Raw genomic sequence first — 144,179 nt, 5'->3', positions numbered from 1 at the left:
ATTAGCAGGGGTTTGTGCTTTGCAACTCTCCCATGGACACCATTTATGCCCAGTCATTTTCTAATAGCTTTCAGAGACCGATCATTTTAAATAAACATTTAAAGGAGAAAAGGTTTCCCAGAGAATCCTGTGTGCTTAAACATGTAAAATATGAATTTCACTGAGAAGATACAGAATTTCTTTCACTTCCAGACCTGCTAATAATCAATAAGGCCAATTTTTCATCAACAGATTTTCTCATTATTCCAAAGAATGCCAATGATTCTTGAATGTTTTAATCAGTGCTTTAAGTGGGCCAGTACGCACCGGTATGCAGTACTTACTTACTCACTTCTAGATTTTAACCCCTGGCGTACCAGGACTTTTTACAGCGTACTGGGACTTCTCACAAGCTCACAGTACCCTTTCCTGTCCTCTCCATATCAGAGTGTCTCTTGGTGATTCATTATGACATTTAAAATACATTATCCAGGGGGCACTATGTGACGCTCACCTCTCTCGACGCTCACGGGACTATGTGATGCTCACTCGCTTGCTCACTGAGAAGTTGGAAACAACAAATGGGAAAAACAAAGAAACAAAAACAGGACAGTAATGTTGGCTTGGCTACAAAAGGGCACAAAGAGAATGAGAGTTGAAATGGAGTCAGATGATGACACAGCTCTTCGACAGTCAAATTCTACCATGGCAGAAAATGCAGGTGGGGTCTAACCGCTGCAAAGAGCCTGTTGCTACCAATACTCCAGCCAACTGCGACGTTAACAATAATCTCCTTCAAAATTCAGAATGTATTACTTGATGATTGGCTGATACCGACTGCCCGACTCATATGCCAACAGTTGAAAATGGGGAGTACTGGCACTTATTTTTTTTTCCACTTAAAGCACTGGTTTTAAGGCTACTTGGTTTAATGTGCAAAATAGTGCTTTCAATAGGACTGAATAAATGTATAAAAACGCTGTAAAACCTGCCAAAGATTTCTTTCATTTTATTGAAAAATGAAGTCAGCAGAAATTGGGGTTGGATAAACACAAACATTCCTGCAGTAATGCTTGAGCCAAATATATTTTCTATCTACTATCATGTTTTGCTTATGTTGGGCCATTACCATTACCAATCTGGGGTGGGTTTCCCAAAAGCCTCTTAATGCTCAGAGCAGCTTAACTAGGAGAGAGAGTGTTCATTGTGATGCTCGCTCTACCATTTAACGATGATCTTTGTGCTACAGTATGATGCTTTTGGGAAACTCACCCCTATACCTGCCACTACCTATCTGTAGTAGTCATTTCAAATATCAAATAATCAGATATTTCTGATACTTTGTCATCGGTCTTTGATCACAATGTCAATAATTAGTGCTGATGAGTGTCACATTGTACATTCTAAGAGCGGTAATTACAGCAAATAACTAAATACTTTTATATAATTTTTGTCTACATCATCAAAAATCGCAGAGTTTAAAATTAGCTTTAGTGTGTCCTTCCATTAAACTGTAATTCACCCCAGCACTCAGCCTAACTCTACCCACTGTATAATTTTGAAAAATTCTGAAAATTGGACAAGGAGCTGAGGGAGAGAACGGGGAGGTGCTACGGGGGTGGGGGGGGTGGAGTGGGAAATAACATGCCTGTGAATGATGAGTATCAATCAACGTATGTTTGAAAATAAGCTTCACAGACTCCCACTCAAGGGTGAGGGCTGGGGAAGGTGGGCCGTCCACCTCTGATTAGAGGCATTAGCATTTGTTTTTATAGAATACCAGTCAAAAGTTTGGATACACCGATGCATTCATAGATTTTTCCTATTATTTTGACTAATTTCTACATTGTAGAACAATACTGAAGAGATCAAAAATATGAAATAACATATGGAACATATATGGAATTATGTGGCAAACAAAAAAAAGTGTTAAAAAACAAAGTATGTTTCATATTTTAGATCCTTCAAAGTAGCCACCGTTTACCTTGATGACGCTTTGTATACTATTGGCATTATCTTAACCAGTTTCATGAGGTAGTCACCTGGAATGCTTTTCAATTAACAGATGTGTCTTGTCAAAAGTTAATTAGTGCAATTTCTTGCCTTCTTCATGCATGAGATCAAACAGTAAATAGTAAATAATTCAAATACAGTAAATCACCCTATTCCACAACTGTAGTAATTCATATTATGTCAAGAACCGCTCAACTAAGTAAAAAGAAACATTCATCATTACTTTAAGACATGAAGTGCCTTTTACATCATAAAAATAAAGAATAACCATTGAATTAGAAGGTGTGTCCAGACTTTTGACTGGTATAAAGTCCTTCCCACACCATGCCCTGGTCTTCCCAGGCAGTCTCCCATTGCAGTACTAACCAGGCCCTTAAGGGACACAATGGAAACAACCTCTGTTTCCATAGTCTTCAGCCTCTTGCCTATACAGCTAGGGTTACAGTGGGGTGTGGGTTAGTCAACTGGTAACCACAAGAGTTTGACTCCCTTCTCACATCTGTATTGCAGTACATCCTGCCATACAGCAGTAGGTACCATTTTTATGATGGTCTTTGGTATGACCCAACCGCAAGTAGAACTCACGATCTCCCAATCAAGAGGCAGACATGCTAACCACTAGGCCAGCTCACAGTGCTTTTGACTGGTACTGTATTTTAATTTAATGACATAGATAAGCAGATAACGGTCAATCTACGTCAGCATCAGCTTTGCAAGGTTCAGAATGACTTTACCCAGTAAATGGCATTTTGTGCTATTTTCAACCCATAAAATGCCGATATAAAAAAACCTGATAATTTTGTTAATATTAACACCAGCACTGATGTGCTTCAACACAGTACAGTTATATCATTTAGTTTACAGATAAAAAAAAACATAATACCTCTTTAATGTTTGTGCATTGTACTCTGTGAGGAGAGAGAGAGAGAGAGAGAGAGAGACAGCGTGCATGCGTGCGCATGTGGTGAGAGCGAGAACACAAGAAAGGGAGATGGCGAGAGAGCTTCTGCTGAGCCAAAAGTAGATTTGCTGCGAAGATGATTAAGGATTTATTCAAGGCAGTCTTCATGCACTCTTATCTCGTTCAGAAGCTAAATTGATCTCAAGTCCTACAACTGCACTATGAAAAGGCTGATGATACTTTATCAGTATATTTATACACATATTTATTTCTGATTTTCTGAAGAATAGGGGGATTTTTTAGGATGTGCACTGTGCACTAGGCCAAAGACAGTCAAAATAAATAAACAAAATCAAAACCCACAGTGATTTCAGAAAACTACAGGGTGCACTGGTGGAATATAAATGTTTAATGGAGGTTGTTGTAGAGATGAGTTGAAGGACATATTGCTCTTCTTTCCATATTTCTCTCTCTCTCTCTCTCATTCCCTTTCCTGTCTTTCCCCAGAGGTATCCTGTCAACCAGGCCATGCCGCTCCTGCTTAGAAGAACAGCACTTCTGGTTTCAAACACTTCAAAATGACTACAAACACCCCTCTCTGCTATTTTTTTCTTATCTCTGATTTTGTGTAGTAGGCTTTTCATGTATCTGTTTTGAATTTCTGCAAAAGAGACATTGAGGCAATTCCAAAATGTAACATGTTTAATAATAATAATAATAATAATAATAATAATAATATTAATAATATTATCTCATCTCATTATCTCTAGACGCTTTATCCTGTTCTACAGGGTTGCAGGCAAGCTGGAGCCTATCCTGGCTGACTACGGACGAAAGGCGGGGTACACCCTGGACAAGTCACCAGGTCATCACAGGGCTGACACATAGACACAGACAACCATTCACACTCACATTCACACCTACGGTCAATTTAGAGTCACCAGTTAACCTAACCTGCATGTCTTTGGACTGTGGGGGAAACCGGAGCACCCAGAGGAAACCCACGCGGACACGGGGAGAACATGCAAACTCCGCACAGAAAGGCCCTCGCCGGCCACGGGGCTCAGACCCGGACCTTCTTGCTGTGAGGCGACAGCGCTAACCACTACACCACCGTGCCGCCCTATTATTATTATTATTATTATTATTATTATTATCCTCCATAGAAATAATATCAATTCTGTAGCAATAAGTCATACTAATTTACATGGACTTGTATAGTGAATACACGACAAAATCTAACACTAATAATACACAGATTTTAACAGAAATGTTAGTATATAACAACAAAAAAACTCTCATAAATGTTGTGATAAAGCTTTCTGCATACAGATGTTTTTTCAACATTTATAAAAGATGGCTTCAGTCAGTTTCAGTGCTTTGAGGTAAAACCTTTCCTTTAAGTTTTCTGCCTCAGGGAAAGTCTTCGGGACAGCCAACTTAACTATTTCTTATGTTTTCTTTTCTTTTTTTGTCTGATTAACTCCAAGACAGAGATAAAAGATAACTTGGTTACATTGGAATAGCAGTGATAACAGGAACTAACTTCTACAACATTAACTGTAACATTAAATGAATAGTACTGGTATACTGAATAGTGTAACTACAAGTAATGAATATTATAATAGGTGATTCTTTAATGAATTAAAAAATGTAAATTTTGGCAGATTGCTGTGCTAGAAGAAGAAGACACTTGGGAAAATCATTTTCATAAGAAAATCATCAATTTCAAAGTGGTAACATGAACTTCACTCCCTGTTAAACTGATAGACTGCCAACAAATGTCTAGACGTACCGTATAAAGACATTGAAGTGTTTCCTGAATATAATGCTTGGCATCATCAAAGGATGTGGCTACTAAGGCAGCTGCCTCCAGTATGGAACACAATGACTCTTGTCATGGTAGAGTTCATCACTGTCTTTCTATGAACATATATGGGTCAGATGAAAGTGGTATATGTGGTACGACAGTACCCATCACCCATTTGCTGCTTGTGTTGGATGGTAAAATAGTATTCCAGCTTTAATAATCTATGCTGGCTCACAATTTTGGAATAAGAAGTTCCTCAGTGACTCTTTGGTTATGGGTTCTTCATACTGGCTCTGGGTTTCAGGCTTTGGGCTACTGCTTGGAAGGTCATGAGTTAAAATCCCAGCATTGCTGAGCTCCCACTGTTGGGCTCTTGAGTAATCCCGAAACTATGTATCCTGTCTCAATTGTAAGTTGCTCTGGATAAAAGCACCACCCAAATGAATGCAATGTAAAATGAAACTCTCTCTGAGCCTAAATTTGGTACAGTATGTTAATGACAATAACAAGCTTGTTGTAGCTGCTACACTTGTTAGGACTGGGACTGTTTTGGCCTCTAGAGGCCGCCGTTATTTCCATCTTGTCATGTTTGTTTTGGCCTCTAGAGGCCGCCACTGTGTTTGTGTTTGTCTTCATTGCCTGTTTCCTGCCCCGCCCTGTTCCTTAATTAGTGTGTGTATAAATACCCTTCTGTTTGTTCCCTTGTCACGGAGTCTTTTTCCTTTGCTATGCTGTTAGTGCTAGTTCCCTCTGTCCCATGTACCTTGCCTGTGTCTTTGTATTCTTGGTTTTTTGCGTCTTTCTTTTGGACTTTGTGGATTTTGTTTTGACCTTTTGATCTTCTGAGCATTTGAGTTTTTGCCTCTTCTTTTCTTATTTGGATTTTGGACTTTGAACCTTGGGATATTTTATTTTTGTTTATCTTCTGAGCTTTGGATTATTCTTTTCGTTTTTTTCCCTTGGATTGTACATATTGTAAATAAACTGCTTTTGATACTCTACTTTCGCCTCACAACTCTGCACTTGAGTCATCCCCCTGGTGGCCTAGTGGGGATTTGCTGGATTATCACACCAGTGACCCGGGTTCGAATCCCAGCAAAACCTTAACAGAAAGACTCCATCATGACCGACTCAGCAGAGGCTTCTTCAACTGTCTACCCAGCTAACCTTCAGGGAATTATGGCTGCTTTAACATGCTTCGGAGCTACCATGGACACTCATGGATGTATTCTTGCTAGCCAACGTGAGACCTTTACTCGCCATGAGGTACTGCTTCAGCAGATTGGGAAAAACCCTGGCACAGCTGACTTCTCTACCCCCATCTCCTCTGCCTGATTCTGCTCCCGCTCCAGTGCCTCCAGCCATGCTGCCTCCTTCACCTCGCGAACCCAGCCTTCTTGCACCACAGAGGTATGATGGCAAGCACAGTGAGTGTCGGGAGTTCCTTACCCAGTGCCAACTCACCTTTGAGCTTCAGCCTACCACCTATACTACGGATCGCCGCAAGATTGCCTTTGTGATAACCTTGTTAGCTGGTAAGGCGTGGGCCTGGGCCACTGCTATCTGGCAGAGACAGGGACCCGAGTGCTCTGATTTCCAGCTGTTTACTGAGGAGATGCTTCGTGTCTTCGATCAAGCAGACATCAGTAAAGACGCAGCCAGAAAGCTCATGTCCATCCGGCAAGGGGGAAGCGTCGCAGACTACGCCATCTCGTTCCGGACGCTCGCAGCAGTAAGTGGATGGAACGAGACTGCCCTGGTGTCAGCCTTCCACCATGGTCTGTCTGACCCCATCAAAGACGGTCTGGCTTCTATCGGATGCCCAAGTGACCTCGAAACTCTGATCTCACATTCTACTCGTCTTGACAACAGGATGAGAGAACGCCGCCAAGTCCTGAGCCTCCCTGCCTCTACCTGGAGCCCGTCTACCTCCTCCAGTGACTGTCCAGAGCCCATGCAAGTTGGCCGTACTCGTCTCTCCGCAGCTGAGAGGGAGCGCAGAAGGAGGGACAAGTGCTGCATCTACTGTGGCAAGCCTGACCACTTCCAAGCATCATGTCCCGAGCTCTCGGGAAAAGGACCGCCCCGTCCAGCCGAGGGAGGGTTGTGACGGGGCCTACTCTCTCTCCTGAACTCCCTGGCCAAGGAGTCTACATCCCAGTCTCCATCTCCTGGGGTGAGTCTGTCCACTCTTGTCAGGCCTTGTTAGACTCCGGGGCGGCTGGAAACTTTATGGATATTCACTTCGCCCAAAGTATCAATGTCCCGACTGCACCTCTTGAAGTCCCACTGTCTGTGTCTGCCCTGGATGGCCAAGCCTTAGGTGACGGAAGAGTCACCCAAGTAACTTCTCCAGTCTTCCTCCAGTCTCAAGGTCACAAGGAAAAAATATCCCTGCACCTGATTCCTTCACCTGAGTTCCCAGTTATTCTAGGTCGCCCTTGGCTTACCCGCCACAACCCTCGTATAGACTGGGTCACTAGCCAGGTTGTGGAGTGGGGTCCTGCTTGCTATGCCTCTTGTCTGCTCTCTAGCTCTCCTGTGTCTCCTGCCGAGCCTCCTGATCTCACCGAGTTATCTCAAGTTCCCACAGAGTACTGAGATCTTAAGGAAGTTTTCAGCAAGAGCAGGGCCGCCGTTCTTCCTCCACACCGTGCTTACGACTGTGCCATCGACTTGCTTCCTGGGACTACCCCTCCTTGTGGCAGACTGTTTTCCCTCTCTCAGCCAGAACGCAAGGCCATGGAGGAATACCTCAAAGATGCCCTGGTCTCTGGGTTCATTCGACCCTCCACCTCACCTGCTGGTGCCGGCTTCTTCTTTGTCGGCAAGAAGGATGGGGGGCTCCGGCCATGTATTGACTACAGGGGCCTGAACAAGATCACTGTGCGCAACCGATATTCCCTTCCGCTGATGTCCACAGCATTCGACCTGCTCCAAGGCGCCACCGTCTTCACCAAGTTGGACCTACGGAACGCATACCACCTCATCCGTATCCGACAGGGAGACGAGTGGAAGACTGCATTTAACACCCCGTCTGGGCACTACGAATACCAGGTGATGCCCTTCGGACTCACCAATGCACCAGCTGTTTTTCAGACCCTAATCAATGACGTCTTGAGGGACATGATTATCCTGTATGTTTTTGTCTACCTCGATGACATCCTTATCTTTTCCAAGACCATGCAGGAGCACCGCCACCATGTCCGCCAGGTTCTCCAGAGGCTGCTACAGAACAATATGTTCGCCAAGGCCCAGAAAATCCAAATTTCATGTTCCTGAGGTCTCCTTTCTGGGTTTTATTGTACGGACAGGCCAACTCCAAATGGACCCAGCCAAGACCCTGGCCGTCTGGGACTGGCCCACTCCCAAGTCTGTCAAAGAGGTTCAGCGGTTCTTAGGATTTGCTAACTTCTACCGCAAGTTTATCAGGAACTTTAGTTCTGTAGCAGCACCCATGTCGGACCTCACCAAAGGGACAGGTGGATCTTATGTCTGGTCTCCTCAGGCGGAAAAGGCGTTCAAAGACCTCAAGCACCGCTTCTGCACGGCACCCATTCTGGTCCTCCCGGACACCTCCCAACCATTCATCGTGGAGGTGGACGCCTTGGACAGTGGTGTTGGCGCAGTGCTCTCTCAATGTTTGGAAGGAAAGCTACACCCCTGCGCATACTTCTCCCACCACCTGAGTCCTGCGGAGTTCCGGTACGATGTGGGGGATTGAGAACTGCTAGCGGTCAAACTGGCCCTTGAGGAGTGGAGGCACTGGCTGGAGGGAGCGCAACATCCATTCCTGGTTTGGACGGACCACAAGAACCTGGAGTACCTCCAGCAAGCCAAGAGACTGAACCCACGACAGGCTAGGTGGGCCCTGTTTTTCAGTCGGTTTGACTTCACCCTATCGTACCGCCCTGGCTCCAAGAACACCAAACCTGACGCACTGTCCAGGCTGTTCTCTGCCACTAACAGGGAGAGTGAAGTTGGGCCTATTATCCCTGTGTCCCGGATTGTGGCCCCTGTCCGCTGGGGTATTGAGGAGGCCGTCTGACAAGCCCAATGCCAGGACCCCGGTCCTGGGACGGGGCCACTGGGCCTCTTGTACATCCCACATCAAGCCCGGGCCAAGGTTCTCCAGTGGGGTCACTCTTCCCTTCTCACCGCCCACCCGGGAGCTCGGAGGACCTTGGACTTCCTGAGAAGATGCTTCTGGTGGCCTAACATGGAGAAGGAAGTAAGGTCATTCGTCCTGTCCTGTGAGGTCTGCACCAGAACCAAGAACCTGCGACAGCGTCCCCAGGGTCTCCTGCATCCTCTGACCATTCCCCGGCGTCCCTGGTCCCACATGGCAGTAGACTTCATCACGGGTCTCCCTGAGTCACAAAGTAACACTGTCATATTGGTCATAGTTGACAGATTCTCCAAGGCCTGTCGCTTTTTACCACTGTGCAAGCTCCCTTCTGCTCTTGAAACTGCTAAACTATTATTCACTCATGTCTTCCGAGTCTTTGGTCTCCCGCAGAACATCGTCTCAGACCAAGGGCCCCAGTTCTCCTCCTGAGTGTGGCACGGGTTCTGCAAGGTCATCGGAGCCACTGCCAGCCTCTCCTCTGGGTTTCACCCACAGTCCAATGGCCAGATGGAAAGGCTCAACCAGGACCTGGAAACCACCCTGCGAGGCCTGGCTATGGATAACCTGACATCGTGGAGCACCTGGCTGCCATGGGCAGAGTACGCCCACAACACCCTGCAGTCATCGGCCACCAAGCTGTCGCCATTCCAGTGCCAATTTGGGTTCCAGCCACCTCTGTTCCCAGACCAGGAGGAGGATGCGGGGGTGCCCTCGGTCAACCAATATGTGAGACGGTGTCGCAAGACCTGGAGCAAGGTCAGGAAGACCCTCATCCAGACCTCCAGAACCAACCAGACTCAGGCCAACCGCCATAGAAGACCTGCCCACGCTTTCTGCCCTGGGCAGCGGGTTTGGCTGTCCACTAAGGACCTTCTGCTGCGGGTGGAGAACCGCAAGCTTGCTCCTCGCTACATTGGCCCCTTCAAGGTGGTGCGCAGGGTGAACCCTGTCGCCTACCGGCTCCAGTTGCCCTGGACTCTGAGGATCAACCCCACATTCCATGTTTCCCTGTTGCGGCCCGTACTGACGTCCACGTATGCCCCTGCCCCTAGGAACCCCCCACCCCCCCTGCATCTTCCAGGGTCAGACTGTGTTCACCGTGCATCGCCTGCTTGACTCCCGCCGGGTCTGCGGCGGGCTTCAATATCTAGTAGATTGGGAGGGCTATGGCCCTGAGGAATGCTGTTGGGTCCCTGCCCGGGACATTCTAGATAAAGGACTATGCCGGGACTTCCATTCGGCCCATCTGGATCGCCCTGGGAATGTCAGGAGATGCTCCTAGAGGGGGGGTCCTGTTAGGACTGGGACTGTTTTGGCCTCTAGAGGCCGCTGTTATTTCCATCTTGTCATGTTTATTTTGGCCTCTAGAGGCCGCCACTGTGTTTTTGTGTTTGTCTTCATTGCCTGTTTCCTGCCCCGCCCTGTTCCTTAATTAGTGTGTGTAAATACCCCTCTGTTTGTTCCCTTGTCACGGAGTCTTTTTCCTTTGCTATGTTGTTAGTGCTAGTTCCCTCTGTCCCATGTACCTTGCCTGTGTCTTTGTATTCTTGGTTTTTTGCGTCTTTCTTTTGGACTTTGTGGATTTTGTTTTGACCTTTTGATCTTCTGAGCATTTGAGTTTTTGCCTCTTCTTTTCTTATTTGGATTTTGGACTTTGAACCTTGGGATATATTATCTTTGGATATATTATCTTTGGATTATTCTTTTTGTTTTTTCCCTTGGATTGTACATATTGTAAATAAACTGTTTTTGATACTCTACTTTCGCCTCACAACTCTGCACTTGAGTCATCCCCCTGGTGGCCTAGTGGGGGTTTGCTGGATTATCACACCCGTGACCCAGGTTTGAATCCCAGCAAAACCCTAACAACACTAGTGCTCCCCTTATTGTCACAAGCTTAATTCAAAACAAAGCCAGAGCTGCCTGTGTCCAGGAGTCCATCCATCCTTATCTAGACATCTTATCTGTTAGGGTCACAGGGGAAGCTGGAGCCAATCCCAGTTAACGTTGGGTGAAAGGCAGGGTACATCCTGGGCAGGTTGCTAATCTAACATAGAGACAAACAACCATTCACACTTATGGGCAATTTAGAGTAGCGGTATCTTAGGACTGTGGGAGGAAACCCATGCAGGCACAGGGAGAACATGCAAATTCTGCACAGAAAGGCCACAGTCAGCTGCGAGGTTCGAACACGGAGTCTTGCTGTGAGGCAACAGTGCTAACCACTGCAGCACTGTGCTGCCCGTCAGGAGTCCAATGGAGTAAAATCACACATACAGTAATATTTGGGTGAGAGGGATGGTATTATTCTTTTCCCTGCCATTCACAGCTACAGTAGTCAGTTGTGGGTGTCTGTGAGCTCATGTATGCAGAAGAGTGCAGATAGCACTTTCCTCTGAGTGTGTTAACCTGGCCTGTATTATAGCATGAGCAAGAGTTTGAAAAGATGCAGCAACTTGGGGAAAGCATATGCTAGCCTTTATCCTCCATGGCTGGTGATGTAATCGTTGGCTAGTGGCTAATGATCAAATTGAAAAATCCCCCTCCCCCAAAACAAATCACTGCTTCCTAAGTAGTGTGTACATGGTGTAGTATTTAGACACACAATGGAGTTGTTTTCTCTGTCTGTTTCCATTCATTTCCCTTTCCCCGGGTGTTTCCCTTTCATGCTAGGATCAGGACTTTATCCTTACAGCATGCTGGCAGAAACCAGAGAACTGATGGAGGTTGTAAGTCATAAATGACTGGACGAACACTGTTGGCCTACAGAACCTTCTACCAACTCACCCATGCCTTCTTAAAAGACCACAAACGTGAGGCCTGGGGCACTCATTGGCTTACAATCATGTGAATCATGCATGATGTATGGCATGACAGCTGTGTCTCCACTCTGTCTCAGTTCTGCAAATGCTAAGCTTTGCTGTCTGGAAAGAAAAAGTGATTCTGTGGATTTTCCATACAAGTCCATACTTGAAAGAAGAACACAGTTGCTCCTTATCTTACAGCCGTGAGTCTGAGATAATAAGTTCAAAGATGTTTCTCTAATGGACTACTACTACTGTCGGAGCTGCAGTATGAATAACCACCTTCTGATCAATCAGTATAGAGAATTCAACAGTGATGTAGTATAAATAATAGCACACTGGTAATAGAAAGACTTTAATTTATTCAATGTATTTATTTAATTTAAATTATTTAAGAATTTAATTATATAGCACGTTTAAAAGTTGTAGTAGACAGAGAGAGAGAGGTGGCATGGTGGGAAGTGGCTTGCACTGTCACCTCACAGAAATAACTGGATTTGAACCTTGTAGCTAGGGCGCCACGGTGGTGTAGTGGTTAGCGCTGTCGCCTCACAGCAAGAAGGTCCTGGGTTCAAGCCCTGGGGCCGTCGAGGGCCTTTCTGTGCGGAGTTTGCATGTTCTCCATGTGGGTTTCCTCCGGGTGCTCCGGTTTCCCCCAAAGACATGCAGGTTAGGTTAACTGGTGACTCTAAAGTGAGTGTGAATGGTTGTCTGTGTCTATGTGTCAGCCCTGTGATGACCTGGTGACTTGTCCAGGGTGTACCCCGCCTTTTGCCCATAGTCAGCTGGGATAGGCTCCAGCTTGCCTGCGACCCTGTAGAAGGATAAAGCGGCTAGAGATAATGAGATGAGATGAGATGAACCTTGTAGCTTACTCGTGCCTTTCTATGCAGAGTTTGCATGTTCTCCCTGTGCCTGCATGGGTTTCCTCCGAGTCTTCCAGTTTCCTCCCACAGTCCAAAGACATGCAGATTAGATCAACTGGCTACTCTAAATTGCCCATAGGTGAGAGTGTGAATGGATCTTTGTCTCTTTGTAAGTCCTGTGATAGATTGACAAACTGCCCAGGGTGTACCCTGTCTCTTGCCTGAAGTATCTCTTGACCCAGATGTATAAGAGGAATAGATAATTGATGGTTGTATTGTGTGTTCTCTGGTCTGTCACACCCACTTCAATTCAGAAAAGGCTGTTACTTAGGCCCTGTCCACACGGCAACGGATTCAGGTGACTCCGATACAATTGCTTATTGTTTAGGCCTGGTGTCCACACGGCACCGGCGTTTTGGGTGCCCAAAACGCAATCTTTTTGAGAACGGGTTCCAGAGTGGAAAGATCTGGCAACGTTGCCATTGCGAAGTCGTCTGGATGAGTAGAATGGATTTGTTTACGATGACGTCACAACCACATGACTGTGAGTGCTTCACGCCGGGTAGAAGTGTAACGAACTCGATGCGAGTTGTCAACAAATCCTATAACTTGGTTCATGAAACGCACTTACAAAATATTTTCACTGTGAATATTTATTGTGTAATGGTGCAAAGTGAGAGAGCGAGAGAGAGAGAGAGAGAGAATAGCTCTTAGGGCAGAGTCAATCCCGCCAGCAAAAATAGGGAAAAAAAGGAGAGATCTCACCTCTTCATATGTTGGTTTAAGTCCTACAATACATTCCTCAAAAAGGGCATAGAAGAACAAATTAATCCATCAACGTGTAGCATTCAATTTATTCCGGACCATTAAAGATGCCGCCTTCCACGTAGAATCATACGTCATCCTCGCTGCCATATTGGATAGGTCAAAGCGGAGAATAAAGATTAGCTGCGTTTAACTGTACCAACAGGTTTACCGTCCAAACGAGATCACATGGGATTACCTTTCACAGGTGAGACTGGAAAAATACTTTTCATTGTATTTGGTCATTATAATGTAATTTTATGAACAGATTTTCCTGACTTTGTGGCTAATATGAAGTCTTGCGCATCATAGTTTATGCGCATGCGTCCTTACTTCTTCTATTGTTCTGGTGTCTCCGAAGGGACCGTCTTACAGCGCCCCTAGAGGTGTGGCATGTGTATTGCATCGTTTTCAGCAAGAGTTCCGTTGCCATATGGACCTGATATTTTACTGATCGTTGCCCATTTGGACGCGATATATTTTTAAATAACATCTCGTTGCCGTTGTCGTGTGGATGTAGCCTTAGTTGATTAATTAAATCAGATGTGTTGGGAGCTGGTAAAACATGAAAATGTGCAGGGAAGAGGGTTCTCCAGGACTAGGGTTGAGAACCTGTGTTTTACAGCATGCAAAATTCCAACCAGAGAATTTGACATCCTCAGCAGGACTGTTTGACATCCTCGGCAGGTTGAAGATTTACTGTTTTTGTGCAGACTTTCAGATCTTTCTGAGGTGTGCGGGTTCCTTAAGTTTTTCTTCTGCTTTGGGCTTGCATATATTATGGACTACATCCTCCACCATTTCTTTTTTCACAGCTGTGAAAAAGAAAAACTTCATCCTATGATTAATGACTGTTTCAGCCACTTGCAGATGAAACTAGAAAGAAAAAAGAACACATTTAGCTGCAGAAATTATTCCAAACACAGTTGTTGGCATTTGGTAATTAAAAGATTTGTTAATGCCATGCACGATTTAAAACCACTGCAGGCATTTAAATATGAGAATCCCACATGCAAATTACTTTCTGCTGCTGCTATTCTTCTGGTTTGGGGTTAGAATAGGAGCTGTCACTTTCTTCCACTAATGAGATGCACAATGCAAATCATTTACATTTTTTTTTTTTTTTACTATCTTGTTTGTTCTTGAATTAGTCATTACAAAACTGGTTTTCAATTACTTAAGAACACACACACACACACACACACACACACGTGTGTGTGTGTGTGTGTGTATACAGTATGTATAGGTGTGTGTGTATTGTTCAAGTTGCAGCAATGAAGTGTGTTGGAGTGTAATATACTCTGACCCCGAGGTCAATCCAAGCATCATTTTTATTTTGTACATTAATGTCAGGTCCAAACTCGAATGCTTGTCAAGGTAGGTCTTATTTTGAACTTTGAAAGCTTGTAGTCCTTCAATGTGCAGCCAAGCAGCACAGAGCCTGTAGCCAAATGAAAAGCTCTCAAGTCAAAATGATGCTACTCATTATTGTTTGTGTCTCTTTGCCAGCTCATCTCAATGACAGAGAGAGAAGCTGAGAGGAAAGAAGAGAGTTATTTAGGCACAACAACATTTTTTGACAAGAGAGAAGTGTCCCATATGGTGCAGGGTATTTACAGCACAGATCAGAGAGATTGAAAAGCATTGGCTCTTCCTCTGAGCCTTGCTACCTTTGCGCCACTCACATGCGGGCAGATGCCACCTTGATGGAAGAGATTTTCTCAGCAGCATTACTGCTTGATGAAAAATTTCAGAACTAGGCCTCCTACCTTGAGACATTCACTAAAAATGCTTTTTATAACTGACAGAGCTTCACATACACTGCCGTCTGCTTTTTGTCTACAGCTGTAAGTAACCTCAATTAATAAACCAATCCACTGTAAAGTTACGAAAGTCAAAACTAGGTCAAACTAGTTTTTTCCCCCCATTTCAGTTTTTGCTTTTTATTTGACACTCATTTTTTTTTTCCGGAAACATATTCACTTCCCATTTTTGTCACTGTGTAGTTTCTAGAGAACTTTATTACCTGTTCCGACAGTAATAAAAGGCCTGAGGCTTATCTCCATCTGAGAACTTATAATAGTTTCTCAGTGCAATGTGAATTCGGGCCTCCTAGTTGAAATGCTTTCAGCTGTTGCATAGAAACAAAAGTTTGAATCCATTTCTGACATGGGTGCAGATCCCGGGGGGGATGGGGGGGACATGACACCCCCTCAATTTCTGAAAAACATGAATTGTCCCCCCCAATAAAAATCCCCTAAATTATTCAAAATTGTACAAACAAATGTATTTTCAGACAAATGATTCCCTGTGCAGTACTTTTTGAATGATGTGGCGAGCCTCTACAAAGTTGTGATTTATGGTTGCATGGTATGAGTTGCATACGGGCAAAAAGAAAATCACTTTTGTGTCCCCCCCCCAATCCTTACATCGGATCTGCACCCCTGATTTCTGACTGTTGACTCAAAGCTTCTTGATTAAGTTTAATTGATAGACTGGACATATTTATTTATCTTTGACTTTTTGTTTTTTCTCAGCCTTCAATAACCTTGCATTCACACTAGCAACTGTCAAAACGACAAATGACCATTTATCTTCTATAAACATGACACAAAGATACAGTGTCAGTGACATTGGCAGTCAATGAAGCAACAGCACCAAAAGTGACATTTAAACAACTTTAAAAGTGAAGCCATTAAATCAGTAAAACTGAACCAATCATTGTCACTCAGCACCAAGGGCACATAGCTTCTACACAATGCAGACATACCCCATGGTTTGATTGAAGCAAGATCCCAGACCACTATTTTCAAGAGAACCAAGGATTGGTTCTCTAGATCAGGGGGTCTCAACCTTTTCTGCTTCGAGGCCCACCTATTCATACTTGTAACGAGTTGGGGCCCATTAAAAAAAGATCCCCAATTATTTTGGCTCATCTATTCTATTAGAATCTAATAATCCATTGTAAAGTGTATTAATGGAATGCAACATCACTCCCTGTCACAGATGAGAGCCCAGGAATTAAATAAATGCAATAAAAACAAACTGTTTTTAATTTTAGATATTGTATTTAAAACTGTATGGATGCAGGGCATTCTCAGTCAAAAGGGATTAATGATCCAAAAGTGGAGTCTGGTCTATTAACACAAGAACTTATTGCCATGTTTGTGTACAGCAAACAAGCAAGTTATTAAAATCACAAAGTCCACTCAAAATAAGTGGATATAGAAACCACTCAATGGGATTAGATCCTTACATGCTAACAAAGAAGGATTTTTCCTATGAAAGAAAAATTTACTAGCTAAATTTGACATTAGTAGAATAAATTTTGGTCCTATTGTAGCCGGAACTAAATAAAAAGACAAAAGTTATGCATACTATTAATTAACTTAATGTGAAGATAATTAACAGATAATCAACAGATTTACATTTTTTGAAGATTGTGTATATTTTTAGTCTTTTGTATGTGTACATACATTACCCTCTGCTGATCAACTTATCGTGTTTAAATAAAGTTATTCATTCATTCACTATGAGTTGAAAAATTATCCATCCATTGAGTTCCCTGACATCTCAGACTACCTGGAGCTGCAGACATCATTTTACACGGGCACACAGATGAAAACCTGGAAAAGCATGGAAGAGCATAACTTTTTATATGTGGCTGGGTTAAAGATCTGGGGATCAGGACACAAGATAAATCCTGTATTGTTTATACCCAGGTAAGGAGGAATTTCTGGTCTTTGTATGTGTCTTTGTGATGGTTGATAGGAAGCTAGAAGTTTTAGTATCATGTGTAAACAAACCACAGCTGTTTGATTCTCAATCCTCCCTGCTCTTCTCTTCCAGCAGGCATCACAGGTCCATATAATTTACTCACAAATGTATTTATTTATTCTGCCCACTGCACATGCACGCTCTGTGTGTGTGGGTGCGCACGCACATGCGTGGGGGTTAAATGCAAAGGAGAAACGTGACAATAATAAAGCCTTGTTCTTCTTAATTTACTCACAAATGTATTTATTCCACTTGAAAGGTATACGTCAAACCAGCTACTGGATTTAGGACACAGCAACATCCTGAACTATTGAATATTTGGCTTCAAACTTGAAAAAAATTGTGGCCCACTAGATGGCACTTTGCAGCCCACTAATGGGCCATGGCCCAGTGGTTGAGAAACACTGCTCTAGACCATTCCTGGGCTTGAAACAGCATCTCCTGGACCTCTCAAACAGCTCAGAGTCCAGAAAAGTGCAAAAACAACCTAAAATTGCCTGGGGCAGGAAGCTGTGAGGAAGCCCAAAATTCCTACAATGTAGTCCCTGAGGAAAACTGATCTTTGGAAATCTATTTTCAGACTGCAGTTATATCAACTATACTAGGGTGTTTGTTTGGAGAGAACAGAAGATTGAGTGAAGCTTTTAAGCCTGCATGTTTCCTGTATTTACAGTTATTGACTTACTTTCCATGACTTGTTAAACAATCCTCAATTGCTGGAGAAGTGAACAAGATGCAACCTTCTCCCTAAAGTCCTGATATCCTCAGCTTGTTCGTTTAGTTTAATGGATGGACCAGAGCTTATTTATTCATCTGTACATTTTGTTTTCTCTCAGCCATTAGTAAGACACCAAACCAGATGAAACTTGAGCCAAGACTAGTTGCTTAGGTTGACTTCCAATGAGCCATGGAAGGAGAAATGGAACAGAACAAAAACACCATATGATGTGACAGCTGTCCTGGAAGAAGCTCTGCTCTGCTAGCCTTGGCTGCTTTTGGAGTTTAATGAGGGGGTTTTGAAGCACTTGGGGCTCTTCAATTACCGAATTTTTGGATGGGAAAAACGCAGTAAATGAAATTCCTTCATGTGCACAAAGGAGAAAGAGGCTTGACAATATGATTAAATGAGGAAGAGAGACAGCGTGGTAGAGAAGACTGCCATGTCCTCATCTGTGGCCGCTGTGTATTATGATATCATATGGCTCTTTGTGCCTGAATACCAAATAGTGTATACATTCACATGCACATGCTGGATTATGCTAGTGTTAGTAAGGAGCTGACATTATGCAAGAGAATAGTTTTTTTTTATTTCGCAAGTCCTTTGAAAAGCCTCAGTATCTTTAACAGCATCATCTCACTGTGTATAGTCATGAAAACTATTGCGTATCATCCATCATCAGCAGGATATTGTGTTAACTCTCAGTTTTCTTATTATAATTGTTTCTGTGACTAAACATGAGTGATGAAATGGAGTCTGTTATATATTCAGTCATCACATGTTCTTTTGATCAAATATTCCATCATAATCACTTTCTATTGATGCACTTTTCTCAAATTTTAGCACTTTCATGGAACGCATAAACGGGGACATTTATATTATTCCCTGAGATGCTCTTGTAAAGTTTGTGAGTTTTATTTTTTAATTGAAAAAAAAACCCCACCTTGGTTCTTTTTCTCATACTGTTTTAGCATGGCATGAAAACCTTGTAGGATAAGACAGGCTGATTTTGCAACTGTCCTTTTCAATAATAAATATGTAATTAACTTTGCTCTGATTGGCTAACATCTTTAAATGAGAATTCTGTCATTCACATTCTATCATATTCTCTGTCAACATTTATGGACACAGTTAACATAAGACCTCCTTTTTTGCATAGTAACATTTTAACTGGCACTTGTCGAAGTTACCTTTGCCAAAGTCACTGACACAACCCCATACAGTGACAGACCCTAGCTTTTGGACTTGTTGCTGGTAACAGTCTGAATGGTTGTTTTCATCTTTGGTCTGGATCACACAGTGTCTATTTCTTACAAAAAAAAAGGTCTGGAATACTGATTCATCTGACCACAATACACTTTCCACTGTGTGATGATCCATCCCAGATGCCTCCGAGCCCAGAGAAGTCAATGGTGCTTCTGGACACAGTTAACATAAGGTTTCCTTTTTTCACAAGAAAGTTTGAACTGGCGTTTGTGGATGTAACTCTGTATTGTAGTGCTTGGCAAAGGTTTGCCAAAGTAATCCTGAGCCCATGTTGTGAAATCAGCTATAGATGAATGATGGTTCTTGATGCAGTGCTGTCTTGGGGATCAGAGATCACGGGTGTTCAGCTTAGGCTTGTGCTCTTGCCCTTTAAGCACTGAAATTTCTCCAGATTCCTTGTATCATTTTCATGATCTTATGCACTGTAAAGGGTCAAATATCCAAATTCCTTTTCCTCATCTTTCTTTGAGGAACCTTGTTTTTAAACATTTCAATAATTTGTGTCATGCATTTGTTGACAAACTGGATATCCTCGGCCCATCTTTGCTCCTCAAAGACTATGCCTTTCCTGGATACTGATTTTGTACCAAACTTCTTTTGGCCTGAAATGCAGGAATGGATGTGTATTAACAAATGAAATGAAGTTAACCAGAAAAAACAAAACAAAACAAAAAAAACATCTTAGATTCATACTGTCTGCAATGAAATACAAACCAAAGATAATTTAGAAATCACTGATTTTTTTAATTGGCATTTTCCATACCATCCTGACTTTTTTCTGATTTGGGTTTGTAATTACCTTCTTTTGGGGGTTGTAATCAGAGCTATTGCACAACAATAGTTCTGATACAGCACATTTATTCACATTGATAAGTGCATGAATGTAATTTATAGAACTACTTGCTGTAGTTTGGGTGATTTGTGTTTAGGCAAATTGAACCTCTTGGGAAATCAAAGCATTAGGTTTTACAGCATCATGGGCAAAAGGTCATTATTGTTGCAGATGTTTAAAGGTACAGATTGCAATGGATTTCTTTTCATTGTGTCATGGACAATTAAAGTACATACATCCTCTGATGGCAGTTCCATTTGTTTGTTATTTATGGTAGCATTAATGACCCTATCCCAATTACAGGCATTTTACCCATGTGTGTAACATAACAGCCCATTTCACAGTAAACAATGATTGGAAGCCAGATGTGAGGTTAGTGACATATTGATTTCTTATTCAAAAGTCTGACTTTTACAAGCTACATCTCAGCCTGGTGATACCACTACAGCATTTAATGAAGTCTAACACCAGACTTTGATTGCCTCACCAGATTCATTACCTTTGACAAATATCTGAAAACTAAATGCTTCAAAGACTTCTTCACTTCATGTGTGTATGTCTATCTAGATATAGTTTCTTTGGTCAATCGCTATTTTTAGAGTGCAAGTAATAAAACACATTCTTTACCAGGGACGTATCATTATTAATAGTGATACTGAGAATTGCTCATTTGTTTGTAAATAAATACGCAAGTAAGTAAGTAAATAAATAGATTTTTAAAAATGCTCCAATATAAGTATCTAATGCCACATGATACTAAGTGACTGTATGCTGTCACACTAATTAACAGGCACACAAAAAGACTGCAATCTGGACACTTTTATTTGATTACTAATAGTAGTTATAGCAAATCAGACTGCAAGCTGTGCTCTGTAAAAATATCAAGCTGAGGAAGTACATTATCATCCTACTAGTAACCTGATAAAGCATCTTTTTGGTGTTTAAACACTTTTTAATTGAGCATGGGAGGGCAGCCAACCTGAGCTGTATCAGCAAACATGGTCATTAAAAATGAGCACAAGATGACATGAATTGAACACACAAAAATGGTATTTGCAAACATGGAGTGTGTGAGTGAGCTTGCACAGACGGTCAACTATAAGAGCACTTTAATTTTGCAAGCCCTAAGGACTGAGACACACTTGCTTCACTTTTTACAAAATAAAATATTCCATGAATCCCAAAATTGATTAATACTAAATATGCTATTCATTTTGGTATCAGTATTGTGATCTATGGTAATTTAAAAAAATGGTATTAATGCATCCTAAAGGCTTACAGTTGCATATTTAGTTTTTTTTTTTTTTTGCTATTATAGGTCATTACTGTTCATTTTTGTCAGATTGTATCATGACAAACTATCACTGATTGCTTTGTAATTAGTGTAATTATTATAACACTCAAGTACTGACACTTCAATTAACCCTCATGTTTAGCTGTCTCTCTGTTCTCCAGACTTACACGTGTTTCTGGTTGAAACACTGCTTCCCCAACTCCAGGCTTAGATTGGTTGCTGTGCTACATGTGAGACAATTTGAAGTTAACTGAAAGCAAATGAATTCATTTATTCATTCATCTTTTGGAAGTATCTTATCCTGGACAGGGTTATGATGCTTCTTTTTTTAGGACTCTGGATGTGAAGCAGGGATACAGCCTTGATGGGACATCAGTCCATCACAAATCATCATATGCACACATTGATATCTAAGGGTCATTTAGCGTAGCAATGCGAGTATGTTTTGGGGAGCTGGGAGGAAATCAGAGAACCCAGAGCAAATCTACAGTATGACAGTAACCTGAACTCAGGATCATTCTAGGCACCCTGGGGCTGTGAAGATACTACCCGTAGTACGACCAGGCTGCACCAAACACAAATCCTAAGCACTTTACAGGAATAGCTAAAATATAACACCAACCAAGAAGTTAGCATCAGAAATCATTAAACACATCACAAAACAGTTCCCTCTGAAAGTACTGGAATGGCAAGGATCATTCTTTTCATGATATACTTGGGTTTGAGATCAAAAGATGAATATGAGATGATAGACCAGAATTTCAGCTTTTATTTCTTGATATTTACATGTAGATATGTTAAACAACTCAGAATATGTCACCTTTTTTGTTTGAAACCATCCATTTTTCAAGTACTCAAAAATATTGGAACACGCGACGGGTGTGCCCTGTTATAAATTGTTTAAACAATCAATGTATCTTTGAATTCCCAATTTTAGTTTGAGCCCTGGGTTTGTAGACTACATTTGTTAAAAAGAATAAACCAATATGAAGATCAGAGAGTTGTCTATGGGAGAAAAGCAAGTCATTTTGAAGCTAAAAAATAAAAAATAAAAATCAAGCAGTGCCATTGCACAAACACTGGGCACAGCCAATACAATTTGGAATGTTGTGATACAGAAAGAACCATTAGTGTACTAAGAACCAGACATCAAACAGGTTAGCCAAGGAAAACAACAGCAGTTGATGAAAGAAACACTGTGAGAACTGTTAAGAAGAAACTAAAAACAGTGACATCACAAACAACCTCCACAGGGCAGGGGTGAAGGCATCACAGTAGAGACCATACTACAAGATGCAAACCACTCATCAACAGTAAGAGTCTGAGGACCAATTGGAATCCACATAGAATTGCAGAGATGAGTCACAGAAGTTCTGGAACCAAGATTAACATTTACTAAAGTGAAGGAAAGGTCAAAGTGTGGAGAAAGAAAGGATCTGCTCATGATCCAAAACATGAGTACCTCCACCATGCTTGACGCATGAAGTGTCAGTGGCTTGGCCTTGCATGGCCTGCTTCTGTCTGGAGAAAATGGAAGATTTTAGACTGGCGAAGTCAATAACCAGATCTTAACCAAATTCAGCCTACATTTTACTTTTGAAGAGGAGACTAAAGAAAGGGAGAGCGTGCAACCCCCCCAAACAAACAACAACTTAAAGAAGCTACGGTACAAGTCTGGAAAAGTATCACAAAAGAAGAATGAGACAGTTTGGTGATGTCACTGTGTTGCCAGCTTGTTGCAATTATTGCAAGCAAGGGATATGAAACCAAATATTGTGTTATTTACTTTTAAAACAAGATACAAGATGCATTTATTGTCACTGTACAAATACAGTGAGATGTCGTTTGGAACAAGCCAGCAGATGCTCAGTTAAATTTACAAAAGTATACAAGTATTTATAAAAGTATTGAAAAAAGCAATACAAACAAAATATACACAGTGAAATTATTGCGGTAGAACAGAATTATTAAGGTAAAATGAAGGAGTGAAATTATGTACATGATAAAGTGCATGAGTATTGAACATAGAATAATATTGTACAAGTATTTTATTGTGCTAGTGTTGATATAGTAATATACAGCTCAGAATATACAGTAATACATAGTAATATATGTGAATATACAGAACCGGTCAAGTGCCATAGGCTGTATTGCACAGTAGTATTATAACAGCAGTGAATGAGTGGAGGTGTGCTGTTCAGACTTGTCGATTAATTTATAGGTTGGGGGGGGCAGTGAGATAATCTGTTCCTATACTTTTGCTCACCTAAAATTGAATGGTCTGCCACCAAAGGTGCCATGTTCCAAGTTGTTTATCTAGATGTAAATACCCGGAAATGAAAGCTGAAATTCTGATTCACATATATCCTTTGATCTCAAGCCCAAATGTCTTCAGTGTTTAGCAAAAACAAAAGAATCACCCTTGCTATTCCAAATACTTTTGGAAGGGACTGTATTTCAATAGAAAAACAAAAACGTTTTAAATGAGTTTAAGCACATGAACAAGGCTTTTGGCTTATCCATAGTAGTGGTTGCCTGTTAATCAGCATCACTTGGACTTCAATTCAGTATTCAAGTTCCTGATGGGATACCTTCATTTTCAAAAGCTGCTGAATTCTAAAACTCAAGCCTGACTTTTGCAAGAACATCCATGTAGAACAGAGGTTGAAGCAAAAATGGAGCACTTGGAGCAGAAAGAAAGAGGAATGGTGATTACTGAATGGATTCAGCACAGTAAAAGGAAAAGACAAAGCATCAATACAAGGACCAATAAGCAGAGAGAGAGAGAGCTGAATCTCAGGTGTTGATAAGATCATGCCAGTTGGGGGCCTGAAATCCCTCTGTCCTCACAACAGCCGCCACAAACTTCTAAAACTCTTTGCTCATGTCACACTAGGTTCCAGACAAATTTTCTTAATATCGGGGTGCTTTTTTTTTTTTGCTGATACAAAGCATGACCTTTTCAAAAGTGAAGCTAACTTTGAGAGTGTAATTAATCCCTGCCAGCTCCTCTTTCATACCTCAGACCCATTGTTTTAGCTTAGCAGCCCCATTACCTTTTCCAGTGTCATGCTAAGTAGTACTGTTAACCTAAAGCAGCTTCTACAACAGCTCATCACTCAATAAGAGACAAATTACTGATTAGTTTTATTCCCCACTTCATCTTAAACACATTGTACAGAGATGTATTAGTTTATAGCCTCCCAGCTGAGCATTCAATGATATAAAAGTAGGCATTTGGTTTACATAGAGGTTTTTTCTTTTGACAGGCGTATTCTTTTGGCCTTTTTAGTGACCATGGTATTTATAGCCATAATTGAACAATGTCAGGTCTTCAGGTTCAATTGCAGTCAAAATGGCCAAAGCCAGCAAAGGATGAAAAATGGCTCTCTTTTAAATGCTAATCAGTGTAGTTAGCATTGAATTCTGCTGCTTGGTTGGCAAAAAATAATTCTGGATATATCCACAAAGAGCTTCACATTACTTATTCAAACATGCTTTTGTATATTCCTATTGGCTTGCATTATATAATAATGAGCACAATTTATTTCTCCTGACTAAAGTTTATTTAGTGTAATAGGAAGAATTGTTCTGGTGCTGCTTCAGGTGTGAAAAACTTGATAGTGTACCAGTATAGGTGATCATTTAAAATATATATTTGAGTTGTTTCCCCTTGTTAAATAATTTCATCTCTACACTGGTGGTGTATTTGTTCATGTCAGTTTGAGTCAGCCTTACTGTCATTTAGAATAGAGTTTATGAAAAAAAAATGTGCTACAGTAACATGCTCTTAGAGTCAACATAAAATGCATATGACATAATGGACAGAGACAACATACAAAACAACATGAGAGCATTGCATATGTGTGGTGGAAAGGTACAGTGGTGCTTGAAAGTTTGTGAACCCTTTAGAATTTTCTATATTTCTGCATAAATATGACCTAAAACATCATCAGAATTTTACACAAGTCCTAAAAGTAGATAAAGAGAACCCAGTTAAACAAATGAGACAAAAATATTATACTTGGTCATTTATTTATTGAGGAAAATGATCCAATATTACATATCTGTGAGTGGCAAAAGTATGTGAACCTCTACGATTAGTAGTTAATTTGAAGGTGAAATTAGAGTCAGGTGTTTTCAATCAATGGGATGACAATCAGGTGTGAGTGGGCACCCTGTTTTATTGAAAGAACAGGGATCTATCAAAGTCTGATCTTCACAACACGTTTGTGGAAGTGTATCATGGCACGAACAAAGGAGATTTCTGAGAACCTCAGAAAAAGCGTTGTTGATGCTCATCAGGCTGGAAAAGGTTACAAAACCATCTCTAAAGAGTTTGGACTCCACCAATCCACAGTCAGACAGATTGTGTACAAATGGAGGAAATTCAAGACCATTGTTACCCTTCCCAGGATTGGTCGACCAACAAAGATCACTCCAAGAGCAAGGCGTGTAATAGTCGGCGAAGTCACAAAGGACCCCAGGGTAACTTCTAAGCAACTGAAGGCCTCTCTCACATTGGCTAATGTTAATGTTCATGAGTCCACCACCAGGAGAACACTGAACAACAATGGTGTGCATGGCAGGGTTGCAAGGAGAAAGCCACTGCTCTCCAAAAAGAACATTGCTGCTCATCTGCAGTTTGCTAAAGATCACGTGGATAAGCTAGAAGGCTATTGGAAAAATGTTTTGTGGACGGATGAGACCAAAATAGAACTTTTTGGTTTAAATGAGAAGCGTTATGTTTGGAGAAAGGAAAGCACTGCATTCCAGCATAAGAACCTTATCCCATCTGTGAAACATGGTGGTGGTAGTATCATGGTTTGGGCCTGTTTTGCTGCATCTGGGCCAGGACGGCTTGCCATCATTGATGGAAGAATGAATTCTGAATTATACCAGCAAATTCTAAAGGAAAATGTCAGGACATCTGTCTATGAACTGAATCTCAAGAGAAGGTGGGTCATGCAGCAAGACGACGACCCTAAGCACACAAGTCGTTCTACCAAAGAATGGTTAAAGAAGAATAAAGTTAATGTTTTGGAATGGCCAAGTCAAAGTCCTGACCTTAATCCAATCGAAATGTTGTGGAAGGACCTGTGAGGAAACCCACCAACATCCCAGAGTTGAAGCTGTTCTGTACGGAGGAACGGGCTAAAATTCCTCCAAGCCGGTGTGCAGGACTGATCAACAGTTACCGCAAATGTTTAGTTGCAGTTATTGCTGCACAAGGGGGTCACACCAGATACTGAAAGCAAAGGTTCACATATTTTTGCCACTCACAGATATGTAATACTGGATCATTTTCCTGAATAAATAAATGACCAAGTATAATATTTTTGTCTCATTTGTTTAACTGGGTTCTCTTTATCTACGTTTAGGACTTGTGTGAAAATCTGATGATGTTTTAGGCCATATTTATGCAGAAATATAGAAAATTCCAAAGGGTTCACAAACTTTCAAGCACCACTGTACATACGTTTGAGATTGCACCTCATATGAACAGTGCAAAATATTTAATGATATAGAACATATAATGTAGCGCAAGCAGTGATACAGAGGTAGAAGAAAATCCAAAAATCCACCCTGTACATCTTGCATATCAATATTTATAATTATGTAATCTTCAATTTCGCAAAAGATTTACTTTATGATTAGATTCTGAGTTAACTTGCATTCTGGAAGTTTGAGTCCAGCATTTGCAGCCTCCACTGGTTTAAATTTAGATTTGTCATGAATAAAACACTGAATGTCACTGAAATGTGGTGAGCTAAACAGCAAAACCTGATTTTTAAAAATCACATTCATGTTTTTTTCCCCTCCTATTCGTGATTGTCATTGCTAGCACAGTTACAATGTCCCCCTGTGATGTCAGCATGGCAGACAACCACTAACTTCTCATGGGGATAACAAAAATACAGCAAACAGCTACAGATTATCACCAAAACAAATCACTAAAACCAAGAAGTTTAATTTATACAGCACCTTTCACCAACCCAAGGACACTTTACAAAGTAATAGCACTACATAGAGAAGTAAATCAACCAAAAGAAAACATGACAGATAGGAGACAGAGAAAACAAAATGGCAATTTACATGAGCACAATGATAGACTAGCTCGAAGCATTGAAAAAAAGATAGACGTTAGTGATTAGGAGAGGAAATATCAGGAGGAAGAATAGCAGAGAGAGAGAAAAGATTTGAGATCATTTTTGAATTTGGGAAGAGATGTACAATCCCGAAGGCACAGAGGGAGAAAATTCCACAGCTTGGGGGCTGCAACCCTCAATGCCCTGGAACCCATGGTGGATAGTTTAAATTTGTGAATGGATAACAGACCAGAAGATGAAGATCGGAGACTATGAATGGGAGAGTAGGGTTGAAGTAATTTCATCAGATATTGAGTAGCATGGCCACGGAGTGCTTTAAATGTGAACAGAATAATTTTATACTGAATGGGATATAGAACAGGGAGCCAGTGGAGGTTCTGGAGGATAGGGGTGATGTGTGCCGAATGTTTTAGCACGCATGAGGAGTCTGACTGCAGAGTTTTGAATATATTGAAGCCGAGCAATAGACTTGGCTGGAAGACCAATGAACAAAGCATTACAATAATCTTATCGTGATGTAATAAAAGCACGGATGAGTGTTTCAGCATCCTTGGTGCTGAGTATAGCATTGAGACATGCAATGTTGTGAAGGTGAAAATGGCTTTTTTAGACAGGGAGCTTTTGTGATTTTCAAAAGAGAGCACAGACCACATTTCAATATTAACTTATTTAATATGTTTCAGGATGGAGTTTTCCTAATTTGACCAATTTATTTGGCTAATCACTTAAAGTATCCTGCCAATTAGCAGTACTAAGTAGTTTAAATAAACAACCCAAACTGGATTCTAAAAGGCCCGACCACCCAATAAATCAAACATCAAAAATAGTGTTTAGGAGTTTGGGGGAAAGCTACTTGACTAACTTAGCCACTAATTATTTAAGATACAAACAATAAGCCATCTGACTACTAGATACCTGTCAGGATGCAGGCACTTACGGATGTACGTGCAGGGGAGAATGGAGCAGCAAACAGGAAATGTAGCCAAATCACAAAACTAAAATTGTAGTCACAAAGCAGGCAAGGTTTGATAGATCAGCAAACAGGGCAATACAGAAAAGACAAGAGGCCTAGAAGCAAAGAAATAGCAACCCTTAGCAAAAAGAAGTTTAATCAAGTGTGCTACAAGTATACTTATTTTATACTAAAATCGAGGAAGTGTACTTGAAGGTTACTTCTTATAAACTAATTCTTGATACACTTACAACATAGTACAGGGAAGTATACTTGGTTTATACTGAACCAAGTATAAAAAAGTATAAGTAGACCTATATCAATACTAAGACTTACACTTATACATTACTTTAATACTAAAACTTATACTTGGACCTAAGTATACTTTGTAAATCTTTTTGCCACAAAATAGGAATGCTTAGCATATATCTTGCTTCAAGAGCACAATAAGGTCAACTCATTAATTGACTCAACGTTTAATTTATATATTTATACTATATGTATATATTATATTTATAATTTATATTACATTATATATATATATATATAATTAATATTACATTAGCTGAGCTATACAGCTGGTAAGTGATTAGGGAATCCAACCTGATCAGAGGGCCCCTCTCACCCCCTCCATCACTCCTTCCAACTGCTCCCATCAGGCTGGCGCTACAATGTACCACTATAAACAAAAAGTCCTTCATCCCCTCTGCAGCAGCCTTACTCAACAGCACATGAGGAACATTACCAGCCAACCCAACCGTCAACATGCATGTTTTGTTTAATGTCTTATTATAATTCTGGAGATTAACACTTAGTCATTATGTGTACTGAATTGCATTATCTTCATGTACCTTACACTTCATCATACACAAAAACAGGAAAACAGAAAAAAGTTTGGCTTGACTTTATTTATTTAACTAGTCCCTTTCAAAAGGGTTTGGCAATGGTGTTATGTACAGTGTGTCAGCTGTTTCAACAAGGACACATTTTGTTTTGATCATGTCAGGCGAGACAGCATGAACAGTTTCAGTTTTTTGAACATCATATACAAAATGACTTTGTACATTTATTTGCGAATCTTTACATACAGGCCTGCCTGATTGTAGCGAGTATTGAGTGTGGGTGGAGCACAGAGGACGGCAGGACAGCGTTTGGAGGCAGACAAGGTGATTTATTCTTATAACTTTTCAGTCTCAATCTTAGTTATACGTTTATTCACACACACACACACACACACACTCGTCTGGTCCCGGGTTGCGCTCCCTCTCCTCTCTCTCTGCCTCCTTAAATAGGGAGCGGTTACTGGGAAAACACACACACAAACACAGGTTAATTATCCTCAGGTGTCGCGATTCTGCCACTCACCTTCCCCGGCTCCACCCTCCTGTCACAGACCGGCGCTTGACCACGCCCCCGCTGCCACATACCCCCACCGCCCGACTCAGGCCGGGCGCTCGTCCGGCCGGCAGCCGACTCCCCCCCTCGACGGGAGAGGAAGTCCGCCACGACCATCTGCGCCCCCGGCCTGTGGACCACCTTGAAGTTGAAGGGTTGGAGTGCCAGATACCAACGGGTGATCCGCGCGTTGGCATCCTTCATGCGGTGGAGCCACTGGAGGGGCGCGTGGTCCAAACAGAGTGTGAAAAAGCGCCCCAGCAGGTAGTAACGGAGGGCGAGGACCGCCCACTTAATCGCCAGGCACTCTTTTTCAATGGTGCTGTAGCGCCCCTCACGCACCGACAGCTTCCGGCTGATATACAGGACCGGGCGGTCCTCCCCCTGGGACAAAACGGCCCCCAGCCCTCTGTCCGACGCATCGGTCTGCAACACAAAAGGGAGAGAGAAGTCAGGGGAGTGTAAAAGTGGCCCCCCACACAGTGCAGCCTTTACCTCAGAGAAAGCCCGCTAGCACTGCTCCGTCCACTGGACCGGATCTGGCGCCCCCTTTTTAGTGAGGTCAGTCAGCGGGCTGGTGACGTCCGAATAATTAGGTATAAACCTACGATAGTAGCCAGCCAGCCCCAGGAACTGCCTCACCCCCTTTTTGGTCTTGGGCCTCGGGCAGGCCGCAATCGCTGCCGTCTTATTAATTTGGGGACGCACCTGCCCGTTGCCCAAGTGGAAGCCCAGATACCGTACTTCCACCCGCCCAATCGCACACTTCTTCGGGTTGGCAGTGAGTCCCGCCCGCCTCAGCGACCTAAGGACGGCCCTCAGGTGTTGTAGGTGCCGCTGCCAATCATTACTATAAATGATGATATCATCTAGGTAAGCGGCGGCATAGGTGGCGTGGGGCCGGAGGACCCTTTCCATCAGCCGCTGAAACGTAGCGGGCGCCCCAAACAGCCCAAAGGGAAGTGTGACGAACTGGTGTAAGCCGAACGGTGTGGAAAAGGCCGTTTTTTCCCGGGATAATGGAGTCAAGGGGATCTGCCAATATCCCTTCGTCAAATCCAGTGTCGAGTAAAAGCGAGCCGTGCCTAGTCGATCGAGCAGCTCATCAATACGAGGCATTGGGTACGCATCAAATTTAGACACCGCGTTGACTTTTCTATAGTCCACACAGAACCGGACCGAGCCGTCGGCCTTGGGAACCAAGACCACCGGGCTGCTCCAGTCACTGTGGGACTCCTCGACGATGCCCATTTCGAGCATGGCCTGAAGTTCTTCCCGAACCACCTTTTTTTTGTGTTCGGGTAATCTATAAGGACGGCTCCGCACTACCACCCCCGGGGGCGTCTCTATGTGGTGTTCTATGAGGTTAGTGCGACCGGGCAGGGGTGAGAACACATCCGAAAACTCGGCCTGCAACTGGGCGACCTCCGTGAGTTGGGTCGGGGAGAGGTGGTCTCCACAGGGGACCGGAGAGGTACGCGATGCCAATGACCCTTTTTGGACCTCCGGCCCCAGCTCCGCCTTCTCCGGAACTACCGACACCAACGCCACGGGGACCTCCTCGTTCCAAAGTTTCAGCAGATTGAGGTGGTAGATCTGTAGCGCCCCCTCCCTGTCCGTTCGCCTAACCTCATAGTCGACGTCCCCGACTCGCCGTGTGACCTCAAAGGGTCCTTGCCACTTGGCGATTAATTTGGAGCTCGACGTGGGCAACAGGACGAGTACCTTATCTCCCGGAGTGAACTCTCTAAGGCGCGTGCCCTTGTTGTACAGGCGGGCTTGCCGTTCCTGGGCCTGCCGCAAATTCTCCTGAGTTAGGTGGGTGAGCGTGTGGAGTTTTGCGCGCAGATCCATAACGTACTGAATTTCGTTTTTGCTCGGTGAAGGTCCCTCCTCCCAATTTTCCCGCAGTACATCTAAGATGCCGGGCGGCTTACGCCCATATAATAATTCAAACGGGGAGAACCCCGTGGAGGCTTGGGGGACCTCTCGCACTGCAAACAACAAGGGTTCGAGCCACTTATCCCAGTTACGTGCGTCCTCACTTACGAATTTTTTGATAATATTCTTGAGGGTGCGGTTGAACCGTTCAACTAAACCGTCCGTCTGTGGGTGATAAACGCTGGTGCGGATCGGCTTAATACCCAGTAGCCCATACAGTTCGCTCAGTGTTCGTGACCTAAACGAGGTGCCCTGGTCAGTCAGAATCTCTTTCGGGATTCCAACCCGGGAGATAATGTGGAAGAGGGCCTCCGCAATACTGCGTGCTGAGATATTGCGAAGAGGCACCGCTTCCGGGTATCGCGTTGCATAGTCCACCAGAACCAATATAAAGCGGTACCCTCGTGTTGACCGATCTAATGGCCCGACGAGATCCATCCCAATCCTTTCGAACAGGGTCTCGATTAATGGTAGGGGGCGCAAGGGCGCTTTTGGAATGGCCGCTGGATTTACTAACTGGCATTCGCGGCACGCCGTACACCACTTACGGACGTCGCCGCGAATCCCCGGCCAATAGAACCGGGCCATTATCCGGGCGAGTGTCTTATCTTGCCCGAGGTGTCCAGCCATGGGATTAAAGTGAGCCGCCTGAAATACCAATTCCCGGCGGCTCTTTGGAATTAGCAATTGGGTGACTCGCTCTTTCGTCCGAGTGTCCTGCGTCACTCGGTAGAACCTATCCTTCAAAATGGCAAAATAGGGGAAGGACGGGGTGGCGCCCGGCGGGAGCATCTGACCATCGATTACTCTCACTTGGTCAAACGCGTGTCGCAGAGTCTCGTCTCGCGATTGTTCCAGTGGGAAATCCGCAAGGGATTCCCCAATAGAAAGAGGAGGGGCCGGTGGCTCCTCACTCTGTCGCGGAGATGACGTAGACGGCTCTGCGACCGCAGCTCCAGCCAAAGCGACACCGGGACCCTCCCCTGTTAACCGGCAGGACCCACTCTATTAGGCGTGCCATTAAACCCCGAAATCCCGGCCAATCAGTCCCCAAGATCAAAGAGTGGGTAAGGCGAGGATTAACCGCCGCCTTCACTATCGATTTCTCCCCTCTGAAATGTATGTGGACCGACACCAACGGGTAGCTGTGAATATCCCCGTGCACACACAACACCTTCACCCCTTGTGCTCCCCCCAATGCCTCGCCTTGCACCAGGCTTTGGCGGATTGAGGTCTGATTGCAACCTGAATCCACCAACGCCTGATATGTAGCCCCTTGTACACTTACCGGTATGCGATACGCTCCGGCCCGATCGAGGGCAGCCTCTGGCGCGTCGGGGATCCGCACCACCGCCCCCACTTCCATCGCTGCACACTGATGCTGCAGGTGGCCCGGATCCCCGCAGCGCCAGCAAACCGGCCCGGGCCTTCCCTCTGCAGCTGTGTTCTGGGGCTCACTCACCTGAGGGGGGGGAGAGACAGACACAGAAGGGAGAAACGGGAGGGCACCACGGGTGCGGCGGGCCGGCTGGGGTGGAGCCGGCCCCCGCCTCCGCGGTGGGGGAATGGGGCGAGGACGGGACACGGGAGGAGGGGGGGGAGAAAGAGAGAGAGAAGAGGAGAAAGAAGATGCTGTCGTCTGCTGTCCTGCTGCAGGAACAGCCGCCAGATGATCCTCCGCCAGTCCCACGGCCTGATCCAGCGACGCCGGGCGGTGGCACTGGACCCACTCCGCGGTTCCAGCTGGTAAGCGGGCGATGAACTGTTCCAGCGCCACCTGGTCGATGATTCCCTCGGCGTCGCGATCTTCGGCCCTCAGCCACCGCCAGCAGGCGTCCCGGAGCTGCTGGCCGAACGCGAACGGGCTGCCGACTTCCTCCATCCGCAGCGCGCGGAAGCGCTGGCGCTGCTGCTCCGGCGAGCGCCCCACGCGCTGGAGGACAGCCCGGCGAAGGTCGGCGTAGGCCAGCCTGCGATCGGCGGGGAGCTGTAGCGCGGCCAGCTGCGCCTCTCCCGTCAGGAGGGGGAGGAGGCGCGCCGCGCGCTGCTCCATCGGCCACCCCGAGGCTTCGGCGACCTGTTCGAACAATGTGATGAAAGCCTCGGGGTCGTCCTGCGGGCCCATCTTGGTCACGGTGAGGGGAGACGGGCCCACGGCCGGGGCGCTGGTGGACCCCGCCGACGCGAAGAGACGCCGGAACGCCTCTCGATCTTCCTGCTGGGCCAGCACCAGGGCTTCGAAGCGGCGCTCCTGCTCCTTTCGGAGCGTGACAAGTGCCTGGTGCTGGCTCTGCTGAGCCGTGGCGAGGGCGTGGACCAAGTCCGTGAACGGGGAGGATTCCATGGGGCTGCTGTGTTGGTGCTCCACCTTGTCCCGGGTTTTGGCACCACTGTAGCGAGTATTGAGTGTGGGTGGAGCACAGAGGACGGCAGGACAGCGTTTGGAGGCAGACAAGGTGATTTATTCTTATAACTTTTCAGTCTCAAAATCTTAGTTATACGTTTATTCACTCACACACACTCGTCTGGTCCCGGGTTGCGCTCCCTCTCCTCTCTCTCTGCCTCCTTAAATAGGGAGCGGTTACTGGGAAAACACACACACAAACACAGGTTAATTATCCTCAGGTGTCGCGATTCTGCCACTCACCTTCCCCGGCTCCACCCTCCTGTCACAGACCGGCGCTTGACCACGCCCCCGCTGCCACACTGATTTACTAAGTACGTCAACTAAAACACAACATAGTTTGCGACATGGACAAAAAGCAGAGATTTCATGTGAACATATTTGTTTAAAAACAACCAATTCTATAATACAACAAAATGTACCATCTTTCAAGTATGCAGCACTGTTGAATCTCTTCTTTAGTCTGTCATAGGTTTTACTGTGGTACGTAACTCCATCAACCAAAAAACGGTTGTAAGACCAAAAGCAGTTACTTAGTTTCCCACACAACTTTTCAATGGCAAGCCTATATGACATTTTTATACTGGTTTCCCTTAGCAAAAAGTAGTATACTTAAAGTTCATTTTGTAAAGTATTCTGAAGTGTAAGTATATCAAGTGTACTACAGGCCATGTACTTCAAGTGTACTAGAAAGCATACTAATTTAATACTTCTTCGGACTAAATTGGAACATTTTAAGTTTATAAAAGTATACTTCAAAGTTACTTTTAAGTTAGCAAAAGTACTCTTTAAGTACTCTCATCTATACTATATCTATACTGTAAATGTACTTGGTATATCCCTCTTGTATACTTACAGTATATAACTAGTACAATGGCAGTACATAAATAAGTGTACTTATGATATACTTCAAGTACACAATAAGGATATACCAAGTACATTGATAGTATATAAATGAATATACTTACAGTATATAACTAGTACAATGGCAGTACATAAATAAGTGTACTTATGATATACTTCAAGTACACAATAGGGATATACCAAGTGCATTGATAGTATATAAATGAGTATACTCGAAAGTGTACTTTTGTAAACTTAAAACGGACTTGAAAGTATACTTTTATAAACTTAAAATGTTCCAATTTAGTCCGAAGAAGTATTAAATTAGTATGCTTTCTAGTACACTTGAAGTACATGGCCTGTAGTACACTTGATATACTTATACTTACACTTCAGAATACTTTACAAAATGAACTTTAAGTATACTACTTTTTGCTAAGGGAAGGGGTCAGGGAAAAGTAGCAGCAATAGAAAGGCTTGGCTTGACTGGGTAAATTCAGAACAATACTTTGCAATGACTGAGTGTGAGAGGGGCTTAAGTAGCGTGGCTGACTGTGTGTGAATGAGAGACAGCTGTAATCAATAAGCTGGTGACAGGGGGTGGTGTGGTTCTTGGGCGTTGTAGTTCTGAGAAGCCATGTTTGTAGTTCGGTTAGAGCTGTTGCTCTCAACGTCCTTACTGACAGTGGCTATACAGTATTATTCTATCCACATTCACTGGATATGAGCAATCATGCACTCTGATTGGCTACTCTACTACTAGGATATCAGCTCATATACCATGAGTAGAGAAAAACAAAATGGCGGAATGTGTTGCTGAACCAACTGAGGACAAAATAAAAGGTCTACTCAAAAATACCCCCCCCCAAAAAAACAACAAAATATGGAATAAAAGTATTTGATAGTAAGAACGTATCTTTTTATTTTTCAATTATTATTATTATTATTATTATTATTATAACATTTTCACAAATTGCTCCTGTCATTTTGCTGGTTTGTTTACATTCTAAGCAGAAATGATTTTGTCGGATGTTTTGTATAAAATTTTTATTGATTGAATTTGCAAAAAATAAAAATGCTCTGTTTCTCAAAATCCAGTGAATGTGGATAGAATAAAACAGTTACTCCGCTCAATCTCGTCGTACATGGCTTATAGCCAGCTCGGCACTCTGCGCCTCATCAGCTATCAGCTCATGTATGACTTGATTTTGTGGAATAACTTAATTATCTAAAGTAAGCATAGCATTACTATTGCTGGCTAGCTAGCTACCTATACTTATCGAGTAAGTGTTGATCAAAATTGCCAACATAAAATTTCAGATCTTCCATATCTTACTGTCTTGTGTGAGCTTCTCTGCCAGCTTCTGTAACTATTTTGCTAATTGTTCTTTGATGTTAAATTTTCTAAGTCATTAGGAAAGAAAAAAGTAAATAATTAACGACATGGGTGGCACAGTGGTGTAGTGGTTAGTGCTGTTGCCTCACAGCAAGAAGGTCCTGGGTTCGAGCCCCGTGGCTGGCGAGGGCCTTTCTGTGCTGAGTTTGCATGTTGTCCACATGGGGGTGCTCTGGTTTCCCCCACAGTCCAAAGACATGCAGGTTAGGTTAACTGGTGACTCTAAATTGACTGTGAGTGTGAATGGTTGTCTGTGTCTATGTGTCAGCCCTGTGATGACCTGGCGACATGTCCAGGGTGTACCCCGCCTTTTGCCCGTAGTCAGCTGGGATAGGCTCCAGCTTGCCTGCGACCCTGTAGAAGGATAAAGCGGCTAGAGATAATGAGATGAGATGAGACAAAAAAAGTATGTGATCCAGAAACTCAGGCTCTTCCTGTACTCAAACTTTAATATCATTGTCCTCACTATTATTAAACTCAGTAGGTTCTTTTTAATATTTCCCACTTAGCAAAAATGAAGTAAATTGCCTTCTTTCCATGATAATTATTCTGATTGAGGGAATTGTGAGCATTTGCTGCTGGAGTCCAATTATGGCTAATCACAGGGAGAGAAATGAAAAGCGGGCTTAGGATTGGGAACCGGCCATTAATGCAGACAGTAGCCATCTTACACAATATCACAATGTGTAGAGGGTTTATACAAAATCATTGACCTGTACACATTTAATTCTATCCTTTATATCCATTTTTATTTACACATAATCACTTCTTTGTCTTTTTTCCTCACTGTTGTTTTTTCCTCTTTATATTTTCCTGTCTCTCTCCATTTCTCTGTACACTTTGGTTGAATGTTTGTAAATCATTCACCTGCTGTTCACCTGTCTGTATTCCCTCTGTGAAAAAAGTAGTAATCTTTATGCCATCTGGACTGTAGGAAAAGGAAAGCGAAGGGGTTTCAAAGCTAACTTGTGCATACAGAGAGAGAGAGAGAGAGAGAGAGAGAGAGAGAGAGAGTGCTTGGGGAATTGCTTTCTGTCAAAAAAAGCAAACATGGCATGATTCCACAAAGGTGCCCACTGGGATGGCATGTAGATGTAGAGAAAGAAAACAAGAGCAAGACAGAGTGAACAAACAACGGGATACACCGTGGATTTGAATACTTGATAATTAGATTTCTGTCCCAGAGCACACTGAGAACATCTGCACACATGCTGATAAGATAAAGAATGACAAAAATGAGTAAAAGGAATACTCAGAAGAGATCAGCCAATTAGGAAATAAGGGTGAAGTTGAGGGTTTAAACTGTAATAAATAAGTAAATTCTCCTCAGGATAATTACTGACCAAAGAAATTAGGTGCTTGCTGTCTTTTTCTTGGTGGCACTGACACACACTAGTCCTAGTCACCAAAATTAAAAACAGTAGAGCAGGGATAGTCAATTAAAATTTGTGAAGGTCCAATTGTTACAGAGATGCGGATAAGCAAATAAAATGACTGATAAACAATAATAACAGTTAAATTTTTTAATGCTTACTTATTAATGCCTGTACTGAATCAGATTTTATTTAATGACCTTTTAAATGTAATTAAGTTAACTTTTTATTTAACACTAGCAGGTTATCTGGCAGGGCGGCATGGTGGTGTAGTGGTTAGCGCTGTCGCCTCACAGCAAGAAGGCCCGGGTTCGAGCCCCGTGGCCAGCAAGGGCCTTTCTGTGTGGAGTTTGCATGTTTTCCCCGTGTCCGTGTGGGTTTCCTCCAGGTGCTCCGGTTTCCCCCACAATCCAAAGACATGCAGGCTAGGTTAACTGGTGATTCTAAATTGACCGTAGGTATGAGTGTGAATGGTTGTCTATGTGTCAGCCCTGTGATGACCTGGCGACTTGTCCAGGGTGTACCCCGCCTTTCGCCCGTAGTCAGCTGGGATAGGCTCCAGCTTGCCTGCGACCCTGTAGAACAGGATAAAATGGCTAGAGATAATGAGATGAGGTTACCTGGCATTGTTTGGGTTTTGCAAAATTCTGGGTTGCCCCCAGACTTCCATGTCAAATTTGGTGAAGATCCATCGAGAAATGGTGATGTTAACCCAAGACAAACAAAGATCCAAACATCCACCACCTAGGGGCCCAATGGGGACCCCCTGGGGCCAAAATATGGAATTTCTGAGTTCTGCCAAATTGTGGCTATCTCCTGTACCTATGTGCCAAGTTTAGTGAAGATCTGTCAAGAGTTTGTGTTGATAAATGTAACGTGAAAGGCATTGAGGGAGAGGTGGGTGGATGTTGTGCCCCCCAGAGACCTCCCTGGGGCCCATACATGAATTTTGTTTATATCTGCAAAATTCTGGGTCATCCCCGGACCTACTTGCCAAATTTGGTGAAAATCCGTCGAGAAATGGCGATGTTAGCTCAAGACAAACAAACAAACTTTGCTGCTTATTAGATGACACTTCAAAGTTTTATTATTATTATCTCATCTCATCTCATTATCTCTAGCCGCTTTATCCTGTTCTACAGGGTCGCAGGCAAGCTGGAGCTTATCCCAGCTGACTATGGGCGAAAGGCGGGGTACACCCTGGACAAGTCGCCAGGTCATCACAGGGCTGACACATAGACACAGACAACCATTCACACTCACATTCACACCTACAGTCAATTTAGAGTCACCAGTTAACCTAACCTGCATGTCTTTGGACTGTGGGAGAAACCGGAGCACCCGGAGGAAACCCACGCGGACACGGGGAGAACATGCAAACTCCACACAGAAAGGCCCTTGTCAGCTGCGGGGCTCAAACCTGGACCTTCTTGCTGTGAGGTGACAGCGCTAACCACTACACCACCGTGCCACCATTATTATTATTATTATTATTATTATTATGTAAATTTGACTTTATTGTAACTGTCTCAGGTCTGCTACAGTACATTTTAAAGTACTCAGTTTGATCTGCTGAAATGCATCCAAACCATGGTCCGAACAATTGACCTGTACTTGACAGTCTATGAATAAATGTGTATGACTGAATTTAAATTAATGGAAAAACAAACTGCTTTAAAATATCAGGCTCACCATTTGAAAGATAACCTGAAATCAAATCTGACCTATGTTGTGCTCAATTCAACTGTCACTAGCCAAGTTTCCATCCACAGACGATAAAATGACAACGCAGTGTTGTGTGTGAGATTTTTTTTTTTGCTTACTTGTTTGTTTTCTGTGTTAGTTCTTATGAAGAGCCAGATAGTAAGAACTGATACCTTAGATTAAACTTTTTGTCATGAAGTGGAAGCAGTTAGATGAAAGCACAAATTTTTATTAGCGAATCCAAGTCAGCAAACAAACTTGTAAATGTGAAGCAAGGCTGATGTCAATTGATCAGATATCAAAAATGTTATAGAACAACCAATCTCATGAACCAAAAAGGTGACACAAAAATTAATATCACAAAAACAAGTAGAACTAAGGAAAAATAACACTTACTCTGTGTGTGAAATCACTCACTACTCACTGTATAGTGAACTACATAGTGAGGTCGCCATTTTGTAGTGCTCTCTGAATGTATAGTGAGGATTATTACACCCTATATAGTGCACTCAAAGTATCCCACAATGCATCATGAAAAGTAGTGTACAACCGATGGTCACTAACTAAGCAAAATATACCATCATGCATTGCGGTCATGCTGAAAAAAAAGTGTGTTGTGGGTGAATGGACGGAGGAAGAAACACATTATAAATGGACATTCAAGTACAATTAAAAATAGTAAAATAATAGAAAATAAGCTAAAATAGAATAAGACATAAAATACAAGAATAAAAGTTACAGTGCAGAGCAAGGAATTAATCAAAAGCCTCAAATTTGATTTAATAAAAGGCAGTGACAAAGAAGAAAGTATTCAGCCTTGATTTCAAATAACTGAAAGATGCAGGAGACACAAAATACTTTGTATATATTAATGTGGGAAATACACTCAGTATAATATGTATTTATCACAAAAATGCATGCGTGCATTTATTATTTTGAGAACCCACCAGCCGACTGATCTGGCACGTTTTAATTATGCAACAGTAATGACGTAAATAACAGTGTGGCGGAGTAGAGTCCGAAAGTGTTTTTTCATTTTACCAATGAGCTCACCATGTAGTCCTCCATATAGTAATTCCCTATATAGTGAACAAGTGAGTGATTTCAGACACAGAGTTCGAAATGGACACATAGAAATTGCAAAAACCTCACAGACACACACACAAACACTGGGTCAATGATGGACTCAGACATTAAACCTTTGTGGTTTCTTCTTGAATGTAAATACTGTACAGATATACATTCAGACAAAAGCTGATGTTTTATATATTTGGGAGTAACATATTTGATTATGAGCATTAAAAAAAAAACAGACACATATAAAATATACCCATCTGATGCAGCTGATGTTTTTAACATTTCAATTTATGTTGTGTTCTGTCAAATTCAGTCTTAAAATTCAGCATTTTAAGACTGAATTTAAATGCTTAATTTAAAGACTGAAATAGGCACCATGTCAGACAGACATGCCTAATGGATCCATTATGTCTGATGCTGTTAATGGTTCGTGGAGAACTGAAACATTTTAAAGAGAATTTTGAAGCTAATCAGCACATTTGCAAATTGGATAAACAAATCATTTATTGATTCACTATAGTCAGTACACTTTCAGAGAGTGTTTCCAAAAAGATTTTGTAACTTCTACATTTACCGAATAGCTTTAAGAAAGCACTTTGAGCCTAATCTCATGAAAAAGTGAAAGGATTGTAATTTGTATTTTGCTCCATTGGGGTCATTTTTCATTTGGATTTTTTGTCATTAAAATTTTGTTTAATTTATCTCATTTTTCACATAGACTGTGGTTAGATTTTGTTTAATTTTGAATCATGTTTTTTAATTTTATTTAAAAAAAATCCAGATTCTGTCTCACTTGCATTAAGGTTGGACGACGAGTTACTGGCCTAGTGGTTCGCGTGTCTGCCTCTTGACTTGGAGATCCTGAGTTCTACTTGTGGTTGGGTCGTACCAAGGGCCACTGGCAGCTGATCAATACGGGGTGCTGCCCCCCTTCCAATTATCCAGATGAGAAAAACTATGTGATATTAAACATAAATTAATTAAGCAAAAGTATTTGTTAAGTCAAAATTGTTTACTCATACTACTTCACCTTGTATCCATCTAATTATTTTAACTCATTTATAAACGGTAATTATTTAATTTATATAGGGCGGCATGGTGGTGTAGTGGTTAGCACTGTTGCCTCACAGCAAGAAGGTTCTGGGTTCAAGCCCAGTGGCTGACAGGGGCCTTTCTGTGTGTAGTTTGCATGCTCTCCCCATGTCTGTGTGGGTTTCCTCTGGGTGCTCCGGTTTCTCCCACAGTCCAAAGACATGCAGGTTAGGTTAATTGGTGGCTCTAAATTGACTGTAGGTGTGAATGTGAGTGTGAATGGTTGTTTGTCTCTGCGATAACCCAGCGACTTGTCCAGGGTGTACCCTGCCTCTTGCCCATAGTCAGCTGGGATAGGCTCCAGCTTGCCTGCGACCCTGTAGAACAGGATAAGCGACTACAGATAATGGATGGATGGATGGCTGGAGGGTGGCATGGTCGTGTAGTGGTTAGCACTGTCACCTCACAGCAAGAAGGTTCTGGGTTCAAACCCAGCAGCCGACAGGGGCCTTTCTGTGTGCAGTTTGCATGTTCTGCCCGTGTCTGCATGGGTTTCCTCTGGGTGCTCTGGTTTCCCCCACAGTCCAAAGACATGCAGTTAGGTTAACATGGGGTGGCCTTAGGCTGAGGTGCCCTTGAGCAAGGGACCTAAGCTGCAACTGCTCCCCAGGTGCTGTAGTGTGGCTGCCCACTGCTCTGGGTATGTGTGTTCATTGCTTCAGATTCGTTAAATGCAGAGAGGATGAATAAAGGTCTTCTTAAATTTTATGTGAACATCAACACTTCCGCCCACTTGGATTATATTCTCAATAATTCACTCTTTACAGTGCCTTGAAAAAGTATTCATACCCCTTGAACTTTTTCACATTTTTCCACCTTACAACCTCACCTCATCTCATCTCATTATCTCAAGCCACTTTATCCTTCTACAGGGTCGCAGGCAAGCTGGAGCCTATCCCAGCTGACTACGGGCGAAAGGCGGGGTACACCCTGGACAAGTCGCCAGGTCATCACAGGGCTGACACATAGACACAGACAACCATTCACACTCACATTCACACCTACGGTCAATTTAGAGTCACCAGTTAGCCTAACCTGCATGTCTTTGGACTGTGGGGGAAACCAGAGCACCCGGAGGAAACCCACGCGGACACGGGGAGAACATGCAAACTCCACACAGAAAGGCCCTTGCCGGCCCCGGGGCTCGAACCCAGGACCTTCTTGCTGTGAGGTGACAGCGCTAACCACTACACCACCGTGCCGCCCCCACCTTACAACCATGAACTTAAAATTTTTTTATTGAGATTTTATGTGATAGACCAACACAGAGTAGCACATAATTGTGAAGTGAAATGAAAATGATAAATGGTCTTCAAAATTTTAAACAAATAAAAATCTGAAAAATGTGATGTGCATTAGTATTCAGCCCCCCTGCGTTAATACTTTGTAGAGACACCTTTTGCTGCAATTACAGCTGCAAGTCTTTTGTGGTATGTCTCTACCAGCTTTGTGCATCTAGACACTGAAATTTTTGCCCATTCTTCTTTGCAAAACAGCTCAAGCTCAGCCAGATTGGATGGAGAGCGTCTGTGAACAGCAATTTTCAAGTCTTGCCACAGATGCTCAATGGGATTTAGGTCTGGACTTTGACTGGGCCATTCTAACACATGAATATTCTTTGATCTAAACCATTCCATTGTAGCTCTGGCTGTATGTTTAGGGTCATTGTCTTGCTGGAAGGTGAATCTCCTTCCCAGTCTCAAGTCTTTTGCAGCCTCCAACAGGTTTTCTTCCAGGATTGCCCTGTATTTAGTTCCATCCATCTTCCCATCAACTCTGACCAGCTTCCCTGTCCCTGCTGAAGAAAAGCATCCCCATAGCATGATGCTGCCACCACCATGTTTCACAGTGGGGATGGTGTGTGCAGGGTGATGAGCAGTGTTAGTTTTCCACCACACATAGCGCTTTGCATTTAGGCCAAAAAGTTCAACTTTGGTCTCATCTGACCAAAGCACCTTCTTCCACATGTTTGCTGTGTCCCCTACATGGCTTCTGGCAAACTGCAAATGGGACTTCTTATGCCTGTCTTTCAACAATGGCTTTCTTCTTGCCACTCTTCCAAAAAGGCCAAATTTGTGGAGTGTACGACTTATAGTTGTCCTGTGCACAGATTCTCCCACCTGAGCTGTGGATTTCTGCAGCTCCTCCAGAGTGATCATGGGCCTCTTGGCTGCTTCTCTGACCAGTGCTCTCCTTGCTCGCTCTGTCAGTTTAGGTGGACGGCCATGTCTTGGTAGGTTTGCAGTTGTGCCATACTTTTTCCATTTTTGAATGATGGATTGAACAGTGCTTCTTGAGATGTTCAGAGCTTGGGATATTTTTTTATAACCTAACCCTGCTTTAAACTTCTCCAGAACTTTATCCCTGACCTGTCTGGTGAGTTCTTTGGTCTTCATGATGCTGTTTGTTCTTCAGCGTTCTCTAACAAACCACTGAGGCCTTCACAGAACAAGTGTATTTATGCTGAGAGTAAATTACACACAGTAGGACTCTATTAACTAATAAGATGACTTCTGAAGGCAATTGATTGCACTGGATTGTATTTAGAGGTATCAGAGTACAGGGGGCTGAATACTAATGCACACCACATTTTTCAGATTTTTATTTGTTTAAAATTTTGAAGACCATTTATCATTTTCGTTTCACTTCACAATTATGTGCTACTCTGTGTTGGTCTATCACATAAAATCTCAGTAAAAACTTTTAAGTTCGTGGTTGTAAGGTGGAAAAATGTGAAAAAGTTCAAGGAGTATGAATACTTTTTCAAGGCACTGTATGTTACTTTAATCTGTGTATTTACACTTAACATCTTTCACACTGTTAACTGCTTGTTGGCTGTAGAATGGGACTCCATGCATTCTGTATGTTGCTGTTGCAGTGTTTCTGGACAGTGCTTGGGCAACATTAGTGTCTTGTTTTTGATTGGTTTGAAAGCGTATAATATGATAACTTTTAATAAACACTGGTTTTGTTGATCATATTTAATAGCATACGTACTTTCAGTACGTAAACTGTGCATGAATAATTTTTCAAACTTCCACTGAAAAAAAAGACTTGATTCACGATTACTTAGCGTATCAGATCATGTGACACCGTTCCACAATTATTGACATCCAGATGATTATTTATTTTTAAAAAATCGGTATGTGATACAACCCCGATTCCAAAAAAGTTGGGACAAAGTACAAATTGTAAATAAAAACGGAATGCAATAATTTACAAATCTCAAAAACTGATATTGTATTCACAATAGAACATAGGCAACATATCAAATGTCAAAAGTGAGACATTTTGAAATTTCATGCCAAATATTGGCTCATTTGAAATTTCATGACAGCAACACATCTCAAAAAAGTTGGGACAGGGGCAATAAGAGTCTGGAAAAGTTATAGGTACAAAAAAGGAACAGCTGGAGGACCAAATTGCAACTCATTAGGTCAATTGGCAATAGGTCATTAACATGACTGGGTATAAAAAGAGCATCTTGGAGTGGCAACGGCTCTCAGAAATAAAGATGGGAAGAGGATCACCAATCCCCCTAATTCTGCGCCGACAAATAGTGGAGCAATATCAGAAAGGAGTTCGACAGTGTAAAATTGCAAAGAGTTTGAACATATCATCATCTACAGTGCATAATATCATCAAAAGATTCAGAGAATCTGGAAGAATCTCTGTGCGTAAGGGTCAAGGCCGGAAAACCATACTGGGTGCCCATGATCTTCGGGCCCTTAGATGGCACTGCATCACATACAGGCATGCTTCTGTATTGGAAATCACAAAATGGGCTCAGGAATATTTCCAGAGAACATTATCTGTGAACACAATTCACTGTGCCATCCGCCGTTGCCAGCTAAAACTCTGTAGTTCAAAGAAGAAGCTGTATCTAAACATGATCCAGGAGCGCAGATGTCTTCTCTGGGCCAAGGCTCATTTAAAATGGACTGTGGCAAAGTGGAAAACTGTTCTGTGGTCAGACGAATCAAAATTTGAACTTCTTTATGGAAATCAGGGACGCCGTGTCATTCTGGTTAAAGAGGAGAAGGACGACCCAAGTTGTTATCAGCACTCAGTTCAGGAGCCTGCATCTCTGATGGTATGGGGTTGCATTAGTGCGTGTGGCATGGGCAGCTTACACATCTGGAAAGACACCATCAATGCTGAAAGGTATATCCAGGTTCTAGAGCAGGGGTGGGCAAATACTTTTTCCATGGGGCCACATGAGAAGCAGAAAATTTTGTGGTGGGCCGGACCAAAAGGCTGAACTAAATTCTGCATAATGTAGTGGTATGGGGAAATACGTATAAATGTTCACTTCATGCAATAACTACTGGTTACCGAGATCATACTAATTCACTATTCTTAAATTCAAAATGTTTAAAATTCAGGGATATTATAGAATATAAAACTGCCTTAGTAATGTACAAAGTAAGGAATTATAAAGTACCAAGGAATATCCAAATAATGTTCTCGGATAGAGAGGGGGGCTATAATTTTAGGGGGAAATTGAAATTTAAAATTCGCAGTGCTAGGACAACGTAAAAAATGTTCAGTATTTGTGGAGTAAAGCTATGGAACAGTTTGAATGTGGAGCTCATGAAATGTACAACTATAAACCAGTTCAAAAAAAGGTATAGGAACATGCTATTGATAATATAAGTGTACATATGTGGGTATGGGTACATACGGATATATTATATAAAAAGTGAGTATTTGTATATATATGTATGTATGTATGTATGTATAGTGCATAACTGTATATAATATATAAGCATAATATGCATAATTATGATATGGGTGTCTGTGTATGTATGGATGTGTATAGTTCTAGGTAGGTGTATATGTATATACTGTATATACTGTATGTATTGTATGTGTGTATATATGCATAGCATAAGTATTTGTATATATATGATTTGATTTGGGCGATATTATACCATGTTAGTATGTCTTGGTATATGATGGTATGTTTTTTTGTTGTTGTTGTTGTTGATTTTGCTTTCTTTTGTATATATAGTTTATGATGGTGGAAAGTGATGTTTGATTAACGGTAGTATAGAGGGTTAGGATTTGATAAGTTATTTACTTCTTCCTAATCCTTTCCGAATATTATTATGTTATTGCCTTGTGGCTACGCTATCCTGTTTATGACGATGTTTTGATGATTACATTTTTTATTTTTTGGGTTTGTTTGTTTTATATCTTATTTACTGTTCGGAATAAAGCAATCAATCAATAATATTAATTGCATTTCTTTATATAAAGCAGTAAATAACATTGTTTTTACAAGCTGCTAAGACTGGTAATGGAAAAAACGAGGTTGCCTTACAAAAAATGTCATTTATTCAATCAAATTTCCCAAAACAATGGTTAACAAAATATGAATGTACCTTTTTTTCAGTCACATTCACCCCAAAACACAATAAAGACATCACAATATTGTCTTTCTACTCCACATATCAAGCAAGATACATCATATTATAATAATGATTCGGTGTAGGTATCAGATCTACAGATCGGTTCGGGCTCTGGCGCCTGCTGGTGACGTCACACTATGTGATTGGCTGGACCGTTTGAAGGATGACGTACAAGTTTGTGGTTGGTCTGGACAAATTACGGAATTACGGACAAATTATCGCGGGATTAGGTTTCGTGGGATTTCATGTCATGTTCATGTCGCGCGCATTGCGTTTTTGTTGAGCACAACTTCAAAATAAAAGCAATGCACATTCAGTCCATGCATGAGGTAAAATTAGAAAATACGTTTATTTTGTAATTTCTAATTAACCTTACGCAGGCCGGTCAGAATGAACCAAAGGGCCAGATGCGGCCCGCGGGCCATAAAATGCCCAGGTCTGTTCTAGAGCAACATATGCTCCCATTCAGACGACGTCTCTTTCAGGGAAGACCTTGCATTTTCCAACATAACAATGCCAAACCACATACTGCATCAATTACAGCATCATGGCTGCGTAGAAGAAGGGTCAGAGTACTGAACTGGCCAGCCTGCAGTCCAGATCTTTCACCCATAGAAAACATTTGGCGCATCATAAAACGGAAGATACAACAAAAAAGACCTAAGACAGTTGAGCAACTAGAATCCTACATTAAACAAGAATGGGTTAACATTCCTATCCCTAAACTTGAGCAACTTGTCTCCTCAGTCCCCAGACGTTTACAGACTGTTGTAAAGAGAAAAGGGGATGTCTCATAGTGGTAAACATGGCCTTGTCCCAACTTTTTTGAGATGTGTTGTTGTCATGAAATTTAAAATCACCTAATTTTTCTCTTTAAATTATACATTTTCTCAGTTTAAACATTTGATATGTCATCTATGCTCTATTCTGAATAAAATATGGAATTTTGAAACTTCCACATCATTGCATTCCGTTTTTATTTACAATTTGTACTTTGTCCCAACTTTTTTGGAATCAGAGTTGTATTAAGTTAACAAAACATAGTTTTTATTTAAATTTAGTTTAACATAGACTTATATTTAGTACAAAATATATTTTATATAAATATATCAGTGTTTGTGAGTACTTAAATGAGGAAGTAATTCTAATGTTTGTAAACAAACGAACTGATAATGTTTAACCTGCATCAGAAAATCTTTCTGGTCCACTTTCTAAGTATTTTCATAGATCACATTTTGTTAATCATTCATTGTTGTTTGTATTAATTTCTAATTTTGTAGTTTACCAATAATTTAAACAGTGCTCTAATTTGTTGCAATTAGATTCAGATTGGGGAAGCTTCAGTATTTTCAAACAAGTGATTTTTTAAATTGAGATTTTAAATTTACATCTAAAAATATAAAATGTCTACTGATATTGTGACATGTGGTCAACAAACTGCAAAAAAAAATTCTGAATGGAATAGAAAAATCTGAATATTTCAAGCATGTAATTTTTTATATGTTAGGAATTTAATTCTATTTATTGCAATAGGATTCCAAATACTCTCCATTCTGTTATGAATCAGAAAAAAAATTATAAATATCACAGCACTTTTTATTTTTTTTAAAGTACTTCATTTACTTCAACATTACACAAAGATTGACACATAACAGTTGTGTCACTTAATTTCATAGGGTGTCGATAATGGTGGACACCAGTGAAAGTGACCACTATTATCGACAACTCATGTGACTTCTCAAACACGTGTTTAGATACAAAATGGTGACTGTCAAATGAAAGAGTAAGAAACAAAGTAGGTTTCGACAAGGATATCATGAAATATCGGTGAATTTAATTAGTAAAAACATGTCCATGATCTTTCCACCATGCTTACCTGCGATGATAACGTCTGGGTTTTCCTCAAACTGCTGATTGTGATAAAAAAAAAAAAAAAATTCCATCTCAGGTAACGAGCTGTGTCATCAGACAACAAGATCAAAGGGTGAGGTCGGTTTTCTGGTTGATTAATTAACCAATAATAACTATTGTAACTGAAACTCACCTTTGTAAAAAAAATTTTATTGGTAAATCTGAAAAGGTGTTGATAATTATGGACTGTTGATAATTGTAGCTGCCACTCTACTACTTGTATCATGGTTGGATTTTGTTGTACCTTGATTTTTTTTTTCATTTGGATCAGTTTTCATTTGAACTTTTTCATTTCATACAACTCAAGGTGTATGAAAGAGTATGAATATGTAAAGTGACGATCAAGCCTAACTGTGTAACTTTCCAGATGTAACTTTCCACATTTCCATTTACAAATTTGCAAGTGAGAACATCCCTGTATCTCAATTCACATACTTTCATTAGTACACTTCCATGTAATACACTGTGTACCCTATATATGTATTTGCATAATGCATGAATTTCGACAGGGTAGTGTTGTCTCAAATCAAACACGGCAAGTTGTGTACTTATTAGAAAGCACCGCTTACTTTCACACTGTAACCTGTCTCTTTATAACCCTTACTTGGAAATTAAAGCATGTGCTGTCATTTTCCACTGTGTCTGTGATTGAGTGCAGTGTTGTGCCTCCTGTGAAGGCTGTCACAAATGACTATTTAATCTTACTCATTGATAATATCATCACAGAGCCTAGCTGAGGAAGATGAAGAAATATTTGGCGGATGGTTCAAGTCTATAGCCAAATTCCCAGTGCCAGAGCGTCTGCCCACTGCACCAGATGCAGCGCAACCTCCATCCATCTGCTCCATCTGTCTGTTGTACTCCTCCATGCTCCTGTTTCCTTCATCCCTCTTTCCCTCTTCTCAAGCTTCCTTCTAAGCCAAAGAAAATTTCGGTCTTCTTTCTCATCTGCATGTAGAGAAGTGAGTCAACAGAATTCAAGTCTTTTTTATTGGGGTTGATACAAGATTTGTGGTCAAAGTGTCAGATCAATATCGACAGATCCAAAAAAATCAGAAACTATACAATATTGTGACAGACTACAAATCACTTCTTTGCATACTTTAGGCCATATTCAAATTTGAGTTAAGCTTACCGGTATGTATTGAGGAATTACTACAGAAATTGCACAGGGATGAGTTTCCCAAAAGCATCATAGCACAAAGATCATCGTTAAATGGTAGAGTGAGCATCACAATGAGTACTCTCTCTCCTAGTTAAGATGCTCTTAGCATTAAGAGGCTTTTGGGAAACCCACCCCAGATCAGTATTCAGATCTCAGACAACTGTGTAGGATTTGTGCATAGACAAGGGAGAGTTTGATGGAAACAGAGTTGTTTTTCATGGTTTTTCTGCAATATCGATTTGAGTGAGGAGTGATATTAAATCCAGCTACACTGATTGACAAGTTAATGCAACTATAATATGTCATGCTGGAATTTACATTTAGGGCTTAAAAAATTGGAACACCAGTCCAGAAAAATACTAAATACATACATATGACTAAATTACACATCAAAAGCCTCTCTTGAAGAGCAAAGTTTTAATCAATAAATTATTAATTAACTTCATAATTGAGTGCTAAGTGCTGTTGTAGTCAAGACCACCTAAACCGAGACCAAGTCATGACCAAGACCAAAGCAGGATGAGACCATGTCAAAACCAGGACCAGACCAGTGGGTGTGAAAGGGGTGGGGTGAAATAAATTCCCGAGTCCTCTATGTCTAAGATCGAGACAAGACAGAGTAAAAATGCAGTCGATTCTAAGATGAGGCCATGACCTTCAAAAAGTGGTCTTGAGACCAAGAGCGGTCTCAAGTACTACAACACTAGTGCTAAGAGTAGTAGATGTGTGCTTTGTCAGTTTATCCTTCAAAACATTGGGCATGTTTTCTTTTCAGTTGAACATATCAAATTAAAAAAAAAACATTTTTTATTAATTGAACACCTGAGAATAGCAAATTATCAATGTCACAAATAGAGGATATTACACAGTTACACGAAGATATGTTTACAGTGGTGCTTGAAAGTTTGTGAACCCTTTAGAATTTTCTATATTTCTGTATAAATATGACCTCAAACATCATCAGATTTTCACACAAGTCCTAAAAATAGATAAAGAGAACCCAGTTAAACAAATGAGACAAAAATATTATAATTGGTCATTTATTTATTGAGGAAAATGATCCAATATTACATATCTGTGAGTGGCAAAAGTATGTGAACCTCTAGGATTAGCAGTTAATTTGAAGGTGAAATTAGAGTCAGGTGTTTTCAATCAATGGGATGACAATCAGGTGTGAGTGGGCACCCTGTTTTATTTAAAGAACAGGGATCTATCAAAGTCTGATCTTCACAACACATGTTTGTGGAAGTGTATCATGGCATGAACAAAGGAGATTTCTGAGGAACTCAGAAAATGCGTTGTTAATGCTCATCAGGCTGGAAAAGCTTAGAAAATCATCTCTAAAGAGTTTGGACTCCACCAATCCACAGTCAGACAGATTGTGTACAAATGGAGGAAATTCAAGACCATGGCTACCCTCCCCAGGAGTGGTCGACCAACAAAGATCACTCCAAGAGCAAGGCGTGTAATAGTCGGCGAGGTCACAAAGGACCCCAGGGTAACTTCTAAACAACTGAAGGCCTCTTCACATTGGCTAATGTTAATGTTCATAAGTCCACCATCAGGAGAACACTGAACAACAATGGTGTGCATGGCAGGATTGTAAGGAGAAAGCCACTGCTCTCCAAAAAGAACATTGCTGCTCGTCTGCAGTTTGCTAAAGATCATGTGGACAAGCCAGAAGGCTATTAGAAAAATGTTTTGTGGACAGATGAGACCAAAATAGAACTTTTTGGTTTAAATGAGAAGTGTTCTGTTTGGAGAAAGGAAAACACTGCATTCCAACATAAGAACCTTATCCCATCTGTGAAACATGGTGGTGGTAGTATCATGGTTTGGGCCTGTTTTGCTGCATCTGGGCCAGGACGGCTTGCCATCATTGATGGAACAATGAATTCTGAATTATACCAGCGAATTCTAAAGGCAAATGTCAGGACATCTGCCCATGAACTGAATCTCAAGAGAAGGTGGGTCATGCAGCAAGACAACGACCCTAAGCACACAAGTAGTTCTACCAAAGAATGGTTAAAGAAGAAAAAGCAAATGTTTTGGAATGGCCAAGTCAATGTCCTGACTTTAATCCAATCAAAATATTGTGGAAGGACCTGAAGCGAGCAGTTCATGTGAGGAAACCCACCAACATCCCAGAGTTGAAGCTGTTCTGTATAGAGGAACGGGCTAAAATTCCTCCAGGTCTGTGTGCAGGACTGATCAACAGTTACTGGAAACGTTTAGTTGCAGTTATTGCTGCACAAGGGGGCCACACCAGATACTGAAAGCAAGGGTTCACATACTTTTACCACTCACAGATATGTAATATTGGATCATTTTCCTCAATAAATAAATGACCAAGTATAATATTTTTGTCTCATTTGTTTAACTGGGTTCTTTTTATCTACTTTTTGGACTTGTGAAAATCTAATGATGTTTTAGGTCATATTTATGCAGAAACATAGAAACTTCTAAATGGTTCACAAACTTTCAAGCACCATTGTATCTTCAAGTGGTGAATGGATATATCATGAGTGAGCGAAGCAAACAACTGAAATATTTTTCAACACGAGAAGATAAACTTCATATCTTGGCGCCACCATGTAATGTCCTTTACATTATATGGACACACACACACACACACAAAACACAAGTTAATCAAAAGAATTTTGATTTTGAACCGGTTCGCCATTTTGACAATGCGCATCAAGTCAGCCGGAAAACACTGGGAGTGACATAATTGGAGTGAAATATCAGAAAAATGTGTCACTCAGATCTGCAAAGTATTTCATTTGAATAATGTGAGTTTTTTAACACGAGAGGATAAACTTCATACTTCATATTCTTCAATTATATAGCCATATTCACAAACAAAAATACCCAAATTTATCAAAAGAATTCATTGATTTCCTTACAATTTATGTCATGGTTTTGGTTCTCCATGTCCCGAATGGAGCAAGTATGAAAAAAAACAAGTGGCATATTTCTCAGTAAAGCACTTGTGTCCATATAATATAATAGCCTATATCCCACATACATTATAATTTAATGACCTCAATGTAAAAGCACACATTTTTTACAAAAATAAAAGTATAGATACTTGTGTAAAAATTAATCAGATAAAAGTAGAAGTAGTGATTCAAATTCTTTACACAAAATTACAAACGTACAGGCTTTGAAATGTTCTCAAAGTATAAAAATAAATGTAGCCCTTTTGAAGGACATTTCTACCAGCTGTTTCTGTGCAAAGCTCTGAACTTCATGTAATTTATATTATATTATATTATATTATATTATATTATATTATATTATATTATATTATATTATATTATATTATACAATTGGGTGGTCAGTGTGTGCATGCAGAAGGATGCAAACCCATGCTTTCTTTAAGTTAATTATTAAATACTACCGTATATAAGGTGCTCCACTGCAAATATTTTAATTGCCAAGTATAAATGGACACTGTGGACCACTTTGGACTCTGGACCAAAGACAAAAAGGAACAATCCAGACTGTCACCAGTAACAAGTCTAAAAGCCAAGGTCTGTCATGGTATGGGGTTGTATCAGTGCCCTTGGCAAAGGTAACTTACACTTCTGTGATGGCAGCATTAATGCAGAAAAATACATTGAGATTTTGGAGCAACATATGCTGCCTTCAAGATGACATCTTTTCCAGGGATATTTCAAGAAGACAATGTAAAACCACATTTTGCATATAGTACAAAGGCATGGCTGTGGAAGAAGAGGGTGTCTGTCCCCTCTGTCCCCATCAGAGAATGCGTGGTGAATTTTGAAATGAAAAAAATAACAACAACCCCATAATGTAGCACACCTTAAGACCTGTTTGCAGGAAGAATGGGACAAAATAACACCTGAAACACTTCATCACTTCATATTTTCAGTCCTTAAGCATTTTTAAGTGTTGTGAGAAGGAATGGTAACATTACAAAGTGGCAAATGCTTTCTTTACTCTCCCAACCGTTTTTTGAAATGTGTTGCAAGAATCAAAATTGAGAAGTTTATTTAAAAACCAAACCAAACCAAACAAACAAACAAGCACAAAAAACCCAACAATAAAATTCATGAGTAAAACATCAAATAATGTGTTGTATTGTTTTGAAGGCACCATAGGTCAAAGATTATTTACAAATCATTGTTTTCACGTTTAATTTCAATTTAACATACCATCCCAACTTTTTCTGATTTGGGATTGAGTAGTTTGTACAACCCCGATTCCAAAAAAGTTGGGACAAAGTACAAATTGTAAATAAAAATGGAATGCAATAATTTACAAATCTCAAAAACTGATATTGTATTCACAATAGAACATAGACAACATATCAAATGTTGAAAGTGAGACATTTTGAAATTTCATTCCAAATATTGGCTCATTTGAAATTTCATGACAGCAACACATCTCAAAAAAGTTGGGACAGGGGCAATAAGAAGCTGGAAAAGTTAAAAGGTACAAAAAAGGAACAACTGGAGGACCAAACTGCAACTCATTAGGTCAATTGGCAATAGGTCATTAACATGACTGGGTATAAAAAGAGCATCTTGGAGTGGCAGCGGCTCTCAGAAGTAAAGATGGGAAAAGGATCACCAATCCCCCTAATTCTGTATCGACAAATAGTGGAGCAATATCAGAAAGGAGTTCGACAGTGTAAAATTGCAAAGAGTTTGAACATATCATCATCTACAGTGCATAATATCATCAAAAGATTCAGAGAATCTGGAAGAATCTCTGTGCATAAGGGTCAAGGCCGGAAAACCATACTGGGTGCCCATGATCTTCGGGCCCTTAGACGGCACTGCATCACATACAGGCATGCTTCTGTATTGGAAATCACAAAATGGGCTCAGGAATATTTCCAGAGAACATTATCTGTGAACACAATTCACCGTGCCATCCTCCGTTGTCAGATAAAACTCTATAGTTCAAAAAAGAAGCCGTATCTAAACATGATCCAGAAGTGCAGACGTCTTCTCTGGGCCAAGGCTCATTTAAAATGGACTGTGGCAAAGTGGAAAACTGTTCTGTGGTCAGACGAATCAAAATTTGAAGTTCTTTATGGAAATCAGGGACGTCGTGTCATTCGGACTAAAGAGGAGAAGGACGACCCAAGTTGTTATCAGCGCTCAGTTCAGAAGCTTGCATCTCTGATGATATGGGGTTGGATTAGTGCATGTGGCATGGGCAGCTTACACATCTGGAAAGACACCATCAATGCTGAAAGGTATATCCAGGTTCTAGAGCAACATATGCTCCCATCCAGATGACGTCTCTTTCAGGGAAGACCTTGCATTTTCCAACATGACAATGCCAAACCACATACTGCACCAATTACAGCATCATGGCTGCATAGAAGAAGGGTCCAAGTACTGAACTGGCCAGCCTGCAGTCCAGATCTTTCACCCATAGAAAACATTTGGCGCATCATAAAACGGAAGATACGACAAAAAAGACCTAAGACAGTTGAGCAACTAGAATCCTACATTAGACAAGAATGGGTTAACATTCCTATCCCTAAACTTGAGCAACTTGTCTCCTCAGTCCCCAGACGTTTACAGACTGTTGTAAAGAGAAAAGGGGATGTCTTACAGTGGTAAACATGGCCTTGTCCCAACTTTTTTGAGATGTGTTGTTGTCATGAAATTTAAAATCACCTAATTTTTAACCCCGCCGACAGTAGTCGGAGGGGTTATTATTTTCACCTGTGTCAGTCTGTGTGTGTGTGTATCTGTCTGTCTGTCTGTGTGTCTGCAAGATATCTCAAGAACCAATGGATCGATTTGGACCAAATTTTGTACATGTGTTGCCAATCACCCAGGAAGGAAACCATTAAATTTTGGAGGTCAAAGGTCAAAGGTCAAGGTCATGGCAGAACTTCGAAATTTTCGCCCAATGTATTTTAATAGGGAAAAGGCGGGGTTTGCACTCGTTAGAGTGTCCCTGTCTAGTTCTCTTTAAATGATACATTTTCTCAGTTTAAACATTTGATATGTCATCTATGTTCTATTCTGAATAAAATATGGAATTTTGAAACTTCCACATCATTGCATTCCGTTTTTATTTACAATTTGTACTTTGTCCCAACTTTTTTGGAATCGGGGTTGTAGAATAATCACACACCACAGTAGGTAGGTTAACACTATGGAGAACATTACAGATATTGTAGCACTATAAATCACTGCATGATTTGGCAGTTGCTTATGGAGACGTGGTGGCCTCTGCTTGTCAGTCTGTGTGTATGTACTGAGAAAAGAACCAGACTTTACCCACACTTCCTGGAGGCTGGAGGCTACCATGACTGAAGCAAGCTCATTAATAACTGGCAGAACTATGCTCCATTCACACTGTTATGCCTAGAGCCTTGTAGACTGTGGTGGAAATGAGGGAGTGTGTGTGTGTATAGATAAAATTGAAAAAATAAAAGTGATGCTTTGAATAGGAATAGACGATTATGTAACTTTTTCATTATATTAATAGTTGTGTACATACTGTAGATAAGATAAATAACACTGAATGCTGGATACAAAGAACATTTAAATTGTTTAACAAAATTAAAAATATTTAAGTTAGATGGCCTAACAGAAACAGAGAGACACAAATTAAGTTTCACACATTTTAAAGCCATTCAGAATTACATGATTGCTGAAATCTTTCTTATGAGTCAAGCTTATGTGTCAACTGGTGGACTAAGCTGAGCACTTAAAAATACCCACTAAATTTATGTTCACAGATTTTTTCTTTACCTACTTTCTAAATATAATATGGAGTAGCTCCATACAATTTTAACTAAGCAAGTTTTTTTTTTTTGAAAAAGTACCCATCACATTCAGACTGCAGTGGACATTCCTGCTATATGACTACCCCATGATTCAAGTATAAGCAATGGAGACCCTCAACATTCAGCTTGGTTAATCTGTACAGCAAGACCTCCAACATCCACTTACCGTACCAGTCTCATTGTTGGTAGAGGGATTCAAAGCCACCAAGGCAAAAGCAGTCCATGCACTGCTACTGTCTGAGGCTGGAAAAAATAATAATGATGACACTAACAAGACCATCAAGTGAGGCAGGAAGCAGAAGCCTCAGGAAGCAGAAGTGTACTGGAAGCACCAGGATCATTGGGGTGGTCTGTCAAGAATGGATATGACTTGAAAACTACAACTTGTGGTGCAGAGGGTCTGAGAGGTAGCAGAAGAAGATCATTGTGTAAAAGTTGTAGGGCTCACTAGCCAGGGACAGTGGATGCAGTGGGAGCAGGTACTTGAGCGATCGCTGTTCTGGAAGGAACTCTGGGGTACTGACCAAGGAAAGCTGACATTCCTTCTGCATGCTGTGGCTGATCTGTTACCAACTCCAAACAGCCTAAAGATCTGGGGCAAAAAAGACCCATCCTGAAAGCAGTGTGGAGCAACTCTTTGCTCCCCGAATCACATCTTAACTGGATGTTCCAAAGCACTGGGAGAAGGCAGATACAGGTGGGGGTGCAACAGTTTCCTTCCAGAAATTGCCAGATGGACAGGCTTGCAGAGGGTCAAGGCCAATGAACATCAGGTATCACCACAAGTAGTTGTCAAGTTCCAAAGGGAATGAGATAAGGCTTCAAGGGCAAGAACAACTGCCCAAAACCCACCCTGTATGGAACCTGCATGGAGCCTCTGATTGGGAGATACAAGTGCACCTGAAGAAAAGACTCCCCTTGGAACAGACATAGTTCTTCTATCCAGGACCATAAAAAACATCATAATTGTTGAACTCACAGTACCCAAGGAGGACATTTGATTGCTGAGGCTTTTCTCAAAGGATGATAAGCAACCTTATTCCCCACTGAAGTCAGCTGCTGAGATTTCCCAGCATCATCAATGCCCTAGTTCTGACAAAAGGTGGGTTTGGAATCCAAACAACTGAAGAAAGCAACTAGGGAGATAGCCATGGCAGGTGAGACCAGATCAAGATGGCTGTTGTTGATGAGATCATGCAGTTTAAACCCTGCTGCAGGTGAAGACTAATTAAGTCTTTGCTGCCCCTCTCAGGTGAGGTGTACAGGCTAAGGGGTCACATTCTTGTGACCCTGAGATGCCTGCTGAAGATGCAGTAGGGATCCCAACAATGTGAATGCTCTGACCATTCTGCCACCAAGGAATACCATCAAGCAGGGGAACTTATAGCTTCTGCAGTTTCTGCTTGTGACAGTGCATCTCTGGTGTTTATTTCACCTACAAGTAGGCAGGCACAAAAAGATAACTTGTATGTTAGGTGTATATTGTAACATCTGGATAATATATTATTCATTCATCTTCTTCAATTACATGAATTTTAGCAAGTATTCATCAGCCACATAAAAGCTCTTCACTGCCTATCAGTGTGCCTTGTTTTTAGAGGTAAATTATCTCCATGGACACATTATCTCTATGACACATCGACCTGTAGCACATCACTTTCTTTTCCTTTCTCTCTTTTTCTCCACTTTTATTCAATTTACACTTTGTCTTACTACAGTAGGATGACTGCATGGATTGCAGAGTAGAATGCCTATTCACAAAGCACAGGAAATGTCTGTTTTATTTGACGTTATTTATATGCAGATTTACTGTGAACATGTCAAGCGAGCCAATACTTTTGGCCAGGGAGAGAAAATTACTACAGCACAAAAATATTTAAAACTGAGGGCACACTCTTCAATCATGACAAATATTTATTAGCCTCAGGTGTCAACTCCAATATGAACAAAACACAACAACAAAGCCTTACCAGACTTTTACTGTTACCTTTTATATCAACTTTATACAAGTGTGTCCTTTTTCAAGTATTTGATGAGCACTGAATACATCCACATTTATCCATCGACTAATTTACTTTCTTATGGGAACATTTACATTGGTACTAGTAATAATAATAAGCTACTAGTAATGTCAAAGCCATACGTCAAATATTACTATTCTCTGTTATATCAGTATAGGAAGAGCTGATATACAGTAATATAATATTGGTGAGCCTGAAACAAGGATGCCTGCATGTGGGAACACACACACACACTCAATCTGGAGGATAAAGTGATTGTTAAATACCCATGATTGTCATTTGCAAATCAGACATGATAGAAATGAAAACACTACAGTGGGCAGTGACTTTCAGCCCTGACTGTGTGTATGATGGGGAACACCTTCTTTAAACACTCCTCAGTGGAGCAGAAGTGACAAGGATATAAGTTCATGGAGTTAATATATCCCTGTCTGCCTTCAAACAAATAAATGAGTGTATTTTTGATGTTTCTTTTTTGATGGTAGTGGTGATGAGGAGATGGAGCAGTTGGGTGTGGGGACGGGGTTAGAGAGGAGTCCAGATGGATGAGTACAAAGGAAGAGGAGGAATCAAAATAGAGATCAGGCACAGAGTCAGAGAGCACAAGTCATCATAGCACAGTGTGTTTGCAAGATGGAGAAAGGAAGAGTGGAGATAAAAACAGAAAGCCACATGCACTGTAACAAAATATATGTATATCCACTGTATGTGCAATTCAGTGATTACCTAAACAATAATGTTTTTATTGGCTCAGACACATACAGTACATACTGTTCACCCCATCTTCCTCTTTTTACTTGCAAATTTCCTTATATAGTCATAGCTTACTGTTCTCGTTATCCCTCTTTCTACAACCCCAATTCCAAAAAAGTTGGGACAAAGTACAAATTGTAAATAAAAACGGAATGCAATAATTTACAAATCTCAAAAACTGATATTGTATTCACAATAGAACATAGGCAACATACCAAATGTCGAAAGTGAGACATTTTGAAATTTCATGCCAAATATTGGCTCATTTGAAATTTCATGACAGCAACACATCTCAAAAAAGTTGGGACAGGGGCAATAAGAGGCTGGAAAAGTTAAAGGTACAAAAAAGGAACAGCTGGAGGACCAAATTGCAACTCATTAGGTCAATTGGCAATAGGTCATTAACATGACTGGGGACAAAAAGAGCATCTTGGAGTGGCAGCGGCTCTCAGAAGTAAAGATGGGAAGAGGATCACCAATCCCCCTAATTCTGCGCCGACAAATAGTGGAGCAATATCAGAAAGGAGTTCGACAGTGTAAAATTGCAAAGAGTTTGAACATATCATCATCTACAGTGCATAATATCATCAAAAGATTCAGAGAATCTGGAAGAATCTCTGTGCATAAGGGTCAAGGCCAGAAAACCATACTGGGTGCCTGTGATCTTCGGGCCCTTAGACAGCACTGCATCACATACAGGCATGCTTCTGTATTGGAAATCACAAAATGGGCTCAGGAATATTTCCAGAGAACATTATCTGTGAACACAATTCACCGTGCCATCCGCCATTGCCAGCTAAAACTATATAGTTCAAAGAAGAAGCCGTATTTAAATACGATCCAGAAGTGCAGACATCTTCTCTGGGCCAAGGCTCATTTAAAATGGACTGTGGCAAAGTGGAAAACTGTTCTGTGGTCAGACGAATCAAAATTTGAAGTTCTTTATGGAAATCAGGGACGCCGTGCCATTCGGACTAAAGAGGAGAAGGACGACCCAAGTTGTTATCAGCGCTCAGTTCAGAAGCCTGCATCTCTGATGGTATGGGGTTGCATTAGTGCGAGTGGCATGGGCAGCTTACACATCTGGAAAGACACCATCAATGCTGAAAGGTATATCCAGGTTCTAGAGCAACATATGCTCCCATCCAGATGACGTCTCTTTCAGGGAAGACCTTGCATTTTCCAACATGACAATGCCAAACCACATACTGCATCAATTACAGCATCATGGCTGCGTAGAAGAAGGGTCCGGGTACTGAACTGGCCAGCCTGCAGTCCAGATCGTTCACCCATAGAAAACATTTGGCACATCATAAAACGGAAGATACGACAAAAAAGACCGAAGACAGTTGAGCAACTAGAATCCTACATTAGACAAGAATGGGTTAACATTCCTATCCCTAAACTTGAGCAACTTGTCCCCTCAGTCCCCAGACATTTACAGACTGTTGTAAAGAGAAAAGGGGATGTCTCACAGTGGTAAACATGGCCTTGTCCCAACTTTTTTGAGATGTGTTGTTGTCATGAAATTTAAAATCACCTAATTTTTCTCTTTAAATGATACATTTTCTCAGTTTAAACATTTGATATGTCATCTATGTTCTATTCTGAATAAAATATGGAATTTTGAAACTTCCACATCATTGCATTCTGTTTTTATTTACAATTTGTACTTTGTCCCAACTTTTTTGGAATCGGGGTTGGACCTGTTAATTGGATTCACTTATTTCTTTTCCCCCCACTTTCCACATTTGGTTACTTCTTGTTTTTGTTAAGCTTAGAACCCAATGCACACAATTTGTGGGCATCTTGCACTCAGTCTCATAATATCGTTAGCATATTGTTTATCCTACATGTATTATGCGACTCTACCCAGTGGAGAATGAGCATTCAATGTGGTTTACGACATGACATGACGACATGACATCGGAGCTGATGCAAATATTCATGAGGAAGTTTTCTGCTGTGCATGTACAGAATAATTTCTTTGTTCAATAGGAAAGAGAAAGATGCATTGAACACTTGAAAGGAGGTGTGAGACATGCATCGAGGAAGAAATCTCAGCAGGGTATAGGTGAGGTGATGGGACTCATGTCAATATGATTTACTCTTTTCCCTCTCCATCAAATCAGGCATGTGTAAGGAGACATAGCAGGGGACAGGTGGGGCAACTCACAGAGAACAATGTTTCTCTCAATGGCATGTTCTTTTCCTCTGTCTGTGAATCTCACTCTGAAGTGTGTCCTTTCTTCTCTTTTGTTCTCTTTCCAAATCTCTCTCTTAGGTTTTCCACGTTTCAGGGTCCTGCCTCACACTCACATGCTCCACATTTTACACCAAAGCATGAAAAGACACCAATTAAACACCTGCACATGCATAACAAGTACTTATTTAAAAAAAAAACAACAACAAAGTGACATATGATGCAGTATTGACAACCTCAATTCCAAAAAAGTTGGGACACTGTATAAACTGTAAATAAAAACAGACTGTGATGATTTGCAAATCATGGAAGCCCTGTATTTCATTGAACATAGGACAAAGACAACACATCAAGTGTTGAAACTGAGAAATTTTATTGTTTTTAGAAAAATATATGCTAATTTTGAATTTGATGTCAGAAACATGTTTCAGAAAAGTTGGGACGGGACAATAAAAGACTGAAAAAGTTGTGTAATGCTAAAAACAAACAAACAAAACCCTAATTTGGTTAATTGGCAACAGGTCAGTAACATGATTGGGTATAAAAAGAGCATCCCAGGGAGGCTGAGTATCTCAGAAGTAAAGACGGGGACGGGTTCACCACTCTGTGAAAAACTGCGTGGGCAAACAGTGCAACAAACAATTTAATAATAACGTTCCTCAATGTAAAACTGCAAAGAATTTGGAGATCACGTCATCGATGGTACATAATATCATTAAAAGATTCAGAGAATCTGGAGATATCTCTGTATGCAAGAGACAAGGCTGAAAACTGACATTGGATGCCTGTGATCTTCAGGCCCTCAGGTGACACTGCATTAAAAGCAGACATGTGTCTGTAGTGAAAATCACTGTATGGGCTGAGGAACACTTCAGAAACCCATTGTCTATGAAAACACTGCATCCACAAATGCAAGTTAAAACCATATATAAACAATATCCAGAAACACCGCCACCTTCTAGGGGCCTGAGATCTTTTACAATAGACTGAGGTGAAGTGGAAATTTGTCCCGAGGTCTGATGAATCAAAAGTAAAAATTCCTTTTAGAAATCATGGACACCACGTCCTCTAGGCTAAAGAGGAGAGGGACCATCTGGCTTGTTATCAGTGTACAGTTCAAAAGCCAGCATCTGTGATGGTATGAGGGTGCGTACTGTAAGTGCACATGACATGGGTAGCTTGTACATCTGGGAAGGCATCATTAATGCTGAATGATATATACACATTTCAGAGCAATATGCTGCCATCCAGACAAAATCTTTTTCATGGAAGGCCTTCCTTCTTTCAGCAAGACAATGCCAAACTGCTTTCTGCACATATTAAAACTGCATGGCTCCGTAGTAAAAGAGTCCGGGTGCTAAACTGGCCTGCCTGCAGTCTAGACCTGTCTTCCATTTAAAATATTTGGCACATTATGAAGCACAAAATATGACAAAGGAGACCTTGAACTGTTGAGCAACTGAAATTGTATATCAGACAAGAATGGGACAACATTTCTCTTTCAAAACTACAGCAGTTGGTCTCCTCAGTTCCCAAATGTTCACAGAGTGTTGTTAAAAGTAGAGGTGATGCAACACAGTGGTAAACATGCCCCTGTCCCAACTTTTTTGAAAGGTGTTGCTGACATCAAATTCAAAATGAGCATATATTAAAAAAAAACAACATTTCTCAGTTTAAACATTTGATATGTTGTCTTTGTACTATTTTCAATGAAATATAAGGTTTCCATGATGTGCAAATGACCACATTCTGTTTTTATTTACAGTTTACACAGCATCCCAACTTTTTTGGAATTGGGGGTGTATAATAAATAGCACTGTCATACTGCCATCTTTCCATGGAACCATGGAGAAAAATGGCCAGATGTTATAAAGGAGAAATCTGCATGACCTGAGTCAAGTGAGCAATATGAGAACAGAATGATAGGTTGTTCAGAACTACTCCAAGGTTATGGGTGTTGTCATATGATGCCAGATGATTTCTCCAGGGACATCACAATTTTGACAAAGAAATTCATTTTCAGGGATACTCAGCAGATCAATTTTGCTGAGGTTTAGTTACAGGAGAAGAGTTGCCATCCAGGATAAGTATCTCTGGCACGTAGACATACAAGTTGAATCACTAGTGTCTGAGGGACAACCAGAGAGGATGAAAAAACAGTACCTCACTGAGAGAGCAGGCTTAGAGTGAGAATAAATGTGGACCCAGCACTCAGTCTTTTGGGATACCAGTAGAGAATTTGGATCCCCTCCATGTCACCTGATATGACTGGATCTAGAGATACAAAGCAAAATGCTGTGTTAAGGCTTGTGAGGATGAACAGGAGAATGTTGTGACTGTGACAAAGGCAGCTAATAGGTCAAGAGGGATGAGGACTGATGATAGTTTGGGTGATAAACCTTTTCATAAACAGCCACATGGGCAGTTTCTGTAGAGTGTACTGTTTTGAAGTCACACTGCTTTGAATGTTGGAGGTTTCTGGGTAAAAAAGAAAACGGGTTGTATCCAGCCCAGTCACAGTTGAACATTCAGTCCAAAAACTTCTTGCACTGTGGATTAATCATTTTTAGCATGGCTATTATGGCTAAATTAGAGAATGTCAGTGTGCATGCAGTCTGTCATAGGCAGATCCATACGAATTTTCATATACAGTACTACTGAATCCAGAGCTGAACATGATGGTTCAGGTCAGCTTTGAAAAACCTCCCAGAAGCTGCTGTAAATGAGGATCAGCCACAGATTGGGGAGGAAGGCTGGTCCTTGGTCTGTAAGCAGGGCTTTGTTCAGGGACATGAGTTTCCATGCTGCACAGTCTTAGTTCTAGAATCAATGATTTCAGATGAGCCATTTCTGCTTCCAGGTCATCCGTAAGCCAAGAAAGTGACTTGGATTGCTTATATATATATATATATATATATATATATATATATATATATATTTTTTTTTTTTTTTTTTTTTTTGCTTCTTAGTATACTTAATCATTATATGTTGTGGTTGTTTATATCCAGCAGGTTTTTTTTTCATGCATTTGGGTCAGATTTGACTCTTGAAACAGGATCTAAATCTGTCAGCTGTCAGCAGATGCCATATTGGCGTCTGTCACTGGCAATGTCATATTGGCATTGACACTGTGCAGTCAGGGGATAAGCATGAGTCCTTCCTTCGATTTAAAATACAATATAAATGTGACGCTTAGCTTAGTTTTTTTAAATTAGCTTAATAAGAAAAAAGATCATCTATATAGTGTTTAAAATTATGATGTTTACTCATATGTTTACAGTGCATTATATCCATTCCAAATGTCTTTCAAGACATTTAAGTTGCTGCTGCCTGATTTATTATTATTATTATTATTATTATTATTATTATTATTATTATTATTGTTGTTGTTGTTGTATGCACTGATGGTCTTGAAAATGCAGAGAATAAATCTGCAACACCACACAAGCTCCAGCTCTGTGATTTTGTGCCTTATTTTCTGTATTAAATTATGATCACAAAAATGTGTTATGATGAATATGAATTATGCATAGCAAGTGGACTGCATTAACATTTAGCTCTTAGCTGTCAGAGACAGAACCAGAGATTCTCTCACTGCTTTAGCTGGTGCATGTGGTGTAGCAACAGTAGGGGGCACTGCATGCTGGACTGTGGGGTACAGGATAAAGAGACTTTGAAACACACACACACACCCCACAGGTGATGAAGTCGAAACAGCCCAAGGTCATTCCATTAAGGATTCTTCAGAGGTTTGACATTGTTTGTGGTGTGTATGCACTGACGTTTCTTTCCCTGACCAATCTTTTCCTTCTGCTAGTTGGTTAAACACGTTTCCTAGAGCAGCATCACTTTTCTCTGCTGACAGGTTTAAGGTTTCAGCAGAGGAAAAAGTAAGAAAGCACTAGGAAAACCACACTATTGATCAAGGTCAGTGGTTCTTAAGAAATCTCTTTCACCTGGTGAAGGAGGTGTGGCCTTTGTGCCTGTCAATTCCACGTAAGGATGTATGGCTTCAGTAGCTGTTAATCAAAGAATCATAGGATAAGACCCACGGCGTCTGCGCCTGTCAATCCCACTGAAGGTGAGGTCTCTGTGATGTCAGTCCCAGGAAAGAAGGCATGATCTCTGTTCCCGTCAGTTCCACTGAAGGAGGTGCAGCTTCTGTGTCCGTCAGTTTTCCCCCTACTTTTGTTTCAGCTCACAATCTATAGATTTTGCTGCATTTCTTTTTTTCTCTTTTTTTGCAGTTTGAAACAAGATTATAAAGATTAATCCCCACTGGCTAGTAGATGCCAGGTGATGATATGATAAAGTGATAAGACTTGATTAAATCTAAAGTCTAACAGTTTTAACAAAGCCAGTGTACTGCCTTCTTGCCATCTTGGTCCGCAAAAAAAGATGTCTAAGAAGGAAGGTGTGTGTGTGTGTGTGTGTGTGTGTGTGTGTGTGTGTGTGTGTGTGAGAGAGAGAGAGAGAGAGAGAGAGAGAGAGAGAGAGCTCACATAGAGAAGTATTGTGCTCCAACTGATTCATTTAAATTTATGTGAAAAGAGACTTAAAACATTTTATATTTGTTTGTAAGAAGTGAACTCCCACGGTGAATGAAATGGAATTGGTAGAAATAATTACATTGTTTTTCTCTATATAGGATTTAGAAGCTTAGCTCTTATCTTTTTAGCATTTTTAAATAGAAAACATAGTAAAAAAAATAGAAAAAAATATAGTACAGTGTGACAGAGATTGAAGCAATCTATGTTTTGTAAGGAATAAAACACCTGGGGTGTGCTAATAATCAATAAATTGAAATCAGAGTTACTTTTACCAGCATGTACGGTTTTGGAACAGCAAAGTGTTTTATTCTATATACAGTCGTATAGTGTATATATTCTATTATTATATTTTTTGCAAGGAATCTCCAGTGTCAGTGCTGTAACAGTCAGGGAATTTCCCACTAAGGGAAAGTCATCAGAGGAGCTTCTGCTTTGTAGTTTTGCAGCAACTTTTTTTTTTTTTGTCTTATTAACTTTGAGAGAGGGGAAAAAAAGAGAGCCTGGCAAGGGAACAACTGTTTATTGCTGCTACAACATAAAATATAACATAATCTAATTTGGGGGCAGCACGGTGGTGTAGTGGTTAGCACTGTCGCCTCACAGCAAGAAGATCCTGGGTTCGAGCCCCGGGGCCGGCGAGGGCCTTTCTGTGTGGAGTTTGCATGTTCTCCCCGTGTCCGCGAGGGTTTCCTCCGGGTGCTCCGGTTTCCCCCACAGTCCAAAGACATGCAGGTTAGGTTAACTGGTGACTCTAAATTGACCGTAGGTGTGAATGTGAGTATGAATGGTTGTCTGTGTCTATGTGTCAGCCCTGTGATGACCTGGCGACTTGTCCAGGGTGTACCCCGCCTTTCGCCCGTAGTCAGCTGGGATAGGCTCCAGCTTGCCTGCGACCCTATAGAAGGATAAAGCGGCTAGAGATAATGAGATGAGATGAGATAATCTAATTTGTCTCACAGACATTAAGTATAACTATAAATGGATAAAAAGCATGAGAACATTCATTAATAAACAAAAAAATAATAATGATTGGTAAATTGCTGTAGCATAAGAGGAATAAAACTTTTTGGGACCTGCTGTTATAAGTAAGTTATCCACTCCCAGAGGGAAACATTACCACTGCATCATATCAAGGCTGCATCACACCACCCCATCATGGATTCTTTTCCGATAACAATCCATCCCCAAATGTTTCATTCCTTACATAATAAATAATACCAAACTGAAATGAACAGCCGGTTCAGATAAAATTCCTAGCCAGATTGGTTATGAAATGAAGGCTCGCTTAGAAAATCAAAGCCTAGCCAATGGAGCAGAGGTTTCTGCCAGCCCACACACACACACACACACACACACACACACTCTCTCTCTCTCTCTCTCTCTCTCTCACACACACACACACACACACACACACACACACTCCAACGCTCTCACAACTTCTGCTGAATTCTAATCAAGGCAGTCACTGCCCATTGCGCTGTTTTCATTTCTGTCCCATCATGTCTGACTTGCAAATGACAATCATGGTTATTTAATGGTCACTTTATCCTCCAGAGTGTGTGTGTGTGTGTGTGTGTGTGTGTGTGTGTGTGTGTGTGTGTGTGTGTGTGTGTGAGAGAGAGAGAGAGAGAGAGAGAGTAATTACAGCCCAGTAGGTATTCATCAAAATCACCTACAGCAGCTTAGACGGAGGATATATTACACCCTCGTCTGACGACAAATCTCCTTACATGAGAATATATTTGAGTTATTTCACTGTAAGGACCATAAGCGGCTGGAAAAACACTTGGAGCAGAAGGTTTAAGCTGTACTGAGATCAGCATCCTTGACGCAAGTCGTCAGATTAGTCATAGCTAAATAATCAGGAAAATTTAGCATCAATATAAAAGTTCTTCTCCAGCGACAAGATTTTGTATACTGAGACTACGGCTCTGGGTTATTAAAATTCCACATAAATCAATAAACAAGCAGACAAACAAACACATAAATAAATAAATAAATAAATAAATAAATAAATACGTACAGTGGTGCGTGAAAGTTTGTGAGCCCTTTAGAATTTTCTCTACTTCTGCATAAATATGACCTAAAACATCACTAGTTTTTCACACAAGTCCTAAAAGTAGATAAAGAGAACCCAGTTAAACAAATGAGACAAAAATATTATACTTGGTCATTTATTTATTGAGGAAAATGATCCAATATTACATATCTGTGAGTGGCAAAAGTATGTGACCCTTTGCTTTCAGTATCTGGTGTGGCCCCCTTGTGCAGCAATAACTGCAACTAAATGTTTCTGCTAACTGTTGATCAGTCCTGCACACCGGCTTGGAGGAATTCTAGACAATTCCTCCATACAGAACAGCTTCAACTCTGGGATGTTGGTGGGTTTCCTCACATGAACTGCTCGCTTCAGGTCCTTCCACAGCATTTCGATTGGATTAAAGTCATAACTTTGACTTGGCCATTCCAAAACATTTACTTTTTCTTCTTTAACCATTCTTTGGTAGAACAACTTGTGTGCTTAGGGTCGTTGTCTTACTGCATGACCCACCTTCCCTGGAGATTCAGTTCATGGACAGATGTCCTGACATTTTCCTTTAGAATTTGCTGGTATAATTCAGAATTCATTGTTCCATCAATGATGGCAAGCCATCCTGGCCCAGATGCAGTAAAACAGGCCCAAACCATGATACTACCACCACCATGTTTCACAGATGGGATAAGGTTCTTATGCTGGAATGCAGTGTTTTCCTTTCTCCAAACATAATGCTTCTCATTTACACCAAAAAGTTCTATTTTGGTCTCATCTGCCCGCAAGACATTTTTCCAATAGTCTTCTGGCTTGTCACGTGATCTTTAGCAAACTGCAGATGAGCAGCAATGTTCTTTTTGGAGAGCAGTGGCTTTCTCCTTGCAACCCTGCCATGCACACCATTGTTGTTCAGTGTTCTCCTGATGGTGGACTCATGAACATTAATATTAGCCAATGTGAGAGAGGCCTTCAGTTGCTTAGAAGTTACCCTGGGGTCCTTTGTGACCTCGCCGACTATTACATGCCTTGATCTTGGAGTGATCTTTGTTGGTTGACCACTCCTGGAGAGGGTAACAATGGTCTTGAATTTCCTCCATTTGTACACAATCTGTCTGACTATGGATTGGTGGAGTCCAAACTCTTTAGAGATGGTTTTGTAAACTTTTCCAGCCTGATGAGCATCAACAACGCTTTTTCTGAGGTCCTCACAAATCTCCTTTGTTTGTGCCATGATACACTTCCACAAACGTGTTGTGAAGATCAGACTTTGATAGATCCCTGTTCTTTAAATAAAACAGGGTGCCCACTCACACCTGATTGTCATCCCATTGATTGAAAACACCTGACTCTAATTTCACCTTCAAATTAACTGCTAATCCTAGAGGTTCACATACTTTTGCCACTCACAGATATGTAATATTGGATCATTTTCCTCAGTAAATAAATGATGAAGTATAATATTTTTGTCTCATTTGTTTAACTGGGTTCTCTTTATCTACTTTTAGGACCTGTGTGAAAATCTGATGATGTTTGAGGTCATATTTATGCAGAAATATAGAAAATTCTAAAGGGTTCACAAACTTTCAAGCACCACTGTACATACATACATACATACATACATACATACATACATACATACATAAAATTTTGAGAGAGTTTTTTTTCTGCCTGAAGTACTCTTTGCAGTGTGACTTTGTGTAGTGTTACAGAAAACCTGTAACCTGCAGTGGAATCGAAGAAACTTGAAGCACAAAATATCTGTACAAGTAGACTACCACTTTGCTGTCAAACACATTTGTCACTGAACAAACAAAAACAGTCATCATTTCACTATGAGTCTTATGCTGCATCGACTAAAACTTGTAACTCACACTGGAAAAAAACAAATAAAAATCCTCCTCAATTAGGAACTCCTTATCAGAAAATTAGAAAAGCCTCCTCAACCCCAAGTTCAGCATGGCCACTCACAGCATCAACAGTGAGCACACCTGTACTTTTAAATGATTTATACTATATATAAAAGTATTTGCTTTAGATCAATCAACCTACAGATATTTTAGCTTGTTACAGTTATCAGTGGCGTGCACAGACATTTTGGGGGGCAAGTGCTCTGGGGGGGACAAAGGGCACTTTTTTGCACATGTGGAACACCTTATTATAAAAGTCTGAGATTTAACCCTCCTCTTGTGTTCGGGTCGCCACTGACCCGTTTTAGTTTTTAAAGGTGTAAAACAACCACTTAATGTTAATTTATTACATCAAGGCTTTTTGACTTTGCCAGGAATCTCTAGTTGAACAAAATAGAAAAAGAAATTTTTGTTTTCCTAAATCTGAAAATGGTCTAGCAAAAAATATAATACTTATGTGCAGTTGTTTCTGTATGCGACGGGCTACTTCACGACAAAATAATTACAGCTTGGGCTTAGAGGGCAAACAATACATTTTCACTCGATTCATGTGTTACCTGGCTGGTGGGGCAGGGGAAGAGCTGACTGACTGCCCGATGTGTTGTCTGCGCTACGACAAGGCCGTGGCTTCCAGGACGCTATGCTGCTGCAACCTCACATTGAATGCACTGCACACTTGTTCACGTGACAGAGGGCAAGAGAGACAGAGGTCCGGTGTGTGTGCGGAGGGGGCACACATCGGGACATTATTTTCACACACGCTTTTAATGCCGCGGCTTTTCTAAAAGATCATGTCGACATTGGCCAAAGTAAACTGTAAAAAAAAAAAAAATTCAAAAGGGCACTTTTTTGGACAGAGGGCAGAGGGGCAGGTGCTTGAGCACCACCTCGTGTCTATCTGTGCACGCCACTGACAGTTATAATACTGAGTAAACACTTTGTTATATCAAGGCAGAAAATATACATCACTCATCACTGTTAATTGACTACATTGTTGTGAACAAAAGACGAACATGGAGGTGTCTGTGTTTCTTCACACTTTCTAAGTACAGCATTCGCTCTCAAATAACTAGAAATACAGCAAGCTCACATTCACAAAAGGATTCCATAAGTAGGCATATCAGATGCTCGCTGGCCGTGCTGTGAAAATTGTGCATGCAGATGCTCATCTAAGTTTCCAAATCTGTCATTGCTTAACTCTTGAATATTTTCTATCATGAGTACTATCATTAAAAAGCTTAAAATTTCTGATTTCCAAAGAAATTTATCTCATTAAGATCTGTTCAGTACTTTGGCAGTAACAGCAAGTTGAAGTTGATACAACAGAGTACACTCTCTGCTCTCGTGACGTCGGGAAACTGAGTCACAGGAAAGTGGTCAGGCTCTCTCTCTCTCTTCTGATCGGTTTCCGACTGGATTACTTGTGAATATAAATCAGATAACTTTTATAGGGATGTTCTCTCGCTCTCACTGTTTCTGATGAAGTATTCAGCAAAATTTTCCGTCAGCTAGTTTTGATGTTATGATTCACAGGAGACTTTGAAGTGAGTTTTCATTGCTTTACTTGCTTATTTTTCAAATCGAACTGATTCATGTGAATAAATAACTATATTAGAATGTAACTGTAGTTCTTTTGATGAACAATATTGAGATCTTAGTGGTCGGAATGATATTTTAAAAAGCCGGAAGTCAGAAATGAGAGTGTCAATTTCAGTTCAATTAAATGGAATTGTTTATTGGATGTGGCTCACGTAGTTTTTTCGAGGTTAGTCTTGAAAGCTGTGAATATTATCATTTATATTCTTTAATATAAGCACTAATAGGCCCTACTTTTGAGAAATATAAAGGCCTTCAGAGCACAAAGAGAGTATTAGAAATAATCTTTTGTTACTTTTTTATTGAGTTTACTGATTTAACATTGTTACCTAATTAGCATGATTAATACTAAATACTAATTTGCATAATTTGATTTTACTAATTTGTCAAATTTTGTATTCGGTATACAACCATCGATGTGCCTGCCAATTTCCACGTAAATATCTTGAAAAATGAAACATTTGATCTCATTCATTAATGAGGCCCATTTTGAGCCATGTTATCCTTATACATCATATTACATCAGTTTTCTAAATATTAAGCCTTTTTTTCAACCTTTAATTTGCAGTATCTCAAGAATGGATAAACATACAGTGGTGCTTGAAAGTTTGTGAACCCTTTAGAATTTTCTATATTTCTGCATAAATCTGACCTAAAACATCATCAGATTTTCACACAAGTCCTAAAAGTAGATTAAGAGAACCCAGTTAAACAAATGAGACAAAAATATTATACTTGGTCATTTATTTATTGAGGAAAATGATCCAATATTACATATCTGTGAGTGGCAAAAGTATGTGAACCTTTGTTTTCAGTATCTGGTGTGACCCCCCTTGTGCAGCAATAACTGCAACTAAACATTTGCGGTAACTGTTGATCAGTCCTGCACACCGGCTTGGAGGAATTTTAGCCCATTCCTCCGTACAGAACAGCTTCAACTCTGGGATGTTGGTGGGTTTCCTCACATGAACTGCTCGCTTCAGGTCCTTCCACAACATTTTGATTGGATTAAGGTCAGGACTTTGACTTGGCCATTCCAAAACATTAACTTTATTCTTCTTTAGCCATTCTTTGGTAGAACAACTTGTGTGCTTCGGGTCGTTGTCTTGCTGCTTGACCCACCTTCTCTTGAGATTCAGTTCATGGACAGATGTCCTGACATTTTCCTTTAGAATTTGCTGGTATAATTCAGAATTCATTGTTCCATCAATGATGGCAAGCCGTTCTGGCCCAGATGCAGCAAAACAGGCCCAAACCATGATACTACCACCACCATGTTTCACAGATGGGATAAGGTTCTTATGCTGGAATGCAGTGTTTTTCCTTCTCCAAACATAATGCTTCTCATTTAAATCAAAAAGTTCTATTTTGGTCTCATCTGTCCACAAAACATTTTTCCAATAGCCTCATGGCTTGTCCACATGATCTTTAGCAAACTGCAGACGAGAAGCAATGCTCTTTTTGGACAGCAGTGGCTTTCTCCTTGCAACCCTACCATGCACACCATTGTTGTTCAGTGTTCTCCTGATGGTGTACTCATGAACATTAACATTAGCCAATGTGAGAGAGGCCTTCAGTTGCTTAGAAGTTACCCTGGGGTCCTTTGTGACCTCACCGACTATTACACACCTTGCTCTTGGAGTGATCTTTGTTGGTCGACCACTCCTGGGGAGGGTAACAGTGGTCTTGAATTTCCTCCATTTGCACACAATCTGTCTGACTGTGGATTGGTGGAGTCCAAACTCGTTAGAGATGGTTTTGTAACCTTTTCCAGCCTGATGAGCATCAACAACGCTTTTTCTGAGGTCCTCAGAAATCTCCTTTGTTCATGCCATGATACACTTCCACAAACATGTGTTGTGAAGATCAGACTTTGATAGATCCCTGTTCTTTCAATAAAACAGGGTGCCCACTCACACCTGATTGTCATCCCACTGATTGAAAACACCTGACTCTAATTTTACCTTCAAATTAACTGCTAATCCTAGAGGTTCACATACTTTTGCCACTCACAGATATGTAATATTGGATCATTTTCCTCAATAAATAAATGACCAAGTATAATATTTTTGTCTCATTTGTTTAACTGGGTTCTCTTTATCTACTTTTAGGACTTGTGTGAAAATCTGATGATGTTTTAGGTCAGATTTATGCAGAAATATAGAAAATTCTAAAGGGTTCACAAACTTTCAAGCACCACTGTATTTTAATTCTGTAAAAAGTGTGTTGTTCTGCATTTATATCTGAATTCAGTGACAGAAGTTTCAAACAATTTGGATTGTATTTGAATTTTCACCTGATATGCCTACCATAAGTGATAAAATTGTTGTTACCTCTTTCAGTTATACAGTTTTATCATTTCTAAAGTGATCTAATGGAAATGTTGGTGCTGTAGACATGGTAAGAACAGAAGTAGTCATTTTTAGAGGCAGAGCAACACACCTAACTACCTAGGCTAACCTACATTATAACCAAAAAGTCCCTTTTTATTAATCATATGACATGATGTGATTTATGTCGTGACAGTGATGATGTATACTAGAAAATGTCACCATGTTTTTGAGGCCACCATACATGTTTGGGCATAACATGTTAAATATTACACTGCTAGCACCACTCGTAATAATAACTTTCTGTTGATACAAACTTGGTGTTCCAGTGTCATATGTGTCAGGCCTCATGATAGTTTCTTCACATCTCCTAACTCCTAATGAGATTCTTATGTCTTTATCTACTTGGTTATTTATGAGAAAGTTGCACTGGCATGTACAGTATGCCAAAACTAGAGATCATTAAGGGACTAATTAGTGGAGTTTGTTTGTGGCTATGAGTTCATGCTTCTCGTCAGTCTACATCTCTCTCTCTATCTCTCTCTCACTGTGTTAGGCATCAGAGACATGAAGTAGCCTCATGTTTCAATTACTAGAGCCAAGAATGAATATGCATGTGGGTTTTGCACAACAATGTTCCAGCTTGATTACAGCCAGTGGTCCTTTTATCTCTTTCTGAGCCTCAGTATTGCTGGAGTCTTTGGAGGCTGGTGATAGAATAGCAATAAATGGAAATGTCCACACTGAATGTATATTTCATTGTAAATATATTTACAATGAAATATACGTGATTTGTTTCATGATTCTGGTGCTTAATTTGTTGGGCGGTGCTGTATTTTCATTATTCATACAAAAAGTAGTTGTGTGTCACGAGGGACATTGGTATTCCTAGCACAGTTACAGTGGTGTTTAATGGGAGAAAACAATTTCAGTGGTTACAAAAGAAAATGGTCAGGTTGTGCTGTTAGTTCCTAAAGCAAAAGAGCAAGACCTTCTTTTCTCACTTACTATTTTGTAGTGCTCTTCAATGTCGTATTAATGAGAACTCCAATCAAGAAGCAGTGTAGACATTTTTTTTCCAAAAGCAGCTATATGGCACAGTTGATTTATGGCAGAGATGATGGGTGCAGTGGTGTTCACAAAGCTGTGGAAGCTGATCTGTTTGAGCAGAGTATACAGATGAGGTGGTGAGAGAGCTGGCCAGACTAATGGACTATAACACTGCTGCATTATTTGTATAGGTACAGATGAAGCAAGGGCTAAATTAATTCATTAGGGCTAATAAATACTGCACCCCTATCAGCAAGTAGTCAAACAGCATTGTGGGTAGTGTAGGAAGCTGTTAACCAACATGTCAATGAAAGAAGTTTAAACAAAGTCAAGGCAGGAAAGAGAGAGAAAACAAAGAAGCAGTAAATGAAATTAATACAAGGTTTTAAATGGAAAATGGTGTACATTTTTGAAAATAAATAAATGTAATAAATACACACTTATTTAAAATGTTGCACTTCATTTCTAACCCAAACAGCAGCTTAGATAGAGGTTTGGAACATGACAGATCATCTGGCTATTCAAGTTCACTTGTTCACTGTGATGCTTCTTTACAGACGTCCTTGAAGATTTTGAATTGGGTTTGACTGTGTGTGTGTGTGTGTGTGTGTGTTAATCTTCCATAATTAGTGAAAGCTTGTAAGATAAAGGCTCCATTAGGGAGCATTGGTTTGAAGGCTAACAAAGCTCCTTTAGGAAAATGAACTCCTTTTATATACCTTTGGGATCCCCCCGCCTTTTTTATTTATTTATTTTTTTTGTAAAGATCCAATCAGCATTTTAACAGCAGCTATGTGCCTCGTGTAAATGTAATTGATTTTATATTAGCTTGTCATTTGCAATGTCACAAGATTATATTTAAAAAACAGCTTTTTTGTTTGTAAAACAGTTGTACAGGTGTCACAGTGCAGGAACTTATGGACGTATGTGTAGAAGAGGAGTGTAGAGCAAACAGTGAACAAGCCAAAACATGAGACGTGAATCTGGGTCGAAGAACTAGCGATAGTCGGGCGAATGGCAAGCAGGGAAAACGAGGACAGGCAAGAAAGTAAACGAGAGAGGAGAAGCTAAAGTCGAGAAAATGTGCGTCAGTCAGAAATAAACAAGGCTCGGACTAATAGGGTGACGAGTGACAGCTGTGGTTAATAGTCGGGAGACAGAGGGTGCTGTGAGTTCTGGGAAGTGTAGTTCATAGAGTCCATGTTTGTAGTTTGGTTGAAATTGGCAGGTTTACTGACAGAGCCCCCCCCAAGGAACTACCACTGGGAGCTACAGATTTTCTAGGGGTACCCCTACCTCTGGGTGCAGGTTTGTCGGGATGTGTGGCATGGAATTCTTGCTTGAGAAGTGGATCAAAGATGTCCTTGGCGGGAACCCAGCTCTGTTTCTCGGGTCTGTAATCCTCCCAAAATACCAGATACTCGATCTGCTCCCTTTGTCATCTAGAGTTGATGATCTTGTTGACCTGGTAGGTGGGTTCGTCCTCCAGGTCAAGGGCTGGGTGTTCCTGGCTGGGTGTGTTTTCAGCGAGAGGGTCTGGGATAGCAGGTTTCAAACAGGATACATGAAACATGGGTGATAGTCTGCTGTGAGGGGGGAACTCTAGACAACACGACACTTTGTTGATGTGTTCTGTGGCTTTGAATGGCCCGATATATCTTAGTTGTAATTTCTTGCAGGAACTGGCTTCTCTGAGATTTTTGGTTCCAATCCATACTCTGTCCCCTGGGTAATTGGGCAAGAAACTGTTCATAGGCTTTTATGGGTCCGTTGCCATTGTTCCAGATGGCATTGGCCCATCTCAGTGCTTTACCTATGAGAAAGGAAAGAAATTTAGCTATCTTGTGCTCATCAGACAGGTTAGGCATGGTAGCGAAGTATATTGAGCACTGGAGGAGGAAACCCTTACATGCGAGCAGGTCTCTGGTGAATTTCTCCGGGGCAAGGAGTTGTAGCGCTGGGCTCGGAGCTGGTTTGAAACATGGTAGGAGGGCCTGCGACATCACAGTTGCTAGTTGTGACATCCTGGTGTTGAGGTCAACTAGCATCTGCTGATGCTCTCCTAGCAAGCATCCCTGAGCACTGAGAGCTGTCTGCTTTGCCTCTTCTGCTACAGCCATGATGGTGTCCTGTCACGGTGCAGGCACTTATGGACGTATGTGCAGAAGAGGAGTGCAGAGCAAACAGTGAAAAAGCCAAAACGTGAGACGTGAATCAGGGTCAAAGAACTAGCAATGGTCAGGTGAACAGCAAACAGGGAAAACGAGGACAGGCAAGAGAGTAAACGAGAGAGGAGAAGCTAAAGTTGAGAAAATGTGTATCAGTCAGAAATAAACAAGGCTCGGTATGTACTGGGAAAAGCAGAACGATACTTTACAGTGAAGTGGTGTGAGAGTGGGGTTTAAATAGGCAGAGGGACTAATAGGGTGACAGCTGTGGTTAATAGTCAGGTGACAGAGGGCACTGTCAAGTCTAGTCAAGTTTATTTGTATAGCGCTTTTAACAATAAACATTGTCGCAAAGCAGCTTTACACAATTTGAACGACTTAAAATATGAGCTAATTTTATTCCTAATCTATCCCCAGTGAGCAAGCCTGTGGTGACGGTGGCAAGGAAAAACTCCCTCAGACGACATGAGGAAGAAACCTCGAGAGGAAGCAGACTCAAAAGGGAACCCATCCTCATTTGGGCAACAACAGACAGCATGACTATAACATTAACAGTTTTAACAATAAGTCAGTTTTGTTGATGTTATAAACTCTTCATTGATGGAAACTTGAGTGCAAAACTGTTCATGACAACTGCAGTCCTAAAGTTAGCAAGTCAACTGTAGTCCTCAGCCATAAAAGCATTACTGTAAGAGTCCAGAGCGTCCTCCAAGTGTGACTTTCAACTGTCCTCATGGGGCCGTCCTCCACAGGAGAGCTGCGATGAAACTCCAACCAGACACAGGGCACCAGGATGGATCAGGCAGGTCCGAGGAGCAGAAGAGGTCAGCATCTCGATCCCAGGACCAACATGTAACTCAGAGGGACAGATTTGGGGGGAGGGGGGAGAGAGAGGGAGAGAAAACACAGGTTGTTAGGTATGCCCAATGTCACCTGAAGAAGTAGGAACAGTATACATATTGCACTGAGTACAAGCAGGGACTCCGGCAACAGTATAACTAAAAGGGGAGAGCCAGAAGGTAACACAGGCATGAGGGAGCCCCAGGACATAAAGCAGCCAGCCACTACACCATCAACAAACTTGAGTGAGCAAGCGAGTGGGGACTGACAACATCCATACATCCCAGTTTACCAAAACACTCTATGTCTGAGGACCCTCCAGATCTACACTTTTACCTCATAAACACCATTAACAAAAGGCTTGACTAAACAGATATGTTTTCAGCCTAGACTTAAACACTGAGACTGTGTCTGATTCCCGAACACTACTTGAAAGGCTGTTCCATAACTGTGGGGCTTTGTAAGAAAAGGCTCTGCCCCCTGATGTAGCCTTCACTATACGAGGTACCAGCAGATAGCATGCACCTTTTGATCTAAGTAGGCGTGGCGGGTCATAGAGGAGCAGAAGTTCACTCAGGTACTATGGTGCGAGACCATTTATTGCTTTAAAGGTCAATAGTAGTATTTAATAATCAATACGAAATTTGATTGGGAGCCAATGCAGTGTGGATAAGACAGGGGTGATGTGGTCATATTTTCTAGTTCTAGTAAGGACTCTTGCTGCTGCATTTTGAACTAACTGGAGCTTGTTTATGCACTTATTGGAACATCCAGACAGTAAGGCATTACAGTAATCCAACCTGGAGGTAACGAAAGCACAAACTAGTTTTTCCGCGTCACGTAGTGACATTAAATTTCTTATCTTAGCAATGTTTCTGAGATTAAAAAAAGCTATCCGGGTAATGTTATCAATGTGAGTTTCGAATGAAAGACTGGGGTCAATAATCACTCCGAGGTCTTTTACTGCTGCACGTGAAGAAACAGAAAGGCCATCCAGAGTTACTGTGTAATCAGAAAACTTACTTCTAGCTGCATGTGGTCCTAGTACAAGTACTTCTGTCTTGTCAGAGTTAAGCAGAAGGAAATTAATAAGCATCCAGTGTCTAATGTCCTTTACACATTCCTCAATTCTATTAAGCTGGTGTCTCTCATCAGGTTTTGCAGAAACATACAAGTGTGTCATCAGCATAACAGTGGAAACTAATGCAATGTTTACGAATAATATCACCCAGAGGTAACATATATAAAGAAGAAAGCAGTGGACCCAAGACAGAAACTTGTGGAACACCAAACTTTACCTCAGTACGTCTAGAAATATCACCATTTATATCAACATATTGATAGCGATCAGTTAAATAAGAGCTGAGCCAGGAGAGGGCCGTTCCCTTTAACTCCCACAACATTTTCTAGCCTATCCAGAAGAATGGAATGATCAATGGTATCAAATGCTGCACTAAGGTCAAGCAACACAAGTAGCGAGACACAGCCCTGATCAGACGCCAACAGTAGGTCGTTTACTACTTTAACCAAAGCTGTCTCTGTGCTATGATTAGGTCTAAATCCTGACTGATACATTTCATAGATGTTATTCCTATGTAAATATGAGCATAACTGCTGTGCCACAGCTTTTTCAAGGATCTTGGAGATAAAGGGGAGGTTTGATATTGGCCGATAATTGGACAGCTGACAGGGATCAAGGTCAGGTTTTTTAATCAGGGGTTTGATAACTGCTAGTTTAAAGGATTTGCATACATAGCCAATCCTAAGAGAAGAATTAATTATTTTTAGAAGCAAATACTTCAGGTATTATCTGTTTGAATAGGTAAGGGATCTAATACGCAAGTTGAGGCTTTTGATGCTGAGATTCATGAAAGTAATTCAGTTTCTTTTAGGGGAGTAAAACATCCTAATTGATGATCTGATACAGTTATATTGTTAACTACAGGGTCACTTACATTGTCTGACCTTAAATTAGTAGTTTGAATTTTTTGTTGGATGTTCTCAATTTTGTCATTAAAAAAATTCATGAAATCGTTGCTACTACATACTACAGGTATGCATGTGTCTAAAGTGGACTTATTCCTGGTTAATTTTGCTACAGTATTAAATAGGAATCTAGGATTATTTTTATCTTCTATTAGGGAGGAGAGTTCTGTGAGTTCTGGGAAGTGTAGTTCATAGAGTCCATGTTTGTAGTTTGGTCAAAATCAGTAGGTTTACTCTAGGATTAGCAGTTAATTTGAAGGTGAAATTAGAGTCAGGTATTTTCAATCAATGGGATGACAATCAGGTGTGAGTAGGCACCCTGTTTTATTAAAAGAACAGGGATCTATCAAAGCCTGATCTTCACAACACATGTTTGTGGAAGTGCATCATAGCATGAACAAAGGAGGTTTCTGAGGACCTCAGAAAAAGCGTTGTTGATGCTCATCAGGCTGGAAAAGGTTATAAAACTATCTCTTATGCCGCTTTTCCACTACAAACGTGGCTGAGTTGGGCTGAGCCGTGCCGTGCTGAGTCGAGCTGAGCGGGGCTGTTGGAGTTGCATTTCGACTACAACTGCGCTGAACCGTGCTGGCTGGAAGTGGGTGGACACATTGGGTGGAGTTAGCGAAAGTGGGTGGACGTCAGGTGATGTCGTTAAGCAGCGCAAACAGTGACATCAGTGATCTTTTAAGCGGTAGTCTCACGACCCGGATAGTAAACAATAAACATGGAGTCGTTAGTGTTGCTGGTCTTGGTGCTGTGGCTTGTTGTCACCGACAACGCAAACAGATACTGGCAAGAGTGTATAGATGAGGCGAGGTGCATAAGGCTTCAGAAATTCTTGTAATTCGTAATTCTTCTCCTTCCGGGTTTGCGGTGTTTACAGATCCCAGCGTGCTCGCGGGGCGTGTGTGGGCATGTGAGGACACTCCTCCTCACCAATCAGTGCACAGGGGAGTGTCTGCTCACGCCCCCAGCCTCACTCGGCTCGCTGTGGCTCGCTTCAGCCCCACTCCAAAACCGTGCGAGTTTTAGGGGCTAAGCAGGGCTGAAGCGAGCTGAGTCGTGCTGTTTTTTGGTAGTCGAAACGCGAGCCGTGTCGGGCTGAAGTGAGCTGAAGTGAGCTGAAAAAGGGTAGTGGAAAAGGGCCATAAAGAGTTTGGACTTCGCCAATCCACAGTCAGATAGACTGTGTACAAATGGAGGAAATTCAAGACCATTGTTCCCCTCCCCAGAAGTGATTGACTAACAAAGATCACTCCAAGAGCAAGGCGTGTAATAGTCGACGAGGTCACAAAGGACCCCAGGGTAATTTCTAAGCAATTGAAGGCCTCTCTCATGTAGGGGGTCTGCCATGCCGTAGCCATAGTACCCACAATTCCCTGCTTCACTTTATGGCCCATCTTCTCCCCTTTCACTGATACAGCATGGAACACAACAATCCCTGTACTCGATGCCATGTTCTATCGCCACCCATTCTTCTGACTTCCTGTATTGGATACAGAGATGATATCCTGTATTGGATACAGAAATGATACCGGATACCAAATACAGTGATGTCACGGCTGTGCTTTAAAACCCGCGGTGGAATCGAAATTCATTCTCTCTGGCGGTGGATCCCCACGCATGAAAGAGACGTCGTTGCATTTGTGCTACAGGAGAACAATGGACAAAAAACGAGCTATTGATACTGGACCTTTAGCCAAAGTTCAATGTATTTGATCTTCACATAGTTGCAGTAATAACTGAACTGGTTAGTTACTGCAGCCCTGTATTTTATGCAGTATTTTAAAGAGAAAAGGCGACCGGATCCCTTTTCCCTTTCGCAATGTTGATGAACTACAAACAAGATTCCTTCCAGATCATTGGATGGCCGATGGGACACAGAAGATCTTCAGCTGATGAGCTGTAAAAACAAAAGGAACAGAACTGTTTTCTCCCTGGACTTGCGCTCCGTGTTGTCTTTGGATAACAGACAGCGCACTTTCAGTCTCCAAGCAAGAGCAATCTCAAGTAAGGCTGGCATCTGGGCAATTGTTAGTCTTAGTTGTGGCTAGTTAATGCAAAGAGTGTTTATTTGAATTCATTCATGGTTTAAATGTATGCATTTTGATTCACATGAAAGCCGGTCTTAGACCGCATGTTGTTTGATTTGCTTGTTTACTATTCTGTCACAGTCCGGTCCAGTCCATCCATGCCTTAGATTGTGGGACTTCCACACCGGCTCCAGGCCGGATCCAGGACAGGAATTCAGTTCTGCCTTGCTGAAGGCCATTTCCTGAAGCGGCACTCCCATACCTGCTACCACTCCTCTCCCATCAGCCAGGGCTTTTTAAGGACTGTTTGGCGCTACTCCATTTGCCAAACTGTCTCTTGTAGACTTTCCTCACCTCACTACAGCTCATTGGTATTGTGTCTTCTTGATTCCCTCTGCCTGAATTTTTCATTGTTTTTTGTCAAGTTTTTCTGTCCAGTTCTTTGTCCCTGTTTTTGCCTGCCTGTTCTTTTGGATTGTGTCTTTTGCTACCTCTGCCTGGATTTCCCTTGTCCCTGTGTTCATCAGTTTTTGTGAAGATTTTTCTGTCCTGTTTTTTGTCCCTGATCGTGTCTACCTGCTCCTCTGTGTTTTTGACCTCCTGGCCTGTTTTTTGACTACCGATTTTTGCCTGAGCCCTACTGTACCTTTTGCCTTTCTGCTATCTACTTCATTAAAGAAGTTTCCTCTTTACACTGCCTGTTTTCTGAGTCTGCTCTTGGGTCCTCACTTCACCTCAGCTCGCCACTCATGACACTATTCGTATTTAGTTAGATCGTGCATGCTCTTCTTTCTTTTTTAACTCTCTCCATCACACTACACCCCTCAACATTGGGATTTCAGGAGTAGCTAAGGGTCGAGTAGAAGTTTGGATTTAAGGCCTAGCTGGGACTAGTTTTTAAGCTACAGATCCTTTGTCCCTTGTGCGCTCTCCTTGTTGCCCATCCCCTTTTAGGTGGAGCCTAGCAGAAAGGCTCACGCACTACATTTTAAATACCACGGTTATCTCTCGCCCACGCACTGTGTGCACCGCCTTACTCCCTCACTCCCTTCCTCCTTGTCATGTGCCTGCGCATGCTCTCTCTCTCCCTAGTGCCTTCTCATCTCATTAGTGTGCAGCTGCGCACATGCATGCACACACATACACTCACACACTCTCTCTCTCTCACACACAAACAAACACGTGATTTCCCTCTCACATTTTAACATCCACTCGTCCCTACACTGTAACATTTGCATATAGCCCATTACTTCTGATCACCATTAGTGCCTTAGTTCTCATCATATTCATTGCTGATTTCTTACTCTGTTTACTGCTAGTTATTATTCTACTTACTACTGACTATTGCTTTATACACTACTGATTATTAATTGTATACATTGTATCACCATTTATATTGAATTATTCCTTGGCTGCTATTGTTGCTATATCTGATCAGAATTAGTTTGCTAATTCATGTCAGCTATTTCAATAAATGGTACCTTTGGAGTAAACTGTGTCCTGTCTATTGCTACAACATTCACTGAGTGCCAACTTCTGCCAAACAAGTATTTTAATTGTCTTCGCCCATTTGGTTGTTATATGAATGTTATAGATCTCGAGTAAACGCATTACATTAGAGCTGCAATACTCACTAAAACTATAGCAGCATCACCACTAAGTTATTCTATTGATGTTAATAGTTTAGCTATAAACTATTAGACACTTGAATTAATGAATTTATGAGACTGATCCCTTTTTACATGAGACTGATTTGATAAGCCTGTTGCACCTACACTCACACTGGCTAATGTTCATGAGTCCACCATCAGGAGAACACTGAACAACAATGGTGTGCATGGCAGGATAACAAGGAGAAAGCCACTGCTCTCCAAAAAGAACATTGCTACTCTTCTGCAGTTTGCTAAAGATCATGTGGACAAGCCAGAAGGCTATTGGAAAAATGTTCTGTGGATGGATGAGACCAAAATAGAACTATTTGGTTTAACTGAGAAGCATTATGTTTGGAGAAAGGAAAACGCTGCATTCCAACATAAGAACCTTATTCCATCTGTGAAACATGGTGGTGATAGTATCCAATTGAAATGTTGTGGAAGGACCTGAAGCGAGCAATTCATGTGAGGAAACCCACCAACATCCCAGAATTGAAGCTGTTCTGTACAGAGGAATGGGCTAAAATTCCTCCAAGCCGGTGTGCAGGATTATTGCTGCACAAGGAGGTCACACCAGATACTTAAAGCAAAGGTTCACATACTTTTGGCACTCACAGAGATTACTCATATGTAATCTCATCTCATTATCTCTAGCCGCTTTATCCTGTTCTACAGGGTCGCAGGCAAGCTGGAGCCTATCCCAGCTGACTACGGGCGAAAGGCGGGGTACACCCTGGACAAGTCGCCAGGTCATCACAGGGCTGACACATAGACACAGACAACCATTCACACTCACATTCACACCTACTGTCAATTTTAGAGTCACCAGTTAACCTAACCTGCATGTCTTTGGACTGTGGGGGAAACCGGAGCACCCGGAGGAAACCCACGCGGACACGGGGAGAACATGCAAACTCCTCACAGAAAGGCCCTCGCCGGCCACAGGGCTCAAACCCGGACCTTCTTGCTGTGAGGCGACAGCGCTAACCACTACACCACCGTGCCGCCCCCAGATATGTAATATTGAATCATTTTCCTCAATAAATAAATGACCAAGTCTAATATTTTTGTCTCATTTGTTTAACTGGGTTCTCTTTACCTACTTTTAGGACTTGTGTGAAAATCTGATGATGTTTTAGGTCATATTTATGCAGAAATACAGAAAATTCTAAAGGGTTCACAAACTTTCAAGCACCACTGTATAATTCTGATATTTTTCCCCCATGACCATCACCGCTCTTAATATGTACACCATGGCCTAAAGAAAATTGACGTACTGTGTATTTGTGCAGCTCATGCACTGTAGCCTTCAACAGCAATACCAATGAGTGAGAAATGAATGAATGAATGAATGAATGAATGAATGAATAAGACATTCAATTATTGATCAAAACCTGATATGGTGACCACCCTCATGGTCTGCCTTCATCAATATTTCCCTTGCAGTTTAACACAGCTGGGGTTGGAAGACACACCTGAGTGGTTGATGACCACTGCTTTTGACCCCCCAACACACACACACACACACACACACACACACACACACACACACACAGATCATATGAATTACTGTATACTTCTGCCTTTGAATTATCGAGGTAATATATACTCACTGAGCACTTTATTAGGAGCACCTGTACACCTACTCATTCATGCAATTATCTAATCACCTAATCAAGTGGTAGCAACATAGTGCATGAAACCATGCATATACAAGCTGGCAGCTTCGGGTAATATTCACATTAATCATTAGAATGAGGAAAAATGTGATCTCAGTGATTTTGACTGTAGCATGATTGTTGGTGCCAGAGGGGCTGAGTTGAGTATTACTATAACTGCTGATCTCCTGGGATTTTTATGCACAACAGTCTCTAGAGTTTACTCAGAATGGTGCAATAAATGAAAAACATTCAGTGAATGGAGGTTCTATGGATGGAAATGCTTTGTTGATGAAAGAGGTCACTGAAGAATGGCCAGACTGGTTCAAGCTGACAGAAAAGCTACAGTAACTCAGATAGCCACTCTGTAGAATTGTGATGAGCAGAAAAGCATTTCAGAATGCACAACACACCAAACCAGATGAGAGATAGGTACCAGAAAACCACATTGTGTTTCACTTCTATCAGCTGAGGCTGCAGTGGGCACAGGCTCACCTTAACTTGACATTTGAAGACTGGAAAAATGTAGCTGGTCTGATGAATCTTGTTTTTTGATGAGGCACACAGATGGCAGGGCAAGAATTTAGTGCCATAGCATAAATCTATGGACCTAACCTGCCTTTTGTCAACAGTCCAGGCTGGTAGAGGTGATGTAATGTTTGGCACACTTTGGACCTGTTAATACCAGTCCATCATTGCCTGAATGCCACAGTCTATCTGAGTGTTGTTGCTGACCATGTGCATCCCTTCATGGCCAAAAATGACCATCTTCTAATGGCTACTTCCAGCATGATATTGCACCATGTCACAAAGCAAAAGTCTTAAACTGGTTTCATGAACATGAAAATTAATTCAGTGTTCTTCCGTGGCCATCACTGGATCTGAATCCAATAGAAGACCTTCGGGATGTGGTGGAACAGGAGATTTGCAGCATGAAGGAGCACCTGAATAATCTACAAGGATTGTGTAATGCAGTCATGTTAACATGAAGCAGAATCTCAAAGGAATCTTTCCAACATCTTGTGGAATCCATGCCATGAAGAGGCTGTTTTGAGAGCAAAGGGAGGCCCTACCCAGTATTAGTATAGTGTTCCTAATAAAGTGCTCCATGAGTGTATTATATTCTGCTACATACAGGGGCAGCAGGGAGCAGTAGCTCCAGGGTCCTTGGTTTGATCCTAAGCTTATAGTAGAGTAAAAAGAAAAAGAAAAACAAACAAACAAACAAACAAACAAACAAAAAACTGTACAAATGGCCCAACAGAGAAAGCTTTATTGAGTGTATATAGCAATGATGGAAATACAACACAATTTTGACATGTCTAGGTGAAATTTAAAAAATGTTTGCTACCATTTCCTGCCAACGTCACAAGAGCAAGCCGGCTTACATCACTTCAGCGTTCCTACTTGCAGTGCAAATCCAAACAGACAAAAAGCCCTTGAAAGCATGTAGTTCTCGGTGGAGCTCCCCAGTGGGTAGTTCCTCTCAATAGGTGCTGTTGGACCATAGGAAAGTTTTCATAGTTCTTTGAACTGTTGGAGGAATTCCCCATTGTTTTTCCCCATGTCTGTGTGGGTTTCCTCTAGGCGCTCCGGTTTCACCCACAGTGCAAAGACACGCAGGTTAAGCTAATTGGTGGCTTTTTTTTTCAATTATTCTGTTTTTATTTATTGCATTGCCTGTTTGCACCGTGGGTCAGAGAGGACTGATATTTCATCTGTGCTGTATGTCGTGCATGTATAGCATATTTGACAATAAAGTTGACTTGACTTGTCTAAATTGACCATAGGTGTGAATGGGAGTGTGAATGGTTGTTTGTCTCTATGTGTCAGCCCTGGGATGATCTGGCGACTTGTCCAGGGTGTACTCCGCCTCTCGCCCATAATCAGCTGGGATAGGCTCCAGCTTGCCTGCAACTCTGTACAGGATAAGTGGCTACAGATAACGGATACATAGAGACACATAGAGACAAACAATCATTCACACTCCCATTCACACCTATGGTCAATTTAGAGCCACCAATTAGCCTAACCTGCATGTCTTTGGACTGAGGGGGAAACCGGAACACCCGGAGGAAATCCACGCAGACACTGGGAGAACATGCAAACTCCACACAGAAAGGCCCCTGTCAGCCACTGGGCTCAAACCCAGAACCTTCTTGCTGTGAGGCGACAGTGCTAACCACTACACCACTGTGCCACCTAAGTGAAATATAAAAATCTCAATTGAACTAAAAGTTATCCACTTTAAAAAAAAAAAAAGATATCGCATAAGAAAACCCTAAGCCTATAAATTGATAATCCATACTAACATGTTAGGAAAACATACAATACCAGTCCAAAGTTTGGACACACCTACTCAAAGTGTGCAAGGGCCATCACGTGCAGCCTGCGATGAACGCTCCTTATCCTTTTTCTCTATTTTTCCTACTTATCTTATTATTATTATTATTTTTTGCTATTTTTCTCCGTTGCCATAACACTGTAATCAAGCCACTATGAGGGTTGCAAGAGTTTTGGTGTTTTTGCTTGCAGTCGCAAAACTTTTTTTCAGCGCAGCGACACAACAACTCCACGCCGCCCGCATTGTTTACACTAGGGATCAGCTGATCGAACTGAAGCCGGCCGCTCCAGCGACAAGACTGGATGAGATCCCTGCGGTAATTTGGCGGAAAACACACAGAGGATGCAGAGGAAATAAGAAGCTATGCACTCAAAAAAATAACTTGCTCAGTGAACATAATAAAATTATGGAAAGTATTTCCACCCAAGTAAAATGCGTTAACTTATCCAGAAACAATTTTGTTGAGTGACCTAAATGTCAACCGTTACATGTTAGACTTAGGTTCATGTAACAGACACCCATGTTGGTTTTTTTGAGTGTGGAGGAAGATGGTGGCTTTGAGACAATGGAAGCTTATTGAAAAAATCTTATAAGCCATGTCTTCCCTCTATCATCATGAGGAACGTGAGGTCCCTTGGGAATAAAGTGGATGAGCTGATGGCACTGGCCCAGAGTCAGACAGAGTATTGGGAGTGTAGTTTAATATGCTTTGTGGAGACATGGCTGCATCGGGATGTTCCCGACGACAACACTACAGTCAAGGGCTTTCACATGGTGCGTGCAGACAGAGACTGCACCAGGAGCGGTAAACTCAAAGTGGGAGGGCTTGCTGTTCTTGTGAACAACCGGTAGTGTAACCCAGCTCACATCACCGTGAAGGAGCACATCTGCAGCCCGGATGTTGAACTGTGTGCTGTCGGACTTCGTCCATATTATCTGCCCAAGAAGTTTTCTAATGTTATCGTGGTGGCTGTTTATGTTCCCCCCTTGGCAAACCAGAACACTGCTTGTGACACTATTCACTCTGCAATGGCCCGGCTACAGACTCAACATCCGAGTGCATTCATTGCTATCTCGGGTGACTTTAATCATATTAATTTGGACAAAACACTTTCCACTTTCACCAAATTTGTGAACTGTCCTACCAGAGAGGGAAGAACAATAGACCTGCTGTATGCTAATGTTAAAGAGGCTTACAGCTCTTCCCCCCTCCCCCCACTGGGCAGGTCAGACCACAACCTGATTTACCTCTCCCTCTGCTATGTGCCTCTGGTGAAAAAACTGCCCACCACATCAAAGATAGTGAGGAGATGGACAGACAAGGCCAATGAGATACTGCAGGGATGCTTTGAGGTGACAGACTGGCAGACACTGTGTGAGCCCCACGGAGACGACATTGATGGGCTCACAGAGTGCATCACAGGATACATCAACTTCTGTGTGGACACCACTGTCCCAGCTAGGACTGTTAGCTGTTACCCCAACAACAAGCCGTGGGTAACAAAGGACATCAAAGCCCTCTTAAATGAGAAGAAGAGGGCTTTCAGAGCCAGCAACAAGGAGGAGGTGCAAGGAGTACAGCGTGAACTGAGAGCAATGATCAGGGAGGCCAAGGAAAAGTACAGGAGGAAGTTGGAGTGGAAACTCCAACAGGACAACATGAGAGAGGTGTGGAGTGGAATGAAGACCATCACTTGTTACAAGCCAACCAACAGTGAAGGAGTGGATGGCAATGTGGAAAGGGTGAATGAGCTGAATCTTTACTTCACCAGATTTGATGGCATGACCCCCACTCTTCTGCAGGATGGCTACAACCACACACTTCACATTCTCTCCCCTCCCCCACCTCTTCTTGCCCAACCTCATCCCCATTTCAGGACCTCGCTCACACCTCCTCAACAGACCCCCTGGCTGAGCAACCCCCCCAAGAAACACCTTCATCCCTCCCCCACCCATCACCTCCACACTGATAATCAGCGAGGAGCAAGTGAGAAGACAGCTGAAGAGACTCCATGCAGGAAAATCAGCAGGCCCTGATGGTGTTAGCCCCAGGGCCCTGAAGATCTGTGCCCTCCAGCTAAGTGGAGTACTTCAGCATGTCTTCAACATGAGCCTGGGTCTTCGGAGGGTCCCTGTGCTGTGGAAGATGTCATGCCTCATCCCTGTACTGAAGAAGCCGCGTCCCAGTGACCTCAAAGACTACAGGCCCGTGGCATTGACATCACACATCATGAAGACCCTAGAGAGACTCATCCTGGAGCAGATCTGGCCTATGGTCCAACCACTTCTTGACCCACTTCAGTTTGCCTACCAGCCCTGTCTTGGAATAGAGGACACAATCATCTACCTGCTCAACAAAGTCTACGGTCACCTGGACAAGCCAGCCAGCACTGTGAGGATCATTTTTTTTTATTTCTCCAGTGCTTTTGACACCATCCGGCCGGCTCTGCTGGCTGAGAAGTTGACAGCAATGCAGGTGGATGCCCCACTGGTGTCCTGGATTGTGGATTATTTGACTGGCAGATCACAGAACATGCGCTTGCAGTGCTGTGTGTCAGACAGAGTGATCAGCAACACCGGGGCTCTGCAAGGGACTGTCCTTTCTCCTTTCCTTTTCACTCTCTACACCACTGATTTCAACTACTGCACAGAGACCTGCCACCTCCAGAAATTTTCTGATGACTCTGCAGTGTTTGGACATATTACTGGTGGTGATGAGAGTGAGTACAGGGCAGTGGTGGACAACTTTGTCACGTGGAGCAGGAAGAACCACCTACAGCTCAACGTGATGAAGACAAAAGAACTGGTGGTTGATCTGAAGAGAATCAGGGCTCCGGTGAACCCTGTTAACATCCAAGGGGTCAGTGTGGATGTGGTGGAGGAATATAAGTACCTGGGGGTGTACTTGGATAATAAACTGGACTGGTCCAAAAACGTGGACACTATATACAAAAAGGGCCAGAGCCGTCTCTATTTTCTGAGATGGCTGAGGTCCTTCAACATCTGCCGAACGATGCTGCGGATGTTCTATGAGTCTGTGGTGGCCAGTGCCATCCTGTACGCTGTCATCTGCTGGGGCAGCGGCTTGAGGGTGAAGGACACTAACAGACTCAATAAGATCATCAGGAAGGCTGGCCATGTTGTAGGCGTGGAACTGGACTGTATGACAGTGGTGTTGGAGAAGAGGGCACTGTCCAAAATAAAAACAATCTTAGACTGTCCTTCCCACCCTCTACATGAGGAGCTGATCAGCCACAGGAGCATGTTCAGTAAACAGCTGATTCTTCCACGCTGCACAACTGAGAGACACAGGAAATCATTCCTACCTGTTGCAGTCAAGCTGTACAATGCCACTGTATAACTGTGGTACACTGTCTTACCATGTATACTGTATCCTTAACTCAGGTGCAGTAATATGTATATAGGAATCATTGTATATAAAATCACTTCATTTTGCTTTTACTTAAGTTATTGAACGTATTTAAATTTATTTTATTTATTCTTTTTTCAGACGATTTTATCTTGTATTTTTAGACATGTTTACTTCTTCTCTGATTCAGGAGCTTGGTAGCAAATTTGAATTTCCCTCCCAGGATTAATAAAGTAATTCTAATTCTGATTCATAGGTTTTTCTGTATTTTGGCTATTTTCTACAATGTAGAAAAATAGTGAAGGATCAAAACTATGAAATAACTTATGTGACATATATGGAATTATGTGGTGAACAAAAAAGTGTTAAAATACGTTTCATATTTTCGATTCTTCAAAGTAGCCACTGTTTACCTTAATGACAGATTTGCACACTATTGCCATTATCTCATTGTAATGGATGCACCTTCCAGCAGTCAAAACTCAGTTTCCCAAAGCGCACCAAAGGCATACAAGCATGGCCACTAAAAACTATTCTCCATGGACGACCACTCACCTCCCATGCTCAGTGCCACGTTCACAGTCACAGGACTCCTAATCACATGCACCTGTTCACAATCACTGCACTTATTTAAGGACTTTGGTTCTCACAGTTCATTGCAAAGTAAGTGCTCAGTGTACACTGCCTGACTACTTTCCATATTGATATTCTGTTTTTGCCTTTGTTTTGTATTTTTGGACTTTGCCTTTTGACTCTGCCTTTGACATTCCCTTTGTGCCTCACCTGACCTTTGCCTGTTCTTGGACTCTGCTCATGCCAAACAGTTTGGATTTTGTTTGCCTGTGTGCCTGTAAGATCATTTCCTTGTCTCCCCATTCTACAACACAGTGGAATGATCCATTTCTATAGAAACATGTGAGCGAAACATAAGCATACAAGTTTAAATCCAAAGGTTGCTATTTTGCTGTTTTCACAACAAAACAAGAACATTGGTGCATAAGATGGACATTCATATGAAAACAACAAACTAGTGATGTTGCTATAGAAACTGTCAGCTGGCTTGCATTACTTCAGCCTTCCTACTGGTAGTGCAAATGCCAACAGAAAAAAAAAAAGCCCTTGAAGGTATGTAGTTCCTGGGGGAGCTACCCAGGGGCTAGTTCCTCTCAGTAAGTCCCTATAACTGCTTGTTGTGAAAGCGCCTTTTTTATGGATACACTACAAGAATACATTGGCTTTAATTTGTACATATTGATATGTGTAAATACTAACTCAGAATGCACCCCCATTATTAAATAACACTATGCATTTTTTAAAAATCAAACACTGTAATGTTTAATAGTTATTGAAATGGAAAAGTTCCATTTCTCAAATCCAACGTAATTACTATGTAATGAACCAATAATAGCCAACTATTACACTTATTACAATGTAATAATAGTAAGTGTAGTGTAAATGCATATAATATACAACCTAGGAAAAATATTGACAATTTTTTGTCGTCTTTCACAAACTCAAACTGAAATTCTTCTTTACATCCTCGCCAGTGACCTTTGCGTGCTTAGTGGCGTCACGATTGATTTCTCTCCAAATTCTGCTTTGTGATTGCCTTGTGTCTTGGCTTCCTGGCTTCCCCACTGAGATGATCTCATAGAGAAACAAAAAGACATACCCATCAACCCCTGCAGCAAAGTGTCCCTCTGCTCCATGCTGCCTGCACTTTGACACTCATAGCCTTCCTCTGTACCATTAAAAATTTATGGCTCTGTGTACTGCAATAATGGACAAAGCTAATACTCTGTGTGTGTGTGTGTGTGTGTGTGTGTGTGTGTGTGTGTGTGTGTGCGCTTGTGGGTGGGTAGGGGGTTCTGGGGGTTGCTCTAGTGCTCATGCTGTGTGTTTGCCTTGAGGACTGAATATTAACAGGCCACCCAGACTAATACCCCCAAGGCATGGGTGACCTGGATAGGTTGAATGATGTGCATGCTTAAACATTCTTAACCTATATCTCAAACATGGCAGCATAGTCATGTGGCTGGCAAATGACTTGTTTAAAGTTTGGCCAAAATATGGCAGATTTTTGATGGCTGATTCTTACTATATGGATTGCCAGTCACATTTTTCCATTTAAACAGAGACTTTCTCCATATTTCTATTTCAAGAGGAGGTTATTATAGCAAATATTATGGGATGATGACTGAGGTCCATGCCCTGCTTAGACCAAGAGATGCTGCCTTCAAGTTGGGACAGGAAGGGCCTCTCAGGTCAGCAAGGGCTCAGCTTTCCAAGGCCACCAGGAAAGCAAAATGCCAGTATGCACAGAAGATTAACAACCATTTCTGCAATACTAAGGATCTCAAACGTGTGTGGCAGGCCATCCACATGACTTCTGTGCATGGTTTGAAGCTCTGAACAACACACAGGCATGCAAATCCATGCCCACTCCTGAGGAGCAGGTGCTCTGATTGGCCCCAGCTGATGTGAGGAGGACACTATCCAGATTCAACCCACGCAAAGCTGCATGCCCAGACAACATGCCAGGGAGAGCGCTCAGGGACTGTTCTGACCAATTGAGAGGTGTCCTCACAGACATCTTTAACATCTCCTTGAGCCAGGCTGTGGTCTGAGCAAACTTCAAAGAGAACACCATCCCAGTGCTGAAAAAGTCAATGGTTATGTGTCTCAATGATTACCACCCAGTAGCACTGACTCCCATCATGATGAAGTGTTTCAAGCATCTGGTCATGAGACACATTCCCTCCACTCTTCCCACCTCACTGGACCCCCTGTAATTTCCATACCGCCCCAGTCACTCCACTGATGACAATATCTCTTATACCCTGCACTCTGTTCTATCACATCTATATGATAGAATGCTGTTTATTGACTTCAGCTCAGCATTTAATTCAATCATCCCCCAACAGCTGGTAAGGAGACTCTCTCTGCTGGACCTCAACAACCCACTGTGCAACTGGATTATAGACTTCCTTACAGAGAGACTGCAGTCTGTGCACATCAGCAGCAGAACATCAGGCACCATCATGCTAAGCACAGGTGCTCCCCAAGGCTACATGCTCAGTCCACTGCTGTTCACGCTGCTCACCCACAACTGCACGTTTGTTTGTCAAGTTTGCTAGATGACATGACAGTAGTGGGCCTCATCAGCAACAATAATGAAGTGCCATATAGAGAGGAGGCGGAACAACTGATGAGCTGGTGTCACAACAACAATCTGTCTCTTAATGTAGACAAAACAAAAGAGATTGTTGAAGATTTCTAGAGAGGGTCGGCTGACCACCCTCCCCTGCTCATCAGTGGCTCTGACATAGAGAGAGTCAGAAGCACCAGGTTTCTTCGTGTGCACATTTTTGTTATCTCCCAAATGAGGATGGGTTCCCTTTTGAGTCTGGTTCCTCTCAAGGTTTCTTCCTTATGTTGTCTGAGGAAGTTTTTTTTTTTCCATGCCACCATAACCTCAGGCTTGCTAATCAGAGATAAATAAATTTATTAGGGATAAACTTAGTTCATATGTTTAAAGTCTTTAGTTTTTTGTTAAGCTGCTTTGCGACAATCCCTGTTGTTAAAAACGTTATACAAATAAACTGACTTGACATTTCTGATGACCTCACCTGGTCCATCAATACCAACTCTGCTGTGAAGAAGACACAACAACGTCTTCACTTCCTGCGGAGACTGAAGAAAGCCAGTCTTCTGCCGTCCATCCTCACCACCTCTACAGAGGAACTGTGGAGAGTGTACTAGCCAGCTGCATCACTGTGTGGTTTGGGAATTGCAAAACACTGGAACACAAGACCCTACAATGCATAGTGAGGACAGCTGAGAGGATTATAGGGGTCTCCCTCCCCTCCATCCAGGACATCTTCCAGGCATGCTACCGTATGTATGCAGAACCTCTGGCATTGTGAAGGACCCCTCTCACCCCTCCCACAGTCTGTTTGACCCTCTGCCTTCAGGCAGGAGATTCTGTAGCATCAGAACCCAGACTGCAAGGTTCTGCAACAGCTTATGCCCCCTAGCTGTCAGAGCCCTGAACACCCTGGTGCCATCCAACACCTCATTCCCATAATAACTTGCCTCCCCCATTCCACACCACACACATAATAGACAATGGACTTCCCAAGTGTCTGTGCACTGTCACTCTAAAAGGGACAATGGACACTCAATACAAAAACTGTACTTTGTGCGCTTGTGGGTGCACTAAAACTGCACTTTAAACTGTACACTGGCACTTTATTCCCTACCTCACCACACCTGCCTTCATAGTTCTGCTGTTGTTTACATTATGTCACACTGTCTTTTGTCTGCACTGTTTTTGCAATTCATTTTGTTATGATGTGTCATGTTATGTTAGGTTGTGGTATATTGTGTTATATTTAAATTTTAATGTTATGTTAATGTTATGTTAATGTCCTTTTTATCTTGATATTTGTTGTTTGTACCATCTATGCACATTTCATTCTTCTGTATACTATATATGTAGAAGAATGACAAAGTTAAGTTGAGGTATCAGCCAGAAGCATACACATCAGTGCCTCACTAGTTGTGATACCTATGCAAAGCTGAAGTTAGTTTCTCTCTTTTAAAGTTAATAAGACAAAAATGACAGCTTGTTGTCACATCAGTGCTGAAAATGGTGCACTTCCCAACTACAATTCCCAGAATGCACCACAGTCATGGTCACTATTCACAGGACTCATGATCACACACACCTGCACCTTGTTTAGCATTATGAGTCATGTTATTAAAGTTCTGGGTTTTGTTTGTATCTTCATCAAGCATCTGTTTGTTCTTGCTGCTTTGTGCTTGTTTTTGTTCATGTTCATGCTATTTGTCCTGTAGCCCATTGCCAAGGAAGCCAAGCAGCAGTGGTGGCACTGGGCTGATGTGAGGAGATGGCAATTCCTCAACTGGTTTTCCATTATGGATCTTTTGGAGAGGGCACGCAATCCAGAGAAAACCACCTCCAAGAAGAGGAAAAGGGAGGTAGGGGAGGAGAGCTCATGATACAGCTGGATCTCCCACCCTCCCTGCCCCAAAGAGCATGGCCTTGCCATGGGCATCACTCTGCCTCCCTTTCCTCAGCTTCAAACATTGCTCCATCTCCTTGCTCCAGTTTGGACATTACTCTGCTTCCATGCTGGGCTTCAGATGTCACTCCACCTTCTTGCTCCACCTCAGACATTGTGCCGCCTTGCTGCTCCACTGTAGACATCACTGTACCTCCTTGATCTACCTTGGATGTCATTTGGTCTCCTTGCTCCGACTTGGATATAACTCCTCCCCTTTGCTTCACTGAGCACATTATTCCCTTCTCATGCTACACTGTTGATGTCACTACTCCCTCTGACTTCAGAGAGCTTCACTCCTCCCTCTGGCTTTGAGGATGATATTGCTCCCCCCTCAGGCTCCACCTTGAGTTTCTCTCCCCCTCAAGCTCTGCTGTGGCCATCACTTTGTTCCCACACTCTGCCTCGGAGGTTAGACCACCCCCTAATAATGTGGTGATGATTGCTTCCGGGAGCCCCCTCGTGGCCAAGGGGGTTGCATTGGGAGCCATGCCTTAGAAGGGGAAATCTGTTACTCCAGCGCTTCTTGACAGTTCCCTGAATACACATCATGATCACACACCTTCACCTTGTTTTGCTCTATCATTCACATTATTTAAGTTCTGGGTTTTGTTTGTGTCTTGGTTAAGCTTCTGTTGTGTTTATGCTACTTTCCCTGTGTCCAAAATGGCTCCCTACTAACTATATAGGGCACTATATAGTGAGGACGCCATTTTGTAGTGTTGTCCGAAACCTTAGCGAGGATTATTACACCTGATATAGTGCACTCAAAATATCTCACAATGCATCATGGAAAGTAGTGTACAACAATGGTCACTAGCCAAAGCAATATATCCCATCATGCATTGCATTCGCACTGAACGAAATCAAATTAAAGTCTCAAATTTGATTTAATAAAAGGTAGCAGCAAAGAAGAAAGTATTCACCCTTGATTAAAAAAAAACTGAAAGATGCAGCTACTTTATATTGATTAATGTGGGAAATATGCTCAGTATATGTATTTATCACAAAAATACATGCATGTATTTATTATTTTGAAAATCCACCAGCCGGCTGATATGGCACATTTTAATTGTGCGACAGTAATGACGTAAATACCAGCATGACGGATTAGTGCCTAAAAGAGTTTTTTCATTTTACCAGTGAGCTCACTATATAATCCTCTATATAGTAATCCCCTATATAGTGAGTAGGATGAACGAGTGAGCAATTTCGGACGCAGGGTTTGTGTTTGTTTTCATTCATGATTGAGTTCATGCTCCTTGTTCTCACATTCAATGTGCATCCTCATGTTTCATTTATTAAAAAGAATTCTGCATTTACATCTGCCTCCGCCTACCATTGTTACACTTGTCACGTTACTGAGAAACCAAAAAGCATAAGCTCCTCTGTCCTGAAGACTTTCCCATAGTGGAAAACATACTGACTGTAAAGCACCAACACTGGAGACTCCATCCATAAATATGAAACAAATATCTCCTAACAGAAATCTTCACCATATCGATAATTACATCTTTATTAACAATACATTTTTAAAAATCTTTTTATTATTAGCCTTAGCCTACATAGTGTTGACAACACTAGTCCACGAGAATGCTGTCACAATAGAAATGATAATGTATTATAATATCATGCATTAAATAACCCTATACAACCCAGAGCTACTCCTGTAATAATTACATCACCTCACTTCCACATGTAAAACTAATCCAGTCAAAATGAGGCTATATCCAGTCTGAAGGCCTCATTGTAATTAATGGCTCGTCAATTGAATCCAAAGTGGTGCCATTTGTTTCTCTCTCTCTCTCTCTCTCTCTCCAGAGTTCTGCTCTTCTTGTTCTCTCTTCTCTGTAGTGTCTGTCAATGCCACTTTGTCATTTACCTGTGTGTGTGTATGCACATGTGAGTACACTCCTGTCAGCCTGTCATTAATTAGGAGTCACAAGCAAACGTTAATTTATGCTGAGCCTGTCAGGCACCCCCCCCATCCCCATCTCTCTCTCTCTCTCTCTCTGTCTAGTTATGCAGTATAATCTATCACCAATTGTACTTTAATGTGCAATTATGGAGCTGCTTAGTACAGATTGTGTGTGTGTGTGTGTGTGCAATTTTCTCTTACTCCATGTCTTCATGACACACCATCAAGAGTGCCCATATGCATGAAAGTGTTCTGAATTGAACACAATTGTTTTAAATGTGCCATTTCTGTCAAAGTGGACTTCAATCGTTTTTCCGGTGTATTAATATCATCTCTTCTGCATGTCTGTCACATTTCTACTGGTCTCATACCCATCTAGTGTGATGTTTAGATTTGGTAATAATTAACACATTATTCATCCATCCATTATCTGTAGCTGCTTATCCCATTCTACAGGGTCGCAGGCAAGCTGGAGCCTATCCCAGCTGACTATGGGCAAGAGGCGGGGTACACCCTGGACAAGTCGTCAGGTCATCGCAGGGCTAATACAGAGACAAACAACCATTTACACCTATGGTCACCAATTAACCTAACCTGCATGTCTTTGGACTTTGGGGGAAACCGGAGCACCCGGAGGAAACCCACACAGACACAGGGAGAACATGCATACTCCACACAGAAAGGCCCTCGCTGGCCGCAAACCCAGGACCTTCTTGCTGTGAGGCGACAGCACTAACCACTACACCACCGTGCCGCCAATCAATGCAATATTTTATTAATATATAGCACACAAGCAATAATTTACAGGAATTTGTACATGTAATCTGAAGAATACTGAAACTAAATCTTACCTCATGTACAGTATGTGTAATTATGTTTCGCTAATTTTTGTGTGTAACTGAAATAAATGATTTCAACTTGTGAGCATAATCTCTATATATAATTGCAGAGACTCATTGACAATAATACAATTTGAACCCGATCAGTCATTGTTCAGATTAATGAGTCTCCTTATATATAAATTTACACAAGCTCAGGAGCTTTCACAAGATATTAACATTTTTCTGAACGAACTGGATAATTGATAAATGATGCCATTGCAGTGTGGGAAATAAGGAATTTTAAGCAGATTGTTGCAGGACAGACAAGTCTGAAATGTTGTCCATCCATCTAAAATTCAGTCTGTCCGAATGATGGGCCAAAGGCCCGGAACAATGCGGCTGGGGGTGGGCCCTGGAAACTGAAGGGCTTTAGATGCCTGGAGATGGCTTCTCAGCTATTTCCAGGCACATTAGATCTTCAAAGGCCAAATTACACTAGATGTTAGTAAATATGCTTTGTAAATCTACATCATACAAAGCATATGACTATGACTGTCATTCTTATTATGAATAAAAAATGCACATAATAATAACAACATAACCACTGATTGGCAGTTTGGCACTTAACATAATACTGTACTGCAAAGTTTCATGTAAACTGAACTCTTAATCAACTGACTGGATCAATCAGATACAGTTAACCCTAAAACATTAGTTCAACTTCATCATGCAATAAAAACAGCAGTGAATAATGAGTATATTAGTTTTGTCTTATTTAGTGTGCCACTCGGGGAGAGGGAGGTGCCTGTAAATTGTGGCAGGGCTAGGACCTTCGGTGGCCAAGTGATGAATTTTTAAAGTCAAGCCTGCGGGGGCCCCTGTTTCACAGGCCATGTTATGACATAATGTATGCTCCCAGTGTAACATTTGGAAAAAAATTAGAAGGAGATTAGACCCATATCTTTACAGTTTTTCATGGGCCATCCAGTTTGATGCTTTTGAAATACAGACAGACACATTCAAATTATTTTTTATTGGTGTGGGTGTGGTATTGCACCATAATATACAATATCACAGGCTGACAGACTGTATAATATCATCTTACTGTACATACACCTAAAACAGCACACAAGAATGTTGAACAAGTGTGAGAGAACACACACACACACACACACACACACACACACACACACACACACACACACAGTTTGAAAGAACAGTGTTTGAGTGAACGGCAGTTAGTTTTGAAATCTACAGCAGCTTATAATTCAACAACAGGAAACAAAATCTATTTTGCTCTGTTTCTCTCTCCACATGCCTTTAGCATACATGTCAACCTTTGGTCAATCAAACCTGTATAACCAACCTCCAAAATCTGTATTTCCCTTATAAAATCCGTATAAGATGCAAATTAAAATAATTTACCTAAAATTTGAATGATAATTAACAATGATATATCCAAGTTACTTTTTATTCAATATTAATAACAATAAACCTTCAGAATGAATACAAAGCTCCAATGTTTGACAAAAACACAAAGTGTCACTCTAATGTTCTGAATTGTATTCCATGACAGCTTTTTTTAGCAGTCCGCACCAATACCTCACTAGGCTGCATGTCACAGCAAGTGTCTGTGTTGATCTTGCCAGAGTGCCCATTCAGAACCTTTTCAGTCGCTAGTGAAAGTTGCTCAGGTGGAAATACGCTTTTCAAACAAAAATGTTACTTCCCGGTTGGCGGGATTCTCGCAATGCGGTGTGCGCATGATCAAAAGTGGAACGAAGTCTCGCTACCACAAGATAATGTGCGATTTCATAAGACTCTTTACTGGCTGGCTGTGCTTTCTGTGGTGTACAGTACATTTGTAAATGTTATGCGCTCTTTTATCATCGTGGGAATTGATTATAGCTCTAAATAAATATTGAAGTTTTTTTAAAGAATCCATATAACTTTATTTGTACGCTCGTATACTACGTTTATTGAATCAAATCCATATAAAATACAGACATTCCATATAGGTTGACATGTATGCTTTAGCCAGAGGTGGACAAAGTACCCAACTTCATTACTTAAGTCAAAGTACAGATCCCACTGGTCAAATGTTACTCTGATACAAGTGCAAGTTGTACAGTCAAATTTTTACTTAAGTTTAAGTACTGAAGTACTTGCTTTTAAAAATACTTAAGTATTAAAAGTACATCTTCTGTCAATGCATTGTTGTACAACTATTATTGCCACAACGCTTACAAAACCTAATGCCATTACCAAAGACAGCAATTTGAATTCACAAAATGAACGCATGCTGTGCCATCATGGTGGTTTAACATTAAGCTAGCTAGTCAGTGAAACTCCACCTGACATGCTAACAAACTCTTTTCAAACTCAAAATCATATTGGGTAGCTAACATTACTAGAAAAGAAAGATTTCTACATTCTATTTAGCAAGATTATGCTAAAACATATTTCTGAAAGGACTTTAGATAAGTTAACATTATTCATGTTAGTGTAACTGTTTTTACATGCTAACTAATAGTGTCCAAGTTAACTAGCTATGTGTTAACATTAGCCGTGGACAAGGCGATGGCAACTTGGTGGGCGAATCCATAGAAAGTCATTTGACTAAGCAGACTGCATAGCTATTGCAATGTTATTGCTAGCTCTAAAAGCACAGACAACTTCGTTGCAAGCTTTCTCTTGGAATAAAACGTTTATAGACCTCAATATGCTTCCACAGGTTGAATGGCGAATTTTTGTAGGCCGTGATGTGGTGCGTTTTAGGTAAACAAAGCAAACATTTAAAATGAAATGAATCTTTAATCCTTTCAGAAAACTGAAACATAGGTTCTAGGTATGGCCATGGGTGCGTGCATTCCCCAGAAGTACCGCCTCCTTCCATCCTGCCATCAACTGATCATGTTCAAATAATGGTGCTGAGAAATCATTGGACTTGATTTTATCCAGTCTATGGACGTGATGTGACCCTAGTGATTACTGATAGGCTGTCTCAGTGTCATCTGCGAAACAACCAATCACATTAGAAAATAAAAGAAAAAACATCCACTTTCAAAGCCGCTTCATAGTAATGAGTAACAAGGACCTTGATAGAAATGTAGTGGAGTAAAAAGTACGAAATTTGCCTTTCAAATGTAGTGAAGTTAAAGTCATAAGTTTCCAAAAAAAAAATAATACTCAAGTAAAGTACAGATACACAAAAAGTGTACTTAAGTACAGTACTCAAGTAAATGTACTTTGTTACTGTCCACTTCTGCTTTTGGCTCTGTATGTCTCTCTGTTGCTCTATCTCTCTCCGTAAGTCTCTCTTGCTCTCTCTCTCTCTCTCCCTCCCTCTCTGATTGTATATCTATTGCAACACCTGCATTGGGTGGGGCCAAAAGAGTTTGTTCTTAAAAAATGTAAATATACAAATATGCTGAAGTGATGCATAAAACACTGCGCCAAAACCCCAAGAATTTGGAAATATCTTTGTAAAGTCTTCCACACTGTTAAAAAAAATTCTCTGTAAAATTATTAGAATGATTGAAAGGCAGCAATGTACCATATGACAAACTGCAGTCTAGTTAAAAATGTAACTTAAAAAATACAATTTTAAAAATGGCCTGTCTCAGTGCATCAGTTTAAACTTATCAATAATATTATGTGCTGCCTCCAAAATCAAGTCTAAACATGTATAACTGCTTTGTGGACTGCAAAACCTTTTGTTCAATGAAACAAAAACAATTATATTAGAATGAAACTGAGTACAGAATCTGTCTGGATTGGTATATGGCTGTCCATGCTGAATGCTCACTGCATGAGATTTAGACAAGAGTGAAAATCGAGGTGAGAGAGGGGAAGAAGAAAAAGAAGGCTTTATTTGTCACATGCACACTCAATCACGGTGAAATTTGTCCTCTGCATTTAACCCATCTGAAGCAGTGAACATACACATGCACACACACACACAAGTGAGCAATGAGCATACACACATACCCAGAGCAGTGGGCAGCTATACTACAGCACCCAGGGAGCAGGTGCCTTGCTCAAGGGTACTTTAGCCCATGGCCACCCCATGTTAACCTAATCTGCATGTCTTTGGGGGAAACCAGAGCACCCAGAGGAAACCCACACAGACATGGGGAGGACATGCAAACTCCACACAGAAAGGCCCCCGTCTGCTGCTGGGCTCAAACCCAGAACCTTCTTGCTGTGAGGCGACAGTGCTAACCACTACACCACTGTGCCGAGAGAGAGAGAGAGAGAGAGGAAAAAATATATAAATGAATACCAATTTGAGGGCAAAGAAACATATAAACATGAAGGGATACTGCACTGACCTTTTTGAAGTGCCACTCAAAATCCATCCGTTTTTTTAATAGAATGGCGACATGTGGATTTATGGTCTGTATTTTCTTTTGAATGATCTTGCCTGTCTTTTTAGACACCATCTTTACACAGCTGGCCTTTGTTCCCCTCTCAGGGTTAATCCCAGTGAAGTGCCAAAAACAGACAAGCTCAAGATCAGGGAATGCAAGGACTCATATAATGTAGCATGAAATTACAACTGATTGTAAAAGAAATATCACTTGAATGTCATTTTAGTTCGAAAGAATAAATAATTTGAATACAAATTACGTTTTAGTAACGTTTACCTTTTTTAAAGTGACATTTACCTGCCAAAACCGGAATGAGTCAAGCTGAATTAAGAAATAAGTTGAGTAAATGACATTTCTGGATATAGCAACAAAGTGACAAGCAAAGCTGCATCTGGCTATTTCCCTTAACTGATCAATTTTTTAATGAATCCAATGTCTCATCAGTCTACATACAGTTTGATATGTTAAATCAGTTGCACTTCCAACATAAATCCTATGTGCTTCTGTATGCTGATAAATGTGACACTTCAAGGCTGAAAACTTACAAAATGCTCTACTGCATCCAATTACACTTGCACTGCACATTAGGAGTACCTCACATATGCTATAGTGCTGCAGGTCTTGGAACAAATGTTACACGTTATCATTTTTGTATGTTCATTCCAAGCAATACAAAGCAAATTCTCACTTATTTAACACCACAGACAAAAGCTTTATTCTTTATCACTGGTTAAATGTCTACAATCTAAAACTGAGGCAGATTACTGGCTGCATATTGTATCAAGTACAAAAAACACTTTATCTTTCATAAAGTCCAGGATTCACTGACTGAAACGGGTTCTTACTCGCATGCAAACCTGAAACAAAATAAAATACCAGCTGTGACTTTAATTGCCAACTATCAAAGGAAAACAAAAACAAAAACACCCTTACTACTGCAGCAAAATACAATTAAAATATGTTAATAGATGTTAATATTAGACAGGTCTTATATTAGTGTCCATCAATCCATCCATCCATTATCTGTAGCCACTTATCCTGTTCTACAGGGTCGCAGGCAAGCTGGAGCCTGTCCCGGCTGACTATGGGTGAAAGGCGGGGTACACCCTGGACAAGTCGCCAGGTCATCGCAGGGCTGACAAACAACCATTCACACCTATGATCAATTTAGAGCTACCAATTAGCCTAATCTGCATGTCTTTGGACTGTGGGGTCAAGGTCAAGGTCCTTTTATTTGTCATTTCAACCATATACAGTTGGTACAGTACACAGTTAAAATTAAACTATGTTTCTCCAGGACCATGGTGCAGAGTTTAATGTGCATATTGAGGTAGTATTTCATCTCATTCATCTCATTATCTCTAGCTGGTTTATCCTTTTCTACAGGGTTGCAGGCAAGCTGGAGCCTATCCCAGCTGACTACGGGCGAAAGGCAGGGTACACCCTGGACAAGTCACCAGGTCATCACAGGGCTGACACATCATCATCATCATCATCAGTTTTTCCCTCCATGGCCGTACTCGGCCTTAAGGCACCGTCTATGGGATAGACGAAGTCCCAATAGACGGTTGAGTTTTGCTTTGTCCATTAACGTTCTCCGAGCTTGAGAGACATCGATGCCTAATAGTGATTCCACATTCGACCAGATCTTCTTTGGTGTTCTGTTGTTGAACAGAACTCGTTTTTGAAATGCGCTGTTTTCAAACCGGCAGACATGCCCCAAATACTTAAGATACTGAGCATAGTAAAAGTCTCTTATTGAACAGGAGTTTGTGATTCCCCTCAATCTCTCATTTGAGATTCTGAACGACCAGTCAAGTTCTCCTTCCACTTGGGTAGCAAGGTCAACTCCCTTTTTCCGTTTGGATCGAGAAGGTGCGTTTTTTCTAGAATATCCCCCAGTGATCATCTTTCTGAGAAAGCCATTCCAAATGGTATCAATTTTTTGGAGTTCAGTTGCAGACAGCTTATAGGTTTGTATAACATATAGCAACCGCGACCTAACACACGCATTCAGGATTTTCATACGTGTACTGATATAGATTTCCTTGTCGGTCAAACACTGCTTCAACTCATCCCATTTCTGGAATGCGGAGGCAATTCGAGAATGCAAAGCAACAGCTGATTTCTCAGTGTTTGTAATTAGATGACCCAGATATTTGAATTCCCGAACGTTTTTAATGTTGGTGTTGTTCACAGCCAGCAGGGACTTTCTGGATTTGATGGACTCATCCACGTAGAATGCCATGCTCTCAGTTTTTGTGTATGACATCTGTAGACCAAATCTTGAGAAGGTGGAGTCATAGATAGCAAGAATGTGATTAAGCTCATCAATGCTATTTGAGAATATTACTATATCATCAGCATATAGCAATTCTGTCACTCTTACTTCTCCAGTTGCTGCCGCTCTCTGCCAATACTCACGCGGTGAAACTTCAGTCGGAATTTGGTATTTTACCAATACACCAGTGTCAGGGAAACATAGACACAGACAACCATTCACACTCACACCTACGGTCAATTTAGAGTCACCAGTTAACCTAGTCTGTCCCGGTTTTCACCACTTGCGACGTTTGCGACTGAGCAGCATGGGAATCATTAGCGGAGAAATGTCTGCATTTACTATTTTGATAATTGACAGGAATCGCAAACTTTCCTGGTTACTGCCCCCTGGCCCTGTGGCATGGGTGTTTATTTAGCCACATTATTCCAGACAACAGAACGTGTTGCCATGCAACAATAAAATAAACATTAACTGGCGCGAATGTTCTTTGTCTAGCAGCTAGCAGCAGTAATGCTGCAGCAATTATGCCGAAAAGAAAATGTACCTTTTCCAAAGATTTACAGGGCACCTACCCCTTCCTCCGAGAGGTGCAGAACAATGCGCACGAAGCCTACTGCACACACTGTAAGTGCTTTGTTCTTGTACTGAGTTGGGTAGCCTATGTTGCAAATGCTGTGTGCTCCTGTGGGGGCTTTCCTCGGGCTGTCGCCCCTCTCCTCCTTTACTGCTGTTTTGTTTCAGTGTATATTTACGGAAGCCGAGAAAGGCCCTTCATATAATCTTTTTTTATTCACCTTGTTATCCCGAGATAACGACATAATTAATTCAGGATCTCGAGAAAACAACACAACTAATTCGAGATCTCGAGAAAACAAAACTGTTATTTCGAGATCTCGAGAAAACAAAACAATTATTTCATGATCTCAGCTGGATCACTGTATCTCCGTTGGTAGAGACGAAGCCGGCCAGTCTTCTGCGGAGGTGCCGCGGACTAATTTTGAAATTATCCCTTATTAAAAGACTTAATGCAATCTCTTCCTGTGTCAACCCCTGATCAAAATATTGCCTTATTTGGTGATCGATTATTCCAGACATTCTAATGACCAAAGTTGCGTCTATACAGAATGAGAAATAGCCCCAAAGTCAGCATATCACAAGTCTCTTGGCACACCTGAATGAACCATTTCTCAGCTGTTTGCTTGAGATCATGAAATAATTGTTTTGTTTACCCGAGATCATGGAATAATTGTTTTGCTTTCTCGAGATCTCGAAATTACGGTTTTGTTTTCTCGAGATCTCGAATTAGTTGTGTTGTTTTCTCGAGATCCTGAATTAATTATGTCGTTATCTCGGGATAACAAGGTGAATAAAAAAAAGGATTATATGAAGGGCCTCTCTCAGCTTCCGTAGTATATATTCTCAAATCACTTGTCTCTTTTTTGTTTCTGTTTAACATACCATTCTGACAATTTGGCCATATTGCTGTGTTGAACAGCTTGTTGCACCTTCCATTAAAGTGTTCAATTTTGTACACATCTTGCTTTATTCATTCAGTTGTGGGGAATGGTTAGTAAGGTTGATTCTGACCTAGGCTATGTTGAGGTCACATATCTACTTTTTAAGTTCATGCTATAGTGCATACAATTTTAGAGATATAGCCTACATGTGCATATGCATTCTTCTTGGTGTTCTCACAAGCAGGTGAAATAAATCAGTTTAAATTTGGCCTATGGACATAGCCTGGCCTATTCTCAGCCATTACAAAATCTGTTGTCTGACCATAATTTAACTGATCTGTATACCACTATGCTACTAGATAACAAAATGCCTGTTTGTTTTATTTCATGTGAGATGTTGATAAATGTGAGCTTCAACAAAATGATAAGAGCACCTCTCTGAGTGTCATGTTTACGTAAAAAAAAGGTGTGCGTGCACAAGCATGGTCGCGCGCAAAAGTGTCCCGGTTTCAGACTAGGGAAATCTGGTCACCCTAAGTACATTAAGTTGATTTTCGGATTGAATGATAACTGCATAGTCGGTGATTTATGATTTTTTTTTTCAGACAAAAACATACATATTTACAACCCTTTTATTATCTGGAACTGAGTTTAGATTTCGAACATTCTTACGATAAAACGTCCTGCATAGTCTCTTTATGATAAACGTCTTAATGCCACTTACCTGTGAGGTTAGCAAGTAGACATTCTTCTTCGGAACCTTCCAGAGGTATAGTTGGGATACCCATCCCGCAACAAAATATTTATAAGCTTCCAGGCTCTTGTAAGCTTTGAGGGCTTTGCCAGTGTAACATGATTCACGATTAACAAGAAAATTGTAAATGTCGTGGTAGGCCAGATCGGGCAAATTGCCGGCACCACAGCTCCAAATTTCCCTGAACAAGGATTGCGGCAAGTTGTACGGATCTGCAATCCCCAACCTGGAACACTTTTCCATGTAACGCTGCCTCACGTCACCTTCAAGATGCTGAACAAACTTAGACAAGTTATCGCGCGATGTACATGGGGTATTTTCCGAATTTTCTTGGGGATTACTCCCTGGATCCATTACGCTCGCGCAAGGTCAACAATCCTGAAGCCATCCAATATGGCGGAGTAAACACGGGCGGGTCACGTGACTGCACATCCTCTATAGAGGCTTTGCATCGTCACGTGACCCCCCCATAGCAACGGTAACGACACTGCCTTGACAGGAGGCAGGTTAAAACAAAATGGCAAGAAGAGAGACAGAACGCATGCCTTAGGGATATCGGGAATATTTAGGCCCTGAAATATTGGGATTCTTTAGGCCCTGACGAGTGTAAAAATTACAAAAAAACAACAACAGCCTAGAATTCATCAGTAATATCAATCCCTACAATCTCACAAATCATTTTTTTCAGAATCAGTGGAAATGTGGCCTGATGTGGAATTCCCTGACATAATGACCTACTTGCTGTTCTCTATGAGTCTTTACATGAAAAATCAAATCACGGCCTACAAAAGTCTAGAAGCTTACCATTTTTTTGTAGCTGGCTAGGTAAGATGCATCTTCATAGGTAAAGCAACAGAAAATGTGAAGCTTCTAATTGGAAAGGTTAATATTTTGGAGGGGCAGCACGGTGGTGTAGTGGATAGCAATGTTGCCTCACAGCAAGAAGGTTCTGAGTTCAAGCCCAGTGGCCGACAGGGGCCTTTCTGTGTGGAGTTTGCATGTTCTCCCTGTGTCTGCGTGGGTTTCCTCCGGGTTCTCCGGTTTCCTGCACAGTCCAAAGACATGCAGGTTAAGTTAATTGGTGGATCTAAATTGACTGTAGGTGTGAATGCGAGTGTGAATGGTTGTTTGTCTCTGTGTGTCAGCCCTGTGATGATCTGGCAACTTGTCCAGGGTGTACCCTGCCTCTTGCCCATAGTCAGCTGGGATAGGCTTCAGCTTGCCCACGACCCTGCACAAGACAAGCAGTTATGGATAATGAATGGATGGATAGTATTTCTGAGGTATTACTTTGTTTATTTCCATTGGTAATCGACAAGAAGTCACTAAGCTTAAGCTTATGCTATTATTCCTCCCTAGGTTAACCACTCACAGTGACTAAATGAAACTCCTTTGAAACCTTGGATAACTGTTAAAAACAACGGTAGTGTATTAACAGCCCACTGCAACTGTATGGCTGGCTGGGTCAAGCCTGCTTATATGTAGGATCATTACTGTTTGCAGTCACAGCAGGAATTCGAATGATGAAAACAAAAACATGTACATCTGTTCCTTGTAAGTGGCTTATGCCTACAAAAAAAGGCATATTAAGTTCTGAAATTATTATTTTTTAAGTTCTTACCTTGGGTGGCACGGTGGTGTAGTGGTTAGCGCTGTCGCCTCACAGCAAGAAGATGCGGGTTCGAGCCCTGTGGCTGGCAAGGGCCTTTCTGTGTGGAGTTTGCATGTTCTCCCCGTGTCCGCATGGGTTTCCTCCGGGTGCTCCGGTTTCCCCCACAGTCCAAAGACATGCAGGTTAGGTTAACTGGTGACTCTAAATTGACCGTAGGTGTGAATGGTTGTCTGTGTCTATGTGTCAGCCCTGTGATGACCTGGCGACTTGTCCAGGGTGTACCCCGCCTTTCGCCCATAGTCAGCTGGGATAGGCTCCAGCTTGCCTGCGACCCTGTAGAACAGGATAAAGCGGCTAGAGATAATGAGATAAGATTCTTACCTTTGTGGAAATGAAGTGAGCATACCATCGGGTTTTTGACCTCCCTGTTCGACACTGAGTCCTGCCAAATGTTTGCGAGCCATTTTTCTCTTCTACATTTAGAAATCTCTCTAGTTTTTTCCCCCGATGATGGTCACATGATGGTGCAAAGTCTCTATATGTAGCCCAGACCAACTCCAAATGTGATTTCCGCGACTGGATAACAATGTGATTTTGACCCACTTCACACATGCACACGTCCACTTCTGATCCAATCACCCAACATGCATATTAATGTCAGGGGTCAATGGGGCCTCTGCCTCTCTCATTCTTTGTCTATCTCTCACTCCATGTCTCTTGCTTGTCTGTCTGCCTCTCTCTCTCTCTCTCTCTCTCTCTGGCAGCAAAATGATTTTCAGTGCACCAACCATGCTTTATACAAGGAAAAATACAAGAAGTTGGTGTTTAAGTGTAATAAGCTGATTTGCATATGCAAAATGAAAATTGATTTCATAAGGATTGCCAGGAATGTGTTTCATGACAGGTTTTATTTCATGACAGATTGTATTCTGATGTGATGTGTATTCATCACGTCAGAATACAATCCAGGTACAAGACGCAGACACAGGTGTAAATGAGTTTCCCACCAGTTGTTTGTAGTTAGTGGTTCTCCTTCAGTTGCTCAGATTGTGTTTGTGGCTGTCTGTAGTCATTTTGCCTCTTCCTCCTTGGAGAGAGTCAAACAGGAGGGGAGCTGCAGATGGCACTTGGTGAAGCTGTCCTCAGAAATTGACAGCATCTTGACAAGGCCTCTCTCTCTCTCTGTACATGTGTGTGCATGTGTGTGCGAGAGAGAGAGAGAGAGAGAGAGAGAGAGAGAGAGAGAGAGGATGTAAGTGTGTATGTGTGTGTGAACATTCACAGTACATGTTGACACAGCGACTGTCACTGCCACTTTTTGTGTTGTTGTGCCTTTTCAGAGAATTAACATGGATGCTGCAAGTAAGAATGAGGCAATAGGATGAACATGCAATGTTTTTATTGACAGTGAACCCAAGGACTGTGTTAAGTGTCTGTAAAAAAAAAAATAATAATAATAATAATAAAATACAAAAAAAAAAAAGTCAGATCTCTTTGAGCACATTTACTAAAGCAAGAGCCATATTTAGAATGCAGTTAAACAAGCTACAGTAAGTTTATTCAAGTCTGAAATCTTTTTGGAAACTGTAGAAACCATGAAAAACCCATGGCCTGGGAACAGCACTGTAAAAAGTGAACCATAAATAAACATTAGCACTCTTTGACTCAGCCTCAGGCATTTCGTCAAGGGGCCACAGAGCATCTTACATATTTTGTACACTTTTCTGGTCTGAAGCTTCAGAATATAACTGATCTCTAGACTTTCCTTCATATGCACCTCTGCATGCTGTGATTTTCAACTTGCCACACAAGCTTTCAGCAATGCACAGTCACTAGACTGAAAAGTGTTTACAGTATCCTGACTTTAAAAGTTAAAGATATTTTTAAGCAGTTACTGAGAAATAAGAAACTAGTTTTTGTTCATAAAATTTCTGTCCTTTCATGGCTTTAAATGAGCACTCAGGGCTAGCATTGCTCAAGCATTCAAACTTGTGTCTTGCTACTTTTATCTAGATTATTGTGCTTAATATAGTGTACTGTATTATATATCTTGTTCAACTGCATTGTTATTGTACCTCTGTCTATGAATTATGCTGTACAAATAAAATTCCCTTTCCTTGCCAACAAGTTGTGGGAAATTGTTTGTAGTCATCTGACATGTTAGTGAAATTACTTTTTGTGAAAGTAGGTGATTCTTATGCCACCTTTATTGATGAATCATACCAGTTTCTTCTCATCTCATTATCTCTAGCCACTTTATCCTGTTACAGGGTCGCAGGCAAGCTGGAGCCTATCCCAGCTAACTACGGGCGAAAGGCGGGGTACACCCTGGACAAGTCGCCAGGTCATCACAGGGCTGACACATAGACACAGACAACCATTCACACTCACATTCACACCTACGGTCAATTTAGAGTCACCAGTTAACCTAACCTGCATGTCTTTGGACTGTGGGGGAAACCGGAGCACCCGGAGGAAACCCATGCGGACATGGGGAGAACATGCAAACTCCGCACAGAAAGGCCCTTGCTGGCCACGGGGCTCGAACCTGGACCTTCTTGCTGTGAGGCGATGGCGCTAACCACTACACCACCGTGCCACCCCTACCAGTTTCTTGTGAATACTAAATACTAAAGACTGTCTTGCAAATGTTAGAAGTTCTGCTTGTGAAACTGCCACTCCTTGAATTGGTAGCCAAATAATACGATTGGTTCAACTTGTCATGTTACTTCTTGTTTCAAATGGCAGTGTTATCATATAGACTAGTCATGTGATATGCTACTGCTATAAGGCTTGGGGTGTATTGCAATAAAATCATGTTCATGTTGCAAGTGCATGAATTTAGCACATCACACAGAATGCATGACTCTTAATAATCTATAGGGTGTGAAAACAAATTTGTGATGATGACACACCTTAAATTCTTGAGCCCAGCATTGATCCCAGGTGCAAACTCAAGTTTTCAGGTGAAGTATGCAAACAGCCCAAAATACATACAAGAATGCATGGAAACTAGTATCACTAGAGCTAGATGCTAGAAGAGAGAGAAAAAGAAACAAGGCAACCCTTAAAATGCACATACACAAAAGAAACAAAAAACTAGGACACACACACACACACACACCACCTAATGGACCAAAAGAAGGTTAATGATATAACATAGGTGTAGAAAACAATCGAGAATCATGTTCAGTCTGGAATTGGAGTAGCAGTGATTCATTTTAAACAAGACATGGGGGGAGAAAAAAAAGCAGGAAATAAAAATTAAAACCTTAACATATTTACGATGTAGTAGTTTCCAGAAGTAATTCACAGGTCAAAGGAGAGGTTTGTTAAGTCCAAACACTTCCTGTTTTATACTAAAGAGAAATGTACAACAGCAATATACAATATAATGCAATAAGAACAGTATAATAATAATAATAATAATAATAGGGCGGCACGGTGGTGTAGTGGTTAGCGCTGTCGCCTCACAGCAAGAAGGTCCTGGGTTCGAGCCCCGGGGCCGGCGAGGGCCTTTCTGTGTGGAGTTTGCATGTTCTCCCCGTGCCCGCGTGGGTTTCCTCCAGGTGCTCCGGTTTCCCCCACAGTCCAAAGACATGCAGGTTAGGTTAACTGGTGACTCTAAATTGACCGTAGGTGTGAATGTGAGTGTGAATGGTTGTCTGTGTCTATGTGTCAGCCCTGTGATGACCTGGCGACTTGTCCAGGGTGTACCCCGCCTTTCGCCTGTAGTCAGCTGGGATAGGCTCCAGCTTGCCTGCGACCCTGTAGAAGGATAAAGCGGCTAGAGATAATGAGATGAGATAATAATAATAATAATAATAATACAGGTGCATCTCAAAAAAAGAGAATATCATGAAAAAGTTCAATATTTTCCTTCAGTTATTTAAGAAAGTGAAATTTTAATATATTCTAGACTCGTTACACATAAACTAAAATGCCTAAAGCATTTTTGTATTTTAATTCTGATAATATGGCCTACAGCAAAAAAAAAAAACACATCTCAATAAATTACTATTCTAACAGTATAAATACCATGTATCTCTCAGTCTAGCTCAGTACATGTAACCACAATCACGGGGAAGAATACTGACTTGGCAGTTGTCCAGAAGACAATCATCGATACCCTTCACAAGGAGGATAAGCCACAGAAAGTAATTGCTGAAAAGGCTGGCTGGCTGGAAAAGGTGCACAAGCAACAAGGATGACCACAGCCTTGAGAGGATTGTCAAGAAAAGTCGATTCAAGAACTTGGGAGAGATTCACAAGGAGTGGACTGAGGCTGGTGTCAGTGCATTAAGAGCCACCATGCAAAGACGTCTTCAGGAAAGGGGCTACAAGTGTCACATTCCTAATATCCAGCCACTCCTGAACCAGAGACAATGTCAGAAGTGTCTTACCTGGGCTAAGGAGAGAAGGAACTGGACTGTTGCTCAGGGGTCCAAAGTCCTCTGTTCAGATGAAAGTAAATTTTGCATCTCCTTTGAAAATCAAGGTCTAGAGGAAGTCTAAGGAAGAGTGGAGAAGTACAGAATGCAAAGTGTTTGAAGTCCAATATGAAGTTTCCGTAGTCTGTGATGATTTGGGGTGCCATGTCATCTGCTGGTGTTGGTCCACTGGGTTTTATCAAGTCCAAAGTCAATGCAACCATCTACCAGGAGATTTTAGAGCACTTCATGCTTCCATCTGCTGACAAGCTTGATGGAGATGCCAATTTCCTTTTCCAGCAGAACTTAGCACCTGCCCACAATGCCAAAACTACTACCAAATTGTTTGCTGACCATGATATTACTGTGCTTGACTGACCAGGCAACTTGCCTGACCTGAACCCTATAAAGAATCTATGGGGTATTGTCAAGAGGAAGATGAGAAACACCCGACCCAAAAATACAGACGCGCTGAAGGCTGCTATCAAAGCAACCTGGGTTTCAATAACACTTCAGCAGATCCACAGACTGATCGCCTCCATGCCACCCTGAAGTGATGCAGTAATTCGTAGTAAAGGAGCCCCAACCAAGTATTTAGTGTATAAATGAACATACTTTTCAGAAGTTGGACATTTCTGTATTGTAAATCCTTTTTTGATTGATCTTAGAAAATATTCTAAAATTTTGAGATACTGGATTTCTGATTTTCATGAGCTATAAGCCATAATCATCAAAATAAAAAAGGACTGAAATATTTCACTTTGTGTAATGAATATGGAATATATGAAATTGTACCTTTTTTAATTAAATGATGAAAAAATAACTTTTAGTTATTTTAGTCTAAGTTTTTGAGATGCACCTGTAATAGCTTAGGTTACTGGTGATGTGCTGAGCAGAATTACAGTTACCACTTCACATGTCCTGAAGTGTTTTATTCCTATAATTGTACAACAAAATACAATTTCATAATTAATATGTTTTAATTAATTACAGGTGGACTGACTTTCAAATTTTTCAAGTGTAGGTCATAAGAAGAATTTTCCCTGACACCCAAGTATTTTTGTTTAGTGGACCGAAAGCTACTGAATTCAAATCACAGACTTCCAATTGTATTATTTTTTTTAAATAGAACAATGAATGAATTTAAGGCCATGTGACCCTAAATTCTCTGCTATTTTTTCCTGCTTCACCATGACACAATTCAAGATACTATGTCATGCATCACGTGGTGGGCTTTCCCTGTTTGCACAAGGCATTATGGGATACAAATTTGAAACAGGAGAGAACAATGGAGGATGTGAGTGTGGAAATGAAACATGAAAGATCGACGACAGTAACGGAAAGTGAGAAGAAAAGATGTTATGTTGCGAAGGAAAGGAAACACAGGACCAAACTAATAAATATCGACAGTCAGTGAGCACCTCAGTGTGATCAGCTGTTCGTTTAGTGACAGAATGATGTAACTGTCAGTGCACAGTCAAGGTAAACCTGTAGATGGCAGTAATGCAACACTGTGGATGCCAGCTGCCATAAAACCCAAAAGAAGAAGGTAAACCTGCACATGCTCACATGGACTTCCTCTGTCTGCTTGACTGTGTGAAGTGAGTGATTTTATGCACATTATTTGCTAAGGAATCCCCTCAAATTAACTGACTTCCCAGCCACAGAATGGCCTGTTTTTTTGAGATATTACAGAAATAAACATATATCACAATGACCAAATTTCGGAGAGAACTAAATTTCAACAATTTTATGAAACTGAAAGGCCGTCTAGCTTTAAAGAATGACACATCATACATTTGATTCTTTTATAGTTACAATTAATGTTGAAGAACGCGAATGATACAATTTAGTTCCTGCCACCACTACATTATAATTCCTATAATCATTCTTTCACCAGCCTCAGGTAAATCTAAATTCCTATTCACCATTAAATTTTAATTCAGTGCAGTCTGTTCATATTAGTATGACAATCCTGGTTATAATAAAGTAAGTACATGATGTAGCAGATGATCACAAATCTGTAGAGCAGAGTTCATGAAGCAGGCGTTACCCAGATTAGTTAGACCACACATTCCAACCTATCTTTGGTAAGTGCTGGTTAGAAACAAAACAAAGAAGAAATTGCCTGCTTAATTGCCTAATTGTAATTAGCAAAACAGGCATTGTTAATCATGGTTGTAGCTTTTGGAGTAGCTAGTTAGCATCGCTGCATATTTTTTGCCAAACAGTACCTATTAATGCTCATCTCATTATCTCTAGCCGCTTTATCCTGTTCTATAGGGTCACAGGCAAGCTGGAGCCTATCCCAGCTGACTACGGGCCAAAGGCGGGGTACACCCTGGACAAGTCGCCAGGTCATCACAGGGCTGACACATAGACACAGACAACCATTCACACTCACACCTACTGTTAATTTAGAGTCACCAGTTAACCTAACCTGCATGTCTTTGGATTGTGGGGGAAACCGGAGCATCTGGAGGAAACCCACATGGACACAGGGAGAACATGCAAACTCCGCACAGAAAGGCCCTCGCCGGCCACGGGGCTCGAACCCGGACCTTCTTGCTGTAAGGCGACAGCGCTAACCACTACACCACCGTGCCGCCCCCCTATTAATACTCATCTCATCTCATCTCATTATCTCTAGCCGCTTTATCCTTCTACAGGGTCGCAGGCAAGCTGGAGCCTATCCCAGCTGACTACGGGCGAAAGGCGGGGTACACCCTGGACAAGTCGCCAGGTCATCACAGGGCTGACACATAGACACAGACAACCATTCACACTCACACCTACTGTTAATTTAGAGTCACCAGTTAACCTAACCTGCATGTCTTTGGATTGTGGGGGAAACCGGAGCATCTGGAGGAAACCCACATGGACACAGGGAGAACATGCAAACTCCGCACAGAAAGGCCCTCGCCGGCCACGGGGCTCGAACCCGGACCTTCTTGCTGTAAGGCGACAGCGCTAACCACTACACCACCGTGCCGCCCCCCTATTAATACTATTTTAGGGAAAGTTCTATAAAATATTTAGAAGGTGCAGCTACAGAGAGTACATCAAGAAAATGTTCTAATAAAGCTATATTAAGGACTGATTTGTTATATGCACGTTGTGTATGTGCAAACTTCAATACATTTGTAGTTCTAATGTGTTTATTTGCCATTTCTCTGTCTTCCCATTGTTCTCATGCAAGCATGTTCAGTCACTCACTTTCCTTGTTATCAGGAAGATCAGATATTCTGTGTGTGAAATCAGTAATGTAATGCACATAACTATCGATAGATGACACGGCTCAGCTCAGAGACTGCAGGGCTAACGGCACTTTTCTGAGCAGTTTGGTGCCAGTGGGCGTTGTGGTGCATGCCAACTTCCCCACCACCATCTGTGCACTCGCTACATGTCTCCTGACACCGACTTTGCTTGTTCACACACGAACGTGGCCTGAACATCATGGACAAAGCAGATTTCACAAGGTTCTGGCAAAGCATCATACAACTGATAATGGAAAATTTGTGCTGTATTTGCTGCACTAAGAGGTCCTCTGGAAATACTAGCAGATGAACTTGTAAATAAAACATCAGTTGACCAGCAATAAATGACCATCTGTAGCTGTACTGCACAAGAGTAAGTTCCAACTGGATATAATGTATAAGAACAAGGCCTATTTTAAATGTCATTGTGAACTTTGGGGAAAAATGCTTTTTATCTGTAAATCCTTTTGGGAAAATAGTGGTCAAAGTGCAATAGCTTGTCATTGTAGTGGTTTTGCAGGAGAAAAGTCTGGGTTGGAGTTATTACGTCATAAAAACAAGAGCCAATTGTCTCATGATCAGCATGATGGGAAGATTTAACATGAGTCAACTATCATGAAAAAAGTTTGCCTAATCATAGCCCTAATATTAAATACAATAAAATCATTCCTGCTGATGAGAAATGTTGGTTCTGTTTGGTAGGTCAGAAGTATATCTCCATGGCTTTTGTCTTACAATTGGTCTGTCTAGTCTGGGTGGCATGAGTGTGGTCAGATTAATGATCCCTCCTCTCCCATATAGCATGGTAGACACAAGCCTGACTCATCTGCCATGTCCAGCTAGGATTTGTAGCCCAAAACTCACAAAATCAATCAGGAAGATTACATCCCTGTCAGCATGAAATATCTGTGCTGTTGTTTTATAACCTGCATATGTTATTAGCACTGCCATTGTGAGATTTGACCCTCCTAAATTGTGATGACAGCCAGAGACCCTCCTCAGTGTCTGCCTTCCTGCTTTCCAGAGGCAAAGCTTCCATGTTCAGTGTGTCAGATTATATGAGAATATGTTAAAGGGAATTACTTTTGCCTCTGATTTTTATACAACTAAGTTTAAATGTAAAGTTGTAATGTTTGCTGTTGAACTGAATGCTGGGTTGTTTTTATGAGGTGAGCTGATTGCCAGCTCATTTTTGTTTATTAGAGATTAGTTGATGGATGGGTGTGCAGAGATAGCCAGAAGGAGAGGGCCGTCCATTGTGATTACATCTTGATTTAGCCTGTCACTGGGTCTTGACCGTAGCTGTCGTGCATGAGAACTGGGCAGTTCCATTAACTGTCCCATGTCCTCTTCAATTAGTGAAGACATCTGTAACAGAGAGTGTGTCCTCTAAAAAGCTGTAAACGTATATAGCAGGTCATGACCATGGCTGTCACTGTTTTAACACTATTCAAATATATGTAATATTTCAATGTTTTGATTATGCAATGTATTTAATATTTATTGTCATAAATTTACAATGAAATGTTTAAGATTCTGTACACTACTCTTAAGCCCTGATTTACTAACATGACAAAAAGGAGGCTAATTTGTGTGTAATATGATTTGTGTGTGTGAACTGATATTCTGGACAGTGTGTGTAATTGTGGGCATGTTGCTGGTGTGAAACACCAAGGAAACCACCACCCAAGCAGTGCATTGCTCCTCACTCCACCACTCACTCCTGTGGAGCTGAAAAGACAGCAACACTTCAGCACTCCTGTTTTGGATGGCTGAAAGCAGCGTGGCCACAGGGCGGGGCCTGCTGATTGCACGCGATTGGAGCAGCATGAACGGTGCCTCAATCTACCCTCCTCGAGCAGTCAGGGGAACATAAGGCACCACAACAAACAGAAGTTAGTGAAGTTTATTTCGTGCATGTCAACTGATTCTTGCCTCTTCTTGCTGCTAAGGCAACCTTGCCAGTACCGAAGACAATGAAGAGGAAAACTGAGATCACTGGACTTTCAGCGATCGACCCTGCTCTTGGTGCCTCTGGATGATTGCTGAAAGACCCAGACATAGCCAGCCCCCGCCAGCGACCTCACTTTTGGCCAGTTTGGGGCCTCTGGCACCCATACCGACTACACAATTCTCATTCCCTGTACTTCCCTATCCCATCCATCCGTTATCCATAACTGCTTATCCTGTGCAGGGTCACGGGCAAGCTGGAGCCTATCCCAGCTGACTATGGGCAAGAGGCGGGGTACACCCTGGACAAGTTGTCAGGTCATCGCAGGGCTGACACATAGACTGTCATGCTCTGCCCCGGACATCCGCTCCAGAGCTTGCATATCTCCCACGTCAACGCCAATCTGGATCCAGGATGGGAATTCCATCCTGCCTGCTTCCCCGTTCACCTGAATTCACTTCCTGGTTTTCACCGCTGCCTTTATAAATGGCATTCTCAGAAACAGACTTTGCCAGAACATCTCGCTTGTTTACTCTAGCTATTTCTGTGCCTTGTATGCTTTTCATGTTTTTTTTCTCTAGCGTTTTTCTTGTTCATGGTTTTTTTGCACTCGTGTTTTTCTTGTCCTTGCCTGCCTCTTTTTTTGTCAAGTTTTTGCCTCCTTTTTTACCTGGATTATTTTTTGCTATTGTTTCATCGTCTAGTTTGTTTACCTTTTGCCACGCCCTTTCCCTGGATTAAACCCACCTCATTTATTGGATTACTTTCTGTGTATGTGTTCTGCTTCTGGATCCAAACTTCACCACACCTCCAGCACCCACAACAGTATGTTCTGGCCAGCATGGATCCAGCAGAACTCGCCCATCTGAGAATGGCCGTCCAGCAACAAGGGACTCTCCTCAGGACCCACCCACAAGACCTACAATAAATTATTCAGAACCTCGCCACCCTGTCCAACTCACTCAACCTCCTCACCATGCAGATGCAGCACTATCAAGCCATGCCTACCCCTGCCCAGCTGTCTCCTACTTCAGCTCCTGCCACCGCCTTTCTCTGTGAGCCGAGACTCCCAGCACCTCAACCCTATGATGGAGAACCAGGTACTTGCAGATTGTTTTTGTCTCAATGCTCATTGATCCTAGAGCTTCAACCTCTGGCCTTCCCCACAGAATGCTCCCGGGTAGCATATACCATCATGCTCCTCACTGGCAAGGCCAGGGAGTGAGAAACAGTGGTCTGGGACACTGATCACCCTTTTGCTCCAATTTCAAAGATTTCTCTGAGGAGATGAGGCGAACTTTCAACTGCTCTCTGTCTGGCCGGGAGGCAGCTAGAGGACTCATGGAGCTGCGGCAGGGGTCCTGGTCTACCTCGGACTATGCCATCGAGTTCTGGACGTTGGCGGCATCATGCAGTTGGAACGAGAGCACCCAGGTCGATGCGTTCCTGCACGGCTTGTCTGATGCTATTAAGGATGAATTGGTATCATGGGAACTGCCGTCAGACCTCTCCAGCCTCATGGACCTCGCCAACCGTATTGACGCCTGGATCCAGCAATGGAGGAGAGAAAAGACCCGCCCCAGCTTCACCTCCTCTCCACTTCCTGCCTCATCCATCGAACCCATGCAGGTAGACCAGGTTCAGGTGCCAGTGGAGGAACAACAGCGCCAGCAGAGCACAAGGGCCTGCTTCTACTGTGGTCAGCTAGGACATATCTGCCGAGCTTGCCCACTAAAAGGACGAGCCCACCAGTGAATCAAGGGGCCCTGGTGGGCAATGCTTGGAAACAGCCCCCCGCTGATCAACCGTAACTCCCTGTCATCATCATCCATGACAACCAACATCACCACCTCCAAGCCCTCGTCAACTCAGGAGCGGACAGGAACCTGATCTGCTCCGCCACCGCCAAGCATCTGGGAATCCCGTTACTTGCTCTCGACGTTCATCTCACTGTCCTGACACTCAATGGCACTGGCTTGACCACCATTACCCACTTTACCGCCCTGCTCACCCTAAGGATTTCTGGTAACCACTCAGAAACCATCCAACTTCACGTCATGAATGACCCCCATGTACCCATCATCCTAGGATTACCCTGGTTAACGCAGCACAACCCTCACCTAAACTGGGCCAACAACACCATCCTAGGCTGGAGCCAGTCCTGTCTAGCTTCCTGCCTGAACTCTGGTCTGCCTCCTGCCAAACCACCACAGGCTTCAGCCAGCGAGTTTCCCCAACCTCTCTCAAGTGCCTCAGAATACCTGGAATTAAAACTCATTTTCAGCAAGACCTGAGCAGTGTCCCTCCCTCCTCACAGACCCTATGACTGTGGAATTGACCTCCTGCCTGGGACGGCGCCACCCAAAGGGTGACTCTACTCTCTCCCGTCAAAAGGCAAGCTATGGAGAAGTACATCTCTGAATCTTTGGCAGCTGGGATCATCCACCCTTCCTCCTCCCCAGCAGGGGCAGGATTCTTCTTTGTGGAAAAGAAGGACAAGTCACTCCGCCCCTGCATTGACTATCGAGGTCTCAATGCCATCACGGTCAAGAACCGCTACCCACTACCGCTCATGACCATGGCCTTTGAACTACTCCAGGGAGCCAAGGTATTTACCAAGCTGGATCTACACAATGCCTACCATCTCGTCAGGATCAGGAAGAGGTACAAGTAGAAGACGGCCTTTAACACCACCACTGGTCACTACAAGTACCTCATGGTCCCTTTCGGCCTGACCAACGCACCTGCAGTCTTCCAGGCACTCGTTAATGACATCTTAAGGGGCTTCCTCAACATCTTCATTTTTGTGTACCTGGATGACATCCTGATCTTTTCTTGCTCCCTGGAGGAACATCGGGGTCACATCCAGCAGGTCCTCCAGTGCCTGCTAGAAAATAAGCTGTTTGTCAAAGCAAATTTCACCAGAGCTCTGTCTCATTTCTGGGGTTCATCATCTCCCCGGCGAGGACCCAGATGGACCCCCTCAAGCTTGAGGCAGTCGCTGACTGGCCCACCCCATCCTTGTGACGAGAGCTCCAGTGGTTCCTGGGGTTTGCTAATTTCTACAGGTGCTTCATCTGCAACTTCAGCATGGTGGCCAGACCTCTCATGGCATTGACCTCAATCAAGAGCCTGTTCAAGTGGGGGGAGGAAGCAGAGAGAGCCTTCTTCATGCTTAAACGCAGATTCACCACAGCACTCATTCTCACCATACCCGATCCGGCCAAACAGTTCATTGTGGAGGTCGACGCTTCCAAGTCAGGGATCAGAGCCATTCTCTCCCAGAGGGCCAGTGATGACAAGGTCCACCCCTGCTCCTTCTTCTCTCACCGGCTGTCCCCTGCTGAATGAAACTAAGACATTGGCAATAAAAGAGAGCTGTTGGCCGCCAAGCTGGCCTTGGAGGAGTGGAGGCACTGGCTCAAGGGGTCGGATCTCCCCTTCCTTGTCTGGACTGACCACAAAAATTTAGAATACCTCAAGTCCGGCAAATGTCTCAATTCACGGTAAGCCCGATGGTCTCTCTTCTTCTCCCGGTTCCGTTTCACGCTCTTCTACTGCCCAGGCTCCAAGAATGGCAAACCCGACGCCCTGTCCAGGATATTCTCTTCCCACCAGGAGGAGTCTAGAATGCCCAAAACCATCCTCCCTCCACGCTGTCTGGTGGGGGCCACCCTACTCGAGGTAGAGACGTTAGTGCAGAAGGCCCTGGAGCAGGATCCCGAAGATGGTAACTCAAGCAACATACCACGCAACCATCTGTTTGTCCCCCATTCTGTGCCAACCTAGGTGCTGCAGTGGGGTCATGGCTTCAGGTTGGCTTGCCACCCGGGAGCTGCTCAGACCCTGGCACTCATCCAACAGCGCTTCTGGTGGCCATCGATCAAGGAAGATGTCCAGGAGTTCGTGACAGCTTGCGACATGTGTGCCCAGAACAAGACAGCCAATCGACCCCCTGCCAGCTTGCTAAGACCCCTCCCGACTCCTCATCGACCCTGGTCACACATCACCCTGGACTTCGTCACAGGACTCCCCAACTCAGATGGCAACACATGCATTCTCACAGTCATTGACTGTTTCTCCAAGTCAGTCCACTTCATCCTCTCCCCAAGCTTCCCACAGCTAAAGAAACCTCAGAATTACTCATCCTCCACATTTTCTGCACACACAGACTCCCCATTGACATCGTCTCTGACTGGGGTCCTCAGTTCACTGTGCAGTTCTGGAGGGCCTTCTGCAAACTCATTGGGGCCTCCTGTAGTCTCTCCTCAGGTTTCCATTCCCAAACCAACGGCCAGGCAGAATGGGCGAATCAAGATTTGGAGGTAGCACTCAGGTGCATGGCATCTAGGGATGCCGGTTCTTGGAGTAAGTATCTACCTTGGATCGAATATGCTCACAACACTCTGCCTTCATCTGCCACAGGTCTCTTGCCCTTCCAGTGCTCCCTAGGTTACCAACCACCACTCTTCCCCAACCAAGAGGAGGAGGTCGCTGTACCCTCAGCCCAGACATTCATATGCTACTGCAGGAGGATGTGGGTGTTGGCCCGGAGAAGACTCCTACACTCCACCCTAGTATCCAAGAGGCAGGCCAACAAACACTTCTCTAAGGTGCCCACCTATTGGGTGGGGGAGCGAGTCATGCTCTCCATGTGCCATCTGCCCCTCAGAACCGTCTCCCGCAAGCTGGCTCCCAGATACATGGGACCCTTCCTCATCAGTAAGGTAATCAATCCATGTTCCATCAGACTGGCACTACCACTCACCATGCAATGCATTCACCCCATGTTCCACGTATCACAGCTAAAACCTCTGGTCTCCAGTTCTTAAAGTAAAAAAATTCAATGCAATTTAAAATGCAATTTTAATGTGATGTGACATCTCCAATACACATAGGCTCTCATATATTTTTTGGTTTGTCATGTAACAGCAGCTAAACTGAGCTCCAGCAGTTGCTCTAGCATGATGCAATGACTTGATAACATCAGGACCAGGCCTGTTTCTACCACATGCCTGATATAAGCTGCTGTTTTTCACACTGTTTGTTATTGGTCCTCTCATGCATTCCAGCAGAAAGCAGGCCAAATTTCAGGTGTACTGATCCTGTATTCATTATCGATGGATCCACCGAGTATTGAGCTCGCTGAGAGGAGGTGGGGACACTCCAGGGGACAGCCATAATGACAGCCTGCTTTAGTGCATCAAATTTAAATTTTGAGCTTATGTGAAAAATATGTGAAAGAATATATCAGCATTATGCCCTGAAATTACATGAAATTGTAAACACATTATATTATATGAATAATACTATATAAGTAAAACTCACAAATGGTTATACCATTACATGACCCACATATTAAGAATGAACCCTGTGCAATTCCCAAAACCTGCCAAGATGCATTATGAAGATATGCGAAATGTTTGCTATTAGAAAAATACAAAGAAATTAACTTATCACTTTTTAAATTGCATTTCAGTTTACTGTTTTTAATGCTGTACTGTTGTTTGACTCTGCAGTAAACACTTTGTTTTATTTGGGAAATATGACACTTTCAGGCAGAAACCCAGTTCATGGCACCAACTTTTTGAATTGAACAACCCTGCATCCATTAGCCAGAGTGGGCTGAAGCTAAGGCTGGACGGGTGAGCTCTGAGTTCATTACAGCCTCCTCATTAAAGCCATTGATTTATTCCTTTGGCTTTTAGCAAAGCCCACTCACACTTCCCCTGCATTTCCATCATGCACAGCTTCCCTCAGAGCTGAATACATTATCCAAGAAGTAGATGTGCCACTTTGATTTGTTTATTTTGTGAGTTGTGTTATGCCTGTAGGAGAATGACTCATAGGCCATGAATGAATCAAAACTGAATTGCATTTTGATTTGCTTGGCATTTTTGACACAGGTTTACTTGATCTGTGATATTGTCTTTCCAGGTTTTCTCAGTAATTTGAGAAAAAAAAGCAAAAAAAAAAAAAAAAACTTTGAATGAGAAATTAACTGCATATGCAAAATTAAGAAGCTCCTGGTGATAGACTTCAACACAAGTGATTTTCAAATCAGCTGCACAAGTTTAAAGTTCAATTCAATAAAATTTTATTTGTATACTGTTTTTAACAATAGAAATTATCAGAAAATATATTTTTGCAGAACTAAATAAATTCCATAAATATAAATTTTAAACATATGAATTTATAAATTAATCCTTAATGATCAAGCCTGAGGCGATGATGGCATAAAAAAAAAAAAAAACTTCTGGAGACAACATGAGGAAGAAAGCTTGAGAGGAACCAGACTGTGCAACTGTGTATCCAATAACTTCATTATAGTTTTGATATAAAGTTCAGCTTATCAGCTATTTACTGACAGAGACTTGAGTGCAAAACTGTTTATGGCAACTGTATTCCTAAACTTATCATGGCAATTGTAGTCCTAAGCCATCATAGCAAAACAGTTTGTATTAATTGTCCAAAGCCATCTTCTAAGTGTATCTTTTGGCTGTCCATATGGGGCCATTCTCCACAAGAGCAAAGTAATGAGAACTCCAGCCAGAAATAGGGCATCAGAATAGATCACTGGCTGTACATATGGGGCCATCCTTGCAGGAGCGAAGTGCTGAGAACTCCAACCAGAAGTAGGGCATCAAGATCAATCAGGCAGGTTTGGAGAGCAGAGAGGGTCAGCATTCCTGGTATCACAGGAGCAACATGTGTAGCAAGAAAGAGAGGGGGGAAGAAACACAGATTGTTAGGTATGCTCACTGTCCATAATGGTTAAGAACTGTATACATTGTGTGCTGAGTGTAAGCAGGGACTCTGGCAAGACTAACTATGACAGCATAAGTAAAAAATTCCTCCAAGCCAGTGTACAGGACTGATCAACAGTTACTGGAAACGTTTAGTTGCAGTTATTGCTGCACAAGGGGGTCACACCAGATACTGAAAGCAAAGGTTCACATACTTTTGCCACTCACAGATATGTAATATTGGATCATTTTCCTCAATAAATAAATGACCAAGTATAATATTTTTGTCTCATTTGTTTAACTGGGTTCTCTTTACCTACTTTTAGGACTTGTGTGAAAATCTGATGATGTTTTAGGTCATATTTATGCAGAAATATAGAAAATTCTAAAGGGTTCACAAACTTTCAAGCACCACTGTTCATGAGCTTCAAATAAATTATTGTAGTCAATAATCACAGCAAGGTCTTTTACTGCTAATCATGATACATTTACTTTTGGCTTGGTCTTCTGTATAAGTAGTTGATTTCTACAACCCGTTGTAGTTGCTTTAAGTAGTTGCAATATAAGTACTGCTTTAACCTTTCACAGAATATGTCCGAGCCAAGAGTTATTCTGCTTTTTCATGGAGCAAAGCATAGTGAAACCCCCCCCCCCCCCCCCCCCACCACCACTACCCAAGTTTTATAAGCTATTCTGGGGTATATTGTATAATCACCTATTCCTTCCCAAATGTCTAAAATTCCTACTAATTGATATCCAAAGTCTACAAGTTCCAACTCTTCTTATCCTGGGGCCTATAACTCTAACTTCTGCCATTCTGAGTCCTAAAACCTCCTATTCCTGCCATCCTGGAGCTTACAAGCTCCTGGCCAAGTCACCTCATAAGCCATTCCTTCTATCATGTAGTCTGCAAGCCCCTTCTACCTTTCAGATCTTACTCATATCATTCTGCAGCCTACAAGACCCTACTCCTCTCATCTGAAGGTTTACAAGCTCCTAACCCTGACATCCTAAGGCATACTGTACACATTCCTTTTCTTTTAACTCATTGCTGACTATGGTCAGAACTCTACTGCATACCTAATGCAAAAATGTGTCATATGGCATATACAGTACACTGCATACTGTATATATTTGGCTGATGTTTTTATCCAAAGCAATTATCAGTGAGGTCAAATCCTTCTTGTACAGACCTGACTAGTTGAAGAATCCTGACCCAAGGAGCCAATAGTGTTCCTTAGACAGTTAAGGAACTTAAATACATGAATTAAACCCCTTACTCATACAAACTCTTTAGGTATAAGGTAAAAACAACATGGAATAGATAACAAATTTTCTTTCCCACACAGTCTTCCATAATGGAAAAGTTATGGATATTGTGAATGTATTTAATGGAATCCTATGGAGTGCGAACCATGCAAACCTAGATATGACATATAATTCACAAACTCTATTGTTAAGAAAAGCCCAAGCCAGAAGCTGAGACATTAGCTAGTTCGCAATATGGCACAAGTAAAGCTGCATATTGTCTCTGTTGACGGAGTTGTCTTCCTTTTTCACAATATTCAACATTTGTTTTGTTCAAACAAAAGCTATTTATAACATTTTTTGCTTAAACAGTGGCACCAGCATATCTGCTGACTCACTCAAGCATACAAGCAGGACCCATCGAACTACACATCCAGAATGCAATGCGCCATGATGTAGTTGCCCATTCTCTATTGAGGTATTTCACCTGACGTCACAGGGTCACGTGACGCCCCGGTGTCCGCCATTTTGAAGGTCAAGCTAGCTAATGTCAACAACATAGTAGCTAGTATGTTACTGTAGCAATGTTTACGTTCAATCATTTGGATGACTGTTAAAACCTTTCAGTCTCAAGTTTTTCCTTTACTGTATTTACTAGTTTACTGTAATTATGATCCGGCAGCTATTTACACCGGATCCAGTGTAAATAGCTGCCGGATCATAATTACAGTAAACTAGTAAATACAGTAAAGGAAAAACTTGAGACTGAAAGGTTTTAACAGTCATCCAAATGACTGAACGTAAACATTGCTACAGTAACATACCAGCTATGATGTTGTTGACATTAGCTAGTGCTAACAGCTAGTTGCTAATACACTGCTACAACTACACCGACCCTAATAATACAGTTCTTGGTCATTGCCTGGTAACAGCAAATTTATAACGGGCCATGTCTCAACAGACTAAGAAGTTATTTCAATGACATTTAATAACATTTTGTTTATCCTGAGGACCGAAAGTAAATGAAAATGTGAACAAACCTTAGCTGTAATAAGATGGCGACCACCGGCTCCAGGGACGACCCACTGATGTAGGCATATTACCCAGCCTGACACAAAATATTTGTAGGCATCCAAACTCTTATATGCTTTCAGATCAATACCTGTGTATGGCAATGGGTTTTTAACGACATAGGTATACAGATCTTGTCTGTGAAGATTCTCAATCATCCAGGTCATGGTAAACTGTGGGTGGTAGAAATGGGCAACTGGACTTGCTTGAAGATTCTTGAAAACGTTTCACCTCTCGTCCAAAAGGCTTCCTCAGTTCTGTCTGACTAATAGGGAGTATCCTATTAGTCAGACAGAACTGAGGAAGCCTTTTGGACGAGGGGTGAAATGTTTTCAAGAATCTTCAAGCAAGTCCAGTTGCCCATTTCTACCACCCACAGGTATACAGATCATGTGGGCCGAAGTCAGGTAAAGACGAGGGCTTCGTGTACTTCCGTACGTCAGTGAACAATCCTGGTGGAAGCAGGTAAACGTCGTTCTCTAAGCCTGCTAACCTCAATTTTTGCAAATACCTCTCCCTCTGCTCGCCCTGTAAATGCCCTACATCGCTGGATAGTGAAGGTGTTTTCTGTATCTCGCTCCTTTTTCTTTTATGTTTTTCGTTTGTCGCCTTCCTCGCATTCAAACTGATTCGAGCCGTGACGTCCAAAATGGCAGCCTAACGATGCATCACATGACTTGGTCACGTGGGTGAAAAACCTCAATAGACAGCATTAATCACACACACACATTCACTTTTCTTTTTACCTTATTGCTCACTTTATTTAAACCCCAGCTTCTGTTAGTTTGTCTTGCATTTGTTTTTATTTTCCATGCCAATGTGTCTTGTTTTCCTTACTTCTTCTGTCATATTTTCACACCTTGTTTTTTTTTGGTATGCTATGACTATCTTGTGTAAATAGACTTCTGCACTTGTGTCCATCTCCGTGCCTCAACCATGATAGAAATATGAAGTGGAAATGTCAGAATCCCGAGAGAGAGAGAGCAGATTCACATAACTTTTATTACAGTATATTGTTTTATTTTATATTAGTCACTGTTATTGATGTCATATTATGTATAGTTTATAAATGCAACTTTATTATAGGTATGTTTTGACACGAAAAACAACATTTATATATGGTTCGCTCCTATAATAATAATAATAATAATAATAATAATTATTATTATTATTATTATTTTTTTATGCCATGCAAATTCATCTATACAGTTTTCAAAAGCACCTAACAACTAAAACAACTTACTAAATATAGCTAATAATAATATATAAAAGTAAATATACCTACATTTTTTTAAAAATTACAGAAAAATTAATCATTTTGAACTCATTAACATTCCTCTCCATGGAAATCTTTAGTAAAAGGCAAAAGATTTATGTGTCAATGAAGACAAACCTGAGCACCTATCCATGGTTTTGGCTATCCACATTATATCTTGGACCGTATCTCGGACCCCTGCAGATACGGCAGTCCCACTGTATCTGCCATTACTTGCTTGTTGTTTTGAATTTGCTACAGGTTGTTTTACATTGAGGCAGTATGAGTCGTGGCATCACAATATTACTGCACCATCATTTATGTCACTGCATCACCATTTACAGCACTGTCACGACCGGTCACAGCATGTAAATCAGATTCTCACTGGAGCTGTAACAAGATTTCTATAAATGTTACTAGGTCAACAGGGGGAAGATTAATGTTTCGACTTTGCAGTTTTGTTCCCTTTCCCACAGGACACCATTACTGCATAATAACAGAAAATTTATGGTTTTAACTGAGAGCGAGAATGGGGTATTACAATGATCTGTCCTGCAATATCAGGACCTTAACAGTGCTATCATGCAGAAAAAAAATGTGATTGGGATTTTCACAGTGCTGTAATATAGTGTGAACTTGACAAGTCTACTCCTTTAAACAAAGACGACGTAAAAATAGATAATAATAATAATAAAAGTGTGGCGGCACGGTGGTGTAGTGGTTAGCGCTGTCGCCCCACAGCAAGAAGGTCCGGGTTCGAGCCCCGTGGCCGGCGAGGGCCTTTCTGTGTGGAGTTTGCATGTTCTCCCCGTGTCCGCGTGGGTTTCCTCCGGGTGCTCCGGTTTCCCCCACAGTCCAAAGACATGCAGGTTAGGTTAACTGGTGACTCTAAATTGACCGTAGGTGTGAATGTGAGTGTGAATGGTTGTCTGTGTCTATGTGTCAGCCCTGTGATGACCTGGCGACTTGTCCAGGGTGTACCCCGCCTTTCGCCCGTAGTCATCTGGGATAGGCTCCAGCTTGCTTGCGACCCTGTAGAACAGGATAAAGCGGCTAGAGATAACGAGATGAGATGAGATGAGATAATAAAAGCCAAATAGCTGAGTGGGTCCCACCTCTGGGAGGAGCTGTCACAGACCGGCTTTACTTTACAGACATATCAATCTGAGGCTGGCAGGCAGCTCGAGTTGAGGACCAATGCCATACTGTGAGGGAAATGCTTTTACCAAATAATGCTTTACACCTGCTGCCTTTGTCGCAGTCCCTGATAGACTGGTGTGCATGTAAAAGTGAAAGAGGAGGATTGTGGTTTCTTATCAATATAATGCGACAAAACAACAAAAGCCTTTTTTTCATAGTTTGGTGTACTGTATATCTTTGCTTTTCAGTCCTGATTTTTAAACATCTTTGCAGTGTTAATTTTTGTTTTCCTGCACTTTAACTTCACAAAATGTTTGATAACAAGCTGATAAGTTTAGACAGGGTCAGCCCTGCGATGATCTGGCGACTTGTCCAGGGTGTACCCCGCCTCTTGCCCATAGTCAGCTGGGATAGGCTCCAGCTTGCCTGCAACCCTGTAGAACAGGATAAGCGGCTACAGATAATGGATGGATGGAAGTTTAGACAGGTATTTTAGAGAAGGCAAAGCAGTAGTTGAGCTTCCACCCCTGCTGTTTTATGGAAATTTGGATTCTGAACATGAGAAAATTGAATGGAAATGTTTGAAATAACTCAATAGATAAATTTTTATTCACTTTAATAAAATGAAAATGCTTTTAAAAAATCTGTGATTCTTGCTGTCAGAACGTCATTTTCTCAGGTTTTTCTCAGGGAGAGGTAGATCGACTTTTTAATACTTTAGTTTTACCTAATTTTTTGTATGGACTTCCTATTTATGGTGCTTCCAAATCAGAACTGACACAAATTCAGAATTTTTTAGACAGATGTTATAAAAGGAAATATAGCTCCAATAAAGTAAATATTCGTAATCTCTTAGAGAAAGCAGATGTTAATATTTTTAAGAAATGTAATTTAGACCCATCCCAGCCATTATGTTATTTTACCAAAAAGTAAAGAAATGTCATATAACCAAAGGAAAAGCAGTAGCCATCACCCTCAAATAATTTCCAATAGATTTAAGAATTTTTATGTAAATAGAATATTTTTTCAGTATAAATTGTGAACAAAATATTTTTAGCCTTTCTGTAATTTTTTTAGTTGTCTATATATTAATGTTTTTAGTTGTTTAATGTTTGTAACTTAAGATATGTGTCTTTATCTGAGGAAATCAAGATTACAAGAATTACAAGAAGTTCATCAAATATCTATTTTGTAATAAAAAGGCTTTTTGTAATGACATTTTCTGCAAATAAAACAATTGTGTAAGTTTTGCTTTAGGTATTAAAAAAAACAGAAGCAGAAAGAAATATGTATTGCTATTTTAGTCTTTTAGGCAACCAAAGAATAATAGGGTGACCATACAGGGTGGGCATTTCAAAGCTTTCAAAAACATGCAAAAACCATTAATTTCCTTGACCTAACATGACTCCTGCAAATAGTATTTAATAAAGTGTACATTAGTTTCATTTTTCTTGTATATGGTTACTTTCCACCCTTTTAATAGTGTTACTTTTGTTTGAAGAAATGAACCTAGCTTGCAATGACATCACTCTTGTGAACTGATATTACATTCTTGCTACATCAGTTCAGTCCCAACACAGTACTTAAAGGTAGACAGCCTTTCAGATTTCTCAAATTTAGGCCATAAAAAGAATTTTCACCAACACCCAGTAATTTTTTTTAGTGGACCGAAAGCTACTGAATTTGAATCATAGACTTCCAATTTTATTTGTTTTTCTTCAAAGAACAATTAATTAATTTAGAGTCCCCTTGGCCCTAAATTCTCTGCCATTTTTTCCTTACTTCACGTCAAGATACTACATCATACATGATATAGTGGGGTTTCCCCGTTTGCGCAATGCATTGTGGGATACAAATTTGAAACAGGAGAGAACAATGGCAGACATGAGTGTACGAATGAAACATGGAAGACTGACTCCAGTAATGGAAAGCGAGAAGAAAAGATGTTGTATTGCGAAGGAAAGGAAACGCAGGACCAAACTATTAAATATTGGCAGTCAGCGAGCACCTCGGTGTGATCAGCTGTTTGTTTAGTGACAGAATGATGTAACTGTCAGTGCACGGTCAAAGGTAAACCTGTAGATGGCAGTAATGCAACACTGGATGCCAGCTACCGTAAAACTCAAAAGGTGAAGAAGACAACGACGGCTCAGGTAAGCGTGCGCATGCGTGGACTTCCTCTGTCTGCATGACTGTGCGAAGCGAGTGATTTCATGCACATTATTTGCTCGGGAATCCCCTCAAATTAAGTAACTTCCCAGCCACAGAATGGCCTGTTTTTTTTTTTTTTAAAGATATTACAAAAATAAACATGTATCACAATGGCCAAATTTCAGAGGGAACTAAACTTCACTGATTTTATGAAATCGAAAGGCTGTATTGCTTTAATTTCTATTATTTTTTTATTTGTCCTCACCATATTCCACTCAAACACATTTCACCTTGTTGTGCAAAATTACTCAGGGAATTAATTGTATTTCATAATTATTTTTATTTGTGACTATTTCAACTTGTACAAGGTCAACAATTATTCCAGCACTATGATTAATTTTGCTGATACCAGAGCTAATCTCACCTCCTCCGTATATGTCCACTCTACTATGTTCCATTCTGTTAGGCCTATGCTTCTTAAAAGTGTAAAATATACATTTTCTATGGACATGTTCTTCTCATGTATGTAACTGTAAATACTTATTTTACATACTGTAAATACTTATTTTTATTATAATACTAGTGTATTAGCATGTCTGAATTCATGACACCTACTCATGGGGTCCAAATCAATACAAAGTTCTTCTATCTTCTGGACAAACAGTGTTCATCCCTTGCATCCAGTTCCAGAATAGGGGTATAAGTTAATGCCACCTTGGCCAGAATAATGCACAGGCAAACTGTGCAGCTGCCGAAGGCCTACTCGCCACTAGGGACACCATCAGCCAGACAAAGTGGTGAGGGGAAAAATTATATAAAATGTAAAAAAAGAACTTTACTACTCAAATATACAGAGTCCTGGAAAGGACATGGAGGGGAAGAAAGGTGTATGACATCTTGTAGTTTTTCATTTAGGTCGATGTACTTCAAGGTCAGTTTGGTAAACTTGTGACAAGTGTGGCCCCGTATACTAAGTATTCTCGTCAGATTTCTTTCATTTATATGAAAACCATCCCTACTGTTACATACTGATTTAGTGTATTTTTATTTGAGGCAACCTCAAAATAAAATTTGAAATTTATGGAAGATCTCACACATCTGACGACTTAGTTGATCTCAGTCAGATGCCATATGGACTTTCCTGGCAAGTTTTCTGTCGAAGAAGAAGAAGAAGAAGCAGAAGAAGAACAACAACAATTTCATTTATCACATGTACACTTGTGAAATTCCTCTCTGCATTTAGCCCAACTGAAGCAGTGAACACACACATGCACACACACACACGTGAGCAATGAGCGCACACACATACCCAGAGCAGTGGGCAGCCATGCTACAGCACCCGGGGAGCAGCTGGGGGCCAGGTGCCTCGCTCAAGGGCACTTCAGCCTAAGGCCACCGCCATGTTAACCTAACTGCATGTCTTTGAACTGTGGGGGAAACTGGAGCACCCGGAAGAAACCCACGCTGACACGGGGAGAACATGCAAACTCCACACAGAAAGGCCCTGTCGGCCACTGGGCTCGAACCCAGAACCTTCTTGCTGTGAGGCGACAGTGCTAACTACTACACCACCGTGCTATTTCTCAAAACAATGATATATTTTCCTAATCTGGAAATTGTTGTTTATAGTTATTGATAACATTTTTGGTGGCATGGTGGTGTAGTGGTTAGAACTGTCACCTCACAGCAAGAAGGTTCTGGGTTTGAGCCCATTGGCCGACAGAGGCCTTTCTGTGTGGAGTTTGCATGTTCTCCCCGTGTCTGCGCCTGACCTGTGTTTCCTCCGGGTGCTCAGGTTTCCCCCCACAGTCTGAATACATGCAGTCAGGCTAATTGGCCACTCTAAATTGCCCGTGTGTGTGTGTGTGTGTGTGTGTGTGTGTGTGTGTGTGTGTGTGTGTGGTTGTTTCACAAGCCTGGAAATGGGAGGATTGCTCCAATTAATATGACATGTGGATCAATAGGGTCCACAGGGCAGTGACCCCACACGTGTAAGTGGGACAAGCTGGAAGAAGTGAGTGAGTTATCAATAATATTTTTGGATTTACTTTAGTTTTAGGGTTTGCTAAATTTCAGAATGATCAGAAAAGTTTCCTGAACATGATATCCAAATCTACTATGAAGCTGGGATACAGTATTGCTGCTAGTTAAAATGTTTTAAGCAGCATTTCATCATAATGCCTATATGATTTTCCAGGAGTATTTACTTTTAATAATGATGGAAAATGTTAATTTAAAGGTAGACTGCCTTTCAGGTTTTTCAAGTGTAGGTCATAAAAAGAATTTTCCTTGATGCCCAATTATTTTTGTTTAGTGGACCGAAAGCTACTGAATTTGAATCACAGACTTCCAATTTTATTAGGTTTTTTAAAATAGAACATTTAATGAATTTAAGGCCACGTGGCCCGAAATTCTCTGCTATTTTTTCCTGCTTCACCATGACACAATTCAAGATACTACATCATGCATCATGTAGGGCTTTCCTTGTTCACTCAACGCATTGTGGGATACAAATTTGAAACAGGAGAGGTAAACGGAGGCCGTGAGTGTGCGAATAAAACATGGAAGACTGACTACAGTAATGGAAAATGAGAAGAAAAGACGTTATGTTGTGAAGGAAAGGAAACGCAGGACCAAACTAATAAATATCGGTGGTCAGCAAGCACCTCGGTGTGATCAGCTGTTTGTTTAGCGACAGAATGATGTAACTGTCAGTGCACAGTCAAGGTAAACCTGCGCATGCGCACATGGACTTCCTCTGTCTGCTTGACTGCGCGATGTGAGCGATTTCATGCACATTATTTGCTAGGGAATCCCCTCAAATTAAATAACTTCCCAGCCACAGAATGGCCTGATAGTTTGTGAGATATTACAGAAATAAACATATCACAATGACCAAATTTCAGAGGGAACTAAATTTCACTGATTTTATGAAATCGAAAGGCTGTCTAGCTTTAAGAATGACAGATTATTTTAAATTAATACAATGATTATTATTTTATTTTATTTGGAAACTCCAACAGAGATGTGCATAAAATCATATTTCTTTTGTGAATACACCTGTTCATATCAGTATTTGTATCTGCTGAGAACGTTACCATGTTATCATCATTCTGTATAATGTGTTCATTTTCAGTTACATCCCTATTCGACACACTTGTAGAATCAATGCCAAGGTGTATTGAAGTTGTTCTGGAGGCTTTTGGTGACCCAACACCTTATTAATGCACTTTCTGATGGTTTTCACTTTGCCACCCTTTTGGTCATTTTTTATTCACGTTAATTTTTTATTCTTAATTTCTTGAGGTCTGCAATGAACAAACCACATCACAGGACATGTGAACGGCCAAATTTGGCATCCTTCCCTGGCTAGATTGTCCTTTTGGAAATGCCAGTATGGAGCCTCAAAAACTAATTTTTTCTCATCTGTCAAAAATGTAGAGCAAGAAGCTCCTAACCATCCCGTCCAATTTCTACTCACGATCCTTTTATCACATGACTCCAGGCTCAAACCACTCTTATCTCTGACCCACGCTGCCATGTCAAATCAGTTGAGGCTTCTTCACCTCAGCAAGATCAGACTGGAATGTGAAAGCACTCTCTCCTGTGCCACAGGGTAAGAGAAGCCATTTGTGCGAGTCCATTTGTGTGAGTCCATTTTTGCTCATGCACCATTTTTCCATTAGGTATGCAATGTGAAACTCGTCGATTTAAACTGCTATCCTGAGCATTACCACCTAAAATGCAGTCCAACGCTCCTTGGCCCAATTCACAAAGACATGATAGATGGTATCGAAAGCCTCTCAGACACTCGGATGTCTGCAGCTTTTAACATTAAAAGGGAAAATGAAATTCAGTCTGTTAAAGCTGCTCTTTCATGTCCTACACTCAATATTTCAAGTGCTGAATGCCATAGGTCAACAGCCCTACTGCTAATTCTTCGCCTATGCTAATATCTGTCTCATTTTGCTACAATCACAATTTACATATTTAAATATATAAGGTGTTAATTAATTTTCTAAAGCAGCTTGAACAATACTGCAGCTGTGAAGTTTATATTAATACTCACTGTAAGTGGCTATCATTTCTATCATAACAGCTTACACAGTAACACAGAGATAAAAACATGTATTTGTTGACTTGATGATGTTATCTGTATGAAGCTATTTCTTTAACATTTTTGGAAGGCATCTCCAGTGTCAGTGCTTTGTAACAGTCAGAAGTTAAGCTGTAAAGAGGTAAAGCTTTCGGGCAGAAAGCCTTCAGGACAGAGAAGATTAAACTATGTGGTTTTTCGCCAACATGACCAGTCATATTTTTATTTCTTTATAATTCTCAGCTAGTGCTAGCCAATTAGCAGACAGGATTTCACAGTGTTCATTACTACTACAAGCTATCTTACTAACATGAGATAAATTGATGTGATGTATGAGCGACATAACATTTTTGTGGCTAGTGCCTCCTATAAAGGCTGTAGCCACTATGTCATCATGTTGTAAGAATGAGTGTAACAATCGCACGCTGTGCATACACATACATGAGTTCTGATTAAAATGGCCGATGAGTGTATACAATTCAGTTCATCATTTGAAATAAATGGACCAGACTAAAGAAATCGCTTTCAGACATGCTTATTACTGAGGGAAAGTGCATTCCTATTTTAAAATATACTCCAGGTTGTCCCCCTTTCCTCACCTTCTTCGGCCAGTGGTCCCATGTATGATGTAGATGTGACATACTTCTGAGTTGTTATGGGAAGTTGTCGAAAAGAGTATTGAGACCACTGAGTTCTAGTGCCAGGCCTTTTCAGGGAAATAAGAGCTTTGGTCATTGCAACAGCGTGTGTATGTCAGCCTCGGTTTGGAGGTTTCAGTTTTGAAAACTGTAAGAGGTAAGAGTAGAATAATATAAAGTACAGACACTTGGTATATTTTACTTCTGTGATTTTTAAATTGTTTATTTTTGGATTACGCTTCATTTTTGTGGCTACTGCCTCATAGAGTAAATATATATGCTATATTTACTGTATGGACATGGGATCAGAAAACAATTTTATTTATAAGCAGTAGCCACATGTACCCATAGGGTATCTATTTTTTTATTTTTTTTTACTTTTGTTCATAAGCTTCACTGCTAATGCTAGCCAGTTAGCAAAAGGGATTTCAGAGTGGAATTTTAAGTAAATGTTTAGTCTGTAGTACCATAAAGCTAAGATGAGATAAGTTGATTGGATTTTTGAGCAAAGTAATATATTTGTTCAAAACCATCACTTGTAGCACTTTCTAGCTGGCTAACACAAGCTAATTTACCATAATATCAGAGAAAACATACCTTTTAAAAGTTTTTAAACATTTTGAGTAGCTCTAAGTTAGCTAATTCTGGTTTTGCATTTTCTTGACTGTGTATATTACTAGAACTGTTTATATGTGTAACTTTGATGCCTCAGTAAACCAGGTTTCCTTCCCTCCCCTCTCTCTCTCTCTCTCTCTCTCTCTCTCACACACACACACACACACACACACACACACACACACACACACACACACACACACACACACACACTTTGTACTCATTGAAAGTTGTAGATCAAAGAGTGCAGCCACAGTGCTCCCAGGCCCAAATTAGATTCATGCCTGTTTGAAAGAACAGAGAAATTGCTAGGATGAAATCTGAAGGTCAGTGTCAGCCCCTCAACGAACAAAATGCCACCTCCATGTGCCCAAGGATGGGTCTTCATGCCAGGGCTCTGACAAAACGGAGAACAAGAGGAGAACAGATGAGGCAGCGCAATTGAGTTCCAGGTGGTGTGAGATGCTTTTTTCAGCTCCTGCTCTTGGAATTGAATAGAAACGGAGACAGAATTCACAAAACAAATCTGAAAGGGGAAGAGAAAATTACTGAGAAAAACACATCAAGGGATCCTATATACAAATACTGTTCAATTTTGTGTGACATTTCAGCTTATTTAATTCCTGAACCTCAGAAAATGATGATTAATTTTCTATAACAGCAGCTCTGGCAGTAGTTCCAGTTGTAAGACTGTATTGTGTGGTCCTTCAAATATGTTATTGTTATTGTAGTAACAGCTAATTCATAGGTACAGTGCTCAGCGTAAATGAGTACACCCCCTTTGAAAAGTAACATTTTAAACAATATCTCAATGAACACAAACAATTTCCAAAATGTTGACAAGACAAAGTTTAATATAACATCTGTTTAACTTATAATGTGAAAGTAAGGTTAATAATATAAACTTAGATTACACATTTTTCAGTTTTACTCAAATGAGGGTGGTGCAAAAATGAGTACACCCCACAACAAAAACGACTACATCTAGTACTTTGTATGGCCTCCATGATTCTTAATGACAGTACCAAGTCTTCTAGGCATGGAATGAACAAGTTGGCGACATTTTGCAACATCATTCTTTTTCCATTCTTCAACAATGACCTCTTTTAGTGACTGGATGCTGGATGGAGAGTGATGCTCAACTTGTCTCTTCAGAATTCCCCAAAGAACATAATTTCTTTACACCACAAAGGTGAAGGCTACAAGAAGATCAGCAAAACTTTACTTATCAGTCAGAATACCGTAGCAAAAGTGGTGCAAAAATTTAAGAAAGATGGAACTGCAACCATCTCACAGAGATATCCAGGTCATCCATGGAAGTTAACACCTCGATAGGAGCATCTTCTGATGAGAAGGGTTGAAGAAAATCGGCATGCAAGTTCACTGCAGTTATCTAAAGAAGTAGAAAGCCAAACTGGGGTGACTATTTCCTGTGACACAATACGGCGTACACTGCAGAGGAATGGCATGCATAGATGCTGTCCACAAAAGAAGCTCTCCTAAAGCCCAGGCACAAAAAAGCCCGCCTAGAGTTTGCCAGGGCCCATGCTGACAAAGATGAAGACTACTGGGACTCTATACTCTGGAGTGATGAGACCAAGATAAATGTTTTTGGAACTGATGGCTTCAAAACTGTATGGCATTGCAAAGGTGAGGAATACAAAGAAAAATGCATGGTGCCTACAGTGAAACATGGTGGTGGCAGTGTCCTTATGTGGGGCTGCATGAGTGCTGCTGGTGTCGGAGAGCTGCATTTCATTGATGGCATCATGAATTCACAGATGTATTGCTCTATACTGAAAGAGAAGATGCTACCATCACTCCGTGCCCTTGGTTGTTGTGCACTTTTCCAACATGACTAAACACACATCTAAGGCCACTGTTGGATTTCTGAAGAAGAACAGGGTGAAAGTGATTTGGTGGCCAAGTACAGTATGTCTCCTGATCTGAACCCAATCGAACACCTATGGGGAATTCTGAAGAGACAAGTTGAGCATCACTCTCCTTCCAGCATCCAGTCACTAAAAGAGGTCATTGTTGAAGAATGGAAAAAGATCGATGCTGCAAAATGTCGCCAACTTGTTCATTCCATGCCTAGAAGACTTGGTGCTGTCATTAAAAATCATGGAAGCCATACAAAGTACTAGATGTAGTAGTTTTTGTTGTGGGGTGTACTCATTTTTGCACCACCCTAATTTGAGTAAAACTGAAAAAAATGTGTAATCTAAGTTATATTATTAACCTTACTTTCACGTTATAAGTTAAACAAATATTATATTAAACTTTGTCTTGTCAACATTTTGGAAATTGTTTGTGTTCATTGAGATATTGTTTAAAATGTTACTTTTCAGGCGGCACGGTGGTGTAGTGGTTAGTGCTGTCGCCTCACAGCAAGAAGGTCTGGGTTCGAGCCCCATGGCCGGCGAGGGCCTTTCTGTGTGGAGTTTGCATGTTCTCCCCGTGTCCGCGTGGGTTTCCTCCGGGTGCTCCGGTTTCCCCCACAGTCCAAAGACATGCAGGTTAGGTTAACTGGTGACTCTAAATTGACCGTAGGTGTGAATGTGAGTGTGAATGGTTGTCTGTGTCTATGTGTCAGCCCTGTGATGACCTGGCGACTTGTCCAGGGTGTACCCCGCCTTTCGCCCGTAGTCAGCTGGGATAGGCTCCAGCTTGCCTGCGACCCTGTAGAAGGATAAAGCAGCTAGAGATAATGAGATGAGATGAGAGATGTTACTTTTCAAAGGGGGTGTACTCATTTACACTGAGCACTGTACTTATTGGTTGTACAATCCACATAAAGTTTAAAAGTGTGCAGTTGTTGATGTCTGTGAAGAGAGTTTACGTATCATTCAGTACGTTTACATGCACATCCAAATCGAGCTGCTGTTGGTAATCGAGCAAAGGGTCCCAGCAGGGGTGCCAGAGAAATCCAATCCTACATGCACACAAGGAAATCAAGCTATTGTGTGAGGTACATTGTGCACCCGAGCCACAGGTGGCGCTACACGCCCCATCGTGTTGGTACACTTCCGGTTGTCGTCATGAAGAAGAGCTATTCAAGCGTATAAACAAAGTTATCAGTTCCGTGTTCTCCATTGCGCATTTTTCTCCCGTCCATAAATTTTAATATATTCAACTCCTTAAGCTGAATGAGCATGAACTCTGTCTCCTCATTGCTCCAGAAGTGCACGTTTCTGCTCGCCATTTTCTCTTCTTCGTTTGTTCCTCCTGACCTCTTCTGCTGCTCGCTACTACTGTTGTCATGCCGACCGAGGCTGTCGTGTTTCCCGCTTGTGGTCTCGTCACTCGTCACTTTCGGAAGGGGCAGTGCTGAAGTAAGTAGCTCGACTACGTAGCTCGATAGGGTATACATGCACTAAGTAGCTCGGCAAAAATCGCATAATCTAGGTTGTGTAGCTCGATTACGAGAAATCAAGTTCGGTTCAATTTCAGCCTAGCTAAGGTGTATCCATGGCATTTATAACTTCGATTTCAGTCGAGCAACGGCAGAAATTCGATTTTCTCTACGTGCATGTAAACGCACTCATTTATGGAAGGAATCTCCAGTGTTTCTAGAATAGTATGCTGATAACAGAAAAAAATACAGTATATGCATCTGCTAATGTAATGGACTTTGCCCATTTTGAGAGGCATTAAATAATGTATTTAGTCTGTAAAATATATTGTTTGAAAAACTCTGTCTTACCATAAATCTTGACCGATTCACCAACTCAAATAAGTGAATCATTACAGCTCTAATTATTTTGCATCATGTCATAAAGTTCATATTAATTAATCCAAATTAATGGATTTTGGTTTTCAACACAGTTTTTAGAATATACAGTGCCCTCCATGATTATTGACACTCCTTGTAAAGATGAGTAAAAAGTGTTCGAAAAACTCCACCTTTTGGTGAAATCGCTTCATCTGACACTGAAACAACGAGAAAAATCCAACCTTTAATTGAAATAAATCTATTCAGAGAAAAACAAATCCTCATCAATGAATAATAATTTTCAACAAAAAAACATATGTGCCACTATTATTGGCACCCCTGGAAATATTGAACACAATGTAATTGAAGCATGTTTCCCATTTAAATTGTACATTTTTGAGTTGATTGGAGTGTGTAGGAATTTTCACGCTGTAATCCATGACTTTCTGATTAACTGGGGAACAAATATGAGGTGAAGCAGAAGTCAAATTCCCTTTAGTTATCCATCAACATGGGAAAGATACGAGAACACAAAAACCAAATGAGGGAGAAGTGTGTTGACCTTCATAAGTCAGAGAATGGTTATTAAAAAAAGAACAGCTCACCTGAAAATGTCCATTTCTACTGTTAGGGCAATAATAATAATAATAATAATAATAATATATTTTTTAAATGGACACCAAATGGAACTGTTAAAAACTCGCCTGGAAGAGGACCCAAGTTTAATTTGCTCCCACGTACAGTGAGGAGGAGGTTAAGAGAGGCAAACAAACAAACAAACAAACAAACAAACAAACAAACAAACAAACAAAAATGTCCCCAAGGATCACTGTTGGTGAATTACAAGAATAAGTAAAATGTTGGGGTTTCCAAATCTCCAAAACCACCATCAGATCCACTTCCATGCCAACGGATTATTTGGACGGTATGTGAGAAAAAAAAAAGCCTTTTTCTGTCAGTTAACCACAAATGTAAATGCCTGCAGTTTGTGGAACACTACTATAACTCTGACTGGAACTGTGTTCTATGGTCTGATGTAACAAAAATTGAGTTTTTTGGCAATAAACACCCAAGGTGGATTTGGTGTAAAAAGAAGGATGGCTGTAATGAAAAAAACATTAACCCCAACTGTAAAATATGGTGGAGGTTCTGTGATGTTTTGGGGCTGTTTTTCCTCCAAAGGCCCTGAAAACCTTGTTAGGGTACATCATCATGGACTCCGTGAAATACCAGGACATTTTAAATCAAAATCTGGCTGCCTCAGCCAGGAAGCTAAAACTGGGTCATCATTGGCTCTTCCAGCAGGACAATGATCTGAAGCATGTGTCCAAATCAACACAAAAATGGTTAACTGACCACAGACTCAAGGTTCTGTCATGACCATCTCAGTCCCCTGACCTGAACCCCATTGGAAACCTGAGGGGTGAGCTGAAGAAGAGAGGGCACAAGAGAGGGCCTCGGACACTGGATGATGTGGAGAGATTGTATAAAGAGGAACGAGGCCCTGCTCTGTATCTCCAACTTTATAAAATGTTACAGGAGAGACTCAGTGCTGTTTTACTGGCAAAGGGAGGTTGTACAAAGTATTAAATACAGGGGTGCCAATAATAGTGGCACGTTTTTGTTTAAAGTAATTATTTCTTGATGAGGGATTGGTTTTTCTCTGAATAAATTTATTTCAATTAAAAGTTGGAGGTTTTTTTTTTCTTTTTCAGTTTTTCAGTGTGAGATGGATGAAGCGACTTCACCAAAAGGTGGATTTTTTTCTAGCCCTTTTTACTAATCTTTACAAGGGGTGCCAATAATTGTGGAGGGCACTGCAGCTCTCCATCACAGTCTCCTAACACAGATAATCAGTACTTTCTGGTTCTTCATGTAACAAAGAAAGATCCTGTAGTTGGCACACCAATTAGGAACAGTAAAACAATTTAAAAAATGCTATCAACTATGATAAGACATGACATGAAAGATTCTTAATGTTAAAATTAAGATTTAAATTACTTTCAAATCACCTTATCCATCAATATCTCAGTACCATTGAATGTAAAGAAAAAGGAATGAGAAACATAATTTTCTTCTTCCCATGTTCTTCAGGAAATTTTGATGATGATATGATATATGATATGATATACCCTTTATTGTCACTAGTCACATGTACCAGCGAAATTAGCCGTCAACCTGTCCATACATATACAACATACAATTGACATAGGGTAGACAGGACAGGAAGACAGGGATAAAGATAAAAAGGAAACACAACATGAGGAGAGATAAGGAAAAAACAAGAACACCCCCCACTATGCTCCT

General features: G+C 41.4%; 1 non-coding gene across 1 annotated transcript; it reads right to left on the bottom strand.

Annotated features, from left to right (window-relative positions):
* Positions 1 to 129,545: 129,545 nt before the first annotated feature.
* On the bottom strand, positions 129,546 to 129,663 carry LOC132899809 (U5 spliceosomal RNA). The gene has a single exon (XR_009656714.1). It is a non-coding gene; the product is annotated as a U5 spliceosomal RNA (small nuclear RNA).
* Between the last annotated feature and the right edge of the window lie 14,516 nt (positions 129,664 to 144,179).

Source organism: Neoarius graeffei, chromosome 15 (assembly GCF_027579695.1).
Source record: "Neoarius graeffei isolate fNeoGra1 chromosome 15, fNeoGra1.pri, whole genome shotgun sequence".
NCBI lineage: Eukaryota > Metazoa > Chordata > Actinopteri > Siluriformes > Ariidae > Neoarius > Neoarius graeffei.
This window is presented reverse-complemented; position numbering and strand designations above follow the sequence as displayed.